The sequence below is a fragment of the Asterias rubens genome, chromosome 22 (assembly GCF_902459465.1).
Source record: "Asterias rubens chromosome 22, eAstRub1.3, whole genome shotgun sequence".
In the NCBI taxonomy this organism is placed as follows: Eukaryota; Metazoa; Echinodermata; class Asteroidea; order Forcipulatida; family Asteriidae; genus Asterias; species Asterias rubens.
In genome coordinates, this window is record NC_047083.1 from 1,529,570 (window position 1) to 1,672,626 (window position 143,057).

The following is a 143,057-nucleotide window of genomic DNA, read 5'->3' on the forward strand; positions in this document are numbered from 1 at the left end:
CTTCCATTCTTGGGACCACATTGACGGTGAGCGCTCACTGCCATAATGGCTTGTTTTCTAGTCGTGTAGTTGGCGCGATATGCTTATAAGAACGAGTACGGGACTTGAATCAAGTCTAATTGCATTCTATCACCGCTAACCACGAAATTAAAAATCACATTTTTATCGTGTTTTCTTTTTCGTGCCCTCCTCATCTAAGATCCTTTCTACTTGATTCTTGAATTCCTTCCTGGAGGAAATCTTCAAGACTTCCTGAGGAAGAATAAGTTATCTTGGAAGGAGTCAATAGAGGATGACCTTGATGTTGAACCGATTTCTCCCTTCCAGCTCCTCACGTTTGCATCTCAGATAGCAAATGGCATGGATTACTTATCGTGCGTGGGGGTACGTAGAAAAATAAACTGTTACTAGTCTTGTGATTTTGTATCTGTGAGCAGGGGCCAATTTCATAGAGCTTCTTATAAAAAGACACTGGACACTATTGGTAATTGTCAAAGACCAGTCTTCACAGTTTGTGTATCTCAATATATGCATAAAATAACAAACCTGTGAAAATTTGAGCTCAATCGGTCATCGAAGTTGCGAGATAATAATGACAGAAAAAAACACTCTTGTCACAATGTTGTCACAATGTTATACTATCAACCTCTCCCCATTACTCGTTACCGAGAAAGGTTTTATGCTAATAATTATTTTGAGTAAAAAAGCTTGCTTACTTTCACATGTTATTGGCCAAAATTGCATGCCATTATACAATGCTTGTGACTAGTAATTAGCTGTTGGTAACCACGGTAACGCTTCTCAGATTCAAATATTGGGGGATAAAAAGTGATATTTTTTTCATAACAACACTTCTTCGAAGTGAATCATTTCTCAAAGTGCTTTAATTATACTATCCAAGTTTCCAAGTCATTATCAAACGTTTACATACCCTTTAAATTATGTAGGACTAAACGTACTTTTAAAAATAATATGACTTTTTGTATAGGCCTATACACTGTACATGTCTTAAAAGAAAATGTTCTTCCTTGTTTTAGTTTCCCTATGCAATTTGTTTCTGGTAATAGTGCAACTCTCTGTTTCAATTCATAACTCGTTTCAAAGGCACCTGGAAATATAATTTATTTTCTTCAAACATTAGAGTATTCGTTCCTGAACAATAAAATAATTTTTTGAGTAATTGTTTTTAACGATTTATATGTTTAAAAGATTAGATAAAGTTGTGTGGGGGTGACTCCGCCTACCCCTTTTGTGATGTCAATCGAGGAAGACGTTGCCTCGATCGAACATCGAACACACGTACGTGCAAGTACATTCAAGTCCTAGTCGTGAGTTTGTACGTTTTGAAACAGTATTTTTTTGCATTTTTCCGGCAATGTCGACCAGGTGTATTGCTGCTGGTAAGTTTGCCAAGTTGTCCGGTCCGACGTCTTTTCCAGCGCTGTGCAGCAAACACTTCGAGCCGTCGTGCTTTGAGAATCCGGAATACACTACACATATTGACATGAAGAGAAAAATTCTTCTTCTAAAACATGACGCCATCCCAATAATTTTTCCAGCTGGTGGGGAAGTCGAAGAAGGTACGAAAGACGTAACGAACCTAAAGGAGCATTTGCCTAACGTGAACAAATCAGGTATTGTTTCAACTTTGAGGGCATGTTTTTAGCTTGCGCCAAGCGTCACTATGTTGTGTTAGCACTGCATGCGATTCATCGCGCCTCGATTGACGTCACGAACAGCGCCCTCTCGGGTCGGGCTTTTTTTTCAAATTTGTAAATAACATGGAAACTAATTTTTTTAAACCTTAGTTAATTGTTTATTCATATTCCACACATCAAAACACATATTTTGGTGACAAAAGCTTTATATTGACAAAATACCACTTCCAGGTGACTTTCAAGGATTATCTTGTAACTTTTTTAGAAACAGGTTTATATGGTTGTGGAAATCCGTCGCTCAAGCATTATATTACCCCATGGGTGGATTTAACAAAGAGTTAAGACTAGTCTTATCTCGAGTTAGGATGAGTTACTCTTTAAGTAGAGTCTATGGTTACATTTTCTGCCAACTCTTAAGAGTGTTTCCCTCCAGTTCTGAGAATTTTTCCCGCCATTTCAGAGAGTTCTATTTTTGTTTGATTATTGTTTTTCCTGTAGTGCATTCATCGCGACCTCGCATCTCGTAACATTCTACTGACTGAAGAGTTGGTGTGCAAGCTGTCCGACTTCGGACTGGCACGTGATGTGTCGGCGACAGACCAATACGAAATGACGTCAATGGTAAGATAGAGTGCGCCCTCAATCGTTGCCTCATACACGCACCTTCGTTGTCGAAATCCATCGCAGCAATGAACTTTCTCATACAAGTTTCTAAATTGTTGCCTACCTCCTTTCCTATAAAACAAAAGAGTTGAGTACACCTTTTACATCTGTGCATAGAACGCCCTCATCGTACAAGAGTTACATTAGACTGGCCCCTGTGCATCCATAACTCTGTGCCCTGTGCCATAGGGCAACAAACTCTGTAACTATACAACATTGACTATTATTGATTGTTTGTTTTGTTTTTTATTCTACGAAGGGACTGTTGCCAGTCCGTTGGTTAGCTATGGAGTGCCTCGTGGACAACACATACACCACGATGAGCGATGTGTGGTCATTTGGAGTCCTGCTGTGGGAAATTGTGACATTGGGTAAGTAGTTTGGCGCGTCATGCTCTCAACAACATGCAGCTTGGGAAACAGTAGCTGCAGCAACAAATGCATATTAGCAAAAACACAGTAAAGACAATTGTAGACATTTTGGTCGCTGAGGGCGTAGGAATGTAAGATTGACGTCATCAGCTAACCAACTTCATTCTCTTTGGTAAGGTGCTCATCCCTATCGTGGTATGACAACAAATGACATCATTGGATCCTTGGTTGAAGGCTACAGGTTACCACACCCAGCACATTGCAGTAGACAAGTGTAAGTCCTCCGACCATGTTGGGATATTGGACTTTTGTGGACGCTAGGTGGCAGCAGAGAGCAAACTGATCAGTACAAATCCAATGGTCTTGGATAATGCGCGTGCATAAAGTATGTGTAAAGAATGATTAATTATACTTTGTTTAATCTGCTGCCACCTGTCGACTCCAAGTTCCAATATCGCTGTTAAAGGTTCACTCCGTCCCAGTGCCACATCCAAAGGCACTGAGACGGAATTACCTCGTTCTATTACAAACGTTTCATTATAAATAACAATGCTCAATTAATATTGCTATTTGTATAAAATATAAATGTTGTTTATGTCTATACCTTTTATACAAATTGACAGATTTTCCATCATGAAGGAGTGCTGGAAAGAGGTCCCTCGTACACGTCCAACGTTCATCAGCCTTAAGAGAACTCTGGACGTGATGATCGCAGACGCACCGGTAACGTCATAGATTACGTTTTTAAGTAGAGTCCGCCCTCTATTGACATGGAAAGTTTATAAGAAGAAACTATAAATAATTAGTAAACCATGTGTAAATCTTTTTCTTGAGTGAGCGTTGGCTCTGGAAAGAGCCGGTTTGTAATTGTCAAAGACCCGGTGAGTGCCCAGTTTCATAGAGCTGCTAAAGCACAAAAATTTGCTAAGCATAAAATTTCTCCCTTGATAAAAACAGGATTACCAACCAAATTTCCACGTGATTTTCAGGATAAGCAAACAACAGCTGAATACCAGTAACAAGCAATATGCAACAAAAGGAAATTCGGTTGGTAATCCTGTTTTTAGCAAAGAAGCAATTTCATGCTAAGCAAATTTGTGTGCTTAGCAGCTCTATGAAATTGGGCCCAGGAGACCAAACCAGCTATTTATTCATAGTTTCTTCTTATTTCTCCACATCATGCAAAGCTTCAAACAATCCCATAATTATGGGTAGTTTAATTTGAACAACTTAACTTTGTATTGACACTGCTTCACTGCAGCTAACTACTTGTATTTTTTTCTTTATTTTGTAGATGTACGTGAACATGTCCAACTTTCAGCCCGACAAATACATATGAGACGCCGTGGCAGAATGAAATATCGACAAAAAGTGGGAACAAACACCCAAACCCTTAAATTGTACAGAGCAAAATTATAAACTGTGTTTTTCTTTGAGGGGGGGGGGGGATCCACCCCTTAAACGCAGAACAGCAGAAGTGGGAGCAACTCCGCCCTCTATAAGCTAGTTAAACATAATATACGAACGCGTATGGACTGGACGGGATATGCACGTTAATAATAAACTCCACAACATTTTTTTTTGTACATCATTGTAATAATATAAAGTGGGAGGGGATCCGCCCCCCTGAATGGCAAACTTAGATACAAAAGCAAACGGGAAATCTTACGAGACTAATGCACAAAACAATCATCGTTTTGTGCTAAAATCGTTTTTTTTTTCAGCCAACACCTTTGACGCAAAATGGCAGTGTAAAATAAATGTTGGTTATTTATGTTTGCCATCGGTATGACCAACTCTGGTCTTCAGTGTTTGACTCAAACTCTTGTATTTCTGACCAGTTGAGTGTATGGGGTTCGAGTCCCAGTCCTGACACTCGTGTCCTTAAGCAAGACACCTATACTACACCATATAATACTTAATTAATACACTGAAACATCATTTAGGAAAAACATGAACACACGAACTGTTGGACTCTGATTATGGTGGTATGCCTAACCCCATGTAAAGCATAATACATGTAGTCAGTTTTACTAACAGCTGTGCAACCTCAGTCCACTGCAATAGGAGACTTTCCAACGCTAGGCGGCAGCAGACATACCGGGTAAATTTCCATTGTTTACGTAGTTCTGAACATGCGCATAATTCTGAGAACAATGGATTTACCCGGTAAGTCTGCTGCCCTCTATCGTCCCAGAAAGTCTCCCATTGAATTTAACACCCGATGTTACTGGTTAGAGCTCGATTTTCATTTAACCTCTGAAGTGAATAATTATAAATTTTCAATGCATTCGACCGAGTTTTTTTCTTCTTCTCGGTATTTTAATGAAAGTGTTTAGATATTCAGGAAATAAGATATGCAGAAGTACATTTATGAATATAAAGTTAACAGAGTGTGCATGTTTTTGGGTTGCCTGTTTTTGTTTAACCTAATCTGTAATAATATGTGCACTGGATGCAAATTCTCATAAGAATTGTTGTGCAGTGTTCGAATAACAACACAGGGAGAAGTTCATACGTGGTTTAGTTACAGATTGGTTTCGTGAGCGTACAAACTGCGAGCGTCATGTGCGTCATGTTTAAAAGGCGCGTATATTTTTTAAGTACGTCAATCAAGTCGAACGTACGGTTTTCCTAGCGCGGACAGACGCGAATGGGCAGTCGCGTACGTAACTGAGCGCACACGCCGAATGTAAAAAAAATGTAGTCTGGTTCCCTGACCAAAGATTCTTTGACGTCTCTTGTTAAAAATCTTAGCCCAGGTATCACCCACGGTTCAAAAAAAAGCATGACGCAACTTGTCAGGGTCGGGGGTCATCTCCAAGGAAACCATGTCTGCACGTACTACTAATTGCGATAACGTAACCCTCCTCCCAACGGCCGCCAGACCGGAGGGTTACGAGATTATTTTGATCGTCAATTAATGACAATCTGGTTCAACACGTATAATTTCGACAGCTAGTCACCAGATTTTGCCCTATTTTTACCACTTTTAAAAATCATGAAACTTAATCCTCATCTCCGACTAGAGCCTAGTCGGAGATTTTTGGGTCTGGGAGCCAGACTAAAAAAACCGCGGCTATGTAAATTAAAATCGTTCCGTAGTCACGCAACACATCAAACATGTCGGCGCCCAGAGGGTGGCTTCAAAACGCGGAGCAAGTTAGCGCTCTAGTCAATATATATAGCTCTATGGTCTCGCTTTTGTTCGGATGCATTGGTATGCGAACTGCATTTTCAACTTATTACGACCCAAAGCACACTACACGCATGTTTCTCTGTCATAACAATGGCAGCACAATAAACATTAATACGCAAAGAATTCAGTTCAACGTTATCAACGTTCAAAGTGCAGCATACATTATGTGCGTGGGTGCGCCTATGTGGGTTTTTTTAACGAGCAGCGAGCAAATTTCTTTTGAACCCTTTTTAAAGGTAGAATTGCGCGCCACTTTTTTGTATTAGTTTATAGTCGCCATTTTAACTCCACTGTACCAAGAAATACAATTCAAACTGGTTTTTAATTTATCTGTCGTATTATTTGTATATCTGTTTATGATTAATGAATAAAACAAACAAACCACCAGGAACAAAATCCCATTGAACCCAACTGAATTTTATTTATATATTTATTTATTTCCTTTATTTACCCAGGGTGAGCCATACCAGTAAAAAAACTGGTTTCCATTTGGGCCCTGCGAACAAACTAACATGTTAAAAGTAAACATAAAATCACATGATAAAATTACGATATAAAAATTACGTAAAATATTTAAGAATGTTACGGAAAATTTAAAGCAATATTAACAAAAAATTTGAGTAATAAAAAAAAATAATCCCAACTGAATCCGTTTGAACCCTTTCTTAAAACAATGCATTGAAACCCCATTTAAAAAAAATCAATTGAACATTTTCTGAAAATATTTTTTCAGCTATGGCATCTTTAAAGCCATTGGACCCTTTCGGTTCAGAAAAAAAAATAAAAGTTCACAGATTTACAAATAACTTACAGGGTTTAGAGAAGGCAATGGTGAAAGACTTCTCTTGAAATATTATTCCATGAAATGCTTTACTTTTTGAGAAAACAGCAAAACAATATAAATCGTCGTTAACGAGAATTACGGATTTATTTTAAACACATGCCATGACACGGCGAAACGCGCGGAAACAAGGGTGGGTTTTTCCGTTGTTTTCTCCCGACTCCGATGACCGATTGGAGCCTAAATTTTCACAGGTTTGTTATTTGATATAGAAGTTGTGGTACACAAAGTGTGGGCCTTGGACAACACTGTTTACCGAAAGGGTCCAATGGCTTTAAGGTGGGGAAGTCCCTTTTTGTTGAAGCGACATCATTGTTTGGTGTGTTGAGCTAATGGTAATACCGCTATTTTGCTTCAAAGTCAAACGTTTCAACCATTACACAGTTTTCAACGTGAGTATGATGATAAGTTTAACAGTACTGTTGCCATTTGTACTTATAGGCTTGCTATAGTTAATGATGTATGTATATTTAAAACTACATCGAGAACACTGAGCCATCCAAATGTTCGGCGGCCAGTTGGATATTTGATCAGTCCTAGTGCACGCTCATGCTCTATGCTCATACAAAGGCAGTGCACTGGGATGGGCTGATAAAAAAAAACAGACATGCGTATGCGTGTATACATGCGCATATACCATTCATCTGACCTTATGGCCCCCGGTCGATCGATTCGACTATCAGTATTATTGTGGCTCTTCTATAAAACAGCCATGAAAGGATGATCTCAAATATATAGATATTACAGTTTTCTAATAGCTGGGGTCCATAGGAAACATACAAAAAATACAACGAATCTTTTACCTCGCGTTAAAACTTGGTAAAAATGGTTTTTCTCCAGAACGCTCCAAGCCAAATTTCTGAAAAAGGCGGGGTAAAATGAACCATTAAATCATGGCGCGTGACGTCATCGGTGGCTAAATTATGGAATTATAATAATAATAATAATAATAATAATGAAAACTTATAAAGCGCACAAATCCACAGAAGTGCTCATGGCGCTAAAATACAAACAATAGCATTAATTAATATACAATAACAACAACACAAATTAAAATGTAAACCTAAGTTGAGAGAAATCTAGAACATGTGGTATAGAATACAATAATACAAATGCAATATTTAAGAAAAAACATCCTAAAAGGTAACAAAAATAACAATAATTAAACTATTGAATCAAATTTCTGTTTGAAGAGATGTGTTTTCAGTTGTTTTTTAAATTGGGTCAAAGAAACGGATGATTTTACTAGTGCAGGCAGTTTGTTCCATAGACGAGGGGCAGCATGTGAAAAAGATCGGTCTCCCCATGAATGTTTGGAAATGGGCTCAATAAGGAGGCTAGAATTATAAGGTTTGTTATTTTATGCATATGTTGAGAAACACCAAGTGAGAAGACTGGTCTTTGACAGTTACCAATAGTGTCCACTGTCTTTAATTAAATATAAATATGTGACTTATGGTTTTCTGTCAAACCTGTACACATTAGATATGTCCATGGACATTGTTTACATAAAATATTGGATAGAAGGTTCAATGTTCAGTGTGCCTACACCCAATCAAGTTTACACCATGATATCCCACTAAAAACTCAACAGCGGGGTTTTTGAAAAAGGTGAAATTAAATATTCATTTTGAAAAACCAACAACTGAAACTTTGTGATGTTATTTCTCTTCATGTATAACAAATGTTCAAAAATAAACCACCTGTTGGCTTTTGCTGATGTGACCAAGACTCAAGATCATCCACTTCCAGATGACTCGCCCGATCGTCGCACACGTGTGCGTGTGTGTTTACCTCTGTCATGTCTTTGACCCGTCGACCATCGTGATTTTTAGCCGCCGCTCACGTCACAGGGGTATTACGTAATCATTATCATTCACAAGTAGCTTTTGACTCTCGGCTGAAAAAGCCGCGCGGCCGGGTGCATATTTGACTCAAGTTATTTATTACTAAATGCAAATTTTAAGAGTAAAATGTTTTTTAACCGGTATCTACGATGTCTATTTTGCCATAAAAAGGTAATACTTGAAATGTTGAGATCATCCTTTATTGGCTGTTTAAAATCCAGTGCAGTAATGGCATGCATAGCTACAAAAAGGGGCTGAATCGCAATGTTGTTTTGCCTTGGTTGAAAACAAGTTTACTTTCCCATTATCCAATGGTGTTCTAATGACGTTGCGTCGTCAGTGCAGTTGTCCCACTAAAGGCACCGGGCACGTTCGGTAATTGTCAAAGACCAGTCTTCTCACTTGTGCGACCCCAGATTATATTTTACTATGAGAGTATAGTAAAACAAAAAGGAGTGGAAGAGCAAAACAAGACGCTCAGAATGTATGTATTGTTGTATTTTCAGCTTTTAGAGGTGTGCTCCTCCCAGTTCAAAATTCCCATTTCCCGAATAATGGCATTTTTGAAAATTTGTCAGTGGTGTGTTCTGGCTATCTCGGTCACGCTCGCCATCACAATGGACGAAGAGCCTCTGACCGTCACATGTCAGAACATACGTCATGACAAAATACTCGGCGATCTTGACAGGGGAGAGGGTAGCAAGATGTCTCTTGAGAGTTGCACAATAATTACGCAATCCAGCTACTCGTCAGACAGCATACACGAGTTGTGTTGTCAACACTGCCATAGTTGTTCTTTGCCTGGAACTGAAGAAGGGCCGTGGAAGGGAAAGACTGTTTCGAGAACCGTGAAATTGAATTCGACCAAGCTACACGAGCGAAAGAAAAGACAAGGTAACTTATTCAACCACCGGTTCACCTTTATGATCCCTGACATACAGCCACGGGTTTACTTTTAATCCCCGGGTTCAGAGTTGACCCGGGTATTATATTTCAATGAGCCTAGTGTGATCTTAAGATGTGTAGCAAACCATAGAGAACCTTCTCTCTGATCAAACCTTAATTGCCTTGAGTCATATTGACAGCACAGTAATCATCTCAAGCATACTTTTATTTCAATCAATTTTTCTATCGAAGTATTTTTTTAAATGTCCAGGTATCACCTGCGTTAACTTAATTATGCTTAAGCAACTAAGTTTCAAAATGTTCTACCATTAAAAGTATTGACATACTTTTTTTTGCACATAAAGGATGCTAGCTGCCTGACTGCCTCCCCCTCCATATCAAATGACCCCTCTTGATTGACACCCCTCTAGGACGTGTGGCATCGTCCAGTTTAGGATATCATGCCATATGAGCTGACCCGTGGGTACTATGGTTAAGCCAAAGACAATCATTATTTTAATTGTGTCATCAAGTGCTGACAGTGGCCCTCCCTGCTGGGTTTTATGACAATTCTTTGTACTTTTGTTTTGTGAAATCGATCCCGATATACACCGATGTGTGTAGCACTGCTCTAGAATTGCAAAGGTCGTGGGTTCGAATCCCACCCGAGTAATATGCCTGTGATTTTTGTCCACATGACTTGGGAAAGTACTGAGTATACAGTGCTACACACATCGGTGTATGGGTAAAAAAACCTATTTAAAAAAAATCAATTATTGTTGATCGACAGAAGGTGCTGAGAGACCCTTGCATACATCGGGTACCGAGCGAGTGCTTCAAGCAGGTCGCACGTACCACTTTCCATGTCCAGTTTTCTCTCCTGGTGACGTCATCAATGACATAGTTTGGTTCAAAGGGAGCAACTGCGACCCCAAAAAGCGACAGAAAATCCTGCAACACTACAACCCACCCGACGGCACATTGATAACTCCGAGTCCACACTATCAGTTCACTGAGACCAATTATGGCTTGGTCATCGAGTCTGCTAACCTGACTGATTCTGATCGGTATTGGTGCAAGGCGCACAAGGAACCAATCGGGGAATATGTGGAGGAATTCCTGGATATATTTGTCTTGGGTGAAAAGATTATAAACTTGGAAATTAAAGCAGACTGTGGCCCTTTTCGAAACCACGGCTTCGGCTTTTGATTCAACTGCAGGCTCCGTTCTCTGGTCTAAGGCCCTAAGCGCGTACGCAAAGCACGCGTAAATTGTCGAAACAACCGCGGGGCCAAGCTAACCGAATCCAATGTCGAAGGTTCGTCGAAAAGGGTGTGTGTTTATCACCTATGACACTACCGACCCCTTGCACTGACGTCACACGCGGCTGACGTCACACAATTGTTTTCCAATTTGTATTTCTCCTGGCTTCAGTTAGAGGTGATAGCTTGGTAACGATATGAAAAAGTGTTCATCGACAAGAAACACATTTCTCATTCAGACATATGGTCATTTATGAGCCTTCGCTCGTCCTCAGCGCCTTGCTTTAACCAAAGGCGTTGGGATGGGCAAACGTATCATGCACTGTCATTAGTTTAATAATGCACATTCCCATCATGCATCATACTGCACCATATTTCTATGCACTGCATACAATGACGTGCTTCCTGAACAAGAATATGTGCAAGCTGATTAGCCCATCCCAGCGGTCCTGGATAGACTGGCCGCTGGGGGTGGCTATAATTTTTGACTCGGAAAGGGGTCAATTCTCTCCTGCGACTTTTTAATAAAAGAAATTCTAGTGAATTCAATCTTATTTTTTATTCTTTTCCACTCGTCAGGTACAACGTTTCCAATTCACAAATGGCCAGACACGGACGAGGATATCCAAAGAAAATCCTTAAACTTCGCAGAGGCTAAACTCGTCACGTGTCCAGTGATGTCACAAACTAGTTCAAGGCGAGATGACGTCACCGTTTACTGGTCACGCCTAAATACAGAAGACGGCCAAAGTATGGAGATTGTTTTCCCTGATGTCGTCGGAGTTGTGGCAGGTGGAGAGTACCATGTAGATGGTGACAATAATCTGGTGGTGGACAATTTCAGCGGAAGGGAAGAAATGTATTGCTGTCATGTGTTTCAAGAAGACACAGCTCCAAGACAAGGCTGTGTGAGAGTAGTATGGGGAGGTGAGAGTTTGTAACTTCAGGACGCTAGGTGGCAGCAGATTGTATTTTTTTAACCTGACCATGCGCACATTCGTTTTGAACAAATTGTTTTCTTGCAAAGTATTGTATTTAATTCAAATTCACACTTCTCATCAAACTCGGTCTTTGTCTGTTTCACTTTGGTATTCATTTACCGTGTGAATGCTTTCGTTGAATTTTTGCAGTTAAAAACTAATAGACTTTTATCGCAGTGCAGCCATCTTGAATTTCTACCAAATGATATCAATCTTACCAAACCGAGGCTGGAAGAACAAAATAGTCTGGTTTCTATTTGCAAAATTGGTTATTAGCATTCATTATTGTCATTCGAGAATACGAGGAACATGGCCAAGATGGAGACAGCATGATAAAGGTCTATTCTGATCTTTGTTCACAGCAACCCAAGAACCAAAATACCCTGTCATCTCGGCCTGTGGTGACATCAAAACTCCAGAAGGCCAATGTGACGTCAGACTTGAGTCGTACCAAGATTTCCTTCAACTGGATTGTTTAGTGACAAATGTATACCCTAGGCCTGACGTCAGCTGGTCACTGAAGGACTGCATTGGTACAAATGCTACGGGTTTCTCCACCTGCAACGATTGGACGTACGATAATGTCTCAATGACGTACAGTGCAATATCGAAGTTATATTTGCATAGCTTACCATTGGGGTCCTTTTCGTGTAATTTCATCTGCACGTCGCTTGGTGGCGCCATTCAAAATGACAGGGAGTCATCTTCTGTTCAAATATCACGTGAGTGTTGCTTGCTTCGTAATAACACATGTACGCATAGAGTATGTTTGTTTGCTTATTATTATCTTTTCTGTCAAGGGAACTCGTCAAATTCCCACGGAGGGATATGAATGCCAAGCTTGCAACACAGCCAATCTCTCTCATACAAGTTGTGTTGACGTCTATGGTTATGAATTGCACAAAATCAAGAAATGTGATTCAGTAGCTACTGACAAACCTTATTTTAGACATTGTGAAATCAGCGGTTAGCTTGGTAGGTATGATTCGAACCCACAACATAGCGATTGCAAGTCCTGCAGTCTAGACCATGCATTATCTCACTTTGCTTCATTAAATTCTTAAATCAAATCTTTGTTTCATGTATGCACAAACCTATTAAACTATGTGTACAGCAAGATTTATTAAATCTAATAGAAGTTCGAAATCATTTTAAAAATATTTCCTCTGATGTAATACTTTTTTATTTTCTCAGGTGCCGAAGAAATCGAGTCCAGCTGCAACTTTGCTCTTCTCTGTATAATGACAAGCATCTTTGTGACTTTGTTGATAATTTTGGTCATCAGATTTTGTTTAGCTTTTCCAAGATGTCAGGGTTTTGTCGTGAAACACGTCAGTAATATGGGAACTCTTAATTGCCGTGTGGACGACGAAGAGAAGCTGTCACGGAATAAAGATATAAAGCTTGAGACACAAACGGGTAAACAGCTCTCTTAAAGACACTGGACACTATTGGATTGTCGAAGACCAGTCTTCTCACTTGGTGTATCTCAACATAATATGCATAAAATAACAAACCTGTGAAATTTTGAGCTCAATCGGTCATCGAAGTTGCGAGATAACAATGAAAGAAAAAAACACCTTGTCACACGCACGTGTGTGCTTTAGATGGTTGATTTCGAGACCTCAAAATTCTAAATCTGAGGTCTCGAAATCAAATTCGTGGAAAATTACTTCTTTCTCGAAAACTACGTCACTTCAGAGGGAGCTGTTTCTCACAATGTTTTATACTATCAACCTCTCCCCATTACTCGTTACCAAACGAGGTTTCATGCTGATAATTATTTTGAGTAATTACCAATAGTGTCCACTGCCTTTAAAGGCACACGTTGCCTTGGAATAAGCGCTTTGGGCTATAAAAACAGTTTGTTATGAAATAAATATTATTATAGTTATTGAGATTTATTTTACAATCAAACCCCGGTTGCCAAAATTGTTGACTATTAATAAAACCTGTTGACGAATGTTATCAAAGGTAAATAATTGTTTTAATTAGTTGCTATGTTTTATGTATTTTCATTTTAAGAATTGACACCTTTGGAAATGTCACCGATGATCGTTCAAGGAAGTGAAGGCGATGCCAATACCAAAGGTAGACTTTTCTTCATTGATATTACAGTCTTTTATTTATACACTTTCTGTCACTTTTTGTAAGTTTCGTTTTGAAGAATACAAAATAAAAATGGGCGTTAATAAACATGCTATAATAATATGTAAACCAAGATGACGCTCTTGGCGCGAATGTGATTGAAAAAAAGAAAGAAAAAAAAGAGATGCAATGAATTACAAACTAATATAGAAATTTCCGGGTTTGAACTGGTAATAATAAAAGTGGCTTCTTATTTGGCATTCAAATCCGTCACCCAGTGACCCCCAAGGCGCTTCAACAATCAGTAGTTACCTCGCAAAGGTGAGTGCACGGGGCTACGCTTGACGTACAATACCTCATTTTTACATAGTACGTATTAATGGTTTACGAGATGTTGTGACGCAATATGCAACCAATCAAACCAGGAACACCGAGGCGAACCACTATAAGTAAACTGCCTTATTTTACGTGCGTTACACAGCAAACGGGACCAATGGCTTTACGTTCCAGCCATGGTCTTAAAGGACTTGAACCCAAACACACCATAGCTTGCGTCCGTTGCTCTCATCCGTTCAGTGGGGAGTCTGTTCCAAAATGACGGGCCAAATGTTGAGAGCGATCGGCCTCATCACTAAGAGTACCTCGTGAATGTGTATAAGAGATGGTCGTTATCAGAGCCAAGTTGCTGGGGAAGGTTCGTAGATACGTTTAAGTCCATGGATACATGAATGTTTTTGTGTGTAGATATCAAAATGCAAAAGAGAATAACCAAGAAATACCTTTCCTCGTTTCCGTTTTTCAAAACAGAGCCCGTGTGTCTTATTAATAGCCGAACGAATCATGACATCAATTTTACAGGTTTGTTTGTTTGTTTGTTTGTTGGGGTGTTTTTGTTGGGGTGTTGATGGTGTTATGATGTTTGTCTGTTTGTTGGGGTCGGTGCTGGGTGTTTGTTTGCAGTTTTGATTATTTGTTTGTCATGTGTTTATTTGGTTGGGAGTACAGATTGGCCTATAGGCCTATAAATATTCATTAATTTTCTGGAAGAAAATCACCACGTCCGCACCAGCATTATGGAATTCATAATGGTGATATTTCGTGACGCTAAGGCCATGTTCTTCCATCTTTTTCAGACAACACATACAACTGGGTCTCACTTGGGGAGCTTGTCACCAATCCTGATGACACCAACAATGGATTCCACCACATCCGTGACGTCATACCTGCACCAATCCAAGTCGGCGGATTGGTTATCATAGACTCCATTAGCATGCATCAGTTTACTTCAGAATATCAATACAAACGTGTGAATTTATTCAAACAATTACCGGGAAAATATATCTGCGTCACATATTTCACACCAAATAAGCTTATTTTTGGGCTGAAAATGGGTAGACTTCAGATTTTTGATCCTGATAAAACCGAAATAAGCGCCTTTGCTTCCATACTGCCGGTTGGGGATACTGAAGTTGAGCTTACCGATATCTCGGTGGACTGCCAGGGGTTTGTTTTTGCCGCTGACTCTAAAGGGAAAGCCATCTCGGTGTTCGATCCCGACGGAGTGTACATTAACCGAGTAGAGATCAACATCGTACCCATATTCATCTTCGCCCACACCACTGATGAGATGAACAAAGTTGAACTTTTTGTCAGCTCCGAATCTACCGTTGAGATGTACGGTGTCAGCAGGAAGAGTTTTTATCCTTACCGGGCTACGATGGGAGCCCCCAAATACATCGTAGACGACAAAATGGCAAAGGCCGAAAGCTTCCGCTCGGGTGGGATTACCGTACGAGGTGACAACCTCTTCTTGTTGAACAAACTACCCGACGACAAGAACGTGCAGGTTATACAACGCAAACACGCCGGCGGGGACGAGGAACACAGGTTCATTGTCGCCGTCTCTGATGAGGACGAGGGTGATACAGTGACGTCACGTGGCATCAAGATCAAGGGAATTGCTTTCGCCGAGGAAGACGAAAACATTTTTGTTTATTTTGACCATGCTGTTTGTATCTTTAAGAAGACTAACAAGATGCTGTCGAGAACAAATGAAACACCTGCAGTTTAAATAAAATACTGTCTGCTTAGGTGGGTTTGCAGTAGCACCATGTTAAATCTTCTTTTGGAATGGGTTTGATCTGAAAAGAACCGGCGGCGGTTGACAACGTTTTGTTCAGTAGGCATTGTGTGCTCTTATAATACGAACGTTTGCTTATTTGTTATTAGATAATTTAAAATGATAGTTATAATGTACGTTATGTTAATTTTATTTCAACGTAACGTGATCTGTAAATTCTTACATCAGCTGTGTTTTTTTTTTTTTTTTTAGTCATCTTATTTAGAATCCTATTTAAGTGCCATGCAAACGAAATTGTAAATATTGCACCATGCAAATTACATGTAATTTGTTTGAGGTTTCCGAATTTAAGACTATAATAACACCTTTAAGGCCTAACATTTTAGCTAACTTTCAGTGGTGAAGCGATGTAGACTATATTAACCACTAGGGCGGACGTTGTACAATCCATATTTAATCCTATTTAAATGTCATGTACAAAGCATTTTGTAAATAATTCTGTGAAAATGTTTAACCGTGCAGTTTACATGTAGTTGAGCTTATAGAATTCGTAAAACTATATATCGCTTTGTAGCTTACTTTCCATCTCTTTTCTCTCTTTAAAGGGTCTGTGTAACTTTTGTAGGACAAAAAACACAATATCCACAGATTTACACTAAACTTACACAATTTGAAGATAATGATAGTAGAAAGCTTCCCTGAAAATATTACTTGCTGAGGTGCTGTAGTTTTTGGGAAATGAGTAAAACAATGTCATGAAAATAATGTTCGTCTCATGAGACGAAAATTATTTTAATCATTTACAAACGTATTTTCATGATTTTTGTTTACTCATTTCTCAAAAACTACAGCACCTCGGTAAGCAATATTTGAAGTGAAGCGTTCCACTATCATCATCTTCAAACCCCTGTAAGTTTAATGTAAATCTACGGACATTTTGAAAAAGTACCCGAATCCTTAAAGTAATTTTGGTGAAAAAAAGGTGCTTGATTGAATTTCTTTGGACATAAGTTTTCTTATGTTAGGCTATTAGACTGAAACTAAAAAGATTCTCACGGGATTGGAACCTGAATCATGTCTAGTGGGTGATGAGTGTTCGATACCGGTGGGACGTGAAACAACACGCAACCTTTATGTCACTTCGGGTGCGTTCGATTAGCTTCCCTGGGTCGACACCATGATGCATTCGGTTGAGCCCCTGACAAGAGCTAATCGAACGATCACACTCGCCCTCTCGTGGTAACGCCTTGCACCTCGGGTCTCCCCAAGTGACCTACTCCACAAGCAGGGGGCTGACCCGGGTGAGCCCCGTCAAAGCTATTCGAACGCACCGGGGGCAGACCGGGTCGACCCAGGGAAGCTAAACGAACGCACCCTACATGTGCTTCTTGGAACAAATCTCTTGATTATAGATTTTGTTGTGTGTACAATTCTGGCAATGTGTTGTGTTGTTGGTTGCATCAATGGTTTCATTCAGCATAGAATCACTTCAGATTAAAAAAAATACTGTTGAATTTGTTGGGAGGCTGCAGTGAAACATACCAGAGCTTAATGTCAAGCAGGAATGTTCATTGTAGCTGCGAGTGCATTGTCATTAGGCTTTATGAAAGATGGTGGACGTGCACTGTTTGGTTTGGGTGGATATGATCAGATTTACCCAAACCACAGAGTCATGTCATCACATGTTGTCCGCCATGCCCCAAATTGGCTTAATATTCGGTGTCTATACTACTCGACGAAAGCGCAGCACCACACACCATGTCGAAAAGGATAGGTCTTGTAACAAACACATGCAATAGTAAGTATTCTCGTTGTATATTGTTTATGCTCCATATACTTTTCAATTTACTTGTCGAGCTACAGGAATAACTAAGGCAATAAAAGGGTAGCGACGAGTTCTTAAACTGCCGTTTAAAACAGGCAGGGTCGTGGCTGTGTGATTAAAAGGCCCGGGCCGGAGGCGAGGGCCTTTATATCACACGGCCACGATGAAGGCCGTAAGTTAGATTGGGTAAAAATTGTGTCTTATATTATAAAAAAGCCTATTATATAGAATTTATAAAATAAAACTGATTGAAAACGAAACCCGTGAGTGCACGATAATGAAACTGAATTCGACAGTAGCTAAACAGAACCCATGAATACAGTTGGATCAAATCAAGGACGGGAAATACATGACTTTGAAAGCGCTTTAACATTAATTTTCATATCATTAATAAATTTTAGCCTTCGAGAAAGACTCTGCTAGGGTCGAAACGTCAGGCCATTAACTATTTTTTGCAAAATTAATATTGGTAAGTTAGATAATGGAGACTCTATATTTTCTCGTTTTGAAATAATCCTCCAAGAGGGAACATGTGCATAACGGCGTTATTAAAACCGTAGTCTCATCTCAAGCCAGGAATTGTTAGTGTTATGGTACAAAACTTCTCGCTAAGGTGTGAAAAGGAAAGAAAACGTATGCCCCCGGAGACAGAGGCGTCTAGATGTTGAGGGAGCTATAGCAGGCATACACTGCAGCAGATTTCACGAAACGCGGGGATTAATCCTATAGACCTTAAGGGAGCTATAGCAGGCATACACTGCAGCAGATTTCACGAAACGCGGGGATTAATCCTATAGACCTTAAGGGAGCTATAGCAGGCATACACTGCAGCAGATTTCACGAAACGCGGGGATTAATCCTATAGACCTTTTCCAGGTGTGGTTATCTTGATTTCACTCCATTCTTAGGCCGTGTCCGAAACGGCGACTTCGGCTACAGCTACGGCTAGATCGCGCGCGTCTGCCTATTCTTCAACACTGGTAGACGCGCTGATCTAGACGTAGCTGTAGCCGAAGTCGTCGTTTCGGACACGGCCTTAGTCATTGTAACCAAACTGAGGTTGCACGAAATAATAGTCTGGTGCCTGGTTTGCGCAATGAATGTTAACATTCCGTACTGTTATTGGAAACAGGGAACATGACCAAGATGGTGACGGCGTGATAAAGGTCTATCTTTCGAGTTAGGACGAGTAACCCTTGTTCACTGCGTACGTCTATGGATACGGAAGTTAACTCGTCTTAAGTCCTAAGATTAATCTTAAACCAGGAAGAGTTTGGTGAAATCGACGGCTGGGGGGGGGGGGGTTCCCACATCAGATTTAGTCCGAAATTGCTAAATCTTAAAAAAAAATAATAAAACAATATGAAAGACAAACATTTCGGTTTGAGTTTTACAAAACACATCCTGAACATGCAGAAAATTTGTCGGAAATCAGGGTGTATCAATGCTTTCACTTTCTGGGTAATCAAAACAAATGTTTATCTTGAGGTAATGTATATGTTGAAGCACTATCACGTACAGTTTTGACTGTATTTTGTGGCGGTCAGTCGACATGGATCCACGCCCGTATGTAAGGTTCGTCTACTCTGCGCTTCTATGTATTTATTGGACTGGTGAGTGTTCACAAACCTTTTCCTTTGGGGTAATTATCTTACAGTGGTAATCAATGGCTATCTGCGTTTAAAATGTAAGGATGAACGTGCTTTCTCGTCCTTGTCTCATTGAACTTGTTACCTAATCACACGTGTAGTTCATTCCGGCTTAGAGACAATTATTCACACGACTCTACCACTATGCAAAGTTTCAAATCCTATTCATGTATGGTGTTACTGCAAACCTTAATGGATGGTATCTCCACCATGCAGTTTCAAATCCTACTCATGTACATACCACGAACATACTTGGTTGTATCTCCACCATGCAAATTTTCAAATCCACTTAGGTGTAGGCCCACGAAGCTCTACTATTATTGTATCTCCACCATGTATAGTTTCGAATCCTACTCGTGTACATGGTGTTTCTGCAATCATTAATAGATTGTATCTCCACCATTAGGTGTAGGCCTACGAAGCTCTACTATTATTGTATCCCCACCATGCAAAGTTTCAAATCCTACTCATGTACATGGTGTTACTGCAAACTAGATTGTATCTCCACCATGCCAAGTTTCAAATCCTACTAATGTACATGGTGTTACTGCAAACCTTACTAGATTGTATCTCCACCATGCCAAGTTTCAAATCCTACTAATGTACATGGTGTTACTGCAATCATTAATAGATTGTATCTCCACCATTAGGTGTAGGCCTACGAAGCTCTACTATTATTGTATAGTCCACCATGTAAAGTTTCGAATCCACCCATGCATACACTTTCCGTTGTGACCTGTCACTAATCTTGTGAAAATAACAGTTACTCTTAAACCTCAATATTTTCGAGAACTTCGTATATTTTTGACTTCGTTTTGTGTTTTATTTAGAACGGATGAGTTCGCCTTTACCGTATGTTAATGGTCTATCTCTGTCCATCACTTCTAACACCACAACGTTCATCGAGAACCAATCACCTGCTCTGTTCTTCTGTAACGTTTCGGGTCTCAATAGTTTATTTATCTACAGGTGGTTTATTGGTAGTACAAAAGTGAGCAACGGTAAGTTAGGATCAGGGCAAAGAAGGGCAATATTATTTGGGGAACTGTGGCTTTGTTTGCTTAGATGATATTAGAAGCGCCATTAATAAGGGACTAAAAGGGTAGCGACGAGTTCTTAAACGGCCGTTTAAAACCGGCAGGGTCGTGGCCGTGCGATAAAGGCCAAAGCCGAATGTTTAAGAACGAGTCACTACTTTTTCATTCCCATTCAGAAATGCCTTTTTGGTTAAAGTTTCAAAACAACAGTTACACATATAAAAAATATATAAACATCTAAAGCTATTGAAAACTACTTTTTCGTTTCTTCAATAATTAATATCTTTAAAATATGTCTTTATTACAGGGAATGTTAGCACACTCGTGTATGCTCCGAAAAGACGAGACTTTGATGTTCGAATCGAATGCAGCGTCTCTGGAAGCCAAGATAAATCAAAGAACGCTACGTACGGACCGCTGGAAATAAAATGTAAAACTGGACAAAAGTTATACAAACTGATATTATTAGAATACACAGAAATATAAAATTGTAGTTAAAACTAAACCAACAGGGCCCTATTTCATAAAGCCTTTAATAAGCACACAAATTTGCTAAGCACAGAAAAAGTATTGCTTATCAGCAACAGGTTACCAGCCAAAATTACATTCAGTTTACATTGATGTGACTGGTGCCCCCCTCAATTTTTGCTAAGCAAGGAAATTTGTCAAGCGTTATCTGCTTTTAATTGAAATCAGGGCCCTTTAAATTTCAATTAAAATAATTTTACATATACTTTGTTTGTATTTCCTTTGCATCTTTATTAAAGATCCTCCGTCTTCCACTCGTATTTGCGCGATGCAAGAAGGCGACTGCGTCGACAGTCCCGCACCGATTCCACCAGGAGACTCCTTGACCGTCATTTGCACGGCCCTGGATTCAAATCCTGAAAGTCACGTGGACCTGCAGGTCAAGGGTCAACGAGATGGTTACAAGGTGTTGCACGACGGGAACGTAACACTAGTAGAACGTAGTGATCAGACGAAGTATGGGTGGAACACCGAGGCCTCCGTAGAAATACAGCCGGAGTGCGGACCGTGTGTTGTTGTCGTCGAATGTCACGTGATGTTTCTTGAGAATATCAGCTACAGGGAGGAACAACTTTGCATACATGTTCAACAAAAACAAACAGGTGCACATAAAGAACAGATTAATTTGTTGGGTCTGTGCTATAAGGTCAATTTGAAAAGATAGATAAAATGTTGAATGCTTTGCTTACAAAATGAATGGTTTTTTTTATCAATAAATTAACGCTTTGACAATGTTTTTTTTTATACCTATAAATAAAACACAATGACTGAGACGAATCGAATCATTGCAAGACAACGAAACTGAACGCACTGACAGAAAAACAAAAACCTTTTGAGTGGACTAGGGGAATTTAAATGAATTTGAATGCGTGTTAGTTAAAGCCATTGGAAATTTTCGGTAAACAGTATTTTCCAAAGGCACACACTTCGTGTTTCACAACTTATATATAAAATAACAAACCTGTGAAAATTAAGGCTCAATTGGTCATCGGAGTCGGGAGAAAATAACGGGAAAACCCACCCTTGTTTCCGCACGTTTCGCCGTGTCATGACATGTGTTTACAATAATTCCGTAATTCTCGATATCGAGAATTGATAATTGTTTTAATGTTTTCTCAAAAAGTAAAGCGTTTCATGGAATAATATTTCAAGAGAAGTCTTTCACCATTACCTTCTGTAATCCCTGTAAGTTATTTGTAAATCTGTTCCGAAAGTGTCCAATGGCTTTAATTAGAATGAAATCGTTGAAATTGGACGGGGAAATCTATAAATATTATTATTTTTTATATTCTACAGTTTTACCCACTAGAGATCCCAAAGAGTCACCAGTTATATCATGGATAACACCAACCATCTCTTCATGTAGTGCACTTGTCGTAGTCTTTGTTGTTGTTTTCTTGTGGTGTATCATTGCAAAGAGAAGAAGAAGAAGAGATGAACACCGAGTGACGAAACGTCAAACTGTAGACATGAGGCTGTCAACTGACATGATTTCTACCCCACAAAGGGTAATTTACTTGTAGTGAAACACTATTGAACGTCATTTGTCACTTTAGTAGAGCTAAAAGTTACATAAAAAAAAAAAAAAAGAGAGTAAAAATTAGGATTCTGACAATCTTTATCCAAAGGCTAAGAGGCTTCCATTTTATCAACGATGCTTTTATCTAAATATGATATTAATTCTCAACACGCCCATGTATTTATCTGGGTTAATTTGAGCTTATTATTATTTTTTTTTAATTGAGTAATTTTAACCGTTTTCATTTACCATTGATTGACATCGCTTTTTGTAGGAAAGGGTGCTGGCAAAGTATCCTGCCCCGTTATAACCAAACCAATTGCCCCTCTTGATTGATCACCCACTCTAGAGCGCGTGTGGAATGGTCCAGTTTGGGATATCGTTGTATGTGAACTGACTGGTGTACAATACGCCTCTCTTAATGGGTGCGTTCGTTTAGCTTCCCTGGGTCAACCCCGGTGTGTTGCGGGGTTTTTTTCCAGGAAGAACGTGGGTAATTATCTGCACACGTTTGTCCTGGAAAAAAAAAACACGCCACACACCGGGGTCGACCCAGGGGAGCTAAACGAACGCACCCTATATTTATGAATTAGTACGTCACAATTCTAACCCAAAACGAGACAATAAGCGCAGCCACTGCAAGTGGTGGCGGACGTGCGCCTATGACGAATTATGACGTCACGCATGAATATTAAGATATGCGTATGAGCGAGGGTAAAGACGATGAACATTTTAATATATTCAGGTTTTAAAACCTCCTTTTTGTCTCCCATACCGTCTTTTCAGCTGGACCACCCCCAATCAAGCAGTAGGCCAACTGGTACCTTTACTCCCCCTGATGTTCGTCCAGCACTCGCGGACTCCAAGCTTGAATTTCCGCGGCACAGACTGACGCTCCAAGCGGAGCTAGGGGAAGGGCAGTTCGGCGAGGTCCTCAAGGCAGTGGCTCACGGGATTCTCCGGGATGGGGTTGACACAACAGTTGCCGTTAAAACCATGAAAGGTATACAACTTTTGTGAAATTTACTCTCTATTTGCAACTTCTTTTTTTTTTATACGGGAGTCGATGTCAGACACTTGGCCAGTTTTCTTAAATGACACAACAGTTGCCGCTAAAACCATCAAATGTATACAACTTTTGTGAAATTTATTCTCTATTTTGTTGAAACTTATTTGTTTCCTAGCAAAGTCGATGTCAGACACTTTGGCAAATTTTCTTAAAGGACACAACAGTTGCCGCTAAAACCATCAAATGTATACAACTTTTGTGAAAGTTACTCTATTATTTTGTTGAACTTATTTGTTAATTCGGTAATGGCGTATAGTCGATGTCGGCCATTTGGAGAATTTTCTGAAATGACAAAACCAAAACCTTTTGAACATAATGAGCGTTCCGGTCCTTAGCCGAAGACTTAAAATTTGACGACAAAGTTTTAATCACTTGAAACTGTTTTTTGTTTTCGGTTTGTGTTTTTACGTTTTATTTCAGGCCGGGGAAATTTTTCAACTGTGGCCGATTTTATGAACGAACTACAAATATTCCAGTCACTCCAATCTCACCCCTACGTTGTGTCAATTCTGGGTTGCTGCACAAGAGTAGGTAAGCTTTTTTAAAAAAGGGTCGCCATCTTGTTTCATTTCCAACCATACAGATCTGTGCCCAAATATTGTAGATATTTAAATATCTGAAATAAAAGTCGAATCCCCTTCAGGTGACCCCCCTTGGCCCAATTTGATAGAGCTGCTAAGCACAACAAATTGCTTAGCATGAAATTTCTTCCTCGATCAAAGCAGGATTACAAACCAAATTTCCATGTGTTGCATAGTGCTTGTTACTGGTATTTTTGTTTGCTTATTCTGAAAATCACGTGGAAATTTGGTATGTAATACTGTTTTTATCAAGGGAGTAATTTCAAGCTAAGCAAGTCGAAATTTGACCCTGGCTTCCGCTTTCAGGGTGGTATCGTAAACATGGGTGTGATCCCTGGCTACACAGCAGTTAACAGTTGTAAGGTGTTCTGACTGGCATCCCTAAACAAACATATTGACAAAATAGGGAGACCGCCTTAATAGGGCTAGATAGCTCAGTTGGTATACAGACCACGTTAATCCGGAGGTAGTTGGTTCGAATCCCGCTCTACTAATTTTTTCTTTGTCTAACCCTAAATCTCCAGAACCGTTCTACATGATAATGGAGTTCGTTCCCAACGGATCACTGGAGGCGTTCCTTAAACGTAAACGTAAAGCCTGGTGCATGCAACCACCTGAGACCAGGCGTGGGAAAGAGGCAGTGAGCGCAGCACTTCTACTCACGTTCGCCTTCCAAGTTGCTAACGGTATGGAGTATATAGCATCTAAACATGTGAGTGTAAAGCTTTCCTTCAAACCCTTCAAACCAAATCAAATCAAATCAAATCAAATCAAATCAAATCAAATCAATCAACATTTAGTTCCATACAAACACAATATATAAATACAAACAATAGGATTTTACAAGACTGAAAACTGTTTCTGGAGGCATGGCCCATTAAAGCAAAGCTTGTGATAGGCTGGGATGCAAAACAATGGGTAGTAATAATAAGAAAAATCATAACTATTACACTGTTGAGAATGAACGTAATAATATTGTCAAAGACCACTCTTCTCACTTGGTTTATCTCAACATATGCATAAACCTATGAACATTTGAACTCAATTGGTGGTCATAGTTGCGAGATAATAATGGAAGAAAAAACACCCTTGTCACACGAAGTTGTGTGCTTTCAGATGCTTGATTTCGAGACCTCAAAATCTAAATCTGAGCTCTCGAAATCAAATTCAAATATTTTGATGGAAAATTACTTCTTTCTCGAAAACTACGTTACTTCAGAGAGAGCCGTTTCTCACAATCTGTTATACTATCAACAGCTCTCCATTGATCGTTAACAAGTAAGTCTGTATGCTAACAGTGATTACCAATAGTGTCCAGTGTCTTTAAAGGCAATGGGCCCCCTTTGGTAATTGTCAAGGACAAGTATCTCACTTGGTGTATCACTTGCTTTATTTGTTTTTTTCTAATGTAATAGCATAGCCCTGCATTATTGTGCAGAAACAAAATCACGTGGAGCTCATGTCACGCCATCAGCATTATTAATTTTATACATGACTTTAAGTTATTTATTTATAACATAAAATTAAAGTTTAAAGATGTTTTGTAACTGAAATATGTGTATATTATTAGCATTGTCACTGTACAACAGTTCAAAATCTTATACTTGTTAAAAACAGTATTCAAATCAGTATTTTACTATTGGGTTATTACTATTTCCTGTAACTGGTCACTTTTGTCTGATATTTTTTTGTCCTTGGTAAGCTCTGTATGCTTGGCATGTCACCTTCGAATGACGTGAGTGAAAGTGAAGTTGTTAATGGGGTTATGCTTCAGATTGGTATCGTTCCCATTGTTTATCTAAACTTTCAATTTGCAAAAATGTTAATGCATCTGTCTTAAAGGATTTGGGTTCTTTTTGTAACACAAAACACAATGTCCACAGACTTACACTAAACTTACACCGTTTGAAGATAATGATAGTGGAAAGCGAACCTTAAAATATTAGTTGCTGAGGTGCTGTAGTTTTTGAGAAATGAGTAAAACAATGTCATGAAAATACGTTTTTACATGCTAAAATAATTTTCGTCTCATGATCACAGAGACGAAAATTATTTTCATGACATTGTTTTGCTCATTTCTCAAAAACCACAGCAACTCAGAAAGTAATATTTTCATGGAAGCTTTTTACTATCATTATCTTCAAACTGTGTAAGTTTAATGTAAATCTGTGGACATTGTGTTTTTTCGTCCTACACGAATAAAGAATAAACATGTTTTCCCGTTATATGCAAAGTATACCTTTGGTTATTGGAACCGTTCGATTGATTTAATCCTGTATAAATTTAGATGTATTAACAAACTAAACTAAAATGTAAAAACCTCATTTAAAAAATATGGTCGCGTTTCTTAGAAGCCGTTTCTTTAAATGTGTTATATTATCAACGGCTCTCCATTGCTCGTTACCAAGTAAGTTTGTATGATAACAATAATCTTGAGTAATTACAAATATTGTCAAGTGCCCTCGCAAGAGTGATTACCAAACGTATATCTTCCATTTAACTACAGTTGATTCATCGCGATCTCGCAGCACGCAACGTTCTCCTAGCCGAGGGTTTGGTGTGCAAATTGTGTGATTTCGGTTTGGCGCGTGACGTCACGGAATCTAATGACGTATACAGTATGGTGTCGGGGGTGAGTAGGGACTCTTGTCGTACCCGCATCGGCGGCTACAGCTACGGCTACAGCTGTTGCCTAAGGGTGTTGCTGAGGACGTCCTATACCTCAAAGCATGATGACGCAGAAATCTAGCCGTAGTCGTAGCTGTAGCGGCCATTCCGGACACGGCCTTGCTTTACCATGGCTGATGGCTTCAACAATTGAAGTGTTTACATCCAAATCCGAGATGATATAATAAAGCAGAACTGTGTTTTGAGAGATTTGCAACACAGAGGGGCTAGTTTTCTTTAAGTCACGTGGTTGCTGGACGCCATTTTTGGTCCAACTCAACTTTTGCAGTCTTGTCTAGCACCCTTTGTGCGCACTGCGGACGTGCATTTTTTGACCGAAAATTACTACTGTAATACAGAGCAGAGCTTTATAAAGGGAGACTTACTACAGCTTGCGACTAGAAGCCACTTTGTGCCCCCAAAACGCACGGGCGAACACATGGTGCCAGACTTGTCTGCCAATTGGGTTGTGCTGCATTTGGAGACAACATGGCGTGCATGATCCAGCAACCACGTGACCAACAAAAACTGGTCCCTCTCGCAACTCTCTCAATACACAGCGCTTCTGCAGAGCAAGCAATAGCGCCCTCTGGCGAACTAAAAGTATCTTCTCTTGAAGACGAGCAGAGTATACTGTTCGAAACGTCGAGACCAAATCGGCTCTATTCAGAGCCAACACTCACACAAAAGAGATTTACACATGGCTGTACCCACAAGTTTACTATTTATTTAATTTCTCCATATTTCTCCACACCATGCAAAGCTTCAAACAATACTTAAAAGTAACTCGACTTTGTGTGTGTGGTTATTTGTAGGGTGCAGTTCCTGTTCGCTGGTTGGCTCTGGAGTGCCTCTTGAACGATAGGTACACAACAAAGAGTGACGTATGGTCTTTCGGGGTTCTTTTATGGGAACTCGTCACTTTAGGTAAGACTGTGTAGACTTAATAATCAGTTAAATAAATATACAGCTTTTACAATAAGCATTTTGAAAATCAACCCAAAACAAAAGATCTGAATTCAAGTTTTGTTGTTAAGGCAGTGGACACTAATGGTAATTACTCAAAATAATTATTGGCATAAAACCTTTCTTGGTAAAGAGTATAATGGGTAGAGGTTGATAGTATAAAACACTTTGAGAAACGGCTCCCTCTGAAGTACTAGTTTTCGAGAAAGAAGTTATTTTCCACGAATTTGATTTCGAGACATCAGATTTAGAATTTGAGGTCTCGAAATCAAGCATCTGAAAGCACACAACTTGGTTTGACAAGGGCGTTTTTTCTTTCATAGTTATCTCGCCACTTCGACGGTCAATTGAGCTCAAATTTTCACAGGTTTGTTATTTGATGCATATATGTTGAGATACACCAAGTGAGAAGACTGGTCTTTGACAATTACCAAACGTGTACAGTGCCTTTAACAATTACAACCGTGTATAAAGGCGCCCTCTTTTTGCAATATTGTGAGTAGTGAACGGTATGATGGGCGCCATACTGAGACAAGTAAGTTACCCTTTTTTCGGCAAGACAAGAAGTAATTTTAATACACTTTCGTGGTTCACATTTCAGGTGCCATGCCATTTCCAGACAAATCAACAGTTGCCATTATCGACTACCTTAAAAGCGGTACAAGACTGACTAAGCCGATACACTGCGGGGAACATCTGTAAGTCTGAAACATAATTAATAGTTTACAGTAAAATGTTTACTTATTAAATAAAAGACCGGGCTACTGTAGTCTTGCTTCAAGACGTTCCTGCTGTTCGTTTGCTTTTAGTGACGAAAATTGCTTCCATTCGCAAGTTCTCGCAAGAGTTCTGCGGTATGTTTGAACTAGTGCCCTCTTGCGATAAGACAAAAAGGCAAAGACTAAAGATTAAGCTTCGTAAAAAGGGCGAACCCCAAATGGCGGCTGCAGCTACGGCTACGAACGCAGCGTTCTAGCTGTAGCTGTAGTAGTAGCCGCCATTTTGGACTCGACCATCATTTTAGTCGTCATTCCTCTCCCATCAGGTATCGCATTATGACGTCATGCTGGAATGATACACCCAAGTTGCGGCCTACCTTCTCGTTACTGCAAAGTCAACTCGACCTCATACTAAACAATGATTTGGTGAGTTAATTATTGGGAACAGAGGGACTCTTATTGAGGACGCTAGGTGGCAGCAGACATGCCGGTTATTGTTTGGAAATGAGAGAGCGGAGAGTTGGTTTCACTACCGCCCCCTAGCGTCCTGAATAAACGTTGTAAGTACAGACGTTCTGATCCATAGTCTGAAAGCGGCAGTCGGTGTTTCAAATTCTTGAAGACATCTGATCTTTCCGACCGAAACGTCGAGATGTCCCACACACCAACAATTCCTAATTGAGTAATCATTTAAAACTTCTTTTTTTTCATTTTAGTTTTTTACAAATATGCACCGTTGTTATTGCATTTTATTGCTATTTGGGTTCATTGACGATCCAGTTACGACACGTTTCCTGAGAAAAGCTGATAATTGATGTGGTTTTTAGGTAAACTAAATAACTTCTAAAACAAATTCACACCTATATATGTTGTTCTTTTCTTGTGTCATTGTTTGTAGGAGGTCTTAGACATGCGGGGTTTCCAAGCTCACTTACAAGTCTACCATTATCTTCGATGAGGCAATCGGACAAAGGGTCAGCAGTACGTTTGTAAACAAAAAGGGGAGTTTACCCCACCAAATAATCGGTAAAAAAATCTCCCCAAACCCAGCTTTTCCTGCATGAGACCCCATGAAATAGCAATACAAATGTCAAATAAGAAACATTTCAAATAAGTCTACAATCCCGGCCAGAGTGCTTTGGCCACCCATTCCCAACATAACATAACAATAAACATTCCCTGTCCACTTCCCTTACAATTAACATTCTCTCCCCGTCCCCCGGCTCCCTGCTCAATGATGACTAGAATGCAGAAGACCGTGCAACGAGAGCCAGCATTGAAAGGGGAAAGGGGGGGGGGGCAACGAGGTATTGCCGGGATCGTAGCCCCTCGGTTGATTCTTTGACGAGTCAAGGTCGTGTAACGGCGGATGAGGGTTGTGTCTTTCTTGGAGTCATCGACGTTGTTTAGAGGTGAGGGGCGGTGGGTAGAGTGAGGGTGAACGAGTTTCTGTGTCTCTTTCCTGTTTGTTATGAAAAGAAAAGTAAATAGCAAGAATCACGTGTGTGAGTTTTAGCACGTGGCCGGCCTTGCGTAATGGAATAGTCCAGATTTCATCTCGTGAATAGTAACTCCTACCTTGCATTTATGATATATAATATTGCTTGAGGCCTAGCTACGGGCCTTTAAGCCAATGAGCATTCTCGGAGGAGTGAAAATTGAAGCTAAAATCTAATTATTTTGATACAGTAGAGCTTTTTAAATTCCCCACAGTGTGGCTGCCATACACGACGCAATCATAACGGAGTGCATTGTCTTGACATAAAGCAGGAGTCAACCTGGGACAAGCAAAACTGGTGTGTCATTTATTCGAATCGGTGAACAATATTTCTACTATCTTGGCATTTCTCCTAGTAAGTGCTTATTAAATAAACAACGTTGACGTGTCCTCCTACGTTGCTGTCGTCGTATAAAATTCAAGAGGTTAAGGAATCAACTCACATCAAAACCAAAGCATTGAGCTGTAGCTACTGTTCCGGACAGACTGGAAAGTGTTCTTTTCCCGCGCAGAACCTTGGATTTCAGATTTTCTGGATTTCATCTAGTTGAGAAGAACTCATCACAAGGTCTCGTCGCATCGAAGTAAACTTTGTTTTAGACATATTTGCACCGGCACGCTCTGAAATGGCGGATATCAACGCAACTAATGTGGATATGAGGTTTTTATACGTTGACAAGTTAGAATATACAAGATGGGCAGTGTTTACATTATGGCTTGTGATTTTCCTTATTGGTGTTCCGGGCAATCTGATGATTGTGGCCGTTTACTGGGCAAGTGGGATAAAGACGAGCACCCACGTGCTCATTGGTTCCCTCGCTGTGGCCGATCTCCTGATGTGTTTGTTAAAGTTTGCGGACGCAATAGTAATCGCATCTGTACCGTTTTATTTAGCGTACAACCGTGAGAGTTCTATTTACTTTTTGAGTAATGGCCTGTTGTACTCGACAGCTTTGTTAACGACGGCGATCGCGTTCGACCGATTTGACGCCGTATGTCGTTCCCTACGGCGCACGATGACGCTCCGAAGGGCGAAAATCGTCTCCGCTCTGTGTTTTATTATTGGTTTCATCGGCATTATTCCAGAGCTGGTGCACAAAATCCAAACCGACCGCAACGGAGGAGTCGACACTTTCGAGCAGGCGATCGTGAAAGCGATTCCGCTTTCAATTTACGGCACTTCGCTTCTGATCGTCACTGTTTCGTACTCTGGTATCTTTGTGTTTTTACGGAAACGGGGACGAGTTGAGTCGCGTGATGTTCCAGCAGTGCATCATGGAGTAGGTTTAAGCACAACTGGTGCGTCTGTTGTCGGCGGCGAAGGACGTACTGCGTCTATTGCCGACAACGATGCGTCAGACGCACGCGGCGCAGGGACGGAAATGACCGCCATACGGATGCCCGACGTCGGTGGACCGCCACGCTCATCAATCAACGGCGTCGCCTCAACTAGCGAACAGCACCTGGGGACCAACCGGCCTAATGTTCGCCGTCCTGGCGGCACAAACCAATTTCGCATAACCAGAATGTTGTTAATCACCACCCTTACGTTTTTCATTCTGTGGTTTCCGATTGTTTTATTGAAAGTCTACGCCCTCGGAACCTTGTTCACTGACTTTCAGAAGTCTCACCATTACGCCAACTTAGTGTCGGCGTTGTTGGTTCTTAGGGACACTGCGTTCGTCAACAGTGTCATCAATGTGTTTATATATAGCGTGGCGAACAAGCGCTTTCTACTCGAATCCAAACGCGTGGTGAAAAACATCAGAGCGAGGTTTGGGTGAATTTAAAGAGACAAAAAACTGCTAAGGACGAGAGAATGATTAACACATCAGACAAAATCGGTTACCTGCCTCATCATTGTTCGAAGCTGTGTGAACACGTGTACTATCCTTTTGTGGACCTTTAAACACACAAAATAAAGGACGGGGCAGAGCCGCAAAAAGGACCGATATGTCTGCTGCCGCCAGCGTCAGCGTTTTAAAAGTATCCCCATTGTAGCCTGAACAGATGACGTCATACTTCGAGGCTCGTGAGTAACACCAGAGACCTGCCTACAGCCGGCGTGTACATTTCACCAAAATTCATCTCACATAGAGGTACGCAGTCAAGTTTGATTGCGGACGTATTAGGGTTGTACTGTTTGGGCATCTTTGAAAAGCTCATGTCACTGCACGTTAATTTGTCCAATTATATCATTGTATCCAATGGAATCACTGGATCTGAATAGCAGGTACGGTTTTGCGGATCAAGACAGGGGCCCATAATGCAGTCAACCCCAAACCAAACGTATGCAAACCCTTTAAAACCCGTAATTAAGCTTCTTTTTTCGATCTGATTTTCCAGTGACAAGTAAGCAGGTGGCGATCGGTGACCAAAATAATGAGGAGGTTCGTCCCGCATCTGTGGACGAAGCTTGGAGCGTGATGTTGATCTCATTAAAATGTTACATAACTCTTGTTCATATAAAGCCATGGATTTGACCATACAGTCTGCATTTTCGGTCGAGCACAAGCGTGATTTGTGTTTGTCTGCGGGTGGTGATTTTGCGTCGCTAGCCGGCGTGTTTTTGCTCGAGGGTGCCTGCCAGTCGAGAAGTTATAATACCCGGAGAGAATTGTCTCAAGAGATACATACTCAACATTCGTATGTAGCATGTATTTTCTCTCTCGACAGGAGATTTTTATTTGATTATGTTCTGTTGAATGATTCTGTGAACATTGTTTCTACTAACTAAGCACTTATTTCATCTCATGAAAAACAACACATTGGAGTGTCGTTTTGTCGTTTTGTAAATGCTTCAATTCAAGACGTTAGGATCAACGGGCTACCGGAGCATTGCGCAAAATAGCAGTATGATCTTCAAGCAAGACATTGTATTTCAGCTGAATAGATGATAGTTGATTCAAGTTGTTCTCGTTAGGAAACAACCGCTAAGCCTAATATTATCACCGCATTGAAATAAACTTTACACTGAACACGTTTATAACGTTTAAATCGAAAACGCCGTTATAGCAGGCTTTGCTATGGCAGATATGAACGCAACTACTGTCGATATGTCGTTATATATGTACGTTTACAAGTTAGAATATACAAGATGGGCAGTGTTTACATTATGGCTTGTGACTTTTCTTATTGGTGTTCCGGGCAATCTGATGATTGTGTCCGTTTACTGGGCAAGCGGGATTAAGACAAGCACCCGGGTGTTCATTGGTTCCCTTGCTGTGGCCGATCTCCTGATGTGTTTGTTAAAGTTTGCGGACGCAATAGTAATCGCATCTGTACGTGATTTTTTAGCTTACGACCTTGACAGTTCTATTTACTTTTTGGGTGTTGGGCTGCTGTACTCGACGGCATTGTTAACGACGGCGATCGCGTTCGACCGATTTGACGCCGTATGTCGTTCCTTACGGCGCACAATGACGCTCCTAAGGGCGAAAGTAGTCTCCGCTCTGTGCTTTGTTGTTGGTTTTATCGGCATAATTCCAGAGGTGGTGCTGAAAATCCAAACCGACCGCAACGGAGAAGTTGACACTTTCGACCAGGCGATCGTGAAAGCGATACCGCTTTCAATTTACGCCACTTCGCTTCTGATCGTCACTGTTTTGTACTCTGGTATCTTTGTGTTTTTACGAAAACGGGAACAAGTTGAGTCGCGTGAGGTGGTTCCCCACACCATGCAACATGGAGTACGTTTAAGCAAAGCTGGTCCTCTTGTTGAGGAACGTGTTTCGTATATTGCCGACAACGTTGCGTCAGACGCACGCGATCCAGGGGCAGTATGGGCCGCCAAACGGCCCGACGTCGGTGGAGCGTCCCTCCCATCAACTAAAAACTCACAAGGCTCAAATGAAGCTTACAGCGTCGCCTCAACTAGCACACAACGCTCGGAGACTGACCGGTGCAAAGCTCATCGCCGTCCTGGCGGCACAAACCAGGCTCGCACAACAAGAATGTTGTTAATCACAACTCTTACGTTTTTCATTCTGTGGTTTCCGTTTGCTTGTCTGAAGGTCTACGCCCTCGGAACCTTGTTCACGGACTTTCAGAAGTCTCACCATCACGCCAACTTAGTCTCTGCGTTGTTTGTTCTAAAAGACATCACCTTTCTGAACAGTATCATCAATGTGTTTATATATGGCACGGCGAATAGGCGCTTTCGACTCGAATCTGAACGCGTGGTGAAAAACATCAGAGCGAGGTTCGGGTGAAACGTCACAGATACAAAGCTGCTTTCATTTTCCTAATAATGCATTAACCATCATTTTGTCCTCGCTACTTTTCACTGATTGGTTTGTTGCCACCCCATTATTTGTAGATTAATAGCTTTCTTTGGCTGTAATCCTCCTGCTTTGTTCTTGACGCCTTCCCTCAATTTATTAATCCTCTTTTTTTGTATACTGTAATATGGATATGTTTGTGTTTGTGCTTAAAGGCAGTTGACACTATTGGTAACTGTCAAAGCCTAGCCTTCTCACTTGGTGTATCTCAACATAAGCATAAAAGCACAAACCTGTGAAAATTTGAGCTCAATCGGTCATCAAAGTTGCGAGATAATAATGAAAGAAAAAACACCCTTGCCACACGAAGTTACGTGCGTTTAGATGGTTGATTTCGAGACCTCAAGTTCTAAATCGGAGGTCTCGAAATCACGGTCGGCCATTTATCGGAGTCATTTGACTCCCATAAATGACCGACCATGCTAGTCGACGAAGTAAAAGGAAAACAGTGCAATTTGAAGGCATGTTTGTGTGGATCATTGTATTCTACTTTTACAACATCTTTCTACCCATATAACATCATAACAAACGGCTACAAACTCTTTTCAAAGACCAACTCGACCGATCCAAGGTAACGGGTTTTTTAGGTAGACACTATGCGAAGCTCCGGTTTGGGTCGGAAGCTAAGGCCATGTCTCCTACTTGTTTTAACCATTATAAATAAAAAGGTTGCTGGAATTGTTGGTTTAGTACCAATGTTTTTAATTGTAAAACGTACAAATGAGTGACTGGTTTGATGTTAGGCTCTGTAAAAAAATCCTGCGTATTACTATTATAATTGTTGATCATCCACCCTTTCATTACTGACAATCCTTTTGTCCTCGCCACTTTACTCCTATTGGTTCATAGCAACCATGTGTTTATAAAATATAAACTTTGATTGGCTACAATTTCCCCGCTTTTTCTGGATCCCTTTCCTTACTCCCTTGCTCATCTTGTTTGCTTTGGATATAGTTTATGTTTGTGTTTGTGTTTGTGTATGCCTTTGACAAAAGTCTGATGTGGATCGAAAGCTAAGGCCATCTCCCCTACTACTAGTTATGATATATTATATTATATATTGTGTGTAATTTTTAAAGGCAGTGGACACTATTGGTAATTACTCAAAATATTTATTAGCATAAACCCTTACTTGGTAACGAGTAATGGGAAGAGGTTGGTAGTATAAAACATTGTGAGGAACGGCTCCCCCTGAAGTTGAGTAGTTTTCGAGAAAGAAGTAATTTTCCCACGAATTTGATTTCGAGACCTCATATTTAGAATTTGAGGTCTCGAAATCAAGCATATGAAAGCACACAACTTCGTGTGACAAGGGTGGTTTTTCTTAATATCTGGCAACTTCGACCACCGATTGAGCTCAAATTTTCACAGGTTTATTATTTTGTGCATTATGGTGAGATACACCAAGTGAGAAGACTGGCTTTTGACAATTACCAATAGTGTCCACTGAAGTCCCCCGCTTTTGTCTGGATACAATCCCTTCATACTTTTTCCTGTTTGCTATAAATGGATATAGTTTATGTTCGTGAAGAGGGTCCGGTTTGGGTCGAAAGCTCAGCCCCTGTTTTTAACTAGTTTTATGTCATATATTCTCTTATTTATGTATTATATGTTAGTATACCTTTTGTGTACATTTCCCGTAATTTCCATAAAAATATCTAGACTTTGAGCCCGAATATCACTATATTTACACGCTTCCAGAGGGCCGTGGAAAACTACCGGTTACTACAGTATGCAAATGATGTAAACAAACCAAGGGTCACTGGGTAATCTATTTTATGATTTCTAATTCATAAACTATTTTCAGTTATCAATAATCATTTACACATCAGAGGAGTATGCACGTTTTTTTTTATTAAAGAGGACAGACACTTTGAGAAGGGTTTACAGCAGATTTGACAAAGCATCTTCGGATGGATTATTGCTCCTGAGTTATTGTTGTCTTCAATCAAAAATCATTTAGGCGAGTTTGAGGTTCGGGAAAGATAATTTTGTAAAACCATTTCACAAATTATCATCTACTGCTTCAGAAAGATTTTCCCAGTTTGATATTTTGGAGGTAAGAATTGTTGTGAGTAATCACTTTACTGTATATCGATTTCATCATTATTACACATACAAATTGTACTTTTAAGTAACTATCATGTTACCTATTAGCTGAATGTGTACATTATTCTCATGTATCAAGTAAAACTGTTTTGTTAGTTGTTGTGCTATACTAAAATCAAATTTGTATGATAATTTCGAAGCGGTTGTTGGCCGACCACCGTTTGAGTGTAACAAGCGTGAGTATTAAATTATGTGTCCAGACAGTGTTAAAATCGTCACCAAAGCAGAATGGACTTTACGACATAGAAAAACCAGTCCAATTGTGCTCACTGTCGAACTAAAATATAGTGTAAAATGACGCTCTAAAATATCATTAACATGTTTAAACTAATTTTAAAGGATATATTCGTGGGCAAAAACTATTGTAACCTTTATTTAAATCAATAAAACGGTAAATGCTGAATGTATACACACAAGTTAGATTTTCCAAGGAGTTATTTCTGACCCGAGGAGGGACTCAAGAGGGGGTTCAAGCCTACCCGCCACCCTTGCACGAATGGGAATCGGCCTCCGCATGCGGTTAGTGGTAGAGTGCGGATGACTTGTGTGCACAGCAGTCGTACGATGTGACAGTGTGTATACGGGTGGGTCATGCGGTGTGATTACACGCACCACGCACAGGGTATACGGGTGGGTTTACAGCGGCGTCTTTTCGGAGCGAATAATGCGACTGCAAGGCTAATTCAGTATGCGAAATGAACACTTCGGCAGCACGCAAGACATACTTCAAAGCTGTAACTCATTATACCTATCAAGAAAATAAAGAGAAAACTGAATTGAAAACTGATAAGAAAACTTAATGGAGGTTGCCTGTAAATTGCTTCATGACGTACATGCAGAGTTGTTGACTCGAGTCATGTGACTGGGACTGTAGTCAAACTCGAATCGCTATGGCCATTTTCAAACCCACGGCGGCTTCGGCTTTGGACTCGGCTTCTGGCTCCGTTCTCTCGTCTGAAGTCCTGAGCGCATAGTCAAAACAACCGCGGGGCCAAGCTAGCCTGAGCCGAATCCGAAGCCAAAGCCATGGTTTCGTAGGGGCCTACGTTTTTTACTTGCGATTTGACTTGTAACTTTCAGCATTGACTTGTAACTTGGCTTAATAGATTTGTGAAATAATGACTTGTGACTTGACTTGCAACTTTCAGCATGGACTTATGACTATACACTTAGACTTGTGAAATAATGACTTGTGACTTGACTTAGACTCGTGAAATAAAGACTTATGACTTGACTTGTGACTTTCAGCATTGACTTATGACTTGACTTAGACTTTATAAATAATAACTCATGACTTGACTTAGACTTGTGAAATAATGACTTATGACTTGACTTCGACTTTTGAAATAATGACTTGGATGACTTGACTTAGACTTGCTGCGAACTCTGGTTACATGTCATTCAGAATCACGATGGACTAGGCATGATCTGTGGCTCAACTTAAACTTACGAAATAATGACTAGTGACTTGACTTAGACTTGCTGCGACCTCTGCTGACATGACATTTTAATAGAATCAAGATCGGGACAAGTTCAGGTTCATTGTCAACAACTTTACACGCAAACAACTTGGGTATGTAAATCCTGCACAATCACAATGACTTATGAATAATTCGCAAAGATCGCTTCGCCAGCTTTAAAAGCGCGGCTTACACTTTGGCGAACTGTTTTGTTAGTTGTTGTGCTATACTAAAATCAAATTTGTATGATAATTTCGAAGCGGTTGTTGGCCGACCACCGTTTGAGTGTAACAAGTGTGAACATTAAATTATGTGTTCAAACAGTGTTAAAATCGTCACCAAAGCAGAATGGACTTTACGGCATAGAAAAACCAGTCCAATTGTGCTCACTGTCGAACTAAAATATAGTGTAAAATGACGCTCTAAAATATCATTAACATGTTTAAACTAATTTTAAAGGATATATTCGTGGGCAAAACCTATTGTAACCTTTATTTAAACCAATAAAACCGTAAAATGCCGAATGTACACACAAGTTAGATTTTCCGAGGAGTTATTTCTGACCCGAGGAGGGGCTCAAGAGGGTGCTCAAGCCTACCCGCCACCCTTGCACGAATGGGGATCGGCCTCCGCATGCGGTTAGTGGTAGAGTGCGGATGACTTGTGTGCACAGTAGTCGTACGATGTGACAGTGTGTATACGGGTGGGTCATGCGGTGTGATTACACGCACCACGCACAGGGTATACGGGTGGGTTTACAGCGTCTTTTCGAAGCGAATAATGCGACTGCCTTGAGCAAGGCTAACTCAGTATGCGAAATGAACACTTCGGCAGCACGCGAGACATACTTCAAAGCTGTAACTCATTATACCTATAAAGATAATAAAGAGAAAACTGAATTGAAAACTGATTAGAAAACTTAATGGAGGTTGCCTGTAAATTGCTTCATGACGTACATGCAGAGTTGTTGACTCGAGTCATGTGACTTGGACTGTAGTCAAACTCGAATCGCTATGGCCATTTTCAAACCCACGGCGGCTTCGGCTTTGGACTCGGCTTCTGGCTCCGTTCTCTCGTCTGAAGTCCTTAGCGCGTACGCAAAACACGCGCAATAGTCAAAACAACCGCGGGGCCAAGCTAGCCTGAGCCGAATCCAAAGCCAAAGCCAGGGTTTCGTAAAGGGGCCTACGTTTTTGACTTGCGATTTGACTTGTAACTTTCAGCATTGACTTGTAATTTGACTTAATAGATTTGTGAAATAATGGCTTGTGACTTGACTTGCAACTTTCAGCATTGACTTATGACTATACACTTAGACTTGTGAAATAATGACCTGTGACTTGACTTAGACTTTATAAATAATAACTCATGACTTGACTTAGACTTGTGAAATAATGACTTATGACTTGACTTCGACTTGTGAAATAATGCCTTGGATGACTTGACTTAGACTTGCTGCGAACTCTGGTTACATGTCATTCAGAATCACGATGGACTAGGCATGGTGGCTCAACTTAAACTTGCGAAATAATGACTTGTGACTTAACTTAGACTTGCTGCGACCTCTGGGGACATGACATTTTAATAGAATCAAGATCGGGACAAGTTCAGGTTCATTGTCAACAATTTCACACGCAAACAACTTGGGTATGTAAATCCTTCACAATCACAATGACTTATGAATAATTCGCAAAGATCGCTTCGCCAACTTTAAAAGCGCGGCTTACACTTTGGCGAACAGCCAATATGCAGTCATACCTTAATGTTCAAAAGTCAATTGCATCAGTAACAAAGCTTATCCGGTACTCAACACTGTCTGTTCCACTTGAACAAAGAAATGTTTAAGTACAAGATGTGATAACTCGTGGAAATTTCCGTTTTAAGGCACTGTAATCTGACAGGCAATTTGTTTTATGCGATTGGTCTTTTGAATTATTTAGAGGGCATACACGACTTATAAATATTAAGGGTTCAACCAAGTGTTTTATTTGCAGGTGCATGTTGTCGTGTTGTGTTGTGATATTGAGAGGCCTTGTTTACATTTTCATCAATTCAAAGGCTATTCAAAGTGTATGGCAGGGTTCGGAGACCTCGTACAACTTTAAAGGCAGTGGACACTATTGGTAATAACTCAAAATAATTAGTAGCATAAAACCTTACTTGGTAACAAGTAATGGGGAGAGGTTGATGGTATAAAACGTTGTGAGAAACGGCTCCCTCTGAAGTGACGTAAGTATCGAGAAAGAAGTTATTTTCCATTTTCCACGAATTTGATTTCGAGACCTCAAGTTTAGAATTTGAGGTCTCGAAATCAAGCATCTGAAAGCACACAACTTCATGTGACAAGGGTGTTTTTTTATTTCATTCATATCTCGCAACTTCGACGACCAATTGAGCTCAAATTTTCACAGGTTTGTTATTTTATGCAAGTGAGAAGACTGGCCTTTGACAATTACCAATAGTGTCCACTGTCTTTAAAGCCACACGTTTGGTAGTTTTGTCAAAGACCAGCATTCCCACTTAGTGTACGTATCCCTGAAATCCCATGGAAATTTAATGTGACAATGATATCAATTTAACAACTATCAGAGCGTGTGCACACAAATAAGGAAAATATTGGCGAAAACGGCTATTTTTAATTTATACAAATTATGCATATTTCCCGTACTTCCTTTGTTCTTCTTTTGTGATACTTTGATTTTTAGGGTTTCAAGAGACATTTGTATGCAAATTTGATGTGAAAGATAATAAACATTTTACCACTACCAGGGCGTATGTGTACCAACATAAGTGAAAAAAAAAGGTGAAAACAGCATTTTGTTTTGCATATATTTCCCCCGCTTACTTTTTTCTTCTTGTTTGCTTGGGTTGTTTTGGAGGGTTTCAAGAGACTGTTGCAAAAAAAATCGTTTCTGTTGCAATTTTGTCTAGGTCAAGCCATGTTTTGTTTACATTGACTAAACTTTTAAGTGAGAAGTCCCTGACGTGTAAATTAATTCAATTGTTGAAAGTAAATTCCCAACACGTTTGAGGGAAGGCCAAGTTTCCAATCCATCACCTTTGTCTATAGGAGTGTATTATAATGACGTCAGTGAGCCCAATTACCTATCATCCACGATGATCAGTGCCAGCCACAAAAACCTGCAACTATAGCTTGTCTCGGAACATGTACAGTTTTTCAAACGAGACTGATATGTATTTTGTTTCCTTCCTCCAAGGTTGCATAGACTAATTAAAGCCCACGGTCCACTCTTCCCGCGAATTCCAATGCGGTGCGAAGATTTGTCGACCCATAATCGGTACACGCTGTTTTTTCCTCCAGTGACATAAGAAACTTTGCTTCGCCTAAAACATTTGCATGAAGTATGAACCAGTTGTGCCACAACTCCCCAAGAGTTTTACTGCACTGGTTTAGGTGTCTGAAATTTTATAATTTGGTTAATACACATCAAAATCGAAGCAAAACAGCCGAGTTGCAATGATATAAACAGGATGAAAAAAATAAGATAAAATTACAAAGCGTTATTATAACTTACAAAAGAAAAGAAATAGTCCACAATGCATGTCGAAAAGAGATACACATAGATGGAAACACTAAACAAAATGAATGATTAGGAAGCGTGATTAGATATGGAATGACACTTTTGTAAACCCTGTAATCAGGTTAAAGCGATTGGACCCTTTCGGTAAACAGTGTTGTCCAAGGCCCACACTTTGTGTACCACAACTTCTATATCAAATTAATAACAAACCTGTGAAAATTTAGGCTCAATCGGTCATCGGAGTCGGGAGAAAACAACGGGAAAACCCACCCTTGTTTCCGCGCGTTTCGCCGTGTCATGACATGTGTTTCAAATAAATCCGTAATTCTCGTTAACGAGAATTTACATTGTTTTGCTGTTTTCTCAAAAAGTAAAGCATTTCATGGAATAATATTTCAAGAGAAGTCTTTCACCATTGCCTTCTGTAAACCCTGTAAGTTATTTGTAAATCTGTGAACTTTTTTTTTCTTCCTGAACCGAAAGGGTCCAATGGCTTTAAGAATATAAACGTGTGCTAAATAAACCTGTACTCATTCATGACGTGTGTACTTTTGTTAGGTACACTTGTGTTTTGTAAATTAAGTTCAATTTAATTCAATCAACACTTGTTTCCATATTAGAGGGGAAAAAAAGAATAATAAACAAAATTAAGTGCGATTATTTAAGCAAAAAGCAGTCAAGAACGGGTCAAGAAATTAATTAACGAAAATGAAATGAAAAACAGTATAATGTAATGGAGCAAACCAAGTAGCACATCTTTCAAAAAGGCCCAACATTTTAATACACAGTTTTTACCTCCCGTCCACCAGCTGGCAACGAGTGCGCGGTTTATAGATGTGCAATTTTTTTATTTTTTTTTATTTTAACTCGTTAATTGTTATTTGACTTCAATTAAGCGTTGGCTGACAAGTGTTTTTCTATAAAATAAAATAAAACATTTCAAATCAAAATCTGTGGGGGGGGGGGGGTGAAAACAAAATGAAGGTCTATAATTCTTCAAAGGTGGTTTTTGAATCTCAAATTTATACCCTTTACCTGTTTTTTTTATTCTCAAAGAAAAATGAATTTGACTTTACTGCTACCGTCAGTTCTCATCAGCATTATCTGCAATGGTGTAATAGCTTCTACTTCAATATCCACCGTCGGTGAGGGCGCCACTACGTCAGACAACGCGCAGGCGCTGTACCCAAGATATCCAGCCTGTCGTAGAGGGCGTGAGTTTGCAATCCAAGTACCAGACAACGAACGTGTTGAAGGGAGGTACTACTATGAGCGGCGCAGATCAGATGGCCAGATGAGGTCAGTCCACAAAACAATTTCACCCACAATTTTAAAATATTTTAAAATGCCCCTCTTTACACTTGTTTGAGCTCCACCCTCCAAAATGAAAAAGCCATTGACTTTTGACTTTGTGGGGTTTTACTGTAGACACTATGCATTGACTTCTGACGTCATCCAGTCGCCATCTTAGAAGTAAACTGATGATGAAACATGATTATGGAAAACGTACAGCTTTGTAGTGTGCACACGTCGCACAGGACTGGCCCATGAACTACCTCCTTTTGACCTACAAGTGAGGGAGCCCTTCCCAAATGACTTCATGTTCATGACGTCATGGACATGAGGTCTACACATGTGGCTTTTATTGCACCTTTAAGATGTTTGTACTTCCTGTGTCTAGCTTTGGGGAAGTTTTAAACTCTTTCGAAATTAATTGAATGCCTGTCATTTTCCTTTCCCACTTCTCAATAAACTGCAGATACTATTTATGTTTGCCGTGCACCGTTTGCGAGGAGCAAGGTCTGGTCACAGCCGCCCCGTGCACCGAGCGCTCAGACACAAGATGTTCTCAAGACTGTATCGTGCCTGGCTGTTTGTTTGACGTGTCCAGAAACACGTGCGTCGCCTCAGTTGGATTTGACCTTCCGGTTGACCCTGAAGTAGTTGGGAATGATGGGCGGAGTGTTTGCCATGCCCCAGTGACGTCAGAACAGCCAGTTGTGAAGAATTACAAGTCGATGGCACCAGACAAAGGTAAACTTTAACGTGTTTAAAAAGAGACACGTGGCCTTTGCGAAACTACGACTTGTGATATGGGCTCGTCCGGCTTTGCCCCCGTACGTTATCTTGAAAACGTGTGCTTTCGGTACGAGGCTTCAAACTAGCAGACGGGGTCTCAGCCGGAGCCCATTATCTTGGGCCATGTTTTGGAAAAGAAAAATCAATGGACATTCTACTCATTCTTGTGGATACATCTTGTGTACTTTCCTTTACCCATGTACTTCACATCATCCGATCCCATACACTTGATGCATTATTTTGACCGTAGAACCATAGGGTTATCGTACTTCAAAATAATGATAAGAATTATAATTGTTTAAATATCCATCCCTATAGGTTCAACAGAAGTGAACATCATCACATCACACCCAAAAGTGTACAAAACTGACCAAGCTATAAATGGTGAGTACATAAAGGTAGTTGACCACCGTACATTCGCATTGCTACATACAACATGCACAAGAATGTATTTAAAGTTGTGAAAACTTCATATACTATATTCTCTATCTGTATGTTTGGTTTCAGGTGAGCGAGATTTACCACCAGCCCTAAGTACGAGACGCCACAATTCACCACAAGAGCAGGGTTTTATTTGGACCGCCAGTGAAGCGTTATTCGGCGGTATCGCCATCGTATCTGCAGTAGTCATCGCGAATGTGTGCGCCATCTTGTATATACGTCGTAAAAACAAAGAGACTGCGAAAAAACGTAAACGCGCTGTTTCAACTGATAGTAGTCTACATGCAGCTATGGCGAGGGCACGATCTGACAGCAACGTGGACGGGAAAAACAAAGATGCTGTTTTCGTATAGCGGCAATGGGAGCAAACTTGTTCCCGTGGGTGTGACATATTGCGTGTACTTCTCGGTTTCCCCCTGGACTGGTCCCCTAAAGATATGCACTGGCCTTAGAGGGTAAATGATTTCATTGGATAATATAAACCAATATAAAGGAGGGGGAAATTTAAACCTTTCTGATATTGCGTGTGAATAAACACTCGCAGAAAACAGCCCACCCCGATGCGTCACCATTTTACAATTGGTAGCTTCTTTCATGTAAAGTTTGTACATTTTTCTAAACGATATCAATATCTTATTTATTAGAGTTTAGTTCAGTATTAACAAAATGCCTATGTATTGAGGTGTTGTATGATGATATCGTTACTGATCAGCAGAGCGGGTTCGAATCCACAGCCGTGACACTGTCCTTATTATAGCAAGAACCTCGGATGGGACGTAAAGCCGTTGGTCCCATGTGTTGCGTAAACGCATGTGAAAGAACTCAGTGCACTTATCGAAAGGAGAAGGGGTTTGCCCGGGTGTTCCTGGCTGGATTGGCAGTATATTGCGCCCAACCCATTACATGGTGCGAAGGATGAGGTGTTATAATTCAAACTTCGTCCCATTCACCTTGGGCTTTGTGTATCCTTTGGAAAAAGGCGCGTTATAAATACGGTTATTATTATTATTATTTATCATGGAGATAGTCCAAGACACTCTTCAATACCTCAGCCCTGCCTGCCGGCCAAACTGTCACGTTTTAAGAAAATCACTTCATCTTTGACATTTAGAAAATCACAAACACAGACAATTAAACTCTTGCATTGTTGCTGTAATCCCTCTTTTTTAATAATTAATTAATGCACAACCCTTGACAAGTATCGCTCTTTAAAGCCGTGCCCAAAATTGTGACTTCGGCTACGCAAGCTACGGCTCGATAAGCGCATCTGCCAGTGATGAAGAATTGACAAACGGGCTGATCTAGCCGTAGCTGTAAGCCGAAGTCGTCGTTTTGGACACGGCCATTTAGTTTGTGAGAAAACTTCACGTGGTATGTCGGGTGGTACTCATGTATAGAGTAGACCGAAGCGTAAACGAAACTTGCATTTTGTGAACAAAGTCCAGGCCGAACAAAATAATTTTCTCTTCGTAGAAACTGAAAAGCCGTGAATTGTTTTATTTTTTTTCCGATAACTTGATATAGTTGTTACCCTGTCTGTAATGTAAATAAATGAATAAATTGTAAAACCCAAAATCATTACAAATTTACCAAGTCAATTTCCGCTGTGGTTTATTACTTGTTTTTTTTTTGTATAAAATTTAGATAAATGTAATTATGAAACAATCCTTCAAAACTGTAATAGCATCTGCAAGGACTTTTGTTGAGGCTTCGCTCAATCACTTTTTGAGAGACAATACTCAAGTTGTCCCTGAAGAAGCCTAATGGCCCGGGGCTTATGGAAGCACTCAACAACATCATTTTTATAAGGCCTACTTAATACTTTTGAAAAGTCAGAGTGGCAAGGCTGTATGAAAGTTTTGTATGTCGCCGATCGAAAACAAAATGAGTGAACTTTGAATTAAAGGCAGTGGACACTATTGGTAATTACTCAAAATAAATATTGTAACAAAACCTTACTTGGTGACGAGTAATGGGGAGAGGTTGATGGTATAAAACATTGTGAGAAACGGCTCCCTCTTAAGTGCCACAGTTTTCGAGAAAGAAGTAATTTTCCACGAATTTGTTTTCGAGAACTCAGATTTAGAATTTGAGGTCTCGAAATCAACCATTAAAATGCATACAACTTCGTGTGACAAGGGTGTTTTTTCTTTCATTATTATCTCGCAACTTCGACGACCAATTGAGCTCAAATTTCCACAGGTTTGTTATTTTATGAATATGTTGAGATACACCAAGTGAGAAGACTGGTCTTTGACAATTACCAACAGTGTCCACTGCCTTTTAATGGGTACTTTTTGTAACACAAGATTGTCCACAGATTTACATTAAAGTTACACCGTTTCAAGATAATAAGTTTACCTTAAATTATAACTTGCTGAGGTACTGCAATTTTTGAGAAATGAGTAATACAATGTCACGAAAAAACGTTTGACATGCTAAAATTATGTTCGTCACTGAGACGAACATTATTTTTGTGACTTGTTAAACGCACTTCTCAAAAACCACAGCACCTCAGCAAGAAATATTTTAATGTAAGCTTTACATTATCATTATCTTGAAACGTTGTTAGATTAATGTAAATAATTATGTGGACATTTTGTTTTGTGTTACAAAAAGTACCCAGATCCTTTAAGCTCATGGCTCATCTGCATTTATATTAAAACTGTTTATTAAAAATTAAACAACGTAGAAGGGAAAAAACTTGTTTAGAATTCTTGATTTTAATTTTTCTGCTTGCATACTCAATGCTCATTATAAATAATTCTTATATGAGGCCTCCAGGGGGAAGGCGATTATAGCATACCGATTGAAATGTTGGGTTGTCAACCACTAGTTCTTTTCCGAACCCACATTACTCAAAAGAGATTTACACATGGTGCTACCACAAATCTCAACTCTTCCAACATGCATGCAAAGTTTTAATTCTTGAAACTCATTTTCATAAAAATTGTGAGGTCCTAGTCCGTGACGATAAAAGTGACCTTGTGACATTTTCCACAAACTTGTCATTTTGTCGCACGTCCCGAGAAAACCTACTGGCTATGTAATCAGGGTGCATCCCTCGGCACCTTTCCAGCAAGAAATACACCGCGAAGTGACCACAGACTGGACTCGGTCCCTGGAACTGCACACGGTTGTAAATTGTCCTGACTGTATTCTTTCGCAGGAAGTTCTTGAGTTTTGGATGTTTGGGCGGTTCCCCGAAGGAATCAAATAATTCCCCTTCTCCATCCGGAGTAATATATAGCGCCACCCAATGGTTGATTTCAAAAGTCGGTACCGATTTAGTGGTGAGGACGTAGGCGCTCGGCCAAGGGGCTTCTCTCTTCGGGAGTCCGTTCACGGGAAACACTCCTTGGAAGATCCGACGGCAGTAAGGGTCGTCCATTAGAACTTGCTGGATTCGTATGTTATCCATTGCTTGAAATGCGACTTGAATAAGAGACTAAGAGAAACTTTGGTGGTGGATTAAACTTTCTGTGAAGTAGTCTTGAGGGCGCGGTTCACGGCTTGAATGTAGACTAGTTGAGACTCTGTTGTTGTGATAAACCCCTCTGTTGCCTGCAGCTTTCGTCTTGAAAAGGGGGGTCAGAAAGGGTGATGGCCGAATTCAACTCTCTGAGAATGAGGGGATAAAGAGTGACTTTTCAAATAGGATCCTTCTTATTATAATCAAGCTTTTTAATTTGAAAACCCTCTATTCTAACCTTATATTTTTTTTTGAATAATAATAACTATAGTTCTGTATAGCGCATTTTTTTTTTTACAATAACCATCTCAATGCACTTCACAATGGTGCCCTGCTGGTCAAGGCCTTGTAGCCTATACGTTAAAGACCATTATTCATACTTTGGCCCTTATTGAAAACAGCACACAATGCTGTAGACAATTAATTATTATGGTGTGCGACTTGAAAATAATACGATACCTTGCTGTACATTGCGTGTGGCACATGCAGAGGTGAACGCCACACAAAAGAAGTTCATGTGCTATTCACCGGGGGGGGGGGGGGGGGGTAATGCAGTAAACAAGGGCGCGTTCTGTACCCAGAACGGTAGGCTCGTTTTGGCCGACCCTGAATGGTAAACACAAACAAGTGCTTGTGTAAAACCGGAATGGTAAATAGCTTCTAGCATAATAGATGTTAAATTTGCATCGGGGATAAAGAATATTAATTTTGGTTTTTACCCATACACCGATGTGTGTTAGCACTGTATACGGGCAACCTCGGTAGTCTAGTTGGTAAGACACTGCTCTAGAATTGCAAGGGTCGTGGGTTCAAATCCCACCCGAGTAACATGCCTGTGATATTTGTTCACAGGACTCGGGAAAGTACTGAGTATACAGTGCTAACACACATCGAAGCTTCTAGCATGACAAGTTTCCGTCAGCCAGCCTTTCTTGTTTAAACACGGGAGCCAAAGTAGCATTATTATCAACATCAGCAACGTTTGTTGTACAAAATTTTTTTTACAAAATTGGTACAAACTGGTGCAAACTAAATGTTTTTTTTTAAATTTTTGTGTGTGTAAATAATTATTAGAAAACTTCCCAAGGACTTTCACATTTTAGACATTAATAACAATTCATGGTGTATTCAGTGAATACTTTTATAATTTTGCTGAAGGTACGAAGTGACTCGGCTGACGGTACGAAGTGACTCATCTGATGGTCACTTCATAACCGATGCAGAAATCCCGAATTAGAACGAAGGTAGGAAGTGTCTTGTGAGAAGGTACGAAGTGACTCGTGAGAAGGTACGAAGTGTCTTATAAGAAGGTACGAAGTGTCTAAAGGTACGAAGTGTCCAAAGTCACTTCGTACCTTGAAAAGGTACGAAGTGTCCAGGGTACGACCAGGACAACTTACCTTTCTGAAGATCTACGTCTGGCTCGCCGACTAGGCATAAAACATCAGAATGACGACGTGGCCAGTCTCTGGGGGACTTTGTTGACTATTCGGACTATTCACCCAAACTGCGATTTGTAAGTCTTTCTATAAAGCTGACTGGTTTTGAATGGAAACAGTAGACCGTATCGACGAAAATCACAACGGGCCTATGTTATGGAAACATTGAATACAGCGCCAGTAAAGGGTCTGTATACGTTCGGTAATGACTCTGGAAACTAATAACCCTTTTTGAGATATTGAGGACAAAATCAACACTGTTGGTTTAGGGTAAGTGTATGTAAAATGTATACACCCAACCCACACGGTGTACTCCTGTAGTACCCCACCTTAACTCCAAAAGAAAAGGCTAATGACAATAAAAACTTACTTGGTAAAAAGTAGAGGAGCTTTGTATAGTACAATGCAATTTTGAAGAAAAATGTTCACTTCAAACTACTGCGGTTGTGGAAAAAAGGATATCAGTTTCCAGTATACGAATGTTGACTGTGAGAAGCGTTACTGCAGTAACGTTTCTCAGAGTTTGTATTTAAAATCGAGACTATTAATCCTGGGTGGAGATACACCTAACTTGGAATTCCCTTTCACAACCCCCAAATCAACATGATCCAAGTGAATCCTCAAAACATTGTTACTGATACTATGGTTTCAGGATGGCAGTGACTTGCACTTCTGCCCGACATACATGCAAGTAGGCGTACTTGTACACCTTGCTCGCCAAACACTGCCCTCTGTTGGTAGTCAGACGTTCGGTAAGCTAACTCAAATGAACAACAAAGTAGCTGACGAATTTAATTTCTCATTTTATCAATGTATGATTTTTTATTTTTTATTATAATATTATTATTAATAATTAGTTTGTTTAAGGAAATGGATACTAATTTTGTTACGCGTTAAAAATAATATTAAAACAATATACTTCTGCAGTGAAGAATCCAAAAATAATAGGGACCCTTGCTTGCTAAACTTAAACATCGCCCTCTGTTGAAAGTCAGGCGTTTGGCACACCACGACGTTCATCAGAATCATGACGCTCTAGCCCTGCAGGCAAGATTTGTACAAAATAGAAGAAAGCATTGAACTTGGTTGAAACATTGAGGTAGGATTGAAATTGCAAAAATTTTAGTCAAGTTTCGATTTGCAGGAAAGTGGCCATCTCAGATAAACAAGCCTAAAATGCAACCTTCCAAATAATTTATATTTTTTACAAAGTGAACATTTTTGTACCCCCCCCCCCCAACAAAAAAAAAAGAGAAAGAAAAAAAAAGGTTTGGGTGCTGACGAGTAAAAGGAAAATACCAGTTGATCGTTCGGGTTTTAAAATAGGAGGAAAGAGCCCTTTTTATTTTTTATAAAAAGCATTTTAATTCAAACTGGCCATCAATTCACTAGTTTAAAGCCATCACTTTTGGGGAGTTATACTCAGAAAATTTGTCTTTTTGAAAAAAAGGTCTAAAAAAGAAGGATAAGATTGGGGAGTTATACACAGAAAATTTGTCCCTTTGAAAAATAGGCCTCAAAAAGAAGGATGCGGCCTCAAAAAGGGGAGGGGACGATTAACTGGTATTTTTTTTTTTTATTTGGCCATAGAGGTAGTAGAATTGTGTAAAAATGTTGTGACATAATACCGGAACACAGAAAGACAATTAATTATTTCCCCCATGAAGACAAAATAAACAAACGGTGGGGAAAATAATGTGAAATTCCCACTCTTTGTATGATAATGGTAACTTTCTTGATTTTTTGACCAACATGGGACGATGGGTAGCGTGCCTGGATTTATACACTGCCTACCCCAAGACGCGTCACAGTGTAATTAATTGAGCCAACCCACCACAAACTCTGTAAAAAGAAATCTTCGTACACAATTATCAATTTAACCTCCTCTATTCAAGAAGAAGTGTGGAGGTGGAATTCACCACCAATTAATATGGAAGAAAACACGTCCACGTTTTCTTCGTCAATAAAACGAAAATAAACGCTGTCAATCACCACGAGCTTTTTGTCGTGCACAATGACAGAACACAAGAGAGTGACAGATTGTAAGTAGAGGTCACAGGGCATGCTTCGGTGATTCCAAGACGAAACATGCTTACAATTAAGAACTACTTTATCGAAAACAAAATCAACCCCATAAACCGCATAATTTCATTATAAAACATCATGATATATATTAATAATCGATTAAATGAATCTTGAATGATATTTTGATGTTTTGTGGAGATTTGGTGGGTTCTTAAAAGGTAATTTTGCTGTGGCGGAAGGATATGGTGGTATCTTTGCATATTGCTAATGTACACAACGATACCCGTGTGTGATAAAAACGCTATGTGAATTGTACCTACAGTTTGCGCTGTGTACACACTGTAAGTACAATTAATGCATGCATAGTATGCTGTAAGATACGGATTTGGCGGACATATTCACCCCACTTTTGGGCCATTTTCACGGATAATTATGCTACAGTCCATCGAGATATCATGTAGGTGACACCCTGGTTGTCTACAGAGATGGCAAGACTATGGATTTTAGTCTTTCTATGCTGTTTACGAGCCCAAATTCGAGGTAAGTTTTGTGGCGAGAGTGGTCGTATTTGGTCCCGCTAGATTTGGCCAAGCGATGTTGCTTTGTGCACTACACACGGGGTGTACTACGCACGGCGGTCAGCACTCAGCAGTGGTCGAATGGAAAAAAAATCAACTTAGTTTTTCTAAGAAACCGAGTGCTTAGCAATGTTTTTAAGAAACCCTTTTTTCTCTCTAATATATGGGTTGGTGATTATTTAAGGTACTTGACATGAAATAAGTTAGAACTATGTAACTTCTTGAAACTGTCTTTGTAAATTCTTTAACCATGTCAACAGTGCAGTCCAGTGCCAGAAAGTGGACAAATCAATGTCATTTTGTGCATGAAATAAATTTGAAAAACACAAACATCCTCGCAAATTGATTTACCTAGGGTTAGCTTTGCGAAGGCTAGTTGCATTATCAGTGTGAATTGATGATGATAAAACTGATGATGAACTTTAAAAATACTTATTTGTAAGTATTATTTATCACATTCAATTTAGAGCTCAGAAAATATAGTTTTGAGCATCATGGCAATATACATGGCAAAATAAAGGATGACACATGATGCATGTTCCACCAATTTAAATGACGAGGCTTGTGTGCAAAACAGATTTTGGAAAAGTTTCCGTATGGCGCCACCACTTTTTCATTCGAAATAAAATAATATAGTATCTAATTTACCTGATTGATATATCCCTTTTTGTAAAAATGAGTGAAAAAGTGGTGGCGCCATACGGAAAGTTATCCCAGATTTTCGCAACTATTGTTAAGGTACCATGTTTTAACGCCACTGCTTATTTTCTGCGAAAGAAATCCAACTTCATATGACGGTCAGCGTGCTCAAAATCCCTACCAAAATATATCTTAATAATAATAGTAACTGTTGTATTTATTTATTTATTTTTTAACTACATTCACTTCTAGTTTGAAATTCGTACAGCTTTTTAATATAAAAAGTTTGACAAAACTTATGAACGATTTCACACTAACAATACATTAAGTTATAAAACTTAAAATCAGTGTTGTGATGCTACTCTAATTCCAGTACTCTGGAATAATATTGTCAAACACTATTGATCACGTCGTGATCAAAATCCCTTCTAAATTTCATGAGATCCACGACAAAACTTGAACCACAGGGCTCGAACTTGGGGAAAAAATCCACAAGACCGCAGGGCTTGTTGCTCAGAATTTTTACTGGACCGGAAGATTTTTTACAAGACCAAAATTTTATTAGGAAAAGAAAAAGTTAACACGATAGAACAGCAGGCCTTTTTCATCCCTTTGTGCTGTGAAACCCAATCAATAAAGTTCCATATACCTACTTCACGTCATTCTCGCCGCCTCAAAAAAAAAATTCCGATTTGACAGGCAAATCAGGAAAAAGAGGGGGTCCTCAAAATGTGCCCTCAATGTCTGTCGTTAGGGCCTACTTGCAATTAGGTTGATTTACACGGACTCGGAGGCCATTGCCTCCCTTGCCCCGGTCTTGGCCTTGGTGCCCCTTGACACATTTCTCATTTCAAGTGAAAACTGTACACCATTCATTAAAATCCCACAGACTATGATTTTCTAGTGATTGTGCCTTTTTTCAAAATATAAATTGCCTCGTCCTCTCAAGATTCCAAGATGAAATCTAGGCATGTACAAATGTAGGTCAGTTAAAGACACTGGACACTATTGGTAATTGTTAAAGACTAGTCTTCACAGTTGGTGTATCTCAACATATCCATAAAATAACAAACCTGTGAAAATATGAGCTCAATCGGTCGTCGAAGTTGTGAGTTAATGAAAGAAAAATATAACACCCTTGTCGCACCATGGTCACAGGAAGTTGTGTGCTTTCAGATGGTTGATTTCAATACCTCAAATTCTAAATCTGAGGTCTCGAAATCAAATTTGTGGAAAATTACTTCTTTCTCGAAAACTTTGCTCTTCAGAGGGAGCTGTTTCTCACAATGTTATGTACTATCTATCTACCTTTCCCCATTACTCCAAATCAAGAAAGGTTTTATGATAATAATTATTTTTAGTAATTACCAATAGTGTCCACTGCCTTTAAAATAGAGGATTGAAGTTAAGTTAATTGAAGTCAAGTTGCAAACCAAGAACAAATTTTACCGCAATTTAATTTTTTACTCAAATCTTTTGGAATGTTTTGATGCAAACTGATTTTCCGCACCAGGTGTTGTGCTACCTTGAACCTGTGTAGTTTGTAAAGGCTTGCATGTCGAAGCAAAGTGCCTTTATACGCTTGAATAGTCATCAGATCGGATTGAAAAACTTCAGTTTTCACTTGAAATGAGAAATGTGATTGATTGACTACGATATCTCAAAGAAAAAAGTGCACTCGTTTTTTTTTTCCCCCCCTCTCTTTTATTGCAAGTCTGATTTAATGGGAGTTGTTGCACCATTCATTAAAATAAAATTTATGATTGATGATTGAGGAGTAAAAAGGTTATAGGTTTTTTCTCGTAATTAGATATTCTTGACCAGTATTGTTTGATAAAGCCACCATTTTCTTCGTATAACTTTTTCTGCAGTGAGTTTGACTTGATAGATGAGTCCTTTTCACCTTTTATGAACGAAATGGGAAAAGTGTTTTTTTCTTTTTTTCAGAATTTGCTTTACTTTTCCCGGACACTGACATAAATCACTCAGTAGGCCTACCAGCTGTCTATTGTAATTTCCCACCCTGAAATAAGAAGAAAAGTATTTAAGTTCTTTCACATTGCTGTTCTAAAAAAAACAGGCAGTTTAAATTCAAATGGTACCAAAAACTGTAACCCAATCAAGATATTCCTACAGGTCTCTCCCTGAAGGACAATTACACATCTTGAAATTGTGTTAAGACACTGTGTTCACACGGTCACCCTGGTGTTCACACGGTCACCCTTGTGTTCACACGGTCACCCTCACTGTCAAGGCTAAACCCAGGATCCATTAGCTGAATATTAATTTCACACCTAACCCCTATGCACATGAGAGTCCTCAAGTTGTAAACCAATCACATCACTGTCCATGGTGAGCAGGACTGATCTTGTCTTCAGCTCTGGCCTGCCACAAAACCTCATAAATAATACCTTGACCACAGATGGAAAATCTGTTATAATTGAATGAACTGGTCTCAGGTGGGTTGGCATCCATGGTCAACAACTGTCACTGTGTGTAGTTTTTCTGTTGTTGGGTCTCAGATATGATTTTCGTATGAAATTTCCATTGCCCCTTGGACTTGGTGATTATCTTCTTGGAAATCCAGTGAGTGTGAGCTCTGGTGGCGTTAAAGGTCAGGGGGGGGGGGTCACCTCAATTTCTAAGTGTCGCATATTTTTTTATTAAGATAATCAGGTTCTGTAAAATTGTGTATCGACATGTTTTGAAGACTAAAAGTTTCAAAATATCTTTCTGATAGTGAGATATTACAATTACCAAAACCTTTGAACCTGTCTCAGTGTTACATCTCTTCTTAAAAGGGTCTGGTTACTTTTTGTGTGACACAAAATACATTGTCCACAGATTTAAATTTAACTTGCACGGTTTGAAGATAATGATGGTAGATCAGCGTGTTGTAGTTTTTGAGAAACAAGTAAAACAAGTCACGAGAATAGTTTTTGTCTCATTGAGACAACAATTATTTTAATTAACATGTAAACGTATTTTCCTGACATTGTTTTTACTCATTTCTCAAAAGACTCCAGCACCTCAGCAAGTACAATTTTTCGGGAAGCTTTCTACCATCATTATGTTCAAACTGTGTAAATTTGTCCTACAAAAAGTATCTAGACATACGACGAGGAAGGACAGTATGCATCCGTCACTACATCTACAGTACATATATATGACATCAGGGAAATACAGTCACATGTGGCTATGACACCAAATTTGTAGTCAATAATTTGATTGCGAATCTCAGCCGCATAAAGTCTTGCTGTGACCAAAAAGTCTTCCCAGCATCTGATCAGATTAATTTGTTGAGTAATCACTTATCAAGATCGGCGCGCAACAAAATTTACACACATCAGAAAATGTTTTTTTCTTTCTCATTACGCTTCGTCGTGCTGCCTTCTCTTTTACATTAAATCGCATAATCACTAAGTACATGGATGTATAAAGTCTTGGGGGGAAAAGGGGGAAGGTTGAACAACAGCGCTGGCACTCTGGTCAAGTTGACCTACATGAGTAACGTCAAAGCTGCCCTTCTCTCTGATTCTGCAGAAAGATCCCTGAAAATAAACCAATCATTCCATGTTCTGATTAAGAAATTTCCCTGATAATGGAAACTTTTATTCCCATTTTTAAAAATTTATGTGTAATTCTAAATATCTACTCACTCAGTGTAAATCATCGATCCTTGGACACTACGATATGAAAAACTTGTTGTAATGTCTGGACTAGTTAAACAACCAGAAAGGTAACTACACTGTATTCCTACAGGTTAATAATTGAGAAAAATCTAGTCTAGATTATTATTCCTGAGGAAAGTGCACACCAAATATACTCAGAGTTGTTATTGGAGAATATTTTGAAGTGGACAATTGCCAAGACCAGGGCTATAGTGGACACATCCCCCCGAACAGTTATGAAATGTTGATGCCTTCGTTACAATACGAGAACATAACCGCCGTATGCTTTAACACCTATAAAAGTACATGCAGACTACATGAGCGACTAATTTGAGTTTTACAACGCTGCTAGTTCCTTTCGATCGTCTCTCCCGTTCGAACAAACCAAGCGTACTATTATTCTATTCCGAAATCAAACAGAATTCCTGGTCCAAGGTCCACCTGTGAAAAATAGCACTATTTACAAATAAACATGTGTACCACGGCTGTATAAAAAAGTAGAGTATGTGTTAAATACACAAGCTGTAATTCTAGGGTTGTGTACTTGGCTCTGATCCACTAAACCAACACAGGTCCATACATGTAGCATACCAAAGCTTTCTACCTCAGTTCCCTTGGCCTTGGTGCTCCTTGAACAAAATGGCAATGTACATTTACTTAGAAGTGAGAAAGTGTCAGGATTTGAATTTCTTGTCTCCACTAGACTAGCACTAGCACGGTCTGCCCTTACTCTTCTTATTACTGACAGGAATTTGTGAGCCAAGCACTATACAGTGTGCACCACCCTTCATACACATGTGTGCTACATGTAGTGTACAATCATGGAGCAATTGTAGGACTTTACACCAATGATCACCACTGGTTGAGGTCAAATCACACTGGTATGGCTCTCCACATGGGGCCAAGAAGTTACAGACATTTCTAATTATTCAGGACTACCTGAATGCACTGCATGCATGATGCAAGGTGTTTTTTTTTTTTGAGAACTTTTCCTTTAAAATAGGGTCTGATTTCCTGCATGTTTTTACCATGGAGGTATTTTTTATACCACCATGGTATAGACGATGTGACCTCTGACGTCACACGGAAAAGGAGGTAGAATTCAAGATGCTGCTCATGGGCAAGAAGGCTTGCCTCTGTGGCATACAATGAGCTGCCAACTGTCCCTGACTCTGCAGGAAGTTCCCTGAAAATAAACCAATCTTTTCATGTCTGGGTGAACAAGTTTGAAAATCTGTCTGATTATGGAAGCTTTTGTTTATGGAAGCTTTTGTTAGTATGTTAAATATCTCCCTGAATGTTGGACAGAACATCTGCGTAAATGTTTGACAAGACATCTCCCTGATTGCAAGATGGTAATGTTGGTACATGTTCGTAGCTCTGCGTACAACTCAGGTTTGCAACAAGTAATAACAGTGTCGGATATATTAAGTAATCCTGGCCAGGCCGAACCTGGTGTGGCCATCTTATTTATTTCAATTCATATCAATGTAATCCAACTGAGGTTTAGAGATGGAAAGTCTGGTCCCTTTTTGTAGTCAGGTGTAGTGTACAGGGAACATGACCAAGATGATGGCTGCATGTCAAAGGGCTATGGATAGCCCCCCTCACAGAGTCTTATACACCAAGTGACCTGTACAAGTTACTGACCATTGACCCCCAGGTTCCTCAAGCAGACAATACCCTAGAATTAGACCCTATCAAAGGGGGGTCTTCATGGCATTGTGTCGCCTATAATGAGCCCATTGTATAATTCCTGTAGTGCCTTTGTCTCTTTGTGAACGTTTTACCTGGGAACATGATGAAGTTATTCATGGCAGATTCCCTAGCAGTGTGCATAGAATGTGCTTAGTACTACAAGGTACTGTGCAATTCTAACTATAACCCTGGACAATCTCAATAGCCGGAATTACACTGAGGCTGTGGCCTCTGTTGCCCCTTTTCTTGACCCATGGTGCCCCCTTCAAGCCTTGCTTCCTAAAGAGACAATTGCCTTCATGCCCCTTGGTCAGCAACCCGATTCCATTTGAAATAATCCAGAAGAAAGTAATGAATAATCACCTCGAAAAACATTCACTTTTTTAAAGTCTGCCTGGTTAACACAAAAAGTTGGATTTTTTTACCTTGGTGTTACCGCAAACCTTCCCATATCGTATTTCCACCATGCAAAGTTTCAAATCCTACTCATGTAAAAGACACTGGACACTATTGGTAATTGTCAAATACCAGTCTAGTCACTTGGTGTATTTAGGAATGCATAAAATAACAAACCTGTGAAAATTTGAGCTCTAATGGTCGTTGAAGTTGCGAGAGAATAATGGAAGAAAAAACGCCCTTGTTGCACAACTTGTGTGCTTTCAGATGCTTGATTTTGAGACCTCAAAATCAAATTCTCAGGACTCAAAATCAAATTCAAATATTTTAGTGAGAAATTTCTTCTTTCTCAAAAACTACGTTACTTCAGAGGGAGCCGTTTCTCAGAATGTTTTATACTATCAACAGCTCCCCATTACTCGGTATCAAGTAAGGTTTTATGCTAATATTTATTTTGAGTAATTACCAATAGTGTCCAGTGCCTTCTTCAGAAGTTTCCCATAAACTTGTTCACTCTAGTGGATCATTAGTTCAAGCTTCAATCTTCATTATTTAACATATTTGAAGATTTTTTTCAAATCCCCACTCCCAAGTCTGACTGTTCACTGAAGATAGAGAAGTAGAACAGTCCTTTTTTTTAATAAAAAGTTTAATTGTTTCTCTTCTTGCAGCACTGCCAGAGCTCCTCTTTGCCAATCGGAAAGACATCCGAATCATCAACTTTGGATTAAACAACGAATCCACAACAACGACCACTGTCATCGACCGTCTAGAAGATGCTGCAGCTGTCGACTTCCTTTTCTCAGAGCAGCTCATCTTCTGGACTGACGTCAGCATCGAGATGATCAAAAGGACACGCTTCAATGGGTCCCAGATCCAGGAAGATATCATCACGTCGGGGTTGACCGCCCCCGACGGGTTAGCTTGTGATTGGGTCGGGAAGAAGATTTATTGGACGGACACTGAGACCAATCGGATTGAAGTGAGTGAATTGGACGGGACGTCAAGAAAAGTTTTATATTGGAAGAATCTGGACCAGCCGAGAGCGATCGTTTTACATCCGGAAAATGGGTCAGTATTTAAGTTACTTATTTGTTGTTCAGTCTTGCCTTTTATGAGGTTCTTATGACTCGTATGAACTTTCTAAATGTGTTCTATGCTTCCAGATTATTCATCAAAGTTGTTTGACCCAATGATCACCGAGGCAAGTTTTAAAATTACAAATTTAAAACAAATTTTTCAGGTCAAATCAGCCAAATAATTGTTGTGTCTGAACCAAACTCCTGCAAAAATAACCCTTCAAGAATCTCTACCTTTGTAACATGGAAATAATGTTCCTCGTGTTTCACAAAAGTTTTCAGCATTGTACCTGCTGTGACATTACATTACATCTCTGTGAACAAAATTGATTTAAGATCAACCGCCTTGAATATCACCCACTTCAACTTTCCCCACCCCCCCACTCCACCCCACTACCCCAGCCATAAACACCTAGTAATTGTCCAGCATTCACACAGGCCTATTGTCAAGCCTCCTTAGTTATTCACACCTGGGGTGTATGGTTGGTGTTTACATGGCCTCTGGAGCGAGACAATCTCATTGTTGTGGGTCAATCAGGAGAGGCAAGGCTGACTCCAAATTGCTTATTGTCAGCCATTGACAATAGCAGAGAAAGTTCACATCAAATTGAATCAGTAATTGTAGCAGAAGGAGGTCAGACTCTCCTAGACATGATTTTATAACGACATTAAAGCACACAAATATGCTTAGCAGAAAAGTTTATGCTAAGAAGGAGATAGTTACCACAGTTACCAGGCCTGTATGCTTGGTTTTTGAAAGGGCAAGGGCACCAAGACATTTTCGTCTTGGTAAAAGACACCCCATTATGTAATTGTAGCAGAAGGAGGTCAGACTCTCCTAGACATGATTTTATAACGACATTAAAGCACACAAATATGCTTAGCAGAAAAGTTTATGCTAAGAAGGAGATAGTTACCACAGTTACCAGGCCTGTATGCTTGGTTTTTGAAAGGGCAAGGGCACCAAGACATTTTCGTCTTGGTAAAGGGCACCCCATGATGAAATTGCCAATTTGTACTCGAGCATTTAAAGGGCACCGAGGCAATGACCAGGGGACACAGAGGCAATCGCTTACTAGCAGACATGTACAAGCACATTGCTTAGCAAAATTGAGTTATTGACCAACTTAAACATCAAGCCGTGACGTGTATTTTAACTAGGTTCCCTTCAAAGATTTTCAAGCACTATTTTCCAGCTTAGTAATGAAATTGGAGCACTAGGTGAACAGTAAACATGTCATTATTGTGGATGATCAGGACCTGTCACTCAACCCTAGTACCTTTGTCTGTAATCCCTGGTGGTAAGGGTCACCTCCTAGCTGTCCATCACGCTGCCCTAATTACATTGTACACTTGTACTTGAATTGTGGTGAATACAGTGCCAGATTACCTAGGATCATCTACGCTAGGATCATGCACTCTTTCAGTCTGGGATAAACTGGGCTTGTTAAGATCTTCCTGGAATGAACATAGACTGGAGATGTATGAAATATATTCAATATTGTAAGAGGTATTATGCATGGCTGGGTTTGAGATTTGCACAGTGCAAACAACGCGCACAGTGATGGTGGTGTTTGGAGCTCAACTCTCCCAGTGGTTTTCTTTTCCTTAGATGTAAGAACTAGAAGTTCAGCAGCTTTCGAAAATTTAAAGTATTTTGTGAATCATTTCGCTGCCAAGTAATGTGGTAATGGAAACAGATTTTTGTCCCCTAAAATTTGAATTTGAGAAACGTTACTTTTCTGAGATTGTGTGTATTATTCCAGTTACAAATTTTATTCTTCCCGTGTGGACTAAACCGCTTCAGATTTTTGGCATTATTTCAAAAACGCTACCACCTTTTGAAATGATTTTTTTTTTTTTAATTGTTGTATACATTGTAATTTTAAAAACAAACAGTTCCCAAACCAAAGGTACATTCCCTTTGCAATAGTATGTGTGTGTGTGTGTGAAAACACCACACTTCACAACTTGTGTAAGTTTGGACTGCCTGTCAACAAGATCAGTAAGTTTTCTTGATCTGATTGCTTATAAAATTTTCCTGTTGGCTACACTTGCTGTCCATTTGGCTGCACCCCCCCCCCCCCCCCACAATAAAAAAAAAAAAAAAAAAAAACATTCAAGAGCATTTTCATAAGTTTTGTTAACTGCTGTGTTTAAACAATAGTCGAGCAAGTGATACAACATATGGTTCAAGGCAACCTAGCACCGAAAATCACCCAAGAGTGAACTTAACGACTTTGAGTGTAAGCATAAGACGCAGAACAGTCTCATTATTTCCTTCCACATCCCCTGGAGCATGGGAACATGTGGCTTTGCAAAAAAAAAATTACATTCAAAATTTATGTTTATTCAGTGAACGATTTCCCTTGTGTGTGCAGAAAAATAATTGTTCAGTTAAAATATTTTGCTATGCAAAAGTGCCGGCTAAAATCTTTCCCTTTAATTACCAATCAAATTGCTCATCAGGTCTGTACACTGAAGAGAAAGACCCCCCCCCCCCAACCTTATGAATTTAATGGTAAACATTGTGCCCAGTCAGTTGGAACAAGCCCTCGGAGGCATTGATCAACGAGAGAAAAAAAAGAATAGTACATTCATTGTACATTCACATGCCACATTTTAATCATACAAACTGTCAGCAGTGATTGTGAGTTAATTTATCAAGCGTGGCTCGTACTGTGTGACTGCGTAGTCTATCAAAGCTTTAAAGGGGCACTTCAAAGCTTTAAAGGGGCACTTTGAAGAGCATAACAGTTCTTCCAGGAGTAGACTTGTGGACAAGTCTTTCCGCGATTCTCGCAACACTGGTGATTTCGTGAGAGGAGTCTTTGATCATGGAGAGCTGCTGAGTGTATTACTCTAACACGATATTGACGGCTTGTAGTTTTCGAGAAAGGAGTAATTTTCCATGAATTTGATTTCGAGAGCTCAGATTTAGATTTTGAGGTATCGAAATCAAGCATCTGAAAGCACAAAACTTTGTGTGACAAGGGTGTTTTTTTTTCTTTCATAGTTATCTTGCAACTTCGTCGACCAATTGAGCTCAAATTTTTACAGGTTTTTTATTTTATGCATTTTTTTATATGTTGAGATACACCAAGTGAGAAGACTGGTTTTTGACAATTACCAATAGTGTCTAGTGTCTTTTAAGACCAATGCATGTAAGGTCTCACACTTCAGACCTGTAACAAAAGATCCTAAGGTCAAAGGCTAAGACCTAAGGGCCTTGAAACTGAAACAAAGACCAACAAAAATTAGAGTTTTATTCTACAGAGTGTGACGGCTTTCCTGATATTCTCATAAATGTTATGATCATTCTGTTCTATGTTTCTTGAAAACTAGATTGGTATGAATGTTCTCTTTCAAAGTGATGTGCCATCCCTTTGTTCCTTGAAGATGTCAGATTTTTGGCCCCAAACATTAAAAAATAATAAAAATTGAGTGAATGGTATTTCAAAGAGTATCACCCGCTCTAACGAAAAAAAAGTATAACTTTTACTTTTAATTGTCAGGAACCATGACAAAAATTTAAAACGTTTCTTATAAAATACATAAGAATTGGTCACATGATATAATGTCGGGATATAATCTCGACAAAAATTAATTTTGAGCACTTTATTTCACTGCTACTAATAATTGGCGGACTTTTTCAAGCAATGGCTCAAATGAAAGCTTGTAACTTAGGGCCACTGATTTTCCGCGATCGCGGAAAACGGACGGAATTCGCGGAATCCGCCCTTTGAAACGGAAAACGGGATTTCAGAAAATTAGATTTTTTTTTTTTTTTTTTTTTTCTTGACGCCAAAACTATTGAAATTGCATTCTTTATTAGATTCTTTTTGTTAAACTAAAAAGGCATCAGAAATCAGACCATTAAAAAGTACGAGATCGTAACCGTGGATCATTCTGTTCTACTTCACACCATCCTCAATGTTTACACACATGATGTACACACGTTGTTAACATGGTTAAGCGAAGGGCATTATTCGCGGCACGTTTTAAACATTTTTTGTTCACCCAAATTGCATTTTCTCCCTCTCTTTTACCAACAATAATACACAAACTAGCTTACCTATGATCTATAAGAACACATACAATGTTTTTTCATCTCGGAAAGGTCTAAAATAAAACCGTAAACTGTCAACATTCTGTCGCCAAAGCGAAAACAAAATGGCTGACATTTTGTTTGTGGATGGAGAATGGTCACGTCCATAGACTTGTTCCCAAGTCTTTGATCATGCTGAAACAGCGCCCTCTTGTGGATACACTCCTGTCATTAGCCTACAATGTGGCTGATGCAGAGAATCAACTGCAGTTTTAGACTTGGAATCAAGTCTATCACATCATGTGCATTATACTGCAGTCACAGTGCAACCTTTTTAGAACAGCAGTATACAAAATAATCCACAATTACAAAAAATGTATTTTTTTGAAATGTGTCAGTTCAAATGAACATTTTACGAAGTCAACAGTGCAACTTATCTCAAATTGATTTTTATAAGTGTGTCCCTGGGTATTAAACAACCTTTCATCTAATTAAAAAAACATGAAACGGAATTTTTTGTGCCTGAAACGGAATTCATGTTTTTGCCAAACGGAATTTGCACTTTTCTGAAACGGAAAATCAGTGGCCCTAGTAACTTTCTTGACCCCCATTAAAATACCTATTGAATTTTAAATCAAAACTTTTGGGTCAAATCGGCCAAAAATCTGATATAGCATCTTTAAAACTAGAGGATTGGAATGAATGCAAGTATGTGCTCTTCCAAAAGCCAATGAGGATGTACAATCCCCATTATGATATTTTTCTTCAAATTTGAGGATTGAAACAATAGAATGTTTTCTTAAAAAAAATTGAGGATTTCTTAAAAAAAAAAAATATTGCTCTAATGATTGAATAACAGGATTAGAATTCAAAGATCACCTACTTAAAATTGAGTTGGCTGATCTACATGTAACAACAAGTTATGGTGAACCATCTCCTTGCATCGCGCAATCTGTACTGGATAGCCACACCAGGCGTTTGTACAGTAATTAACAGATGCAGATGCAGAATTAAATACACTCTTCCAAAAATCACTGATGCACACTTCCCGTTTTTGTAACGAGTACCTAGTGAAAACAATTTCACACCATCAATAGGTTAAGGGTACGTTCAGACGTGGGGTTAAACTAGTCCTTAATCCGAGCACCGCGGGTGTCCAAAAGATAAACATGACTTAGTCCAAAATTGGCTTGCGTTCACACAGTGAGTTTATTCTGGTCAAGCGGACTAAACTAGCCCACGATGTTGATTATTGGGTCATGCATCGGCGAACCTTACCATTGCTGGTTCCGGTTTGTTACATTGTCCATGCATTTTCCACAGGGTTTCGATCCGCTATCGTTTCTACGAACCTCATGGTCATCATGTATTCCATCATTAAAGACGGCAAAATCACTTCATATCCTTGCTTGGCCCCAGCACAAACGCAATTCTATTGTGCCCGCTGAAGTTTCCGTTCCGCACTGCCCTCGATGAACGAAACATTTACACGTTGTTGTTGAAAGCTTCAAATTATTTTCGAGTGTGAACTTTTGTAAATATATCACAACTTGGTCATTAAGAAGTCGTAGCCTACACACATTCTCATGTTACGTTAAAAATTGTTTTTCAATTCAACATTAGTCTGCTACTCGTATAACTGTTACGTAAAGTTGTTGAGGGCAGGAACCAGATACAACCTAGTTTTCGAACCCAAACTTTGGTCTTAATTGTCGATCCCGTGTGTGTAGCTTAGCTGTGATTAGATGCCACTTTCTTCAAAGCAAAACCTGTTCGTTATCATAAAGTAGCGTTGCACACAGAAGAAGTGAATTTAAAAACTAAATAGTGCTACTAAAAATGAGAACTTGTTTTCGTGCGACGTCCATTTCAAACATTTTCGGCGAAGGGGAATACCGGGGCCCCAACACTTAATGGTAACATAAAGGGAAGGCAGCGGAGAGACGCAAGGAGATATTATATAGCTCCATGGATTCATGAAGACACCACCCAATACTCGCTGCCGATCCATCCATACACGTAGAATGACGTCACCTTTGTTGCCGCGGTCATTTGGGCTAAAATAGACCGGAAGTAGCAGGTCAGTTGCGTTCCAACGATGGTTTACTGGGCCTCGCAGCGGGGGGTTGGTCGTAAAACCTGGGCTAAGTTAGTCTAGTCCACCAATTTTTTTGGTTTAGTTTAGCCCAGCTCAGTGGGTCAAATTAACCCTCGCGGACCAGAATATTGCGTTCACACGCAGGGTTAGTTTAGCACTTTTGGATTAAGGACTAGTTTAACCCCACGTCTGAACGTACCCTATGTACTTCCTGATAACTAGAGAATTTCGGAAATCATCCAAACCAAAGGATGTAAGGGTCCATTCAGAACCCCCCCCCCCCACCCATAACCCAAAATTCATAATACAGTAATCCATAAACACTGAAAGACAAAGTAATTCCTCTAAGATATTTTAGATCAAAAGCTCCACCTTAAAGGCAGTGGACACTATTGGTAATTACTCAAAACAATTATTAGCATAGAACCTTTCTTGGTGACGAGTAATGGGAAGAGATTGATGGTATATATAACATTGTGAGAAACAAGTGTCATAGTTTTTGAGAAAGAAGTAATTTTCAACGAATTTGATTTCGAGACCTCAGATTTAGAACTTGAAGTCTCGAAATCAACCATCTAAACGCACCGAACTTCGTGTGACAAGGGTTAAACGCACCCAACTTCGTGTGACAAGGGTGTTTTTTCTTTCATTATTATCTCGCAACTTCGATGGCCAATTGAGCTAAAATTTTCACAGGTTTGTTATTTTATGCATATGTTGAGATACACCAACTGTGGAGGCTAGTCTCTTTATTTTTTATATTTTTTTTTTAAACATTGACTACTTTGAATGGCCCCTAAGGTGGAGAATCCCTTTAAGTTATTTGAGCATAGAGTTGCGTGGTACAATGTATTAGTTAGGCACATACAGACCATGCCTTGTCATATTAAATCATACACTGAATGCCACATATCATCAGGCTTCAATTACCGCACTGAATACAAAACCAGGCAGGTATGTAATAGCGTTTAAACTTGGACTCTACCGCTGAGATTTTTACATCATTTTTTTCCCCATTTTTTTTCTCCCCCCAAATAAATCCTGCTTTTTGTTTTAAGTTGAAGCATTGAGGAATTAGAAATTAGGAATTAGGAACTGAAAATGAAGTATACAGGATTGGTAAGGATAGAATTTTTTTTTTTTAGGCCTGTATGCTTTATTTTTGAAAGGGCAAGGGCACCAAGGCATTTTCTCCTTGGTAAAGGGTACCCTAGATGACTATGAGGAAATGGTAAATTTCTACTTTAAGAGCATTTAAAGAGCACCTAGGCATTGACCAGGGGGCATGGAGGCAATCGCCTTTGTTGCTTCCGTGAAGTATCAAGCCTGATTTTAGTCTGAAAGCTTACTGATGAATGTTTTTAATTTTTAGGGCAAGGCTACTTTGGCCTTCGATAGGGGGACATTTTGAAGGGCACCAAATATTTCCCCTAATGGAGTAAAGTCATAGGGACTATTTGAGAAAGTTGTTAATTAAATGCAAAAGCTGATTTGGGTCTTAGGCCAGTGTTTACTTGCTGTAAAGTGTGCATAATTTTTCACTATTTTACCCGACTCGCATTAAGCCCAAATTTTCTCAGGTTGGTTATTTCATGTAATGGTTGATCACACAAAAAATGAACACTGTCTGCGACTATTTTGTCAGCTCTACCAATCCCGTATATTAGAACATGTACAAGCTGCTTTAAAAAAGATGCTCAGATACTCATTCTGGCGAACAGATTGATGTGGAGATAATTTACTAATTCTGTGTTCTCCATGAGCAACATCTTTTTAACGATAATACCACAGGCTGTTCTTAAAAGATGTCTATTAAGAACAGCATTAGAGGACACTGCAAAAACAGTTCACAAACATTGCAGAGCTATGTTCAGTTTATTTGTGATGAGTTGTTCAATTTAAATTGCGGGAAAAGATTAAATGCTCTTTGTTGATGCAATTGCGACCGCTTGGAAGGCGAATTGTAAAACCATAAGAGTTGTAAATTTGTCGTTAAGTAGTTTTGAAAACTTAAGAAACCCGATGGTTGTAAGCAGTGTCATGAAATTACCGTGTTCAATTTGAAATCATGAGTGTAGAACATTCACCCATGATCGAACCAGTAGAGAATAACTCTTTGATTTTGAGCTACCATTGACCATGCATTGCCTTCACTCTGTTTACACCAAACCAAAGTAAACACCACACCATTAAAGGGACAGTGCGATGTAGGGTCAAAGATGTTCCATGTCAGGATACAGGTTTGATTTGTCAAGCGACAGATTTCAGTTTTGGCTGGAAATGTTCGGCTCATCAATTTGATTGAGACCACTGAAATCTTAAAACTGAATGCTTTTGGTCTGGAATTAGTCGGTGATTTTTTTAGGGTGAGGCGGGCAACTGACGGAAGAACTAGAGCAGTTTATGAAAAATCATTAGCTATTTAGGGAATGGGCCTATTACATGGTGCAGCTTACTGCGTAATGAGTTACTTGTGATGCCCTGTAAGTGTAAAGCACAGTGTTCTACGTGTATTTGCCGTAAGCGCATGATTCCCTGTTAACCGTTAAAATGTGCCCTCTTGTGTCCAGACTTAAATCTGTTCCGTGTTTTCTTTGATTCCTAAAAAACTACACTCTCAGAATAAAAAAATACCAACACCCAATACCTCATCCCTTTAAAGTTTGAAGATTAATCTGAACTTGGCCCCATGCCCAGCAATCCAACATTCCTTGCTGTATACCACAAGACAGCTTGACATGTGATTGACAGCTCAGGCCAGGGAACGGCGGGTCAAAGGTCATGTTTGTTCAGCACTGCCACAGCATCTATTCTTCCCCACCAAGTCATTGGGGGTTGTTAAACCACAGTGGTGAGATTTTTTTGTTACTCCGCAGTCGGGAGCTTAAACTGGAAAAGAAAACTTCCCCACCTCACTAGGGTTAAGGGGTTTTCTTCCTGAACAGTGTGGTCTCCAATACACGGTTGTTACTTCACCTCGGCCTCTCACACTTCCAGTTAGTTTATTGTGCAGAGCTCTGTAAATTCTTCAAAGGGTCGCTCTTGCATGAAGTTATTTCTCCTGACAGTTTCATAATCAGTCAGCATTGCTTGCTGAATTCGCTGTTGTTGTATTGTACTAGTCTAGTATTTCAGTAAACAAAAATTATCGGAGCAACTTTCTTTGAAACCCCTGAGTTACTTCATCTGCGTAAATGTATTCAAACTTTACATGTAGTCGCTATTCTTTAGCTAAAGTCTTGATTGTTTTACAAGTTGTTTTCTACATGACTATCCCCATGGAGGTTTGAGTGGGAAATCTGTTTTTTTGTTTTGGGTTTTTTTTTTGTGGTGGGGGGGGGGGGGGGTTAAAAAAAATTCCTTTTTCTGAGGAACAGTTAAACATGAACATTTTACTTTTGGATCCATGAACCATAGAGTAAGGATGAACTATCATCAAGAATTGATCAATCATTGAGTCACAGGGTATGGCTTTTAGTGAAGGTCACACTAGAAGCCAGTATGGCTGTTACCTTTGACCTCTGACCTAGGTTCTGGTGAACATGTGGATCTTGTTAGACCATGGAGGGTCTGTTATTCACAAAGTGGTGCCTATTTTTTGATTACGTTTGAATTGAGTTGATACCTCCTTTCCAATACTTTCAAAATTCTTAAGGGCGAAAAGGGAACACTTTTTAACTGGTTACCTCTGAATTGCCACGAGAAATCCCCCTCTATGCGGTCTGTAAAAATAGTAAACACTTTCCTACCCTACACTTACTCTTCCCTGTTGTTTTGGTTCTTGTTTTTGAGAAAAAGCAAATGACATAAATTCATCCCCTGTGATCAAGAGAAGTTGTGATGTCACGCTCTTCTCAATTGCAATATAACACGGTGAAAAAAGTTTGTGGCATTTCTCCAGCTCAGAAAGGGAAGCTGTTGGCCCTCTTTAAGGCCAAGTAAAAAAAAAACACCAGTTGATCGTCCAGGTTTTTCCAAAAAGAGGAGGACTAGGGCCTTTTTATTTTTATTTATATGTTTCTTTCAAAGGTGGCCGCCATGTATTTTAACTGGCCACCAATTCTTAAGTTTAAAGTCAGCGCCTACAAATGTTTACAAGTTCTTAAAAGATTAGTACGTTCATTGAGAAATACACAGAACTTTTTCTTTTTTTCTTTAATTAAAACATATATATTAAAATAGTAAAAAGAAAAGGATGCAGCCTCAAGAAAGGATGAGGGAGGGGACGATCAACTGGTATTTTTTTTTATTTGGCCGAAAATTAAAGTGTTACACCTGACAGCTCTTACACTTTTTCACAGGTGTATTGCACTGTATATAAACCTGAACAATAGCTTGAGGGTGTTAGAAATGCGCTGATGCGTGTGATCTTCCGGCGGATTTGCATATGACCTGTACCTAACTCAGTGGAGCGTTATGTTACACCTGGATGGAAAGTACATGCAGTGCATTTAGGGGGCAACAATGAGGGATCCGCTGTGCAATGTTTTTTTTTTGTGTGTTCCGAGTGCATCTAGACATATTGGTTGTACTTAATACAGGGCTCGAATTTTGTGAGAAAAATCCACAAGACTGCAGGGTTTGTAGAATATTTGCTGGACCAGACATTTTTGTTCTAAGATCCAAAGCAGAATGAGGAAACTGTTTTGTATTTGAAAAAAAAAATGCACTACAAGATTTAAGACAATTTTGTTCTCAATGTTGGTTAGGGGTTTTAAGTATGTACTGTATTATTTTTGCTCAAGACCAAAATTGGTATGAGGAAAAAAGTTATAATTGTGAACATTTTATATAGCGCCAAATTCATCGAAAACAATGCCTCATGGCGCTTACAGAGTATTATAAAAAAAAAATACAAGTTAAAAAAATCCATAATACTGAGAATGGAAGTGACATATTTTTAGCTGGTAATATATGTAACCTTAAGCTGTTGAGCACACATGCAGTTATGTTGTGCTAAGTTACTTGTTGTACTTGTGCAGTTCTATGAAAGGGGAGACTTTTGCGACGCTTGGTGGCAGCAGACTTACCAGGTAAAATCCATTGTTCTTGGTCATGTGCGCACGCTCAGAACTACGTAAACAATGGAAATTTACCTGGTAAGTCTGCTGCCACCTAGCGTCTCCCAAAGTCTCCCATTGGGCCGTGGTCTTTGCGCTTTGATACACCTCTGGTGGACTACACGGTTGAATGGTAGAGCAGCAAGAAGCCAGTGAACTTGACGAAAAGGCAACTGCCATGTACTTGAACTGTGAAATCAACTTTTTAAACCCCCACCCCCGAAAAAAAAGTAAAAGAATATGCCGAAACATCAAAAATGATCCGACAAAATGAAGTATAGAATTGATGTTAGATTTGTGTTATTATTCAGTTACTCAACTACACCATCCATTCACCACATAATCATTTACAAAAAAACCATGTACCCCCCCCAAACTACTTAGATACCCCCCCACAAGCACCGTAACCTACCCCCAATGTCTCCCTTAATATCACTTGAGTAACCCCCCTAAGGGTGGGTCTCGGTGGAGAAATTTGTCCCTAAAACCCCACTTTAAAAACCTGATCCATATTCTCCTAGACATTCTGGAGACGGCGCATTCCGGGAATCAATATTCCAACCTGAAATATGTTGCGAGAGCCCCCTTAGGCCGACCGGTTATACGAGAGATGGTGTACCACTTGAAACGGGAGCAAAAAGACCCATCAGTGTCCTGAAAACAGATCGGGTGATACACCCCCGACCGGCCGCAACGCTAATAATCCCGACAAATTTCCCCCACGATATTGCATTTTATCACACTCACACACGTACGTATGTACTCCTTTCTTCTCATTGGAAGCTTCTACACTGACTTGTTGGCCGTGCATTCCGGCGTTCAGTTAGGGGTTGTTTTCAGAGACTCCTGGCTACAACTCGAGACTGGGTTGTTTTTTAATCAATAGTACATTTTATCACACATAGGTTATTTTTGGAAGTTGAGACGGTCTGCATTATTGTCTACTTGTTGTAGCACGCTGTGTGTCGTGTGAGACACTCCTACTTGAAATGATTTAATGAGAGTGAAGAGATGTGTTCGAACTAAAACAAGATTGTTTTTGTTGAATGTTTTAAACTTATACTGATTGTCACTTTACCCTTTTCAAGCGTTAAAATGCCTTTTACAATATCCATTTTGACATGTTGATTGAAACAGGAATAGGATGTCTCAAGACTTTTCAAAATCACATCCTTACACTAACAGACCGTGTCATTTTAGTAGGGCGCCCTCGACTAAGAGGTCAAAAGAAGATTGTTCAATGGCCAATCATGTGCGTTGTGTGTCAGAGCTTTGCGTTTTCCATTGCAAATCTTTAAATCTCTCTTTTGACACTTACATATAAGGTAATCTCTGAGACGAGGGGTGGATTTCACAAAGAGTTAAGACTAGTCTTATCTCTCATCCTAACTTAGGACTAGCCATAAGTTTTTAATAACTTCTAGGACTAGTCCTAACTTAGGAATCCTAACTTAGGACTAGTCCTAACTCATTGTGAAACCGACCCCAGGTCTCTTGTTCAGAAACATCAAAGAACCTGTCTCTCAGATTATTACCAAAACATGGAAGGAGAATTAGGGAAGACAACAGTTCAGCTACACAGATGTACATTGCTGGGGACATCGGGTTGCTTCCAGCTGATCTTCCCAACCTAATGAGAGAAAGACTAGGATTAGGCAAATCTCAACATGTTTCCGACTTCGGTTGACCAGAGAGAGAGAGTAGTTTTAATTTTTTGATTGAATCTTTTTTTGTTTTTGTTCACAGGTTGTTATTCTGGACCGATTGGGGTGAAGTTCCGAAGATCGAACGAGCCGGAATGGACGGCTCTGAAATGTACAGAATGGTTATCATCGACACAAATATCTATTGGCCGAACGGCTTAACGTTAGACTATGAAGAGTCCAAGTTGTACTGGGCCGACGCTAAATACAGTTATATTCACAAATGTGACTTTGATGGAGACAACAGGGTGCAGGTCCTTCAGGGGTCGTTGCCGCACCCCTTCGCTCTGACGTTGTTTGAGGATATGTTATTCTGGACGGACTGGGAGACGCACTCGATACACGCTTGTAATAAATTAGAAGGGGAGGATCTGAGGGTCGTCCACGAGAATATTTTCTCGCCGATGGATATGCATAGTTTCTCAGCGCTGAGGCAACGAGAAGGTAAGATGGTGGCCACATCCAGGGGTTGAATTTCAAGAAAAATCCCCCAGTAGACTGAAGTTATTACTGGGGTGTGTGTGTTTTGACAAGACTGAAATTGTTGTCTTTAAATATTTCTTGGTTTTGTTTTTTTTAAAGAGAATTGGTGTTGCAAAAGCAACAGTATGCATCAGTTAATATTAAGAAGTGTGTTTAGAAAAAACACTAGACTATGTTTAGAAAAACACTAGACGGAAGGATTTGTTTTTACAAATAATAATAATAATAATAATAATAGTGGCTACTGTCACTCAGTGATGCTCATGGCGCTCCAACATTATTATCCCTGGTCATTGGGCCATTTATTTCATTCTCTAAACCATCTCAACTCCCGCTGAAGTAAACAGTCTGTGCTGCCGATGTCTAGTGCAACAAGCTACATAAATGTAAACATATCGCAAGAACCATCTCTGCCCCCCACAAGTACCTGTTCACCTCTGGGTGAAGAGAAACGAAATAGTTACTTCTCTTGCTCAAAGAAGCAAGTGTCCTTGGCTGGGGGTGGAACCCGCACCCTGATCACTAAACCACCAGAAGTGCTTACACGACAAGACTCTTAAAAGCCATTCAGACATTATAGAAAGAGGCAAGAGGAGAATACTTTAATCATCTTACAGAGTGTGTCAACACATTTGTTCTTAATCATTTTTCTGCCAACCTTCCCCAACCCCCTTTCTAGTTTCGAGGCCCTGTGATGTCAACAACGGAGGATGCTCCCATCTATGTCTGATGGCACCAGACCCGCCCCTCTTCACCTGCGCCTGTCCTACAGGGGTACGTCTCCTGAATGATGGGGTAACCTGTGCTGATGGTAAGTTTCGTCAAAGTATCTTCTTATACCCCCTGAACTTGTACCATAGTTGAGGATGTGTAAAATTTGCGCCAAATTGAATTTGTAAAAGTTATGTAAATATTTGTTATAAATCGAAATTCCATTTTCCTTTGTTCTGTTTGTCTCTTGAAAATCATACTACATTTCTAGTCTATATGTAGATAAGTATAAGACTTGGCGTGTCATGGCCGAGCAGTTAAGAGCACTGGATTCAAGCTCTGGTGTGGGTTCGAATCCCGGTCGTGACACTTGCTACGTAAAATTGGGGAGGTAGTGCTTTCTGCTCTACCGGCCAGGCTTCTGATTGATGATACCCAAGCCTACCCGTATGGACTGTAAAAGGGGTAACCCTGTTTCAGCCCCAGGAGTAGGTGGCAACTGCCTCTGAAAAAAAAAAAATTGTAGCCCACACCTTGAAGTGGCCTTCAGTCCTTGTGTGTCTGGCGACTTGCATAAAATAGAAAGAAAAAAGAAAAAAATAATAATAATAATAATATAAAAAAAAAAATAAAAAAAACTCCTGAGTTGTAACATCTTGGAGGTTTTGTGGCCAATTTCATAGCGCTGTTTAACGGTAACCAAATTTGGGTGCTTAAATTACGGATTTGTATAGCTCAAATTGTTGCTTTAAAAGCAAGCATATTCCACACATAGCAAGAAAATTAGGCGGCCAGCTTGTATTTTTTGTCATTCATTCTGTAACAGTAAAGCAATGGAAGGTTAGCATGCCTTTTCTTGTGCATATGGTTAGCAGCGCTATGAAATGGAAACTTGTGCAATAGAGCTCAAAATTGGGGTTTAAGCAGAATCATGAAATTTGGTCCTGGTTCTAGAACAAGGGGGGAACCCAGACCAGCAGGCCCTTGATTCATGTTCATCGAATCGCATCCCTGACTATTCCATTCCATGCTCATTATTTCAACCATTGAGCTGGGTTTGTAGAGCTCTGGGCCCAATTTCATAGAGCTGCTAAGCACGAAAATTTGCTAAGCATGAAATTTCTTCCTTGATAAAAACAGGATAACCAGCCAAATTTCCACGTGATTTTCATAAGTGAACAGCAGCTGAATACCAGTAACAAGCAATATGCAAAAAATTGAAATTTAGTCTTGTTTTTATGAAGGAAGAAAATTCATGCCTAGCAATTTTTTTGTGCTTAGCAGCTCTATGAAATTGGGCCCAGCAGGCCCTTGATTCTTTCTTGTTCATCGAATCTCATTCCCGACTTTTCCATTCCATGCTCATTTCTTTAACCATTGAGCTGGGTTTGTAGAGCTCTGTGCTTCAACACTGTCACTGTTTATAGCAGTACAGAGCCTGCTGAACTGTGCACTGCATTCTAGCAGTCTGTAGCCTTCATAAATCATTAACAGGGATTGAGTAAGGCCACTTGTAAACTAAAATACGTTTCCAGGGGGTATAAGGCACTACATTGTAATATATTTTCTTTGCATGCTACTGGGTTAAAGGGAAGGTACACATTTGATAATTGTCAAAGACCAGTCTTCTCACTTGGTGTATCCCATCATATATGCATAAAATAACAAGCCTGTGAAAATTTGGGCTCAATCGGTCATCGAAGTTGAGAAAAAATGATGAAACAAAAACACCCTTGTTGGACGAATGTGTGTGCTTTCAGATAGGAATAAAAGACTTCTAGCTAGAAGTCTTTTATTATTTCAATGAGAAATTACCTCTTTCTCAAAAACTACATTACTTCATAGGGAGTCGTTTCCCACAATGTTTTATACTATCAACAGCTCTCCAATGCTCGTTACCAAGTAAGGTTTTAAGTTAGTATTTGTTTTCAGTAATTACTAAACGTTTACCTTCCCTTTAAAAAAAAAAGCAATTTGGTGATAAACAGACTAGGAATTTCAACTTTGAGAGGGCTAGGCTATTTTCAATTTGCAAAGGGCACTTCCCTTTGGGCACCACGGCCAAGACCAGGGCAACAGAGGCCTTGGCCTCCTTGGAATGAATAAATTGTTGTTGAAGTCCTCCCTGTTAGTTGTCTCGTTTGTTCCATTTTTTCAGCAATTTCACATTTTATTTTCTATTTTATTGGAGACAAACAAAAACAAACAAATCAATAAAGAAAAAACAAAAGCTTTGTTCCCTTCATCCTGATAAACATCCTCTGAAACATTTGAGTGTTTTTTACCTTTTGTTCCGTTTAATGTGCTCTGATTGACAGACGTCTTAATCACCATGGCAACTGTTCTGTAAATTGTTGAGAATGTTTAAGAAAGAAATCAACACCAACATGATTCAATTATTGACTGTTTTTCTTTGACAAGGTCCAAGTTTGTTTTCATAAAATGCTCTGTGCAAACAATACGTCGAAACCCAATGCCCCACCGTCCCTTAAAAAGGAGTTTTGTTTGTTTTTCTACAGTAGTACAGTAGGAACTGTAGAACTAGAAAAATAAACCCTGCCACCAACTAAACCCACATGGATTTTTTTTTCTCTTCTGATGTTCTTTGTTTTCCTTTTTATACCCGTGATGGCCAAAGTCATGCAGTGGAGTTGACCCCCGACCTTATGTAAAGAACTTGTAAGTTCATTGTCTGGCCCCGGACCTATAAATGACATGGGTTGTGAGTGGATAACAGGGGATTCCTAATGGATGTCAATCTGTCACCAGACTGCACAATGTGTTAATATGGTTGATATATGAGGCAGGTTGGAGTAGGGTTTGAGAATAGTGTGGGAACTGATGTTAAAGGCAGTGGACACTATTGGGAATTACTCAAAATAATTATTGTAGCATACACTTGGTAATGAGTAATGGGGAGAGGTTGATAGTATACAAATATTGACTGCTTCGAGTGCTATGGTTAAAACTATGACTCCCGAGGTGATCCCCGGAGCGTTCTATTTTCCCGAGGCGAAGGGAAAATAGAACGCTCCGGGGATCACCGAGGGAGTCATAGTTTTTAACCATTGCACAAGTAAAAGCAGTCAATATTTGTTTTATAACACCCCAAACATTTCTAAATACTGTACTATTATTATTAAGTTACAGACCTGAATGCTACAATCCACGGACGACGCGAATACAGATTGCAAACACTTTTACTTACTGTGTTCAATGTAGTGTAGTGCAGTCCGAAATGGTTACAGACTATTAATTTATCATCCTCGTACACGCAACGGACGTCTGGGTACTGCACGCCGTGTGCTAGTCTGTCGGACTAGCGCACGGCGCCGTGTGCTAGTCTTCGGACTAGCGCATGGCAAACCGACGCACTATCACACGGCCGTCGTCTAGCAAAACTAAGACATGTCATGTGACGCGCTCTAAACCAATGAGCAGGCAGAATACTTGCAAGGGGTGTTATAATATAAAACATTGTGAGAAACAGCTCCCTCTGAAGTGACGTAGCTTTCAAGAAAGAAGTAATTTTCCACGAGTTTGATTTCGAGTCCTCAAGTTTAGAATTTGAGGTCTCGAAATCAAGAATCTGAAAGCACACAACTTCGTGTGACAAGGGTATTTTTTCTTTCATTGTTATCTCACAACTTCGATGACCAATTGAGCTCAAATTTTCACACGTTTGTTATTTTATGTCCAGTGTCTTTAAAGGGAAGGTATACATTTGGAAAATAAATGGCAATGAAAAACGTACTTGGTTATATTAAAGGTGCAGCAACTTGCGATAGTAAAATAAATTTTGAGGATTATTTCACTAGTAATGAGAAATTAAATGAGTGAAATTTACCACCTAGTTGCAGGCCGATACTAATAACAAAAATTGTATAATATTGTCTTAAAATCGCCTCAAGTCGAGTATTGGTGATTTAAATTTACAATCTGAGAATTTACAATACGCAATCTGAGAAGCGTTTCAATTTTGGGCATAAAAGCGTTATCTTTTAACATTTATAACCACTTTACTTGGAAGTAAAATGTTTTCTCAAAATGATTTATACTGTACTTCTATCGACAGCTGCTGTAGACTTCCAACCAAAAGTTTGTATAGGCCTTTAATTTTTTAGAGGGATTACCAAATGTATACCTTCCCTTTAAAGAAGACCACATTCAAGTCGATTGTACATTGGAATGCCAAATGATGAAGCTCCTTTGAGAATCAGCCTGAAGTCTTTTGAACCCGTGCTAAAATGACAGGCTCCTCCGTAATGAGAGGGAAGAAAGACCCAAGAAAAAAGAAAGACGAGAGGAAAAAGAAAGACGAGAGAAGACATTGAACTCAGTGGTAGAATCTCTTGACTGATCTAGGCCACATCCCCACATCTGTGAGCCATTTACCATCCCACACCCCTGGAGACAAATATCAAATGAAATGATATATTACTCCCTTAGGGGATGGGGGGGGTGGAGTGAGGAGATGGGGTTTAAAGGGTGTCAACGCTGTCTGTAATTACATGACCATTTTTGAGGGGATTAGCGTTGGGTGGGTATCTTGGGATTCCAAGAAAACACTCTTCACCCGATGATTGTAATGAGGCGCTAACATCTAGACTATTCAAGAGGAACAAATAAGCAAATTAAATTGCTTTTGGGTTTTCATAAACCACCAACCTGTAAAAATGCCATCAACTTTGGGTCACATTATTTTGTTTATTTGATTTATGTTTTGATTTTTGATTTGTTATTAATGCAGTACATTATGTACACATCCGACGGCGTAAGCTGATGAGATCCTCCAAAAGCATTCTGCAAACTTCACTTCCGTTTGTGGGAAATAGAAACAAATTGCGGGCGACCCCAAGTTTGGTTGACACATCCAGCGGGCGACTGAAGAAAAAAAAAGTTGAGGGAAACCCCTGGGCACCAAGGCAGTCCAGTTGCATGGAAGCAATTGCTGCCATTCCCTCCATGAAGCCATCGGGCCTGTTCTGCACACCCTTTAAAACATGAAACCAGTTTGTGTGATATGTCTTTCCTCGCTAGCAATTATTGATATAACTTCACCACATGGCATTCAACGCATGAATGCATCCTTAGTATTGATTTGATCAGAGACTGTGCGGGTCGTTCTCTTGGAGGAAGAGTGCCTGTGGAACTCGTTGACTGCAGGGCCTTAGTTCAAATAAGCATTAACATTTCCTAAGCACAGAAAAATCTTCCATAAGGTCTATACTATTGCAAGATGTGCCCCACTCATTTTTTTTGCCTGGCACAGGCCTGGAATTTCATCTTTGAGAGGGCAAGGCCATTTTCATTTTGAAAAGGGCAATTCCATTGGAAAATCTTTAAGTCTATGGGAATTTTTGAAAGGGCACCAAGGCCAAGACAAGTGTAACGGAGGCCATGGCCTCCGTTGCCTCCGTGAAATTACAGGCCTGCTGGCAAAGAATTTGCTAAGCAGTATTTTCTGCTTAACAGCTTTATGAAACCAAGATAAACCCCAAGTAGAAAAGACCTAACTCAACCTGCTTCGGCAAAACGTCAAACAAATTTGGTTCAGAATGCCTCGCCACCAGAAGTTGAATTTGATGCTCTTACCCACTCGGCCATGACACCCTTACAAGATCGCTAACCTGTCCTGCTGACCAGTCACTGAAGAGTCACCACAAGGTGGGGGGGGGGGGGTGTCATAGGTGCACCCTCCTGACAGCAAGCAGTTTCTCCTTGAAAACAAATTATTTCTTATTTAAGCTAATGAAGATTCTTATCCTCCATCTTAAAGGTGCTCAAGACATCCTCATCCTCGCTCGACGGAGAGACATCCGTAAGATCTCCCTAGACACGCCCGACTACACCGACATCGTAGTTCCGCTAGACGACATCCAGCATGCCGTTGCCATCGACTATGACCCTATCGATGAGTTTGTGTACTGGACTGATGACGATGTGAAGGCGATACAACGTGCTAAACTAGACGGATCAGGTGAGAAAACTGGAGTGGTAAACCTCACCCCCAGAAAACAACAACAACGGCATCAACAGCAACAAACAAACAAAAATTATTGTTGTTTTGGTGTAAAACAGCCAACAAACATAACATCAACACAAATGTTCGTGTAAAGGCCCGGTCACACAGGCCTCGATAACGAAAACGAGAACGTTAACAATGGTTGAATGAGCGTTGGCGTATTCTGCTGGGCGTATTCTGCGTGGAGCAATTCAACCAATAGAATGCGTTTTCTTTGCGTCGTGATCATTAACGTTATCGCTGCAGTAGTGTGACTCGGCCTTAGCACTCAATTTCAAGAAAAACTTTAGTGAGTGAACGTACGGGTACAACCATGTAAGCACCTTGAGTACCTTGTTGGTAAATACGAGCACTCTATAAGACTTTGATATTATTATATTATTATGTAACTCTCCTGATTAATATACCCTTTGAAAAGTCAAGACTACACATGGTTTTTTCAGAACCAACACTTCCAACAAAAGAGTTTTTATACATTGTTTAACCCGCAAGTTTACTACTACTATATACTATTTTCCTATGATCCACACAATGCGAAGCTTCAGACATCAATTACTCCGTTCCAGATTGCTGTATATCTACTCTCTCTTCGCTGCTTTGGCAGTGATAACATTCTTTTGGCGACTGAGTTCAGACAAATTATTGTCTCCTTTTTTTTGTAACTCCTCAAAACAGAGAGCGAGTACATCATAACGTCCGATATCGATCATCCAGACGGTATCGCCATAGACTGGATTGCAAGGAATCTCTACTGGACAGCGACAGGAACGGACAGGATTGAAGTGTCTCGTCTCAACGGTACCTCAAGAAAAGTTATTATCTCTGAGGACCTGGACGAGCCGAGAGCCATCGCAATCGATCCAATATCAGGGTAAGAGTCTTCAACTTACTTTTATTTTACAATCTGTGTCATAATTTCATCATTATTTCCACATAAGTTGAAAACATTTGTGAGATTTTGTCACGACCAGGTATTGAACCATACTCTGCTGCTGACAACATCTGAGCATGACTGCTGAACTAGACTACTCAGCCACGACATGCCACTATTTTGGTCCTATTTTCAAAGAGCAGAAACTTTCCTTAGGAATTTTTCTGCAAAGCAACGGTGAGCAAGATTCCAGTCGCAGATTATAGGTGTGACATGGTGTTTTGGTCGGTTCACTTACTCATGGTACAGTAAGCATAGTTGCTTGGTGATGCTCCACCAACATGAGTTTAGCATACACTGTAACATAATATCTGTCTCAATGTCTTACATGTAAACTGTGTACTTGGATACCAAATTATAATTGACAGATATCTTAACAGATGCAATTTTTCTCATTCTGTCCTGACAGGTACATGTACTGGAGCGACTGGGGTGAGACTCCTAAGATTGAGCGGGCGTACCTGGACGGCAGCGGGCGGTCCGTTCTCATCAACACCTCCGTTAGCTGGCCCAACGGGATCGCTATCGACTACATGGGAGGGAAGATCTACTGGGGAGACGGGAAGGAGGACCGGATTGAGGTGGTGGATATGGATGGAAGGAACCGGAGGGTGCTGGTCGACGACCGGATACCCCATATATTCGGCTTCAGTCTTCATGGTACGTTCTGAAACCTTGCTGTCGATTTCACCAAACTCTTCCTTTTTTAGGATTAATCTTAGGACTTAGGATGAGTTAAGTTCCCTATCTGAAGATGTAGGATGCATTGAACCCATTCTAAGTTACTCTTCCTAACTTCCTAAACTGTGCAGGGAAGCAACTTTGCAAAACTGGGCCCTAGTAGTACTGGTTGAGTTTTATAACCAAAAAGACTTCAGAAAAAAAGAAAGAAAAAAAAACGCATTTTATTTTCTGATTTTCAAACTTTGGCATTAAGTAGGGAGCTATGGTCATTACTGATCGATTGTCTTTTTTTTCGGGGGTGGTCATTAATTGCAGGTGATTATATTTACTGGACGGACTGGCAACGTCGGACCATAGAGAGAGTCAACAAACACACCGGAGAGGATAGGCAGATGATCATGGAGAAACCTGACGTCATGGGTCTGAAAGCTACCTCAGTCAAGGGGAAAGCCGGTAAGACATGTTCCGCTTGAATGAATCTGTTATGCTTAACATCTTAAACCCTTTTTACACACATTCCTTGTGAAATTTTCTCAAACATTGTGAAATTTTGTAGTACGTATCAACCTACGACAGGAACGTACGGCAATTATTAAGTGTCTTGCCCAAGGACACAAGTGTCACGGCTGGGGATTCGAACCCACACTCTGCTGATCAGAAACACCAGAGTTTGAATTCGGGGCTCTTAACCGCTCGGCCACAACACTTCCACACTTTAGGATATTGAGCCCTGGAAACTTGTAGTTTGAAAGTTTTCTAAATTGATTTGATCCAGGTCACAACCCGTGTGGAGATAACAACGGAGGATGTAGCCACCTCTGTTTCTTCCTCCCCACGGGCATCATCTGCTCTTGTCCAATCGGATACGAGCTCCTTGCCGACCAGCAGACTTGTATCATCCCAGAGGCCTTCCTCCTCTTCTCATTGGCTAGTGACATCAGACGAATCTCTCTGGAGACCAATCACAATGATGTACAGATCCCGCTGACTGGTGTGAAGGAGGCCGGAGCGCTGGACTTTGATATTAATGATAACCGAATCTACTGGAGCGATTTTGATTCAAAGGTGAGTTGTAATTCATTACAAAAGCTGTCTGCATAACCATGTAGCAGAAAGTCTTTCCTCACAAAGAAATGAGTATGGAACCAGTAACAATCAAAGTATGCATTTGTTTCTTCACTGGTAAAATTCGAAAAAAGTGTGATTAAATAGGCAAAAAAAAATATTAAACCATATACCTAATGAACAAGTAGGTCAGCCCTTTTGCTCAAAAATTATTTTCCTACTCTTTTCCACGAACCAACTATCACGCCCATACTACATGTAAGACAATTCTTTGCGTGGGGAACAAAATCACTAAAACAGCTTTTCTGGATTTGGCCCTAGGCTAGATGTAATTGGACACAAACTTGTGTTGAATTCGATAGTGAAGTGAACAAATCGTTAAATTTTATTCTGTGCTTGTTTTTCTCCAGACTATCAGTCGAGCTTTCCTCAACGGCAGTGGAGTGGAGAACGTGATCGAGTTCGGCCTGAACTTCCCTGAGGGTATGGCCATTGACTGGGTCGCCCACAACATCTACTTCTCGGACACGCTGACCAACCGGATTGAGGTGGCCAGGCTGGATGGGTCAGCTAGACGTGTCTTAGTGTGGGAGGGTTTGCAGGCACCGCGCTCTATAGCTCTACACCCAGCTGAGGGGTAAGTGAAACCTTTGCCAATGCTTTACATTATCTTGATTCAAAGAGTGTAAACACTCAATTCTTTAAGCTGAAGTTTACAGGTCAGGTTAGACTTGAGCGGAACTGACCAAGGTCCAATTTCATAAAACTACTGCTTAGCATTTTTGTTTTGCTGAGCAGAAAATGAGTGGGCACCAGTTGTAACAATGTGCATTTTATGTAATTTTGGCTGTTACCCAGTATTTGCTAAGGAAAATTTGTCTGTGCTTATTATTGTTGTGCTTACATGCTTTATGAAATTGAACCCATGTCTTGATTCAAAAGCATAAAATTTACAAGAAAAATTTTCTTTCTGTAAAACTGACCTCCATATTGTCCGGTCAGCCGCAAATAAATGTTTTACCTTATCTTGATTCAAAGAGTGTAACCCTATATTATTCTCACCTCGAATTCCTCAGGTACATGTACTGGTCGGACTTCAGCGGTCAGTCACAGATCGAGCGGGCCTACATGGACGGCACTCATCGCAAGGTGATATACAAAGGTGGACGAGCCAACGGGCTGACCATTGACTACATGGAGAAACGTTTGTACTGGACATCGTTGGACACCAACACCATTGAATCAGCAGACTTGTATGGTAAGATACAGTGTTATGTCTAAGCTTGGGCGATATCGATTTATTTTATTCACAATATATCGCGATATTCGATATAATCGCGATTAATGAAATTTGACATCATCAGTCTTCAAACTCCAAGTGAAAGTTGTAGAAGAGACAGTCATAGCTTAAGAGAGGTGTTCTAATGACCTATTCTTCTGGTTATACTCCAAACCTATGGGGTGCAAGATGTCTCAGCTAGCAAATACATCGCGATATTTAATCGATATTGCGATATATCGCGATTATCGCGATTATTGCGATATATCGCGATATATCGATATTTCGATTAAAACCAAATCCATCCGATATCGAAATCGTTTCCAAATTAATATCGCGATATTCGATAATATCGTGATATCGCCCAAGCTTAGTTATGTCATCTTCATTGATTCACTCATTCATTCAATGGTTTAACAAACAAACCAAATTCTATTCAATTTGCTGCCAGCAGCAGAATTACATAAACAGCTCCTTTTCAAATCTTGCAAAATAATCGTTTGATTCAATGCAAAAATAAAGAGTTATTGGTACTTTTTTTTTTTTAAATACTAGGTGGAAACCGACAGCGAGTGATCCCCTAAACTTCAAACCGTGCAAAATAATTGTTTGATTCAATGCAAAAGATGGTTTTTAATTGGTACTTTTTTAAACACCAGGTTGAAACCATAGGCAAGTGATCCCATAATTTGAAATCTTGCAAGTTAATCGTTTGATTCAATGCAAAAAAGTAATTGTTATTGTTTTTTTTTTTTTACATACCAGGTGGAAACCGTCAGCGAGTCATCCCAGACGAGCTCCCCCATCCATTCGGACTGACCCAGTACCAGGATTACATCTACTGGGCCGATTGGAGCACTCAGAGTATCGAACGAGCCAACAAGACCAACGGTCAGAACCGGACTCTCATCCAAGACGGCTTGGAATACGTACTCGATATACTCGTCTTTCACTCATCTCGGCAGTCTGGTAAGAGACACTCCTGTCGGCCGGGTCACACAGGCCTCGATAACGAAATTGAGAATCATTTTACCAGTTATGTTATTTGATCAAAATTTTGCAGAAAATGTTGAATTTGGTTGCATACTTTGCCGACCATGCCAACCAGCGCTGTTTGTATATCAACAATAGAAAGGTCTATTACCAAAACCGTAAAAAAGAGTTTTTATGTCGAGTGTCCGGTTAAAATCATGTTCTTGGTCTGTGAATTTTTTTTTTTTTTTTTTTTTTTTACAGGATGGAACGAGTGCGCTGTTGACAACGGCGGCTGCCAATACCTCTGCCTATCCCACCCAAATGACACCACGGGAGATTGGGACTACGTCTGTGAGTGCCCGACACACTACACTCTCAACGAAGACCTACTCACTTGCACACGTAAGCATTTGAAGCGTTTACAAATCCCTGTTGGTAGCTCGGCTGATACTTTCCTAGGTTTTCCGGAACACACCACATTTTTCAAACTTAAATGGCCAATTAATTTCTGTGTTTTCCCACACACAAGATTTCCCATATTTTCCCAGTTTTTCCGGTACACCCCACATGTTTCTAACTACATTTTCCCGTTCATCCCATTTCTCCACAGCACCAGATACATTCCTACTCTTCAGCCAGAAGAATACCATCAGTCGCATGGTCGTCGACTACAAACTCAGTCCAGACGTGGTCCTGCCCATCTACAGCTCACGCAAGTACACTCGCGCCATTGAGTACGACGCGGCCGAGAAACGCGTATACTGGATAGACGGACGGGCCAAGACCATACGGAGATCCTATGACAACGGCGTCCAGGTATGTTCAGTTTGTACTAAATTAATTGCAAAATTAGTTGGGGAAAAAATTTTTCCAATCAGTCCTGAATTTTTGTTTAGTTCAAGGCCCAATTTCATAGAGCTGCTAAGCACAAATATTTGCTTAGCATGAAATTTCTTTCTTTATAAAAACAGGATTACCAACAAAATTTCTGTTTGTTGCATATTGCTTGTTACTAAAAGTCAGCTGTTGTTCGCTTATCCTGAAAATCACATGGAAATTTGGTTGGTAATCCTGTTGTTATCAAGGAAGAAATTTCATGCTAAGCAAATTTTCGTGCTTAGCAGCTCTATGAAATTGGGCCCTGGTCATAATCCACAAGAGAAACTGACTGGGTAAAGTTTTATAAAGTTTGGGTGGTACAAAGACAAATTTATCACAGCGGTACTTGAACAGCAACTTCTGGAATAAAGCCAAGTTCATACTTCCTTCAAAATGCTTCGTGTGAAGTGAATTTTCTTGCTTCACAATATTGCCCAAACAGAGCATACCGATTATTGCGTCACAGAAATTGTCTTCAAATTCGCATTTGCAGAAAGTATGAACCAGGCTTTACGTGCCGTGTACTCTACCAATTGAGCTGTGTAGTCCTAACGTCCCTATTTGGTCAATAACATTGTTCATGGGTACCAGTTGGGCGAGATTCTACCTGTCCCTGCCATGCAGCCAGGGATCACACCCAAGTTTACGGCACATTTTATTGTTAGTTTATTTCACACACATGATGTTTCTATAACCAGGTCCAATATAACCAGGTCCAATATAACCAAGTCCAATATAACCAAGTCCAATATAACCAAGTCCAATATAACCAAGTCCAATATAATCTGCTACTTCCCCAGCCTGAGGTCTTTATACCCAACTACGGTGAGCAGCAAGTCTTTAGTCCATATGACATGGCCATCGATCCATACACCCGTACCTTATTCTGGACGTGCTCAGAGACCAACATGATCAACATCACTCGCCTTGATGGCACTCCAGTCGGCGTAGTCAAAGGAGACGATAACCAGAAACCCAGAGCGATTGCTTTGATTCCAGAAAAAGGGTAAGCAACTTTGGCAAACTAAAGAGTTGCGTTCTCTCGAACCACTCTTAAAATGTTTAGTACACAGTACCTTGCGGCTCCCGAGAGATGTACCTGCTCAACTAGTCATAGATGAGTACTATCAGTTGGAACCTGGTGAGGACACCCTCATATCACTCTACCAGTTGTGCTCGACCGAGACCTCAAGACAGTAGGCAAGCGTCTACTCACCACAGCACAGCTTGGTAGGACTACCTAAGACTTCTCTCCAAGGAGGAATGGATGGAGCTGACTGGCAGAATAGTTGAAACGGCAGAAGCCAAACTGACAGTGTCAGCTACGCGATAACTGCTACACACACACACGCAGTGTCTTTTAATGCCTTAAACATAGGGTTGACTTAGTGGTTTCTAAAACTTTGACACTATCTGTGAGCTATTTGGTCAGCTCTACCAATCTTGTATAATACCTTAAAAAGCTTCCAAATCTGTTGGAGGGTTAACAAGTATTTGATTAATACTCCTCAAATGAGTGCACCATTTTCAAAATTAAAATTTTAAGTGTTTATTAATTCATTTAAAAATTCCTTTACTGACAGTTTGATGTTCTGGACCAACGTTGTCCGAACACAACACAAGATCGAGCGAGCGTCTTATGACGGCACGGAGCATACCGTCCTGTTTGGTGACGGCCTAGGGGAGCTTGGACCCATCACCACCGACTCTGCCAGCGAGACGCTCTTCTGGGTCGACACCCTACTCAAGAGAATTGAAAGTGCTCATATATCTGGTACGTTGGTCAACCATGAATTGCTTCCCTGCATCTAGGAGTACAAACAGTTGTTAATTATGTAAATTTGCACAGAACAATTCTGCTTGACAATTCGCCAGACACACAAGGCCTGAAGGCCACTTTAAGGTGTGGGCTACAATTTTCTTGTTCTTCCAGGGGCCGTTGCCACCTACTCCTAGGGCTGAAACAGGGTTACCCCTCCTCACAGTCCATACGGATGTAGGCTTGGGTATCATCAGTCAGAAGCCTGGCTGGTAGAGCTGAAAGCACTACCTCCCCAACTTTATGTAGCAAGTGTCACGACCGGGATTCGAACCCACGCTCTGCTGAACGAACACCAGAGCTTGAATACGGTGCTCTTAACCACTAGGCCATGACACGCCACAAAACTACACCTGCCAAAATACTATGTATTGTATATTATAAGTGGCTGGTGCCTCGTTTTTTTTTTTCACAAAGCAGATATATCTTCCTACGCCATATTTATTGATGGGCAGAACAGTTTAAGTTGGGCAAAGATTTGTATGTAAACCATTATTAGCTTCTCCGCACCCAGGTGTATAAATTCTAAAACAGCAAGTTTGCTGCCGTGTTTCTCTCTCTGATGGGCAGCAAAGTTATTTTGAGTAAACCATTATTAGCTTCTCCACACCCAGGTGTATAAATTCTAAAACTGCATTATTCTCTGTCCACAATTTCAGGGTCGGACCGCCGTACCTTAGTTGAAGACCACATCCTATATCCGATCGGCCTGGCAGTCCTTGGTGACTTCCTCTACTGGGTAGACAAACAGGCTGAGATCATCGCAAGGGTAAATAAATACACCGGTGACGGCTGGGAGAGAATTCAAGGGGAGACAAACTATCTGACGGACATCCAAGCTGTCGGAATGCCACTTCAAGGTAAGGACTCCCCCTCCTAGGCACAATTTCATGAAGCCTGTAAGCACAAAAAAAAAAACTTGCTTAGCACAAAAAGCTTTTGCTATGCAAAAGTAGGATACAAGCCAGAACACTAAACAGTTACCATCGCTGCGATTGGTTCCCTGGTCATTTTTTGCTTAGCCAAGAAATTCACAAGCTTTTGCTGTGGCTGCTGCAAAGGCAGCCTTTGCTTCTACATAGTTATCAAGCCAAAGCCGTATACGCTATTTTGGAAACGGCCTCAGACCTCTTTCAAATTGGAAAGGGGTAATCTGGGAAAAATCTTAAAGTGAAGGGGCACCAAGGCCAAGAGCAAGGTTCAACAGAAGCCGTCGTTGTGTTACTCCAGTCTTCAACTCCAACGTTTCTACAATTTCCTGGACAGACTTTGATTTCCATTTTGCTTTGTTGGTTTACAGCTGATCATCCATGCGTGGGAGATAACGGTGGGTGCTCGCACATCTGCATCGCCATGGGCGACGGCCAATCACGCTGCTCCTGTCCTCTGGATCTCGTCCTGCAAGATGATGAAAGCACTTGCGGAGGTAAGTCGAAAGATTCGGTTGACTTGTAAAACCTAAAAGGTTGGGTCATGGTTGGTCAATACTCCAACAATGAATGACCATAAAAACTTAATAGATGTTAAATTTGCATCGGGGATAAAGAATATTCATTTTGGTTTTTTACCCATATACACCGATGTGTGTTAGCACTGTATACTCAGTACTTACCCGAGTCCTGTGAACAAAATCACAGGCATATTACTCGGGGGCGTACGAACCCACGACCTTTGCAATTCTAGAGAAATGTCATACCAAATAGACCAACGAGATTGCCCGGTAGCTAGAGGCAATTCGAATCGTATGTTTTAGCAGCAGGTACTGCAAACGGTTTAGTAGATGTTAAATTTTCATCGGGGATAAAGAAAACTTACTTGGTGGGAAGTGCTGCAGCTGTTGATAGTACAAACTTCTTTTGAAAAAGAATTACATTCAAAGTAATATGGTCTGAATCACCCAAACACATTTTACTTAGGGTGGGTGTCGTAAATGTTTCGTAAATGCTGTTGCCAGAGATGCAATAGACCTATCCATTAAGCTCTGCCCCATTGCGAATTGACCAATCACAACGCAACAAAGGTTTGACAAATAAGGTTCGACATCAAGGCGTATATTGGCGCGGCAGAGTTGTGCAGAAAGCCATTGGAGAGCCCCCACGTGTTCTTGCTCACATGTGCGTCATGGGCGGAGCCTACTGGATCGATCTATTGGTATCTGCTGACCCCTCGCAAAACGTGGTTGGAATCAAAGTTGGTGTGAAATTACAATGAAGACCAATCTATAAAGCATTGTTCTTTAGAATCAAAAGTGTTTGAGATGACATTGAAATTGACTCTTTGCCATTTTCTTTGATAAATAGATCCACCCACCTGCTCCACCAAGGAATTCACCTGCGTGTCTGATAGTAACCTTTGCGTACCATTGTCATGGCGATGCGACACCGATTACGACTGCGACGATCACAGTGACGAGGAGGATTGTCGTAAGTTTAAAAAGACAATCATTATTTTCCTTTTTTTTTTCTTTTTTTCTTTTTTTCTTTTACAATTATTTTTTTTACATTTTATTTTTTGAATATTGTTATTTTTTCTTGCATAATAAGTCCTTTTAATATTTTTATTTATGTTATTATTTTTCTCAGCCTACTGCAACAAGAATCAATTCCGTTGCGAGAATGGACAGTGCATCGATCTGATCCTACGTTGCAACGCCAAGAACGACTGCCTGGACGACACGGACGAGAAGTTTTGCACCGCCCCGTGTCAGCCGAGCCAGTTCAAGTGTGATAACAACCAGTGTGTTGATAAGATGATTCCTGAGTGCGATGGTGTTACGGACTGCAACGATAGCAGCGATGAAAAGAACTGTGGTAAGTGTACCCGACATCTATCGGTTTTTGGTCGAGCGGGATGTGGGTTCGAATCCCGGTCGTGACACTTGTGTCCCTGAGCAAGACACTTTACTATAATTGCTTCTCTCCATCCAGGGGTAAAATGGGTTCCTGTGAGGGCAGAGATGGTTTATGTGAATGAAAGCTTGGAGCGCGGTAACTTGCAGCACCGGTTGTATACTTCCCAGGGATGTGAGATGGTTTAAGGAATGATTTAAGGCCCAGTGACCAGGGGTAATAATGTTTGAAGTGCTTACAGAAGCCCTTTGATGCTCTATATTATTATTATTATTGTGTTTTTTTCTTGGTCCTCTAGATGTAGATCCAGAGGAGCCAGGCGTGGTCAGCAAACCTCAGGAGATGTAATCATCTTGTCTACATCTTCATTCATGTCTTCTTTTCCTTTCTTTAATCCTCTAGATGAAGATCCAGAGGAGCCAGGCGTGGTCAGCAAACCTCAGGAGATGTCCGGAGCGGTCATCGGGAGCATCGTTGCTCTCATCTTCATCGTCTTCATCGCTATCGGACTGGTCATCATCTGGAGACACTGTCGCTGTCCAGCCCAGCCTGGAGCTAGTAACGCTAGAGGGGTGACCGATAACGGTCAGTACTCCACTGTGTTGATGGTCAATCAGCTGGGAGGGAGGGACTCGTCTAACAAGTATCTTTCAGGTACGATAACTATTTGATGTGAACGAGTAAAGGCCGAGTTATAGTCAGTCGCGCGATCGTCACACGATGGAAATCTTGATCATAAAAAAGACACATTTTTATGCCCTCAGTCTTTGGCTCGCGTCGTGCTAGATTTCCAACGCGGGACCATCGTGCGACCGACTATAAAAATTTGTGTTTTTTAATATCAAAATTATATTCACCCCCCCCCCAAGAGGTGGAAATGCAATGAATTCAGCACATATCCTAGCAGGGTCTGAATCCTATGTTCATTATTTTCCTCAGCTATGACTCTCACCCCTGATTTAAAAAACATTTGTATCTTGTCTTCTGTTATCTAAACCCTTTCATGCCCAAATTATTTTAGTGACAAATTGATCACATGGACACATTAATTGTTTACTCTTTATTTGTAAAAGGTGACCCCCCAAAAAAACAAGAGAACAATAGCACTCTCAAGAGTCCTCTTTCACATTCTAAAAATTGTATGGCTGTGCGATCTTTAATTTTTCTTTCACAATTATATTTTTGAAAGGGTTTAAACCGGCCACTAGCGACCGGCTGCGACATGAAAGAGTTAAAAAATTAAAGGCTTAACTCGTATTTTATGAATTGTTTGATTATTATTTAATGTGTACCATCTTGGCATAACAGGTGCAGCACGCTGCAGCAACTTAAAGTCCACCAACCTCCACAGCTGCACTAATGGCAAGAGCAGCAGCAGCAGCTGCGGCGGTCTCTTCGAGCGAGCCCACCCTACCGGGGCATCGTCCTGCAGCTCCGAGATGATGAGTGTCTCTGGGAACAGCAACTACCCGAAGGAGACGTTGAACCCACCCCCAAGTCCGGTCACCGATCGGTCGCAGTGCATGGCGGATTTGTATTACTCACCGCAAAGTCCAACTGCCAGTAGATCGTATAGGTAAGGTTTTTCTCTTGTAGGTGTACTTTAAATAACCCTCCTACTGTATGACCAATTAATATCATCCTCTGTTTTTGAATGATTTGCACTATGCCGGCGGCCTGCAAATTGGTATCATAAGGTCAACCCTCTCACTGTGTGACCACTTAATATCATCCATGGTTTTGAATGATAGATGCACAAAGCCGACCAGCAATATAATATTACAGGGTGAGCGCTTCTACACAGTACACAGTCACCCCTCCTACTCTCCGACCATTTATTATCATCCACTGTGGTTTGAATGATAGTCTGCAATAGCTATGATATCATGTTGAGAGTGCAAATAACAAAGCGATGATTAAATCTTTATCGATGTTTAATTGGTATTTGCTGTGGCTAGTGGAACACCAAGTAAGCCCTGCAACACCAACTTGTGCACCTTTTAATCGATATTTTATTGATATATTCACAGACATTATAAAATGCGGAACATCCCACCACCTCCAACGCCATGCAGCACAGACGTCTGTGAGGACAGTGAACCCTATGTGAAAACGCCACACCACCAAAAACATCATGCAACCCGGCGGAAACGGGGTAACAAATACTACACTAATGTAACAAACTTTGATATAACGTATGAACCAGAACCCTATCCTCCGCCTCCAACGCCAATCATGTCGGATAATAACTACGAGAGTTGTCCGCCGTCACCGTCCACGGAAAGGAGCTTTTTCAATCCGTACCCGCCGCCCCCGTCACCCGCCACAGACTCGACGTGATGCTGGATTAAAAAAAGAGTCGCCCATGGGTTCCTCACGTCAGGGTTGGTACGTTTCGTGGACTGGATTCGCATACAATGCCAATGCTTTGTTGTTCACCTGCAGTTGCGCATTCATCTGAGGGCGCTGATCGGATGATCACTTTGAATGCCCTTTGATGGACTGGAAGGAAACTTTTGACGACGCAAAAACTTTAAAAAGTTCCTGTTAAATTCAGAGGGGAAGGTTGTATTGATAACAGTTGCACCGGTTTGTATTTTTTTCTTTTTGGGTCAGTACTTCATAAACCATTTTTGATATGTTGGACACATTACTAAGGCATTCATTGGTTCGGGTAAATTTGTCTGTTGATACTCTAACCAAATAGTGCACTCCTATAGTGTCCGCCATTCCTCAAAAAGGCAAATTGAGGGAGCCGTTCATAAAATACCTTCGTTTACGCAAAGTCGGTGCGGGCTGTATCCTTGGAATATGGAGAAGTTTGGGTTAATACAGTCAGCAAAAAAGAATTTTCACAGGGAACAAAAAAATGAACTAGTTTTTAAACAAATTTTTAGTGTTTGAAACATTTCTCTGCAACTAAGGTACTGAGCATTGGTGTGTTATCCTTTCCCCCGAAAAATAGATCATGAACAGTCTAGGTCAATAATTTGTTTTTTTTAATCTTTAAGAATTAATGTTTTTGTTTGTAAATAGAACCTCTTTTTGTTACGTTAACTATTTATACCTCAACGAAATATATATTTTTTATTATATTTGAGTTTTGATTTTGTTGTTGCGCAGAACGGGGGCGCTGTTAGCCTCGTAGAATGGGTGCGTTGTAAGCCTTGCGTTCTAACGATCATGAATTCATGTTAAATTGTGGTGATACCTCATTGTGTTTTTTTCCCACAAAATGTATTCAATTTGATATCCAGTACTTTTTAAAAGCTCAAGCACTGACCTCTTGATATGACCTTTGACCTAGACTGTCCATGTTTTATACTTTACACGAAACGTACACACACCAAGTATTTTTTAACTTCCCCCCTTACTTGTAACATAATAATGTAAATATATTTTAAACAGAGTTAAAAGATATTGAATATTATATTTAAAGACGTTAGAAGGAACAGCGCAGAGAAGTTAGCAACCCCCCCAAAAAAAAATCATCTGCGATTGTTTTTTATGGGTTGTTTTTACAGGCACTTTTTGCAAAAACGTCTGACCAAATAAACATTTTACGTATTCAAGTAAACAATTCCGAGCCAAATTTTTGTAGATTTTTTTTGTCTGCTGAGGGGGGCCTTTCCAAAAACGTTAAAGTTGCATCCCATGTTTCCCTGAAAGACTAAATAATTGCTACCGGTATACATTTTTACTTCCAAATAGTGTCTCTTAATGGTTAACACATTATTACTCATTACCAGTACTGTCTCCTATTTTCATTCTGTAATGTAATAAACTACAAAATTATGAAATCTTCTGGATATGTTTTGGAAAGAACAATCATGCCAGTACTGAAAAAAGTAGCCCTCTCTCATTTGCGTTGAAGCTCTCAAAAATAACGATAGGTTGGTCGGAGGTGAAGCTTACTCTTTACCCTTTAACCTTTAACCTCTTGAAAATCATGCTTGAAAATTTTAAATAATCATCAGTTTTGACACTTGAGGACAAGTCATTGATCCCCTACATCATATCTAGGTGGGTTCATTTAATCAAACAAAGAAAGGTACTATTTTTTATTTGTTTTTCATCTCATTTATTTACTTGTTTTTTTATTAATTGTATTCTTTTGTACCCTCTATTTATTGATAATGTTTGTTTACATTTTTTGTTACATCCATCACAATTTTGTTGTGCCATATCACATTTTAACAATGATCTTGGAAATCTTTCTGATGCCTAAATAAATCAAAGAATATTAACAACTTGTTTTCAAAGACAATTAATCAATATTGTCCATTTTCTTTAACTGTTAGCCAAAGTACTGAAAACTTATTAATTTCAATAACACAGGGTCCATATTGTTGGAATGTCTCCCTTTTTTATGTCTTGGTTTTCTTCTGTTCAGTTCACCTATTAAGACAAATTTGAAGTCTGTCCCAGTATCTTAGAAGGGCTCATTGGAAGTTGGTAAGCACAAATATAATTATTCGCTAAGCTCAGTTAGCAGAAACAGATCACAAGCGAAACGCCTAAACATGTATCACACATTGTTGTTTCAGCAGCCGATTTCACAAAGCGCTAGGATTAATCTTATCTGGAGTTAGAACGAGTAACCCGTCCTAACTTAGGACGGGTTCAATGCGTTCTAACGTCTTCGGATACAGAATTTAACTCATCCCAAGTCCTAAGATTAATTCTAAGTTAGAAAGAGTTTGGTGAAATCGACGGCAGGGCCCAATTTCATGGCTCTGCTTACCACGGAATTCTGCGCTTACGTATCATAGAATTGTGTGCCTCGAGTGTTCCGTAAGTGCAGAACTCTGTGGTAAGCAGAGCCATGAAATTGGGCCCTGGTGCATGCCCTTTATTTCCCTATTAAGCAATAATGTTCTGCTTACCAGAATGGCCCCAGTTTTCCTGAGAAGTTAAAACAAAACAGAAGTTGAGTTTGGTTATTATCGTTTACATATCATGTACTTAAAGCTATCTGTAAAGGTTGTATCCCAATTGGTGGCTGTGGCTACGACTGTTGCCAAGGACTTCTTATACTTCAATACATGATGACGTGAAAATCTAGCCATAGCCGACTCAGGTTGTATTCATTTTAGTGGCTTGGCACATAGCAACATCCTTAGAAGCAGCCGTAGCCGTAGTCGCCTATTGGGACACGGTTGAAATAATTACATGTAGTTGTGTTTGTGTACTTAAACGCTAGACAGTACAGTTATTTATGTTAACATTACCACTTATTACCATTGTTATTACCGCTGCCATTGTTTATTGTTATTATGTTTTTGTTTTTTTCTTCTGTTAATTCGGAGGTCTTGGGTGCATTTTGTCCGCAGTAACAAGAAGTTGTTTCATGTTGATTACTATGGCCCTTCTCAAAACCACGGCTCCGGCTTTGGCTCAGGCTCGCTTGGCCCAGGCTCAGGCTGTTGTTTTGACAACTGCGCGTGGTTTGCGTACACGCCCAAGAAAAGGGGCCTGAGGACAAATCCAAAGCCGAAGCCGTGGTTTCGAAAAGGGCCACTGTTTACTATGTTAATTAAACAACAAAGAAACAGGTTTTGATTATTTTGCCAAAAACTCACCCTCGTTTTTCAGACGGCTAATGAGCACATAGAAGTATTGCTTGAGACAAATCAAAACACATAAGTTGGAGCTGTAGTGTTTGTGCTATGCGGCTTCTTCGAACAGGATCTTGTATCAATGGAGATTTGTGTAACATGAATGTAAAATAGTCTGAAAAAAGTATCAAATTTGTGATTAAACGATTTATACATTTTGTACAAATGTGAAAACGAAGATAGTTGTGTGTTTTTTTTATTTTTTATTGTGAGGAAGAAGTTTGTTTGACACTGCTCTAGAATTGTATAGGTTGTGGGTTCCCATCCCACCCGAGTAATATGCCTGTGATTTTTTTTCACAGAACTCGGGGTAAAAGTACTGAGTATACATACAGTGCTATAAACACACATCAGTGTATAGGGGTTTTAAACCAAAATGAATATTCTTTATCACGATGCAAAGTTAACATCTATTAAAGAAGTTCGTTTCTGATGGATTTAAGAAGTTGATTTACCCGGGAGACCTCTTGGGAAACCTTTTGGGGAAACCTCTTGGGAAACCTTTTGGGAAACCATTTGGGGAAACCTTTAGGGAACCTTTGGGGGAAACCTTTTGGGGAAACCTTTTGGGAAACTTTATGGGAAACCTTTTGGAAATCTTATCTTTGTAACAATGACAAATTCTCGCCCAAATGCTTTCCGGACAATCTCTGATTGTTTTTTGATCTTATTAGGGTACAATCATTATTGGGTAGGAGTTAACCTCACATGCCTCAGGGTGGGGGTATTTTGCGCTACTTTCCCCAAAACACTCGTAGATTAACTATTTTTCCAGTTTCAAGATTTCCCTCACCCTTACCCTTGTGATTTGGGACCAATTCCATAAAGCCTGTGTATTTATACACAGCAGGAAAACTTGACAAGCACAGAAAATTACATTTTGTTGTGACTGGTGCTCCTCTCGTATTATTTTTTATGTAAACAACTTAGCTAAGCAGTTTTTTCTGCTTAACAGTTATATGAAAGTGGGGCCTGAGCACAGACAGCAATTGCAAGAATGAATTAAATTTATTTCTGCCGCTCGTCCAAAATGGAAAAAAAAATCCAGTCAACTGAGGGCGCTATACAAATATGTTCACGTCGTTCTCGTGCGTCGTAGGGGGATGAGCAAGAAAAACAAGTCCCGTACAGAATAGTGTTATAGAAATGCAAAGACGCGGGGATGTTTATATAAATTTCATACTGGGGGTTTACTGCTTATTGCCGCACGATCGACCGCACGCATATGTCAAAACCGACTAAAACTTAAAAGTCGACAACAAGCCGACAACAAGTCCAACAAGTCCAGAGCGCCGCCAAAAACCTCGTTAAATTCTAAAACTTTTGCCACTTTGGAGCTTATTTTTTAACAACGAAACGGACGATAGAAGAATGGAGAAAACTCTGCCTGCGGGAGCCCCTCCAAAGTGGTTGGGAAGTCGAGGTGAAGAGTTAAAGAACATTGTTTCTTTGCTGGGAGAGGGATTCGTGAAATGCCGAGCGAATTTGTACAACGCCGAAACAAACCCAGACGTGAGTACTCAAATAAAAAGTAGTTTTTACAATAATAATATTGGAACCATAATATTTAGTCGTGTAAATGATTGAATGGATAGCTTTCCGTATCACGCCACCAATTGTTCACACATTTTTTACAAAAAGGGAAATCCCATTCAGTCATTATTGAGGTAAATTACTTAGTTAGAAATAGATTATTTATTTGTTTTAATGATCCGTTTTAATTGAAATTAAATATTGCATAATATTAATGTAAAGTGGTGGCGTGATACAGAAATTTTTCCTTTATTGTTATTGTTAAGTTTATTTTACTAGCATCAAGCATGTGGTCCCAAAAAATAACTAGCCTAGGTTTTGACTCCTGAAACTTTATGCAACGTTTATGGATAAGTTGCGCCATAAACGTTGCGTAAATGGACTTATGCAGTTGCGTAAATTTTCGTGATTCGGCTGCAGGTCCTTACTCCTAAATAGAAGTTTAAGGTCCGTTCCACTATCCTCTTTCGCTATCGTGGAGACGATAGTGGAACGAACCTCACGTGGTTTGAATAGTTTTCTTTTTTTGCTTCATTTCAGGGATGTATAAATCTTGGTACAGCTGAAAATCGACTCGTTTTTGAACTTCTTAAGAAACAGGTGAGTCAGAGTTTTTAAAACTTAGGCCAAATAAAAACAATTAAAAAAACAGTTGATCGTCCCCGCCCGCAACCTTTTTTGGGGCCGCATCCTTTTTTATTACTTTTTTTGTTGTTGATTTGTTGTTAAAAAAAAATCCATCCTTTCAAAAAGACTGGCCTAGCCCTAGGGGCTTTTCCCGAATCTAAACAGGATGCTTTCAAACCCATGTAACCGTCTGTTTCATAAAACAACATTTTAAAAATGCCTACCAGTCCAGCAAATCTTGTTAGTGTAAATAGTCCGACCCTGTTAACAAATAGTAAAATAAGTTTGTGGTGGGTTCAAACTGAAGAATTGGTGACCTGTTTGATTTGAAATACTAAGCGACCATCTTAGAAAAAAAAAAAAAAAAAATTCCCTCATCTTAGGTCATCCTCCTATTTTTGGAAAAATCCGGACGATCAACTGTTTTTATTTATTTATTTAGGCCTTATAAAAGTGAGACTTGTTTTCTTTCTTTTTTCGCTGGTAATTTTTTCCGCATATGTTGGGATACACCAAGTGAGGATACTGGTCTTCTCACATGGTGTATCTGACACAAAGGCCTACCCACAAAATAACAAACATGTGAAAATTTGAACTCAGTTGGTTGTCGAAGTTGCAAAATAATATTGGAAGAAATAACACCCTTGTCACACGAAGTTGTGTTCTTTCAGATGCTTGATTTCGAGACCACAAAATCTAATTCTGAGGTCTCGAAATCAAATTCAAATACTTTAGTGGAAAACTACTTTCTCGAAAACTATGTTACCTCAGAGGGAGCCGTTTCTCAAAATTTTTTATACTATCATTATCTCTCCATTGATCGCTAACAAGTAAGTTTTTATGCTAACAATTAATTTTGAGCAATTAGCATTAGTGTCCACTGCCATTAAGGAAATTATGAAAAAGTACATGTATTTAAAAAATAACCTTTGTTTCCTAAATTTATAATATTTATTAATTTGTTTACAGATAAACAAGTTAAATGTCCATTGGGAGGACTATATGTTTACCTACAACGATATGAGCGGGCGTCCGGACTTGAAAAAAGCTGTTGCTCAGTTTCTTAGCGACCAGACTAAGACACCTTTGCCTGTAGACCCTTCAAAGGTAGGTACTCAGGACCAACCCAAGACCTACCCAAGACCTACCCAAGACCTACCCAAGACCTACCCAAGACCTACCCAAGACCTACCCAAGACCTACCCAAGACCTACCCAAGACCTACCCAAGACCTACCCAAGACCTACCCAAGACCTACCCAAGACCTACCCAAGACCTACCCAAGACCTACCCAAGACCTACCCAAGACCTACCCAAGACCTACCCAAGACCTACCAAAGACCTACCAAAGACCTACCCAAGACCTACCCAAGACCTACCCAAGACCTACCCAAGACCTACCAAAGACCTACCCAAGACCTACCCAAGGCCTACCCAAGACCTACCCAAGACCTACCCAAGACTCACAATTTTTGCCCAGCACTCTGAGCAAAATACATTGGATCGGTTGTGTTGGTCTTTGAAAAGTGTTTGAAGCCGTTTGTTATGAAATGCTAATGGTTAGACACATGTTACATAAATACATTATAAGCAGAATATAATGATCCACACAAACATGCCTAGAAATTGCATGGTTTTACTTGTATGTCCCAAAGAATCACGGTTGGCCATTTTGTGGAGTCAAAATTTTTACTCCATATAATGGCCGACCGTGTTAGTTCGCGACGTAAAAGAAAAAACGTGCAATTTCAAGGCATGTTTGTGTGGATCGTTATATTATACTTTTAAATTATCTATCAGAACCATGCATTTTATAGCAAACGGTTTCAAATGCTTTTCAAAGACCAACTCGACCGATTCAAGTCGATGTGTTCCTTTAAGAATGCTGTGGTGCGTCTGTTATGTATATTAACATTATGCTCTCTCTCCCATCCTAGTTGTGTGTTTTCAACGGAGGTGGGCCATGCATTGAGGCCTTGATCTTTGCCATATGTGATCCGGGAGGTAGGTCAATATTCAATTCCAGTCAGCAATATTTATTATGTGTAATGGTGCAACCATGATTGTGGCTGTTCACATGGAATGTTAAATTTAACGGGAAAGTTTTTGAATGATTCTGTTGCCTTCAGATGGTGTCATGGTCGCTACCCCGTACTACGGAGGAATAAACTTTGACGTCCAAGCCCGGGCCAGAGCCAAGGTTATACCCGTGCATTTCTACAGCAAGGTACATTTGTCAGATTTCTTTTTCAGAACTTAAAGTTCGATGTAGCTTTAAAGACACTGGACATCTTTGGTAATTGTCAAAGACCAGTCTTCTCACTTTGTGTATCTCAACATATATGCATAAAAAAACAAACCTGTGAAAATTTGAGCTCAATTGGTCGTTGAAGTTGCGAGATAATAATGGAAGGAAAAACACCCTTGTCACACAAAGTTGTGTGCTTTTCGATGTTTGATTTCGAGATCTCAAAATCTAATTCTGAGGTCTCGAAATCAAATTTGTGGAAAATTACTTCTTTCTCAAAAACTACGTTACTTCAGAGGGAGTCGCTTCTCACAATGTTTTATACTATCAACAGCTCTTTTTTATGCTAACAATTATTATGAGTAATTACCAATAGTGTCCACTGCTTTTAAGTTCTTTATCTCGATGCAAAACTAATTAACTTCTAGCAATTGTTTAGTTATATTGTGTTTATTTTGTATTTTTGTTCAGTTGGAAGCAGGACAGACGAAGCCATTTCAAATCTCAATTTCTAAGATGGAGTCTGCGTATCAAGAGAATGTAAAAAAGGTTAGAGGTCATTGTTGAGGTTAAAGTTGAACATTTGTCTACTCCTTTTTTTACCACTCTTCAGTTGTAACCTTCTGTAAGTAATTTGATAAACATTCTTGGTTCCCTTTATCTTACTTTTTTGGGGGTAATATGGTGAAACAACATTCTGTGTAGCCGCTCATATAAATTACAGAACTTCAGAAGGATTTCGTCCTCTAGACCAAGGGGAGACCAAGGCCAACCCTAGTTTTATGTTTGTAAATCCTCTGAAATGTAACACCCAGGAAGTTCAAGGGGCTTCATCCTCTAGACCAAGAGGAGACCCAGACCCACTTCCCTAGTTCTGTATTTGTGGTAATGGAGAGAGTTTGTAAAGCCTCTGAAAAGTGACACCCAGGAGGTTCAGGGGGCTTCACCCTCTAGACCAAGGGGAGACCCAGCCCTGATTCCATGTTGGCTGTATTTCATTCGAAACATAACACTGTTTTAAAATTCTCAAATAAACTTGTTCTTCACCATAGGGAGTCAAAATACGAGCTGTGTTCTTCATGAACCCCAACAACCCCCTTGGAGATGTTTGCACAAAACAAGAAGTCTTAGACCTTCTCAACTTCTGTCACAGGTATGTCTAAAAAATCTATTCACTCTTCTCAAATCTTTTAAATAACTTTATGATTTGTTTCTAAATAAAATGGAATTCTCATATTTTGTTCATTATTTGAATATTCATGGCCCATCTTATAATGCCTAATGCTTTTTTGTTACTCTGTGTGTCGAATATAACATGTGTTCAATTAGACTGGGTCCATTTTAACCTGTGTTATATTGGACTGGTGAGTCCCTTATCGTGTTATATTGGACTGGTCCATATATACATTGTACCGGGTCTGTTAAAATCCGTCTTAAAATTAACTGTGTATTTTGACTCTTTTATTATATTGGACTGGGTCCAGTATTTAAATCCTGTGTTATATTGGACTGGGTCCAATATGTGTACCATGTATTGTTTTGTTCTGACTCTGTTAAAACCTGTTATAATGAAATGTATATTTTGACTCTTTTTGTTATTATTTGTGTTATATATTGGACTGGGTCCAGTATTTAAATCCTGTGTTATATTGAACTAGGTCCAATATATGTACCATGTATTGTATTGTTCTGACTCTATTAAGACATGTGTTATAATGGACTTTGTATTTTGACTCTTTTTGTAATTATTTGTGTTATATATTGGACTGGGTCAAGTATTTAAAACTTGGTCCATTTTAAGTATTTCAGTGTAGGAGTATTTTGTCTACAGGTATATATTTTTGTTACATTTGACTGATGGGTCCATTATATCCTATATTACAATATTGGACTAAGTCCAATATTTATTACTGTGCTAAAAGTCCAATATTTATTACTGTGCTATATTGGTCCGGGTCTGTCAACCGGTGTGTTTATAATTGACTGGTTATTATGACAAAATTGTATTTCTGTTGATTCTTGTATGTATGGTCTATTCTATAATGACCTTTCATTAATTGAAGGGACCATGAATGCTTATTTTACCTCCCGGGTCCAATATTCACTGTTTCATCGGACCGGGTCCATTAATTTTGTTTATGGGCTGTTCAGTCTGTTCAATATTAATTCATTGAAGGCATTCCTTGCATCTGATCATGAATGAGGTTTACATGAACACTATCTTCAAGGAGGGAGTTGAACATCATAGTGTCTTGAGCTTAAAGCCAGAGGAGATCCCGGACCCTCAGAGAGTTCATTTTGTCTGGTCCGCTAGCAAGGTAATAATGCCCTCCATTTGTTAAGAGGGTTTGGGTACTTTTTGTACTACACAAAACACAATGTCCGCAGATTTACATTAAACTTACACTATTTGTAATGTGCATTTCACTCTGTGTAAGCTTACCCCTTTTAAAATTTTGTGTACCGCTTTTTCATGAATTTTTAATTGTTAATGCCTAATATTTCATCTCTAATTTATTGTTGTTTTGTTTTGATATTTAACATATTGATCTTTCTATTAAAAACGCTGTGATTTAGTTTTACTATAACTAGCGTACCTAAATGCGCAATAATAAGAATAATAATAACTCTTATTTTCCAAGGATCTCTCCATGTCTGGAATGAGATTTGGAGTACTCCATTCCTGGAACCAAGACGTACTCGACTGCGCAGTGATGTCGGCAAACTTCCACACCATACCAGTGTTCGTCCAAACATTAATGCAGCAGTTGCTTAGCGATAAAGGTAAAACAAAACACTATTGTTAATTGTCAAAGCCCAGTCTTCTCACTTGGTGTATATCAACATATGCGCAAAATAGCAAACCTGTGTAAATTTGAGCTGGAAGTTGTCGAAGTTGCGAGATAATAATGAAAGAAAAAACACCCTTGTCACAGAAAGTTATGTGTTTTCAGATGCTTGATTTCAAGACCTCAAAATCTAGTTCTGAGGTCTCAAAATCAATATTGTGGAAAATTACTTCTTTCTCTAAAACCACTTTACTTCAGAGGGATCCGTTTCTCACAATGTTTTATACTATCAACCTCTCTGAGTCTCCATAAGTCGTTCTTGAGAAAGACGCAATTTCTCACACAAAAAAGACTTCCGGCCTGAAGACTTGTTTAGGCATCTTTCATTACCAAAGGTGCCGAGTGCCTTTAAGCATTGTGTACTTGGGACTTTCCCGGGTTCTGTGAAAATCATCCATAGGCTGATTAGGGTTCAACTGGAACCAAAGACCTTTGCCTTAACTATTTTTTGCATAATTAACATCTTAGTGTCAATTATAAATTGTGCATTTTTTAATTAATATATTTATTATTTTTTTATTTGGGGTATGGGGAATCAGATTGGCTCCGTGACGTCTATTTTCCAGAAAATAACAAAAGACTTTTAGAAGCGCACAATGCTACCAAAGATGCACTTGATGCAATTGGCTTGCCATACCTGGACAGACCGTCAGGTCTGTACATCTACGTTGATTTCAGAGAGGTAAGTGAGGCTGAAGATTTGTTTTGTAATGTGTGGTTTTGTCTTCCATCGGCAAACTGATTTTCCTTCCCCCCTCCCATGTTCTGTGTTGATGCATTCACCAAATGATATCATTCAAAACCAAAGTGGAAGTGTCGCGACCCTTTGTCGTTTACATTTTTGTAGTGTGTGCAAATTGCGATCTTACTCTTATTTTCAATTTTTCTCCCATTTTCTTTTGGAATTGGGGTTGATTTCCTCTGTGTCCGCCTGACGCTTATTTTTGTACTCTATTGACTCTATTGTATGTAATATGATTGTTTGTATTGCAATTTTTCACTAAATTTTTGCTTCTTTTTAACTGTTGTGTATTTTTAAACCATATTGCTATTTCTGCTCATGTTTTTATCCTGCATTTTAGGGTTTTTGGACTGTACAGCACTTTGAAACGGTGTTAAAGCGCTTTATAAATGCATTTAAGTTGTGATTGAGCTGTTAAGAGCGCTGAATTCAAACTCTGGTGTTTCTGATCAGCAGAGTGTGGGTTTGAATCCCCAGCCGTGACACTTGTGTCCTTAAGCATTGCTTTAAACTGTTGGTCCCGTTTGTTGTGTAACATACGTAAAAGAACCCAGTGAACTTTTCGAAATTACTTTTAGTAAACAGTGAAGTTCTAGTTGCCCAGATTTTAAAGTATGTACAGTAGGCCTACACGTATTGTCATAAATGTATCTTTCTGCATCAAAATGGTAGGCCTAGTGATTACAAGTTGAACAATGGTCAAATGAAGTAACATTCACCCACTCTGCATCACGCACCCATTACCTGTGTACAAAACAGCGCAATGTTCCCTCATTTTTGCCAAACAAAATGTTAAACCGCACACGCTTTGTGCATTTTACATATTTCATGAAAAGGGTTCATTTTTATTAGCTCGCATGGCAAGTTGAGAAGTGGTGTTCACTAGCTTGTAGTAGTTTGTTCACTAGCTTGTAGTAATTTTTACTAGACAGTGTGTACTAGGCTATGGGTGAAACTACACATGGTTTCATACTGCGCGCTTGCATAGTTTTTCAAAACCACAGGGGATGATGTGAATAGGTCTAAAAGTAGGAGGGTTACTAAATGCTTTATAATTCTACCGTACGATCCATCTTCCATAGGCTGCTGTGGACTTGTTAGACCTCGGATAGTAATAAAGCTTCTTCTGTTTATCTGCTTGGTTTTCAGTTCATGTCATCTATCACTCCGGAAGCTGAATTAGCGCTTTTCCATCGATTCATCGAGGAAGGGATATATTTAGCGCCCTCACAGGCCTTCTTCAGTGACGAATGTGGATGGTTCCGCATTGTGTTTTCTAGACCATCGATAGAAACAAAACTAGGTAAATTTAAAAAAAAAAATCTGTTGATTTACATACAGCAATGAAACGACTGGGCAAAATTTGGCAAACAACTTCTTGAGGGGAAATCTAGCATGATTAGCACATGAAATGTTACCTCCTAGTAAGGTTTGGAACCGGTCTTTGACTTTTAACTCAAATAAATCCCAATCTCAACTTTACTACCCTCAGCAATGGATCGACTGGGCAAAGTTTGCAAACAACTTCTTGAAGAGAAATCTAACGTAGCTTCAGGTGGAGATGCAGAAGCGACAAATACACTTCTTGGCGAGGTGGAACATTTAACTGTGGCAGAAGGTACGCTTTGGTGCTGTATAGCGCCCTCTATGTCATTTTGTGTCGTGACCTTGAGTATTTCAACATTGGCCCAATTTCAGGCAATTTTGCTGAGCAAAGGTTAGCAGGATACCAGCGAAAGATTGCACACGTGTTATGGTAGTTTGGCTGGTAATCTGGTAAGCATAACTTTGTTTTGCGTATTTCTGTGCTTTAAGTTGTGAAATTGGGCCTTTGGCTTAATTTCATATAGCTGCTTATGAAGAAAACATTGCTGAAGAATTTTCTGCTTAGCAAAAATAAGCAGGATACCAGTCAGAGATGGTACATGAGGTATTTGGCTGGTAATCTTTTTCTGGTAAGCATTTTTCTCTTTTTTGCTTAGCTTAAAATAATATGTTTAATCTTTTCAGGAAGCACATTAGAGAACCTTCTGTCGCAGCTCAAAACTGGAATCCAGAACTCTGATTGGCTGAAGACGAATACAGCCGACCAATGGAAAGATGAGAACCCTGAAGCATACAAAGCGTACATGGAGAACTTCAAGTAGATGTGAGTGCATGCGACTGTTACGAAGAATTTTTACACACAAATGAACGATTATGGTGAAAATTAATTTTATTATTGATGTCAACAACTACAATCAAGCCCTATTTTGGGGGCTCGGCTTACTGACAAATTCTGTGCTTACAGTCACCATTCTCTGCAAGGGCCAAGTTTCTGTGTAGCTGTGTAATTGAAGAATGGTAGGCACTGCACAAGCAAAAAATCCCTGCTTACTTGTTAGATATGCTTGACGTTAGTGCAGAATTCCCTGCTTCTGTTTACAGTAAGCAGAGCCATGAAATTGGGTTTTGTTGACTTTGGACTACAAAATGTCAGTATTGTACAAGAAAGTTACTCCAAAGTAATTGTTTGGCGAAAGGAAACATTCTTACTATGTGAAGAATCTGTGGATATTTATTTTTTATTTTATTTTTTTCCAATTAATTTTCCATTTATTTAATTCTGTCTAAACCAAAGACAACAACAGAGTGAGACATTAATAACATACACTGAGCTTGAATTCAATATGGCATGAAATCCTTAAAGGGAGAGTACACGTTTGGTAATTGTCAAAGACAAGTCTTCTCACTTGGTGTATCCCATCATAAGTATAAAATAACAAGCCTGTGAAAATTTGGGCTCAATTGGTCATCGAAGTTGCGAGAAAATTTTGAAGAAAAAAAAACTACAACCCTTCTTGGACGAATGTGGTTGCTTTCAGATAAGAATAAAAGACTTCTAGCTAGAAGTCTTTTAATATTTTAGAGAGAAATTACTTTTTTTCTCAAAATCTATGCTACTTCAGAGGGAGCCGTTTCTCCCAATGTTTTTTACTATCAACAGCTCCCCAATGCTCGTTACCAAGTCAGTTTTTAAGTTAATGTTTGTTTTGAGTAATTACCAAAGGTGTACCTTCCCTTTAACACCTTCTTATATATACATGTATGTAGTGATTAATAATAACAATAATAATTAAACAATTTATAATTTAAAACTGATTAGCCCACCAGTATTTGAAAGAGCCTGAATTCCACTTAAAATGTTTTTGATGAATAAGGAAAACAAGTCATATGATTATAAATAGGTTTCAATTGTGTAAAATAAACAATAATTTTGTATGCCCTTGTCCAGAGCTTTTCTGCGAGTTACGTACTCTCAAAACGTCATAAGTAGATAAAGCCGCTTTGTTGCAGCGTGGATGTATAACAAAACAAATTCCCACAAATGACGTCAGCGGCATTGTCCTTTGACGCCCGCTCTCAACGGCAGAAGTGTTTTTAGTTTTTCAAAAAACCTTTAGGTAGGGGCCTGAATTTTTAATTGATAATTACAAAAAGTTCAGAAGTGTACACATATCAAAATTACATTAAAATGGTGAACAAGTGCATTATAAACAAGTTAAAATACCATTTCTGTTGAAAACATTCCGCTCAGGTAGCTGTTTAAGTCCGATTCTAATTCTGTTTATTGACCTTGTTGTGCTATTCTTCACATTTCTCATTTTTTACATTTTTACTTTTTAAAATCAAACCAAACCAAATGAAAATATGAAGTTTTACTGATTTTGTTAAGCTACTAAAAGGTAGTCTTGGTTCAAGACTCTCCTGGATTTGTCACAACAGGGCGCGCTATCACCCCCAACGCGCTATCAACCATGAACCGCTATCACCCGAGAAACGCTATCACAGGAGAGTCTTGGCACATTCGTTAAATCTCCCCCCTAAAAAAAGGGGCGGGCTCTGCGGGAAACCTACGCACGCGCATTATGTTTCCCCCCGATATTGGGGGGGAGATTTAACGAATGTTCCAAGACTCTCCTGTGATAGCGGTTCGTGGTTGATAGCGCGTTGGTGGTGATAGCGTGCTTTCTTGTTACAAATCCAGGAGAGTCCTGAACCAAGACTACTAAAAGGCAGTGGACACTATTAGCAATAATACTCAAAATAATTATTAGCATAAAACCTTTCTTGGTGACGAGTAATGGGGAGAGGTTGATGGTATAAAACATTATGAGAAACGGCTCCCTCTGAAGTGGCGTAGTTGTCAAGAAAGAAGTAATTTTCCACAAATTTGATTTTGAGCCCTCAGATTTAGAACTTGAGGTCTCGAAATAAACCATCTAAACACACACAACTTCGTGTGACAACGGTTATTTTTTCTTTCATTATTATCTCGCAACTTCGATGACCAATTGAGCTCAAATTTTCACAGGTTTGTTATTTTATGCATATGTTGAGATACACCAACTGTGAAGGCTAGTCATTGACAATTACCAATAGTGTCCACTGCCTTTAAGTGTGCAAATAATGTGTATTATTGCTACTTGCAATGAAACAATAAATTCCAATATATTTTATATTTAAAATTTGTAAATTTGTCTGATCTTCATATTCATTAATTTGTTTATTCATTATATGTCAAGGTAAATTATGAGAGTTGATGTCACTGGCAACTTTGGAACACAAGGTGGCAGCAGACTCTCTGGGTAATTTTTCATCGATTATGTAAGTCAAAGGTTGCATGATTTTATGAGAGAGTAAAAGAAAACGGCGAACTCCCACAAGGGGGTATAACCACTAAGCTGGCAACAGCCAATCTCTATCATACAAATATCGATTTTTAACATCTGTGATTATAAACTGCCCCAAAAAATATTGTGATTCAGCAACAAGATGACAATACTTATTCTAGCCATTGTGAGGTGAGGGAAAGATTGGAGGAACAAACCACTTCATGGCCGGTTCTTGAGGTGTACTGAGGAAGTGGCCAGCAGCAAGTCATGGAATTGGTTAAAGAGAGGAGAACTAAAGAAGGAAACAGAGGGCTTGATTACTGCGGCGCAAGACCAGTCTCTAAGGACAAATGTAATGAAGGCAAGGATAGAGAAAGCAAACGTCTCTCCTATGTGTAGAATGTGCAATAAAGCAGAGGAGACTGTATTTCATATTGTTAGCGAATGCAGTAAGATGGCCCAGACGGAGTACAAAGGAAGACATGACAAGCTGGCCAAGGTGATTCACTGGGATCTGTGTAAGAAGTATGGTGTTAAAGTGCTTGCGAAATGGTACGACCATGTTCTGGAGAAAGTTGTAGAGACCGACCAGGTCAAGATCCTATGGGACTTTAACATTCAATTCAGACCGATCATGTTATACAACATAGGCGTCCGGATGTTGTACTATTAGATAAGACGAAGAAGATGTGTCATCTCATTGACATAGCTGTGCCAGGTGATATAAGGGTACCCTCGAAGGAGATGGAAAAGATAGAGAAGTACCAGGACCTGGCCAGGGAACTTCGTAAGAGTTGGCAGGTAAAGGTAAAAGTAGTCCCCGTGGTGGTTGGAGCACTTGGCACCATTCCCAAAGCGCTGGGGAAACATCTAGATGAAACAGGGACAAATGTGAGGGTAGATCTGTTACAGAAGGCAGCGCTTTTGGGAACAGCGAGGACCCTGAGAAAGACCCTTGAGATCTAAGGCTACCGGATGTAGCCCGACTCGAGGAGCTACCGGCACAAAGGAAAATGAGATCTTTCTTTTGCATGCTGTGATAAAATGAAATAATAATAACAATAATAATAATAATAATCAGACTTGTAATGCGCACGTATCCACCCTGCTGGGTGTTCAAGGTGCAGGTCTGCCCTAGAGCAGATCACTTCACTAGTATTAATTCTTCATTCTGCAGACTCATTTATCTCCCCCACTTCTTCTATTTCTGCTTTTCATAAACTTGTACTTCTTTGGAATCAAAGAAGGCCAGTTCATCATCATCCCTGATGAAAACTATGCCTAGGATTCCTGGCCATTCATCGATGATACGGCGTTGGAGGAGTCCATCCAACGCTGAAAACTGAAGTATGGCGCTTGCTTCAGCTTTATCAGGCCCCGCACTTTTGGTTAAAACATACACGGACGTTTTGCTCGAGTACAAACCAGCCGTCACAATATTCATATCTGTGGGACATTTTATGTCATAGTCACCCCGTGTGCCGTTGGTGTACCTCTTAATGGTGCCCCCTTCGATGTCATACCCTTCGCCCCTCTTAATCCTAGACCCGGATAAAACATATAAAATGCCACCCTCGCAAGCACTGATACACTTCGGTGAGTCTTTAACTGCAAACGCTGACTTAAACGACCCATCCACGCTATAAGAATAAATCACATTCTTAACTATGTCGGCAACATAAGTGGTTCCCATATCATCCACATCCATATCGCTTATCTCTCCGCTTTGACTGCTGCAACCTTGGATCTCAACCTCATTCCCACTGCTGTTGTCACGCCATGAAATCTTGCCGCTCTTTCTTGCCACGAGTACTTCCCCAGCTTGTCTTTTCGATGCTGCCATGGCAACATATTTACTCAATACTTCTTGCCACTTTTCCGTTGCGGATTTCTCGGTATATTCTTTTGACATGACTCGAATTCCTTCACCGTCTAGCATCACCAAATCACCGTTACCTGCAACCGTCATCAATCTTAAGCAGAAGAAGTTGTCCTTCACATGCGATGTCTTCTTCTTTCCTCCTTTCTGAATCACATACTTTCGTTTGTAATCTTTACAGCTCCCTGTTGGAAGGAATCAAACAACCGACCTGTCATGAGTGAGCAAACTCAAAAAACTAAAAAGTCATAATTGACCTGGATTTACTATCCCAGCCCCTGTAGACCTGACTCATTTAAGGGTCAGGTTGACCCAGAATTTAGTCAAAACATGAGTTTATGACCCTCTGTTGAAGGGAATCAAACAAGCGACCTGTCATGAGCGAGCGAACTCTAACATCTCCGAAGTCAGAAATTGACCCAGAATAAGAATCGCAGGCCCTGGGGACCTGACTCATTTAAGGGTCAGGTTGACCCCGAAATTAATCAAAACGTTGGTTTATGACTCTCTGTTGGAGGGAATCAAACAACAAACTTTCATGAGCAGGCGAACTCTACAAACTCCAAAGTCATAATTGACCCGGATTAAAGATCCCAGGCCATAAAGTCATGCCTGGCCCTGCGGACCTAGAAACTAGTCAAAAGGTGTAAAAACTCCACAGTCAGATTTGAACTGGATTCAAATTCATAAATTTTCTAAAAAGGTTTGCTTCCCGTGATGGCCTGCAGGAAGCCTGCCCTCTAGCTTCCAACTCACAACCTTTCGGCCTAAAATACACAAACCCTCCCAAAAAGATCTCTGTGTATAACCCAGGTCATTGATGTACGTAGCCTAGCTGCCACTTGATAAATGATGGCTGTACAAACCTATGTGAATGATCAAATGTCCTCGATCAAAATAGCAAAAGTAGACACTCACTGTACAAGCCTATGTGAATGTCAAATGTCCAATATTGAAATAGCAAAGTAGACATTCACTGTACAACCTATGTGAATGTCCAATGTCCAATACTCGATGTGCAAGGTAGACATTCACTGTACAAACCTATGTGAATGTCCAATATCGATGTGCAAGGTATACATTCACTGTACAAACCTATTAGAATGTCCAATGTCCAATAATCGATGTGCAAGGTAGACATTCACTGTACAAACCTATGTGAACGTCCAATATCCAATATCGATGTACAGGGTAGACATTCACTGTACAAACCTATGTGAATGTCCAATATGCAATATCGATGTACAGGGTATACATTCACTGTACAAATCTATGTGAATGTCCAATGTCCAATAATCGATGTGCAAGGTAGACATTCACTGTACAAACCTATTAGAATGTCAAATGTCCAATATCGATGTGCAAGGTAGACATTCACTGTACAAACCTATGTGAATGTCCAATGTCCAATAATCGATGTGCAAGGTAGACTTCACTGTACAAACCTATGTGAATGTCCAATATGCAATAGCGATGTGCAAGGTATACATTCACTGTACAAACCTATGTGAATGTCCAATGTCCAATATCGATGTGCAAGGTAGACATTCACTGTACAAACCTATTATAATGTCAAATGTCCAATATCGATGTACAAGGTAGACATTCACTGTACAAACCTATGTGGATGTCCAATGTCCAATAAAATGTAAATAAAATAAATACAATCTTTTAAAGTAAATTACCGCTGTTGATTGGACCTTGGCCATTGATGGGAGTCGATATAGTCCGCCGGAAACATATCCAATACCCACATGATAGAGATGCTATGAGCAGTATCCACACTAGACACACAGGAAATACAACAGCCCAAATCATCATTTCTATAATTTTCCAAACCAACTTCGAAGGGTATGCCTGTTTAGTTTCTGCCACAAAAAAGAAAATAAAGAAAAGGTTTACTGTAAAAACTTCTTCAGCAACTTAACCAGGAGGCTGAAAATTTTTTTTTTCAGCTATGCTTTGTTGCACTTCATGCTATCTTTCAGCTTTGAAATGCAGTAATTTTCAGGTCGAGGCAGTGGACAATTTTGGTGATAATTTACTCAAAATAATTATCAGCATAAAACCTCACTTGGTAACGAGTAATGGGGAGAGGCTGATAGTATAAAACATTGTGAAAATTGGCTCCCTCTGAAGTAATGTAGTTTTCGAGAAAGAAGTAATTTTCCCAGGTTTGATTTCGAGATCTCAGATTTAAAATTTGAGGTCTCGAAATCAAGCATCTGAAAGCACACAACTTCGGGTGACAAGGGTATTTTTTCTTTCATTATTATCTCCCAACTTCGACAACTAATTGAGCTCAAATATTCACAGGTTTGTTATTTTATGCATATGTTGAGATACACCAACTGTGAAGGCTAGTCTTTGACAATTACCAATAGGGTCCAGTGTCTTTAAGCCGTGTTCGCACTGGATTAATATTTTTAACCATGACGCTGAAAAGATATTTTTCAGCTTTGTTTTGATGCACTCCATGCTATCTTTCAGTTTTGAAATACAGTAATAAGTTTTCAGGTTGAACTATTTACTTAAGTTTATAATGAATCTACACTCAACTGTAGATTGTTACAAAATCTACACAGAGTGATGTCACAGAAATACTTTAAAAGAGAATAAGTCCGGGGTAATAAACTAATTTTCCCGTACCATGCAGGACACATGGAAATTGGAACAATATTGTGTACAGTATCTTTGAGTTCTATCCAACTGTATTGGGCCCCTTCCCAGCCATATCAATCAAACAAGGAAGCAAAGAAGCAAGACAAAATTAGTAAAGCACAACTTAATATAAAAATAACAAACCTGTGAAAATTTAGGCTCAATTGGTCATCGGAGTCGGGAGAAAATAACGGGAAAACCCACTCTTGTTATCGCACGTTTCGTCGTGTCATGACGTGTGTTTAAAATAAATCCGTAATTCTCGATATCTAAATGGCCGCCCGACCGTCACATTTTTCAAGAAAACCGGCCCATTCGGCCGGGCTTTTTTCAAGATGATTTTGCGGGTTTTTTTTCGGTGTGCTAAAGTCTAACAAAAACCACAGTTTTTTAAAAACAAAATGTTGTTCGTGGATCTACAAATGTATAATTGTTTTGCGTAAAAAAAAAGAGACCTCTTAAAGATACTGGACACTATTGGTAATTGTCAAAGACCAGTCTTCTCACTTGGTGTATCCCATCATAACTATAAAATTGTTTTGCGTAAAAAAAAGAGACCTCTTAAAGACAATGGACACTATTGGTAATTGTCAAAGACCAGTCTTCTCACTTGGTGTATCCCATCATAACTATAAAATAACAAACCTGTGAAAATTTGAGCTCAATTGGTCGTCGAAGTTGCGAGATAATAATTAAAGAAAAAACACCCTTGACACACGAAGTTTTGTGCGTTTAGATGTGTGATTTTGAGACCTTAAATTCTAAATCTGAGGTCTCGAAATCAAGTTCGTGGAAAATTACTTCTTTCTAGAAAACTAAGTTACTTCAGAGGGAGCCATTTCTCACAATGTTTTATATTACCAACCTCTCCCCATTACTCGTTACCAAGTAAGGTTTTGTGAAAAAAAAATATTTTGAGTAATTACCAATAGTGTCTAGTGCCTTTAAAAGGAGGCCGGCGGGGACGCTAAACATGATTTTTATTGTTTGTGTTCGCCTTACCATTAATGCATGCGTGCTTTAATCTGCCACGTAGGCCTGCACACTGTGTCTGCACTAAATGGCATTTCACCAAGCCTAAAATTGTGAGAAAAAAAATGAGGGAATAGGGAGTACAGCGCCCCAGTTACTGGGTCTACATCAAACTATAGGTTTTCTCGGGTCAATTTCGGAAAAAGAGCAGCCAATTTAACCACCAAGCTATTCTATTTCGTGCAAAATCGAATGCTACTCAAAAGGGTCATTCGATTTCGTTTTGGGATTAGTCAAATGTAATGTTGCGTCATTCGAATTAACAAAATAATCATTCAATTTAACAATTCATCAAAGCAGCATTCAAATTCGCAGACGCTTCTTGAGACGTGTGTGTCACGAAAAAGAATGACGCTACGCTAAATTGAACAGAGTGCTTAAGGAATTCGACTCGACTCAAAACGAAATTGAATGGCCGAATTCTGAATTTGAAACGCAGTAACAACTGGAAAAGCAAAACAGCTGTAATTCGAACGCATGAAAATTAAATTGACTGCTCATTTGCCGAATTTTACCGAGAAAACCTATATTACTAATTATGGTTATGAAATCTACGCCCAGCTTCTAAAAACTTAAGTATTAGTTCATAACAATATTTTTATTTACCGTGTGGTGTGAGCCAGTTTGGCCATCGTAATACACCGTCGATCAATTGTCGGGTCCTATTATAAACGAACATTACCTTCCAGAGTTGGTGGGCTTTATGCCGTCGTCTGTTAGAGATTCAAACGTCTTTTTCTGATGTGCAACAAAATAACATTGTACCTGCTTTTCTGTCGACAATTGGTACATACATGTACAGTGTACTTACTACATGTAATAGTACTCTGTACATGGGCGTGGCAAGTGCAATGTTCACATTTCCCCCGACACGTAGGATTATTATTTATGTGCGCAGCACCGAACTTTGACATTTAACACTCATAATAATATTTCAACAATGTTACAATCACCATTTTTACAAAAGAGCACCCGACGTTTTGCACACAGAACACAAAAATGGAAGAAAGCATACTGATTGCTTTTATCAACTTTTGATATGAAGACTAAAAAGGGGGCACATCTCAAAGGCACATTGAACACCTTTGGTAATTGTCAAAGACCAGTCTTCTCACTTGGTTTATCCGTGGAGGAAGGAAGAGAAGGAGCTCGAACGAAGGGACTTCAAAAGTCGAACCTGTGGTGGTACCGCGGTCGTTTAAACGACACCTCGTGATCACCCACATACCTTACACAAACAATGGGCGACCTGCTGCGTGCGAGTTTGCGCGTGCGCACTTGGTTCTTCACCAAACTGTGGCGTCGTATGTCGTGTGGATATAATAAAGGAAAAACTACTTTTTGAGACGCGATAACATTTTTGGACGGTACCGGACACTTAAACGTTGAACACAATTGAACCAACCAAACTCATTTAGAGATTATCGCTACATGGTTTTATTTTTTACCGCAAACCTCATATCTACATTGAATATTATAAGAAAGTATGCATGTCACGTAAAAATAAGTCTGACTAAAAATACACCATAGTCCCCTTTTCCGCAAAGAAAATACAAAGTCATAGTGAGTGTGGTTTTCATTATTCAAAGAACTTTTTTACTGCAAATAAAGCTCAAAAGAATCACACCAGAGTTATTTTTTTCGAATTCTAATTCTGTTCATTGACCTCGTTATGCTATACTTTACATTTCTCCTTATATTTCAAAATATTCATGTGTACATTTAAAACTTGCTTAAAATAATAAAGACGAAATGTTTACTTTCAAAATCCTTTGTTTTCTTCCTAGATTTCACAGGAGTTTTTTCTCAAAACCAAATGAAAAACATGAAGTAAGAACCATTGGAAGGACCTTAATTATAATTCAGAGTGCTTCGGCCAAACTTGCAAAATGTTACAACGAATCAAACGAGAACAATGATACAATCAATCTAATATGTACATGACAGTTAATTTCATCTCTGTGTTATAGACTCTCGGCAAAATCCTAAATATTTGACTCACAATGGCCGACCGTGTTAGTCGACTATAGGTAAAAGGAAAACCGTGCATTTTGAGGCATGTTTGTGTGGATCATTGTATCTACCCAAATGCATTTTATAACAAACGGTTACAGAACGCTTTTTAAAGACCAACTCGACCGATCCAAGGCAACGTGTTCCTTTAACATCATTCCTATTCTTAGAAATATATATTTTTTTTACAAGAAAAAAATGCTCTATATTGTAACAAATCTGAAATTGGTTCATAGGGTCAATGTTTGACCTCCTAGGGTCAATGTTTGACCTTATTATTGTTTTTAATGCATTATAGTAAAAGCTGAGAAGTTTCAGGTCTTGTGAACTATCAGGCCAGATAGGCAGCAAAGGCAATTGCCTCAATGCCCCCTGGTCATCGCCTTAGTGCCTTGAAATGCTCAAGCAGCAACTTACAATTTCCTCGTAGGGTGCCCTTTACCAAGGAGAAAATGCCTTGTATTGGTGCCCTTGCCCTTTCAAAAACGAAGTATTCATACCTGCATTATTATTTTTTTTAGATTGTGAAACACTGGTTATTGTAAAGCTTTACTCGAGTGTGCAAATATTATTAATAATTGCTAGTTATTAATAATAATAACAATTTAAATTTGTAAAGCTATCTATCTAAGACTAAACTTATTCTGAGGCGCCTAAAAACTAAACAAAAAACAATTAAAATTCCAATATATTTTCTATTTAAAACTAGTAAATTTCTCTGATCTCTATATTTATCTATTTGTTTGTCATTGTGTGTCGAGCTAAATTGTGAGAGTTGATGTCACTGGCAACCTCGGAACACAAGGTGGCAGCAGACTTTCTGGGTAATTTCTCATTGATTATGTAACTCGAGGCTTGCATGATTTTATGAGAGCGAAAGGAAACATTGCAAACTCACACAAGGGGATATAACCACTAAGCTGGCAACAGGCAATCTCTATCATACAAACATCGATTTTTAACATCTGTGATTATAAACTGGCCAAATTTTGTTTTTGTGATTCAGCAACAAGATGACAATACTTACTCTAGCTATTGTGAAATCAGCAGTTAGCTAGCTAGGATTCGAACCCACAACCTTGTAGTTACAGGAAATTTATCTTGGACATTTGAAATATCAGTGCATTTTATCAAATTTTGTGAATGCCCCCTCACACGCCCGGTACTTCACACAGAGGCAACGAAGGCTATTGCCTCCATGCCCACTGGTCATTGCCTTGGTGCCCTTGAAATGCTCCAGTAGGAGTTTACAATTTGCTCTATAGGGTGCCCTTTACCAAGGAGAAAATGCCTTGGTGCCCTTGCCCTTCCAAAAACCAAGCAAACAGGTCTAATAATAACAATAAAAATAATAATAATCAGACTTGTAATGCGCACGTACCCACCCTGCTGGGTGTTCACGGTGCAGGTCTGCCCTCGAACAGATCACTTCACTAGTATTAATTCTTCATTCTGCAGACTCATTTATCTCCACCACTTCTCCGATTTCTGCTTTTCATAAACTTTTACTTCTTTGGAATCAAAGAAGGCCAGTTCATCATCATCCCTGATGAAAACTATGCCCAGAATTCCTGGCCATTCATCGATGATACGGCGTTGGAGGTGACCATCCAACGCTGAAAACTGAAGTATGGCGCTTGCTTCAGCTTTATCAGACCCCGCACTTTTGGTTAAAACATACACGGACGTTTTGCTGGAGTACAAACCAGTCGTCACAATATTATCATCTGTTGGACATTTTATGTCATAGTCACCCCGTGTGCCGTTTGTGTACCTCTTAATGGTGCCCCCTTCGATGTCATACCCCTCGCCCCTCTTAATCCTAGTCCCGGATAAAACATATAAAATGCCACCCTCGCAAGCACTGATACACTTCGGTGAGTCTTTAACTGCAAACGCTGACTTAAACGACCCATCCACGCTATAAGAATAAATCACATTCTTAACTATGTCGGCAACGTATATGGTTCCCATATCGTCCACATCCATATCGCTTATCTCTCCAGGGCTTTGACTGCTGTAACCTTGGATCTCAACCTCATTCCCACTGCTGTTGTCACGCCATGAAATCTTGCCGTTCTTTCTTGCCACGAGTACTTCCCCAGCTTGTCTTTTCGAGGCTGCTATGGCAACATATTTACTCAATACTTCTTGCCACTTTTGAAATAAGGATTTCTCGGTATATTCTTTTGACATGACTCGAATTCCTTCACCGTCTAGCATCACCAAATCACCGTTACCTGCAACCGTCATCAATCTTAAGCAGGAGAAGTTGTCTGCCGACCGCGATTTCTTCTTCTTTCCTCCTTTTTGAATCACGTTCTTTTGTTTGTAATATTTACAGCTCCCTGTTGGAGGGAATCAAACAAGCGACCTGTCATGAGTGAGCAAACTCTAAAAACTAAAAAGTCATAATTGTCCTGGATTAAGGATCCCAGGCCCTGTAGACCTGACTCATATAAGTCATGTTGACCCAGAATTTAGTCAAAACATGAGTTTATGACCCTCTGTTGAAGGGAATCAAACAAGCGACCTGTCAAAAGCGAGCCAACTCTAAAATCTCCCAAGTCAGAAATTGACCCAGATTAAGGATCCCAGGCCCTGGGGACCTGACTCATTTAAGGGTAAGGTTGACCCAGATTTAGTCAAAACTTGGGTTTATGACTCTCTGTTGAAGGGAATCAAACTAGCGACCTGTCTTGAGCTAGAAAAACTCTCAAGTCAGAGTTGATCTGGAGTAAAATTCAACTATTTTCTAAAAAGTTGTCTTCCTATGGTGGCTCACATGGATATCTATGGGTGTGTTCAATTAGCTTCCCTGGGTCGACCCCGCGGTGCTCACCCGGTGAGCCCCTGACAAGAGCTAATCGAACGATCACACGCGCCCTCTCGTGGTAACGTCATGCACCTCGGGTCACCCCCAAGTGACCCACTCCACAAGCTGGGCACTGGGGGCTGACCCGGGTGAGCCCCTGGAATGACGCCAAAGCTATTTGAACGTACCGGGGTCGACCCAGGGAAGCTAAACGAACGCACCCTATGAAGCCCGCCCTCTCGCTTCTGACTCCCAGCCTTTTGGCCTAAAAAACACACCCCCTCCCCCCCAAAAAAAAAAAAAAAAAAAAAAAAAACAGGCCATTGAGGTATGCAGCTGCCCCCTCAATAAAAGATAATGTCATGTTTTTTGTCTCAAGCCTAAAGAAATATCATTAAAGGGGAAACATTTAAAGTGTGATAGACAGAAAAGGGACGGATTAAAATAATATCAAAGGGAATTTTGATCAAATGTGACACTCTAAATAAAATATGAGTAAATAAAATAAATAAAATCTGGATAAAATTGCTCTAACAACTTTTTGTTATAGTTATTATTACCGATGTTGATTGGTTGACCTTGGTTGATGGGAGTCGTCTCTTCATTGCTGGTATCAGGGAAAGACTGATTCCTGTCCTTCAGCTTGAGACGCGCGATAGCCAGACATAAAATTATTATGATCACCCCTAAACACGAAAGAACTACAATCAGAACCAAATTCGCAGATTCTTCCTCCGGTTTAGTTTCCTCATCTAAAAATAAAAACAATTAAAAAATAATTATCGTAAAAAACTAAGACAAATAAAACAGGTATTTACTCTCTGGTAATTTCTAATCTCAAAGGTCCAATGAAGATGTCCTCCATAATAACTCTTAACCGTGATCTTAATTTTATGGATGTTACAAAAGCCTGAATCCATCAATATTTTGATACATGCCCATTTGAGTCTTTGTGCACATACTCACAGACTGTGGGTGTGCCCAGCATAAATCCCTATTTCTGACTTTGTCCCTTTTTCTGACTTTGCTATATTGGCATGTATGCAACCGCCTTTAAATTCTCCGGGTCTACTTTATATACCAACCTGCTTTGGTCGTGGGCACGCCCGGCTTGGGCGTGGTCACGAATCTGGAAGATGTTCCCTGCTGTGTGCTAATTACGAAGAAGATTAATATTAGTACCCTTGTTGAAAAGACCAGCCTATGTGGAAGAAACAAAATTAGAAGACGGTCAGAGGCTCATTGATCGAAACGTCAAGCATAAACCGGTGTGGCGGTTTCAGTCTTCCTCCGTGTTCAGTTTTCCGGGACTCAGTACGGCACTGTTAAACAATAATTGACTACTTTCGCTTGCTGTGCGCATGCGTCGCATGACGTAATGTTACCGTATTTGGTCATTCGGAAAACTGAACACGGCGGAAAGTTGAAACCACCACACCGGCTCTTCTCAGAGCCACCACTATCACAAAAGAAATGTTTACTTTTAAAACAAAATCAGCACAACTCATTTTTAATCACCTTTTGTTACACTGTGCTCGGTAGAATACTGATAGATGACCCCCAAAAAATCACTAGTTAGTTACTGAAGGTGATACGTTTGTTGGTAGCCACTCTTAAAATGGATGGCAATAAAAACTTTTGAGAAAATCATTTTGAGAAACATTTCACTTCGAAGTAATGTGGTTGTTTAAAACGATATCAGTTTAATGCCCACCCCCCCCCAATTTTAAAGGCCGTGGACACTATGGGTAATTGTCAAAGACCAGTCTTCTCACTTGGTGTATCTCAACATATGCATAAAATAACAAACCTGTGAAAATTTGAGCTCAATTGGTCGTCGGAGTTACGAGATAATAATGAAAGAAAAAACACCCTTGTCACACGAAGTATACTGTGCGTTTCGACGGTTGATTTCGAGACCTCAAATTCTAAACTTGAGGTCTCGAAATCAAATTCGTGGAAAATTACTTCTTTCTCGAAAACTATGTCACTTCAGAGAGAGCCGTTTCTCACAATGCATTATACCATCAACCTCTCCCCATTACTCGTCACCAAGAAAGGTTTTATGCTAATAATTATTTTGAGTAATTACCAATAGTGTCCACTGCCTTTAAGTCATCATCCTTACGGGAAAATATTGACTCATATATAAAATGTTTTTTTTTTCCTGGCAACATCCCACAGTGATTACATAGAATAAAATGCATGATTTGGAAGACAGTGAATTACAAGATGAAAAAACCCATACACGAGGAAACTGAAACAGATATCGTGTATCTTTGAATTCTACCCAACCGTCTTGGACCCCTTCCCATGCCATATCACGCCAACAAGGAAGCAAAGAAACACAACCGTCTTGGACCCCTTCCCATGCCATATCACGCCAACAAGGAAGCAAAGAAACACAACCGTCTTGGACCCCTTCCCATGCCATATACAAGGAAGCAAAGAAACAAGATAGCCAACTCGAAATTATTAAAGAGAGGAACCAAAATAAGCAAACTAAAATAAGGTTATCTATTTTCACGTGATTTTTGAACTACCTATCTATCTTCCAATGAGTATACATCCCCGAGAGGAGTATAGGAGTGTCGTACTTGGGTGCAAATTGCTTTGTCACAGGAACAAATATCAACAATTATTTTGACCCTCTCTATCCGTTGCCGAGACAGAGAGTGAACTGCAACAATGCTTACCGAAGCGTTATCGACCTACACGCCGGTTGTGATTGGTCCTTCAAATTGATAGAACCTTTAAAAAACACGCATCGTGATTGGTCCAGACCGTGCGTCTCCAAAACAAGGAGACAATGAGGCCTAGCGGACCGGATCACTATTTGCCGTGGATAAATGAGTTTTTCTTCGAAACTTTCATGTCCTGCAAACTGAACTCGAACTCGAAGTAAACAGATGTCTCTTTGGTTATCATTATTTCGTTTCGCCGCTCGATCTTGTCAATTTGTTTTTTCCTATGCACAAAGTGTTGTTGTTTGCTGTGACATGAAGAATCGGTAAAAAAAAACAAAAGTTTAATGTTATCAAGACTTTGAAAAATAGTTCGAAATACGAGCACTTTTTTTTGACAATTTGGCCCCGAAAAACATCCTTAAACTTGTTTTCTAAATGGCCGCCCCCGTCCACCGTCACATTTTTCAAGAAAACCGGCCCATTCGGCCGGGTTTTTTTTCAAGATGATTTGGCGTGGTTTTTTTTCTCGGTGTGCTTAAAGTCTAACAAAAACCACAGTTTTTCAAAACAAAATTTTGTTCAGGGATCGATACAAATGCGACCACATTTTGACGGCGAGCGCGCACTGTACTGTATGCTACGTTGTTTGTTAGTAAGTTGGAGTGATATGCATAGGGAGATCTCACACGAGAATGGGACTTGAATCAAGTCTAGCGGGGACGCTAAACATGTTTTATTTGTTTGTGTTCGCCTAACCATTATAGTGTATGCGTGCTTTTAGTTATGTTCAACTCCATAATAAATCCATAATCTGTCACGTAGGCCTGCACACTGTGTCTGCACTAAATAGCATTTCGCCAAGCCTAAAATTGTATTAAAAAAATGAGGGAATGTACAATCAAATTATTTATCTAAACAAAAATAATTACAGAGGCTTGGATTTAAATATTCATCAAAATGTACTCTTTCCATTTATTTATTAACCTTTTATTTATTTTTATTAAATGCAATTGTTGACGCAAACCATTATTTTCTGTGGTCTGTGCGTGGCAAACGTATAGTCTTTTTAAGTTGAAAACAGAAATGGAAATATGCAGGTAGGGTTGTTGTTTCTCCATGCATCGTACACAAGAGAAGAAAGAAAAAGAAAAAAAAAAGGAAAAAAAAACGGTAATATAATATGTATCAACGGTTTCCCAGCTCTACCATCATCAAACGACGAAGAAATGTTAAAATATGGAAAGGTTTGCGGTAACACCATGTAATGACTATCTCTAAATGATTTAGGGTGGTTCTAAAAAGAACCGTTGGTTTGAAACCAACGGTTTTTTTCAGAACCACCCCAATTTAAAGAGATAATCATGACATGGTGTTACCGTAAACCTTTTCATATCGTATTTCTACCATGCATGCAAAGTTTCAAATCCTCAGAAATGTAAGTTTGAGGCTTTTTAATGTTGACGTAAATCCAATTGGTTGCTAATTTTATGCCGGAAAAATTACCCCCAAAGGTTGAAATCTGAATTATTTTCTCACTTCCTCAGTTTTGTATGCAACAAAAAACAACACCAACTCTAGACTATTCTGCAATCCGCTAAAATAATAGGCTAGCCAAAAACAAGCCATATGGACACGATGATTAAAGATAGTGCTCACAACTCGTGACTCTTGCAAAATGCGCATAGTAACGGCAGAAAATGAACGAAAAAGGAAGTACAGCGCCCCAGTTACTGGGTCTACATCAAACTATTACTACTTATGGTTATGAAATCTACGCCCAGCTTCTAAAAATTAAAGTATTAGTTCATAACAATATTGTTATTTACCGTATTTTGTCCATCGTAATACACCGTAGATCCAGTGTCTGGTCCTTCGTACGAACATTAGTTTTATACCTTCCAAAATGGTGGGCTTATTATGCCGTCGTCTGTCAGAGTTTCAATTAATGTCTTTTGCTGATGTACAGCATCATAGCATTATACTCGCTTTTCTGTCGACAAGTGGTATGTACAACATGGGCGAGTCACGTGCGCAATGTTCATGTACTGTAGAACCCGGAACTCACCGACACGCAGATTAAATATGTGCGCAGCACCGAACTTTGACACACTCATAATATTATTTCAACAGATGTGACCAGGGTGGCATTTTACCATTACCATACAACAGAGCACGACGTTTTGCACACAGACCACTATACAAATGGAAGCATAAAGTTATGCGTGTTTTTTAAAATATCGATTGCACTTTCAAATTCTATCAACTTTGGTATGAAGTCTGAAAAGGGGGCACATCTCAAAGACACTGGACACCTTTGGTAATATTGTCAAAGACAAGTCTTCTCACTTGGTTTATCCTTACACAATTTGAACTCGATTGGCTGTCGAAGTTGCGAGAGAATAACGGAAGAAAAAACACCCTTGTCGCACCAGTTGTGTGCTTCATGCTTGGAGACCTAAGTCTCGAATTCAACTCAAATTTTGAGAAATTACTTCTTTCTCAAAAACTACTTTACTTCAGAGGGAGTCGTCTTTTCTCACAAATCAACAGCTCTCCGTTGCTCGTTACCAAGTACCTTTTCTATGCTAACAATTATTTTGAGTAATTAGCAATAGTATCTTTAAAATGTACAGCTTATGGACGACTTTTTTAGTTTTATGTGCAAAATTTGACACAACATGTAAAGTTTCACCACATGAGTATCTCGTCTGCCAAACGCCCCTTCGTAATACAGGTCTATCTTTTAGTAAACAAACATTACAAAGTCTATACCATGGCACGAAGCTCATCGAGATACCATGGGACTGACGAGTGGGAGAAACATTTTCACATTGTGTTACCACAATTCTCTCCTGACATTATTAAAGTGCAAACAGTGAATTGTACTTGATTAATGTTAAGTAGGATCTGAAACTTTGCGTGGTGGAAATACGATATAGAAAGGTTTGTGGTAATGATAATCTCTAAATGCGTTGGGGTGGTTCTGAAAAGGATGAAAAACACGGTTCTTTTCGGAACCACCCAAACTCATTTATTACATGGTGTTATTTTTTACCGCAAACAATATTTCTACATTGAATAATATTATAAGGAAGTATAATGTCACGTAAAAATGAGTCTGACTAAAATTCACCATGGTACCTTCCGCAAAGAAAATACAAAGTCATAGTGAGTGTGGGTTTCATTATTCAAAGAACTTTTTTACTGCAAATAAAGCTCAAAAGAATCCTGGCATTGAGTGATCGGTTGTGGTGGTATTATTAGAATAAATACAACATAGTCACGCTGTAGTATTGTGCCAAGTCGGCTCCGGGGCCAAAGGGGGAATTCCAGCAGAGTGTTGAATAACAATGAATGGTTGACGGTTCTTGGTTCTGTAACACGGAAACTAAAGCATTGCAATTTATACAGCGAGTCGATGTGAGGTATCAGGCATTTTGTGTAATGCTTTGATAATTTACTGTGTTCCCCAAATTTGAATCTTAGAAGCGTTATCTGCGTAATGTTTCTCAGATTGTGTGTTCCAATTAGGGATTATCTTCCTGAGTGGACACGTTTGGTAATTGTCAAAGACAGGGGCCAATTTCATAGAGCTGCTTAAGCAGAAAATTTGCTTAAGCACGAAAATAGCTCGCTTATTTTACACATGTTACTGGACAAAATGTCATGACATATACATTGCTGGTGACTGGTATTTAGCTGTTGTTTATTTAGCATGACAATTGAGTCTTGGCCGGTAATCTGATTTTACTAAGCATGATTTCTTTTTTGCTTAAGCATAATTTTGTGCTTAAGTAGCTCTATGAAAATGGGCCCAGTAATCCCACTTGGTGTATCCCTTCATTATGCAAACACTAAGAAATCTGTGAAACTAAGGGCTAAATTTGTCAACAAAGTTGCAAGAGAACAATTCCGAAAGAAAAAACACCCTTTTTGCACAACATAATGTGTGTGCTTTCCAGATGTCTATATAAAAGATAAAGGGCTTCAGGCCTGAAGTATATGAGTGAGAAATTACCTGTTTCTCAAAAACTACGTTACTTCAGAGGGAGTTGTTTCTCACAATACAATTTGTGATACTAAGCAGCTCTCCGTTGCTCATCAAGTAAGATTTTTATGCAATCATAATATGTGTAATTACCAAACGTGTCCTGTGGCTTTAAAGTTCGGTGATAATAATTGTCCTCACATGACTCGAGAGTCCTGCGCGCAAAGGGCACCAACAGGAAACCATTCAGTGTTCAAGATCAATTCTGCACAATCGAAACGACCACAATAATTATATTTCGCAACTACAACAGATATGAAAACCACCATTTCTGAAAGGTGAAGTAGCCTACAACTAATGTTCGTTGGACACGACACGTCACTAGATCCACGGTGTACGATGGCCAGGAGGGAGCACACAAAACGGTAAATAATAATTTTAACCAATGCATTTTAAGAAGCTGGCAGGTGCAGGCGTGCTAAACGTTCATTCTAGCGCTTTATACTTGACGGTAGACCTAAAGGTTAAAACCAACCCATATGTCTATATCTATATAGACGTGTGTATATATGTCTATATCTCGACACCCCCATTGTTCCGACATAATCCAAAAACCTCCGCATATTAGGGATTATTGGGTTAGGGTAAGAATCGGAACAAAGGGCCTCGCGCAATCTGGAACATACATGTTTAAAGCCATTGGACCCCTTCGGTACAGAAAAAAAGAAAAAAAGTTCACAGATTTACAAATAATTTACAGGGTTTACAGAAGGTAATGGTGAAAGACTTCTCTTGAAATATTAGTCCATGAAATGCTTTACTTTTTGAGAAAACGGTAAAACAATATAAATTCTCGTTAGCGAGAATTACGGATTTGTTCTAAACACATGTCATGACACGGCGAAACGCGCGGAAACAGGAGTGGGTTTTCCCGTTATTTTCTCCCGACTCCGATGTCCGATTGAGACTAAATTTCCACAGGATTGTTATTTTATATATAAGTTGTGATACACGAAGTGTGGGACTTGGACAATACTGTTTACCGAAAGTGTATTAATGGCTTTAACTGATGAGGTCTATTTTGCAAGAACAAGTCACGAGTAGTGAGGAATGTCAGCAGGCATGCCCTGCCCCGTTATGGCTTCGGCAGTGGCTGGTACTGGGCCCAATTATATAGAGCTGATAAGCAGGACAATTTTGTGCTTATCATGAAATTTCTTCCTTGATAAAAACGGGATTACCAACCAAATTTACATGTGTTGCATATTATTGCTTGTTACTGGTATTCAGCTGATGTTGGCATATCCTGAAAATAACGTGGACATTTGGTTGCTAATCCTGTTTTTATCAAGGCAAAAATGTCATGCTAAGCAACTCTTTATGCTTAGCAGCTCTATGAAATTGGGCCCTGATATCTGATTGACGTGTTAAGTCCAATATTGTCTAGACAAACACAGGGCGTGTTCGGCTGCTACGTGTCGACAGCAGGTGCATTTAAAAGAAGGCGAGTCCGTGAATAAATTATAATAAGTTGTGAATAATGAATATTGTGAAAAATGAATGATGAATACGGTGAATAATTTGAATATTTGATATTGTGAAAAAAATGAATAATGTCCGTGAATGATGAAATGGATGAGAGTTCAGAATTTAAATGTCTGGTCCACGACTCACTATGAACACAACAACGACAGTGCCCCTTTAAACGGTTTCGTACAAGTGGGTTTTCCCACTTTTAGGCTACAGTGTAGTAGTAGTCGGATATTTGTTTGTGTTGACAAAGGTTGTGGAATGGTGAACCCTATGCAGATAAAAGAGTAGACTTGTGGACAAGTCGTTAATGGTCCCACCCGACGCGGTGAGATAGTCGAGTGGTCACTACTCTCGCGCCAACTGCTGGTTGCCGACTTCTAGATAGGGAGTAGAAGTCGGGCAGCGCACAGTAGTCACTCAACCAGCAGTTCGCGCGGAGGGCACCGCTGCAACTCGACTATCTCAGCGCGTGGGACCATAACCGACTTGTCCACAAGTCTAATAAAAGAGGTGTGCCAGCATAATATCATTACTAGTCTTGTCCCAAGACGTTAGTGATCGGGGCTGCGCTCGTTGTGGATCGCTATATAGCGCGCCCTCTTACGGCAGGGTTTACCAAACTTTGCCAGATGAGGATAGTCTAAGAAAAAAATAATAACAAAATAATACAAAATTGATGAGATATTAATCAGTCAGTGATTTTGGAGGGAAATCTCCGTTTAGATAGTTAATATTGAATTAGTATTGATTTGGTTTCATCCACGTTAACTTATAGGTGGCTCGGTTACCTAGTGGTATTCTACTGCATAATGACCAAGGAAATAGCTACCCAACCCGTCTACACTTCTGTAACAGGCAAGTATAACAAGTAGACACAGCTATTTTAAATGTGGTTATATAATACCAGCCTATGATAAATGATAAAATTGTCCTCAATGTCCATTGAGTATTTATGGACAAAGACTTATGGTCAGATTACCGTAATGGTATGTCACAACAGAAGCGCTGAACAGAGGCTTGTTAAAGAGGCTTGATGTTATAAAGGCCTCTATAGAAAAACAATCAGTTCTTTTATTTCTGGCCTTTGCTGTTCCGTAGGAAACGCTAACGACGCCCTCATTGTTTCAAATGAGCAAGTTTACCTGCAGCTCCGACAGACACAACGTGTACCATGTGGAAAGCAGACAGGCGCCACTGACGTCATCGCTGTGACCTGGTACGATACCAAAAAAAATGAAATCATTCGAATAGTATCAAACCCGATCCACGGGAGCAATTTCACGTCTGCGAAGTACGAAGGGAGGGCTACATTCACCCAAGGGTTCGACCTGACCCTCATGGATGTCAATGATGGGGATACTGGACGTTATACGTGCGAGATAATCACAGCTACTGATCAAGTGGATTATGAAGTTGAAGTTATCGTTATTGGTAAGTCTTAACCCTAAGAATAGTGCGTTTTACATTGCCCGTTAGCAAACGTCTATTATAGTTTCGTTTTGTTAAGTTAATTGAGAAACATAATTAAAAGTTTGAGTGGCCCGGGCAAGGTCGTTTACCCGCTGGATTTTTTACAATATAGATTAGTCTGCTGTATTCAAGGGATTTCCCCCATTGACTTGTACTCAAACGAGGCCCACCCACGTAGTTATTCATGGCTTTCTATTGGTGAGAACTATTCTGCCCGCCACCCCCCCCCCCCCCCACAACCACCCCCACCCCACCCCTTTTGATGAATGGAACCCAACTATTTGGAAACGTACCAGCAATTATAATTTATTGGTTGAAAGGAAAATCACAACCTTTATCTGGCGAAAGTTATGTTCTGGTTAGCTTATTTATGACATAATGAACCCTACTTCTACTTTTATAGGATCGTTAAGCCTGAAAATCCTTCATATCAAAAATATTTTCAAACTTGGAAAGGGTCTGTAAAACAACTTGTTCATCATCTTAATGTTAATTGGTCACACACAATATCACTGTGTGTGGGGGGATTTGTTCTTCAAACTTTAAAGTAAGTTTTTAATAGCTATTACTATTCATTAACTTTGTTTGTGTTTTTGTTTTTGTTTGTATGTTTCTTTGAAGATAAACAACTTCCTATACGCTCAGCAGTGCGATCAGTCTCGCAGCTCCTCCGAGCCGGCGAGAACACCGTCCATTGTCCGGTTTACAACAGATCCATCACGAGACCAACCATTTATTACTCAATTCAACATGACGTCAGAAGTCCGACGGAGATCCTAGTTTCCCGCTTCTCAGACGGTTCAGTTTTATTGCAAGAGTCGACCTTTGACATCCAACGGGACGCCAACTACTCGTTGGTTATTAAAAAGCCAGCGGCAGCTCCTGCGGAGTTGTTGATATGGTGTCACGTCTCCTCTGACGTAGATGGGGTCAATCTGATGAGTGGTTTCGTCAATGTTACTCGTGAGTATTGCCTACCACTCGCTTAAGGTTCAAAGTTCATTTGTTCACAGCTTGAATTTTATTTTACAAAGTATACATCATAATTGAAATGTAATGTTTTAGAGTTTTATCCTTGTACCTTTTATCCGTGTATTTTTTGTATTTGTATGTGAAATTGCCAAATAGATATAGGCCTATAATATTGATAATGATTATTTTGTATAAAACATTCATGGTAGTATACCTTTCTCATACTGCCTCCATCTTGGTCATGTTTCTCGTGTAGAATAACGATAATGAATGCTAATAATCATTTCGCAATTAGGAACCAGACTAATTTGTTCTTCCAGCTTCCGTTTGGTAACATTGATATCAATGGGAGAAATTCAAGATGGCTGCACCATGATCAAGGTCTATCCTGTGAACTTTCCTACATAATAGCCTTATACATGCGTTTGCGCTTTCTAAAAAGTGACCACACAGTGCAGAATTTTGTAGCGGGTTAGATTGGGGGGGCTCATTTGTTGCCAAGTGTCTCGCCTAAATGTTTAGAGTCTTGATTTATTCTCTCTCTTCACCCATTTTTCTTTCCAGAATTTCAACCGGCAGAAACTTCGAATTCTGTTTGGATAGCTCTTATGTGTTTAGGGGTGATCATTTTAATCATCCTATGTGTGGCTGCCGTGTTATACAAGATAAGATGGAAGACTACATATCTTTCTTCTCTCAGCTCCGAAGAGATGGTTCCTTTCAACCAAGAAAGCCCAATCAACAACGGTAATTTACTTCCAGGTTTTTTTAAAGGCACAGTACACTATTGGTAATTACTCAAACAATTGTAATTATAAAAACTTACCTGGTACAACCAATGGAGAGATGTAGATAGTATAAAACGATGTGAGAAACTGTTTCCTCTGAAGTAACGTATTTTTTTTTTTTTTTTAACAGATTATTTCTCACTCAAAAACTTTCAGCCGAATGTGAGTGCGGCACAGGTTTTGGGATTTTTCTGTTGTATAGACGATGTGACCTCTGACGTCACACGAAAACCATAAAATGATTCGCGCGCATACCGCCGGGCAAAACCTTTGTCAAGTCTAGGTCATTAGTGCCCAAATGTTTTTTCTATTTTTATGGGCTAGCTCATAAAAGTTTTTTGGTTTATTCCCTCCAACAGAAAGCTGTGGAGATTACAAACTGAAGAACGTGATTCAAAAAGGAGGCAAGAAGGGAAAAGTGCTGAACTACGTCTTCTCCTCATTAAGATTGGTGACGGTTGCGGGTAATGGTGATTTGGTGATGCTAGACGGTAAAGGAATTCGAGTCATGTCAAAGAAATACTACAAGAAAGTCACGTTCCAGATACGGGCAGATTTAATCAATGAATATGTTGCCATAGCAGCCTCGAAAAGACAAGCTGGGGAAGTACTCGTGGCAAGAAAGAGCGGTAAGATTACATGGCATGACAACAGCAGTGGGAAGGAGGTTGAGATCCCAGGTTGCAGCAATCAAACCCCTGGAGAGATAAGCGATATGGATGTGGACGATATGGGAACCATATACGTTGCCGACATAGTTAAGAATGTGATTTATTCTTATAGCGTGGATGGGTCGTTCAAGTCATCGTTTGCAGTTAAAGACTCACCGAAGTGTATCAGCGCTTGCGAGGGTGGCATTTTATATGTTTTATTCGGGACTAGGATTAAGAGGGGCGAAGGGTATGACATCGAAGGGGGCACCATTAAGAGGTACACCAACGGCACACGGGGTGACTATGACATAAAATGTCCCACAGATATGAATATTGTGACGACTGGTTTGTACTCGAGCAAAACGTCTGTGTATGTTTTAGCCAAAAGTGCGGGGTCTGATAAAGCTGAAGCAAGCGCCATACTTCAGTTTTCAGCGTTGGATGGTCACCTCCAACGACGTATCATCGACGACTGGGCAGGAGTTCTAGGCATAGTTTTCATCAGGGATGATGATGAACTGGCCTTCTTTGATTCCAAAGAAGTAAAAGTTTATGAAAGGCAGAAAGTGATGAGGAAAAAGCCAATAAGAGAAGATAGTTCTTCTCGTATTGTCTGAAGGGGTTGGAAAGAGGAAAGAGCCACAACAGAAAAATGAAAATCATTTAAATTTACAAATTTTTAAATACGAACTCTTGGATTTGTTCGCAAAATTTTAAACATTCTAGTAGCTTTTAGCAACCATTATAATTACACAATATATAAGCAATTTTGGATCATACCAGTTGAAAATGAAAATCATTTAAATTTACAATTATTTATATACGAACTCTTGGATTTGTTTTTCTTCAAAATTAAATAATACCATCCACATCTACTCAGATTCTTATAGCGTCCATAGAAAGTTAGATAAGGCATAATAAAATTATTTTTCTTCATATTTCTGAACTAAATTATTATATATGCACAAAACCCCATTGTGGCTGCACTCACTGAGCCACGATTGCGCGTTGAAAAAACATAGGGGGGTGCTTTCTAGGGTTAACGCCTGAAATTGGCCACCTTGGTAACAGATGAGTCAAGTGAACAAGATGATCGCTACTTGTCGAGTTTTGGAGCTTCAAGCTGAGGCCTGTTTATCACATCCAAATCCAGAGTGGAACGCTGGGGTGACCCGAACAAAGTCCCCCTCTGGAAATAGAATAGCACAAAAAAGATATAATAAACAGAAAGTACTTTCGTTTTTGTTGTAATAAAGTCATACCATCGTGCTTTCAATATCATACATATTATAATTTTTTTAAATTTATTGTTGTACCTTCCATGTGCCTGTAGCAAAGGTTGATAACCTCTTAGTCAGTCCTAGTGTTCCAACAGGTACAGTGCTATAGATGGGGTCAGAATTAAAAAACTCCTGATGTTTTTTTGTGTTTTTTGAATAATTGTTGTTATTTATCTTACCTATAAACTTTTATTAAATGTGCTTTTCTGGTATGTTGATAAGTTGGTAATATTGTGTTTTGTTTGTGTTGATTTTCTTATTACGCGAATTTGATTTCTCTTTACTAACACCAATTTGTTTGGTTTGAATGTTTTTGTTGTTGTTGTTGTTGTTGTTGCCGCCGCTGCTGTTGGTGTTGTTGTTGTTGTTGCTGCTGCTGCTGTTGTTGATGCCATGCTGCTTCATTTCATTTTTTGATTTCCAAGGTAAAAATGTTAAGTAAAAAAAAACCAGAACGATAAAGAAAACATAATATACATACACTAATAAGAGAGAGGAGAAGAAGTAGCACCCCTGATGGGTTTTACAAAGTAAACTAAACTAATCGAGTTATATCTTCTGATGCCAAAATTTGAGAAACAGGCAATACAAAAGGAATTGTTGTTTTTTAACTAAAAAACTTACCGCATGGTCTCCACTTCATTAACGCCACGAAAACTAAGAAGATGAACACCACGCTAAAAGTGAACACTCCAGCTGATACACCGACTATTAGAAGCAAACCTGTGGTGAAATAAAACGACGGATTGTTGGGTATATGAACAAATTTGGTTTGATTTCAGGATTATGTCTCATTGGTTAATTCTTTCGAGGTACATCGTGTAATTAAAGACAATGGACTGGACACTATTGGTATTTGTCAAAGACCAGTCTTCTCACTTGTTGTGTCTCAACAAATGCATAACAAACCTGAGAAAATTTAAGCTCAATAGGTAGTCAAAGTTGCGAGATATTAATGAAAGAAAAAACACCCTTGTCACACGAAGTTGTGTGCTTTCAGATGCTTGATTTCGAGACCTCAAATTCTAAGTCTGAGGTCTGAAGTCTGTGGAAAATAGCTTCTTTCTCGAAAAGTTCTACACTTCATGTAGAACCCGGAATTCCCTCGACGCGCAGGATATTATGTACGCAGCACCGAACTTTGACATTTAACACACCCATAATAATATTTCAACAGATGTGACACTTACAATTACCATTACAAAAGAGCACGACGTTTTGCACACAGAACTCTAAAATGGAAGAAAGCAGTATATATAGAGGTCTCGAATTCAATTCAATTCAATTATAGTGAGAAGTTACTTCTTTCTCAAAAACTATTACTTCAGGAGGGAGTCGTGTTTTTTCTCACAAATCAACAGCTCTCCATTGCTCGTTACCAAGTACCTTTTCTATGCAATACTATAACAACTATTTTGAGTAATTACCAATAATAGTGTCAAGTTTGTGGATGCTTTTTGGTTTTATGTGCAAAATTTGACACAACATGTAAAGTTCACCACATGAGTATCTCGTCTGCCAAACGCCTCTTCGGAATACAGGTCTTTTTTTTTAAAACAAACATTACAAAGTCTATACCATGGTACGAAGCTCATCGATATACCATGTGACTGGCGAGTGGGAGAAATATTTTCACATTGTGTTACCACAAACCTATCCAAACATTATTAAAGTGCAAACAGTGAATTGTACTTGATTAATGTTAAGTAGGATTTGAAACTTTGCATGGCATGCATGGTGGAAATACGGAATAGAAAGGTTTGCAGTAACACCATGTAATGATTATCTCTAAAAGAGTTGGGGTGGTTCTGAAAGAAAAACAAGAAAACGGTTTCTTTCGGAACCACCCAAACTCATTTATTACATGGTGTTATTTTTTACCGCAAACATTATTTCTACATTGAATAATATTATAAGTATGAATGTCGCCACAGAATTTTTTAATATTCCGGTAGCTTTCAGCAAACATAATTACACAATTATAACAATTTTGGATCCTGCCAGTTGAACTCTTGACCTTTACTCTTCATATTTACTCTTTAGTAAGTCAGTTTATCCTCTTACATTGTTGTTAAATCACTACAGGTTAAATGTTTAATAACTTCTCCTGCTTATACAATTCGGACAAGTGTCAAACGTAAATGTTTATTTTCGAATAATAGTTTTTCGGACTTGATAATTATGTTAGGTTGGACACAATGTGTTGGGCATAAGCTTTGCTGGTGTCGAAATTTGCGGTATGGGCTTTTCTGTAAGCACAAAAAAAACATGATAATCACAGAAAAGTATTGCTTAACAGAAATAGGTTACCAGCCAAAATTATACTAAGTTGACATGAATGGGACTGGTGTCCAACTCATTTTTTTTATAACTGCAAGTTCTAGAGGGCAGGAACAGAATTGTGTGCTACGCGTTAGAAATTAGCTGTGACTGTTATTTGATTAGCAGAGAAAACTGCTGAGCAAAATTTCTGCTCAACCCTCGAACAAGTCGCCACTGTGCGAGCTCTCACTGACCAATTGGTTTTTCAACTGCCACATCCGGGGATAAAAATCCACTGGACCTGCTACTTCAGTTTATCCTGTACTGGGGCATCTATCAACACCTCAAAGTGGAATCGCAGACTTTGGCGCCCAATTTAGCCTGGGGTTAGGAAAATAAAGCTAGTTAGTCCATAAGTGCATGACTTCAAAGTTAAATAATACCATCCACATCTACTCAGATTCTTATAGCGTCCATAGAAAGTTAGAAAAGGCATAACAAAATTAATTTTTCATATTTCTGAACTAAATTATTATTTATGCACAAAATCCCATTGTGACTGCACTCACTGAGCCACGATTGCGCGTTGAAAAAACATAGGGGGTGCTTTCCAGGGTTAACGCCTGAAATTGGCCCCCTTGGTAACAGATGAGTCAAGTGAACAAGATGATCGCTACTTGTCGAGTTTTGGAGCTTCAAGCTGAGGCCTGTTTATCACATCCAAATCCAGAGTGGAACGCTGGGGTGACCCGAACAAAAAAAAACTCTGGAAATAGAATAACACAAAAAATATATAACAAAACAGAAAGTACTTTCGTTTTTGTTGTAATAAAGTCATACTATCTTGCTTTATTGTTTCAAAATAATATTATTATCATTTTTTAAAATTTATTGTTGTACCTTCCATGTGCCTGTAGCAAAGGTTGATAACCTCTTAGTCAGTCCGAGTGTTCCAACAGGTACAGTGCTATAGATGGGGTCAGGGGGCGCGACTTCTGTCGAATTAAGAGAAAAATCGTTTGATGAGGTATCATCATAATATTGTTGATTTTTTTTGTATGTTTAATGATTTTGGTTTGATTTCAGGATTATGTCTCATTGGTTAATTCTTTCGAGGTACATCGTGTAATTAAAGACACTGGACTGGACACTATTGGTAATTGTCAAAGACCAGTCTTCTCACTTGTTGTGTCTCAACATATGCATAACAAACCTGTGAAAATTTGAGCTCAATATAGGTCGTCAAAGTTGCGAGATATTAATGAAAGAAAAAACACCCTTGTCACACGAAGTTGTGTGCTTTCAGATGCTTGATTTCGAGACCTCAAATTCTAAGTCTGAGGTCTGAAGTCTGTGGAAAATAGCTTCTTTCTCGAAAAGTTCTACACTTCATGTAGAACCCGGAATTCCCTCGACGCGCAGGATATTATGTGCGCAGCACCGAACTTTGACATTTAACACACCCATAATAATATTTCAACAGATGTGACACTTACAATTACCATTACAAAAGAGCACGACGTTTTGCACACAGAACTCTAAAATGGAAGAAAGCAGTATATATAGAGGTCTCGAATTCAATTCAATTCAATTATAGTGAGAAGTTACTTCTTTCTCAAAAACTATTACTTCAGGAGGGAGTCGTGTTTTTTCTCACAAATCAACAGCTCTCCATTGCTCGTTACCAAGTACCTTTTCTATGCAATACTATAACAACTATTTTGAGTAATTACCAATAATAGTGTCAAGTTTGTGGATGCTTTTTGGTTTTATGTGCAAAATTTGACACAACATGTAAAGTTCACCACATGAGTATCTCGTCTGCCAAACGCCTCTTCGGAATACAGGTCTTTTTTTAAAACAAACATTACAAAGTCTATACCATGGTACGAAGCTCATCGATATACCATGTGACTGGCGAGTGGGAGAAATATTTTCACATTGTGTTACCACAAACCTATCCAAACATTATTAAAGTGCAAACAGTGAATTGTACTTGATTAATGTTAAGTAGGATTTGAAACTTTGCATGGCATGCATGGTGGAAATACGAAATAGAAAGGTTTGCAGCAACACCATGTAATGATTATCTCTAAAAGAGTTGGGGTGGTTCTGAAAGAAAAACAAGAAAACGGTTTCTTTCGGAACCACCCAAACTCATTTATTACATGGTGTTATTTTTTACCGCAAACATTATTTCTACATTGAATAATATTATAAGAAAGTATGAATGTCACGTAATTAGTGTTCAAACCGAGGTCACGCATGAAAATCACGCCTACTCGCGCAGATAAATCACAAAGGAGACTTATTAAATCGAGGGTTCTGCGGGTGGACTGCAAACCTATCCCCTGAGTCCCTACGACTATTCAGCCACCAGTAGTGGTACATTAAAACCCCGTTGGAGATCCCGTTGAACGGCTGCTTTATACATGTATACCTAAAGAATACTTGTTTAACACGTTTCTGAGTTTCTTTTCAAGACAATCCGTGATATTGATCACCTATAGAAGACACATCTCTAATTGTGCCGATATAGTCATGTTATTGTAAACAACGGGAAGATTAAGCGAAATTAAATGTTGTTCTTTTTGGGGGAGGGTTCGGTTAAAGCCATTGGACCCTTTCGGTAAACAGTATTGTTCAAGGCTCACACTCCGTGTATCACAACTTCTATATCAAATAACAAACCTGTGAAATTTGTTTACCCTTTCGGTAAACAGTATTGTTCAAGGCTCACACTCCGTGTATCACAACTTCTATATAAAATAAAAAACCTGTGAAAATTTAGGCTCAATCGGTCATCGGAGTCGGGAGAAAATAACGGGAAAACCCACCCTTGTATCCGCGCGTTTTGCCGTGTCATGACATGTGTTTAAAATAAATCCGTAATTCTCGCTAACGAGAATTGATATTGTTTTACCGTTTTCTCAAAAAGTAAAGCATTTCGTGGAATAATATTTCAAGAGAAGTCTTTCACCACTACCTTCTGTAAACCCTGTAAGTTATTTGTAAATCTGTGAACTTTTATTGTTTTGTCTGTAACGAAAGGGTCCAATGGCTTTAATTAGGAGTCCGATCCCAAAACATGATATTGCGATCCATTATGTTGCTTGTAGGTCTTCCCCCATGCGGTGGCCAGAGTGTTGTTGGTGAAAATCAGTACGTTCCCTTAATATACAGACAACATAATCATTTCAAACTAGTGTCTCCCAATCCTTTAGGTAAATCTTGTATGTTACATTTTTTACAAACAAGGTTTGAAAAAGACACCTAAATCCTTTAGGTACATCTTTTATATTACATATGCCAGACAAGGTATCGTTTGAAAAGACACCTAAATCCTGTAGGTACTTCTTTTGTATTAGTTGAACAATCAGCTACGTTACTCATTGATGAACTCAATAGACGTCAATGGTCAAAGTGTGGTGGATCTTTCTGGATCTTTGGGCGGAGTCAGCAAAGCAGAGCTTTTTATTCGCCAGGAGCTTCATGAACGTTGTACGTACGTGCAAAACGCATGAACACAAAGGGCACCAACAGGAAACCATATATTCAGTTTCTCCCGTTCAATTCTGCACAGTCGAAAACGACCGCAATATTTCAAAACTACAACCACCATTTCTGGAAGGTGAAGTAGCCTACAACTAATGCTCGTTGGTTCGTTGGACCCGACACTAGATCATCGGTGTTACGATGGCCAGAAGGGAGCACACAAAACGGTAAAAATTAACTAAAAAACAAATGCATTTTTAGAAGCTGACAGGTTCAGATGTGCTAGTAGACGTTCATTCCAGCGCTTTATACTTGATGGTAGGCCTAAAGGTTAAAACCAATCCATATAATAATAGTCTATATCTAGACACTCCTTGTTCCGACAGAATCCAAAAACCTCCGCATATGAAGGGTTATATAGGGTTAGGGTTAGGATCGGAACAAAGGGTCTCACGTAATCCGGAACATTGGTGTTTATAACCGATGAGATATTGTGCAAGAACAAGTCACGAGTAGTGAGGAACTTCAGCAGCTATCATGCCCTGCCCAGTTATGGCTTCGACAGTCTTGTACTGAGCCAAATTTCACAGAGCTTATAATAAGCACGAAAATGTGCTTATAGCATGAATTAAATTCCTTCCTTGATAAAAACAGGATCACCCAACCAAAATTTTCATTTGTTGCATACTATTGCTTGTTAGCTGGTTTTCAGCTGTTGTTTGCTAACCTCTGAAAATCATGTGGATGGTTGCTAATCCTGTTTTTATCAAGGCAAAAATGTCATGCTAAGCAAATGTTTTTGTGCTTAGCAGCTCTATGAAATTGGGCCCTGATTGCCGTGAGTCCGTTTTTGTCTTGACAAATACAGGGCGTGCTCGGCTGCTGCGTGCCAGTAGTAGGTGCAGGAAAGAAGGCGAGTCCATGAATAAAGTTAATAATTGTGAATAATGAGTATATTGTGACTACGCAATATTGAATATGGTGAAAAATTTGAATATTGAATAATATTGTGAAAAAAAATAATAACTGATATTGTGAAAAATCAATCAATTCGTGACTAATCAAATGGATGAGAGTTCAGAATTTAAATGGCTGGTCCACGACTCACTATGAACACCACGACAGTGCCCCTTTAAACGTTACGTGCGAGTGGGTTTTCCCACTTTAGGCTCAGTGTAGTCTTGGCCCAAGACTATGGTGCTTGATTTTGGATAGTGTACTACGCGCGGTTGAATCGCCAAAGCGCGCCCGCCACGGTATGATTTAGTTAGCTGGACGGCTCGAAATCTAGACTACACGTAGATTTCAGTGTAGTTTTGACGGATATTTCATTGTGTTGACACACAATGTGAACTCGAGAATGGGTTTGGACTGGTGCCAAGATGTCGATAAAAGAGGCGTACCAGCATAATGTCATTACTAGACTTTGCCCAAGACGTAGCTGATCGAGGCTGCGCTCGTTGTGGATCGCCATCTTACGGCAGGGTATAACAAACTTAATTAACTAGTCATAGATTTGTTTTCTTCTTTTATTTCTTTTCTTTTTTTTTTTTTTTTTTTTTGGGGGGGGGGGGTCATCTCCGTTTTAATAAATTATTGGTATTGATTTTTATCCACGTTAACTTATAGGTGGCTCGGTTACCTAGTGGTATTCTACTGCATAATGACCAAGGAAATAGCTACACAACCCATCTACACTTCTGTTACAGGCAAGTATAACAAGTAGTCACAGATATTTTAAATGTGGTTATACCAGCCTATGATAATGATACAATTTTGTTTTCCTCAATGTCCATTGAGTATTTATGGACAAAGACTTGTGGTCAGATTACCGTAATGGTATGTCACAACAGAAGCGCTGAACAGAGGCTTGTTAAAGAGGCTTAATGTTATATAGGCCTCTATAGAAAAACAATCATTTCTTTTATTTCTGGCCTTTGCTGTTCCGTAGGAAACGCTAACGACGCTCTCATTGTTTCAAGTGAGCTAGTTTACCTGCAACTCCGACAGACACAACGTGTACCGTGTGGAAAGCAGACGGGCTTCACCTCTGACGTCATCTCTGCCACGTGGTACGATACCAAAAAAAATGAAATCATTCGAATTGTAGCAGACCCGAACGACGGGAGCAATTTCACGTCTCCGAAGTACGAAGGGAGGGCTTCATTCACCAAAGGGTTCGACCTGACCCTCAGGGGTGTCAATGATGGGGATACTGGAAGTTACAAGTGCGAAATTATCACAGCTACTGATCAAGTGAATTATAAAGTTGAAGTTACCGTTATTGGTAAGTTTGAACCCTTAGTGCGTTTACACTGCCAGTTAGCAAATGGTCATTTTAGTATTTATTTTTTTAGTTACTCTAGAAACATAATTTATAGTTTGAGTGGCCAGAAGGTCGTTCACCCGCAGGATGTTTGTACACCATAGACTAGTCCGCTGTCTCTAGGGAATTCCCCAATGACTCGTACTAAAACAAGCCCACCCATGTAGTTTTCTATTAGTGAAAACTACTCCGCCTCCGCCGCCCCCCGCCCCCACCCCATCCCGTTTTGGTGAATAGAACCCAACTGATTGGCAACGTACCGGTCCCGCCAGTGGTTGAAAGTAAAATCACAACCTTTATACTGATGAAAATTATGTTTTTGGCTTAAAGTTGTTGATGACACAATAAACTATACTCTTTACAGGATCAAAGATTATTAAGCCTGAAAATCCATCAGGTCAAAAATATTTTCAAACTTCAAAAGGGTCAGTAAAACAACTTGTATCCCATGTTTATTATATTAATGTTAATTGGTCACATAAAATATCCCTGTGTGTGTGACAAAGGCAAATTTGTTTCTTCAAACTTAAAAGCAAGTTATTAACAACTACTTCATTAATTTGTTTTAATTTTTGTAATGGCTTTTTTGAAGATAAACAACTTCCTAAACGCTCAGCAGTGCGATCAGTCTCGCAGCTCCTCCGAGCCGGCAAGAACACCGTCCATTGTCCGGTTTACAACAGATCCATCACGAGACCAACCATTTATTACTCAATTCGACGTGACTTCATCAGAAGTACCACCGAGATCCTGGTTTCCCGCTTCTCAGACGGCTCAGTTTTATTGCAAGATTCGACCTTTGACATCCAACGAGACGCCAACTACTCGTTGGTTATCAGAAAGCCAGAGACAGCGCCTGCGGAGTTGTTGATATGGTGTCACGTGTCCTCTGACGTAGATGGGGTCAATCTGATGAGTGGTTTCGTCAATGTAACTCGTGAGTATTGCCTACCGCTCGCTTAAGGTTCAAAGTTCAAAGTTCGTTTGTTCACAGCTTGATTTTTTTATACAAAGTATACATTATAGATGGATGTCTTTCAAATGTAATGTTTTAGAGTTTTATCCTTGAATGTATACACTTTCATCCTTGTACATTTCATCCTTGTATTTTTGTATTTTGTTTGTCAAATTTGCCAAATAGATATTATGACTATAATGATGATAATAATTATTTGTATGAAATATTCATGTTAATAGGCCTTTATCATGCTGCCTCCATCTTGGTCATTTCGCAATTAGGAACAAGACTATTGTTCTTCCAGCTTCCGTTTGGTAACATTGATATCAATGGGACAAATTCAAGATGGCTGCACCATGATCAAGGTCTATCCTGTGAACTTTCCTACATAATAGCCTTATACATGCGTTTGCGCTTTCTAAAAAGTGACCACACAGTGCAGAATTTTGTAGCGGGTTAGATTGGGGGGCTCATTTGTTGCCAAGTGTCTCGCCTAAATGTTTAGAGTCTTGATTTATTCTCTCTCTTCACCCATTTTTCTTTCCAGAATTTCAACCGGCAGAAACTTCGAATTCTATTTGGATAGCTCTTATGTGTTTAGTGGTGGTCATTTTAATCATCCTATGTGTGGCTGCCGTGTTTTACAAGATGAGATGGAAGACTACATATCTTTCTTCTCTCAGCTCCGAAGAGATGGTTCCTTTCAACCAAGAAAGCCCAATCAACAACGGTAATTTACTTCCAGGTTTTTTTAAAGGCACAGTACACTATTGGTAATTACTCAAACAATTGTAATTATAAAAACTTACCTGGTACAACCAATGGAGAGATGTAGATAGTATAAAACGATGTGAGAAACTGTTTCCTCTGAAGTAACGTATTTTTTTTTTTTTTTAACAGATAATTTCTCACTCAAAAACTTTCAGCCGAATGTGAGTGCGGCACAGGTTTTGGGATTTTTCTGTTGTATAGACGATGTGACCTCTGACGTCACACGAAAACCATAACATGATTCGCGCGCATACCGCCGGGCAAAACCTTTGTGTTACTGGCAGCCAGCTAGAAAGTGTATGCAATCTTACCATGACTACGGGTGTTTTTGCCCGGCGAAACATGACTTATACAGTGTTTATTTCAACAGAGGGCGGTTTGAATGTAAACATAGGTCACATCGTCTATAAGGCGATGGGACTGGAAATAAAAGAACTCTTACGAGATGGGGACTTGAGTCAAGTCTAGGTCATTAGTGCCCAAATGTTTTTTTTATTTTTATGGGCTAGCTCATAAAAGTGTTTTGGTTTATTCCCTCCAACAGAAAGCTGTGGAGATTACAAACTAAAGGACGTGATTCAAAAAGGAGGCAAGAAGGGAAAAGTGCTGAATGACGTCTTCTCCTCATTAAGATTGGTGACGGTTGCGGGTAATGGTGATTTGGTGATGCTAGACGGTGAAGGAATTCGAGTCATGTCAAAGAAATACTACAAGAAAGTCAGGTTCCAGATACAGGCAGATTTAATCAATGAATATGTTGCCATAGCAGCCTCGAAAAGACAAGCTGGGGAAGTACTCGAGGCAAGAAAGAGCGGTAAGATTACATGGCATGACAACAGCAGTGGGAAGGAGGTTGAGATCCCAGGTTGCAGCAATCAAACCCCTGGAGAGATAAGCGATATGGATGTGGACGATATGGGAACCATATACGTTGCCGACATAGTTAAGAATGTGATTTATTCTTATAGCGTGGATGGGTCGTTCAAGTCATCGTTTGCAGTTAAAGACTCACCGAAGTGTATCAGCGCTTGCGAGGGTGGCATTTTATATGTTTTATTTGGGACTAGGATTAAGAGGGGCGAAGGGTATGACATCGAAGGGGGCACCATTAAGAAGTACACCAACGGCACACAGGGTGACTATGACATAAAGTGTCCAACATATGATAATATTGTGACGACTGGTTTGTACTCCAGCAAAACGTCCCTGTATGTTTTAACCAAAAGTGCGGGGTCTGATAAAGCTGAAGCAAGCGCCATACTTCAGTTTTCAGCGTCGGATGGTCACCTCCAACGCCGTATCATCGAAGCCTGGCCAGGAATTCTAGGCATAGTTTTCATCAGGGGTGATGATGAACTGGCCTTCTTTGATTCCAAAGAAGTAAAAGTTTATCAAAGGCAGAAAGTGATGAGGAAAAAAGCCAAGAAGAGAAGATAGTTCTTCTCGTATTGTCTGAAGGGGTTGGAAAGAGGAAAGAGCCACAACAGAAAATGAAAATCATATAAATTTACAATTTTTTATATACGAACTCTTTGATTTGTTGTTTTTGTCATCGCAAATTTTTTAATATTCTGGTAGCTTTCAGCAAACATTATAAATACACAATATAAACAATTTTGGATCCTGCTAGTTGAACTTTTGACTTTTACTTTTCATGTTTACTCTATATTATTGTTATATCACTAAAGGTTAAATGTTTAATAACTTCTCCTGCTTATACAATTCGGACAAGTGTCAAACGTAAATGTTTATT

General features: G+C 39.6%; 12 protein-coding genes across 17 annotated transcripts in view; 10 read left to right on the top strand and 2 right to left on the bottom strand.

Annotated features, from left to right (window-relative positions):
• Positions 1–4,751, top strand: part of LOC117305343 (tyrosine kinase receptor Cad96Ca-like) — a 15,352-nt gene extending 10,601 nt beyond the window's left edge. The window contains exons 9-13 of the mRNA XM_033790206.1: positions 2,157–2,279; positions 2,581–2,692; positions 2,870–2,966; positions 3,316–3,415; positions 3,987–4,751. Of these exons, the coding sequence (XP_033646097.1) occupies positions 2,157–2,279; positions 2,581–2,692; positions 2,870–2,966; positions 3,316–3,415; positions 3,987–4,031 (477 nt within the window). The 3' untranslated portion in view covers positions 4,032–4,751. The remainder of the gene's footprint in view (positions 1–2,156; positions 2,280–2,580; positions 2,693–2,869; positions 2,967–3,315; positions 3,416–3,986) is intronic.
• Positions 4,752–9,133: 4,382 nt separating this feature from the next.
• Positions 9,134–16,542, top strand: LOC117305374. Its single transcript, XM_033790245.1, has 8 exons — positions 9,134–9,473; positions 10,255–10,602; positions 11,306–11,653; positions 12,069–12,428; positions 12,901–13,125; positions 13,732–13,797; positions 14,602–14,652; positions 14,928–16,542. Exons 1-8 carry the CDS (start codon positions 9,134–9,136, stop codon positions 15,863–15,865), a joined length of 2,676 nt encoding a protein of 891 aa, XP_033646136.1. The 3' UTR covers positions 15,866–16,542.
• A 2,661-nt stretch (positions 16,543–19,203) lies between these two features.
• LOC117305077 (fibroblast growth factor receptor 3-like) lies at positions 19,204–29,746 on the top strand. The gene is made up of 13 exons (XM_033789805.1): positions 19,204–19,312; positions 20,179–20,349; positions 20,693–20,815; positions 21,153–21,515; positions 22,210–22,421; positions 23,219–23,435; positions 23,922–24,032; positions 24,607–24,794; positions 26,589–26,714; positions 27,565–27,676; positions 28,317–28,413; positions 28,761–28,860; positions 29,333–29,746. Exons 1-13 carry the CDS (start codon positions 19,252–19,254, stop codon positions 29,390–29,392), a joined length of 1,941 nt encoding a protein of 646 aa, XP_033645696.1. The 5' UTR covers positions 19,204–19,251; the 3' UTR covers positions 29,393–29,746.
• Positions 29,747–29,751: 5 nt separating this feature from the next.
• On the top strand, positions 29,752–31,734 carry LOC117305080 (cholecystokinin receptor type A-like). The gene has a single exon (XM_033789808.1). The coding sequence runs from the start codon at positions 30,559–30,561 to the stop codon at positions 31,714–31,716; it is 1,158 nt and encodes a 385-aa protein (XP_033645699.1). The 5' UTR covers positions 29,752–30,558; the 3' UTR covers positions 31,717–31,734.
• A 1,206-nt stretch (positions 31,735–32,940) lies between these two features.
• Positions 32,941–34,382, top strand: LOC117305078 (cholecystokinin receptor type A-like). Its single transcript, XM_033789807.1, has one exon. It carries the CDS (start codon positions 32,959–32,961, stop codon positions 34,141–34,143), a length of 1,185 nt encoding a protein of 394 aa, XP_033645698.1. The 5' UTR covers positions 32,941–32,958; the 3' UTR covers positions 34,144–34,382.
• A 7,998-nt stretch (positions 34,383–42,380) lies between these two features.
• On the top strand, positions 42,381–44,678 carry LOC117305081. Its single transcript, XM_033789809.1, has 4 exons — positions 42,381–42,622; positions 43,083–43,357; positions 43,721–43,786; positions 43,910–44,678. The coding sequence occupies exons 1-4, from the start codon at positions 42,384–42,386 to the stop codon at positions 44,194–44,196; spliced, it is 867 nt and encodes a 288-aa protein (XP_033645700.1). The 5' UTR covers positions 42,381–42,383; the 3' UTR covers positions 44,197–44,678.
• A 6,442-nt stretch (positions 44,679–51,120) lies between these two features.
• On the top strand, positions 51,121–94,065 carry LOC117305026 (low-density lipoprotein receptor-related protein 6-like). The gene is made up of 23 exons (XM_033789721.1): positions 51,121–51,319; positions 58,433–58,832; positions 71,793–72,193; positions 72,912–73,043; positions 78,723–78,923; positions 79,644–79,839; positions 80,309–80,559; positions 80,899–81,036; positions 81,359–81,648; positions 82,059–82,285; positions 82,725–82,906; positions 83,693–83,896; positions 84,164–84,304; positions 84,513–84,718; positions 85,582–85,787; positions 86,365–86,555; positions 87,260–87,460; positions 87,901–88,026; positions 88,901–89,023; positions 89,183–89,410; positions 89,852–90,103; positions 90,758–91,025; positions 91,480–94,065. The coding sequence occupies exons 1-23, from the start codon at positions 51,265–51,267 to the stop codon at positions 91,787–91,789; spliced, it is 4,929 nt and encodes a 1,642-aa protein (XP_033645612.1). The 5' UTR covers positions 51,121–51,264; the 3' UTR covers positions 91,790–94,065.
• Positions 94,066–96,278: 2,213 nt separating this feature from the next.
• LOC117305357 (1-aminocyclopropane-1-carboxylate synthase-like protein 1) lies at positions 96,279–105,835 on the top strand. Its single transcript, XM_033790226.1, has 13 exons — positions 96,279–96,579; positions 97,141–97,200; positions 98,197–98,334; positions 99,165–99,231; positions 99,357–99,454; positions 99,947–100,024; positions 100,528–100,628; positions 101,652–101,793; positions 102,118–102,259; positions 102,864–103,006; positions 104,216–104,369; positions 104,559–104,684; positions 105,077–105,835. Exons 1-13 carry the CDS (start codon positions 96,439–96,441, stop codon positions 105,211–105,213), a joined length of 1,527 nt encoding a protein of 508 aa, XP_033646117.1. The 5' UTR covers positions 96,279–96,438; the 3' UTR covers positions 105,214–105,835.
• A 2,938-nt stretch (positions 105,836–108,773) lies between these two features.
• LOC117305146 lies at positions 108,774–122,793 on the bottom strand. 6 transcript variants are annotated; one of them, XM_033789930.1, is made up of 5 exons: positions 122,635–122,793; positions 119,207–119,322; positions 118,682–118,873; positions 117,533–117,654; positions 108,774–109,663 (listed from the first exon to the last, which is right to left on the bottom strand). In XM_033789930.1, exons 1-5 carry the CDS (start codon positions 122,646–122,648, stop codon positions 108,923–108,925), a joined length of 1,185 nt encoding a protein of 394 aa, XP_033645821.1. In that variant the 5' UTR covers positions 122,649–122,793; the 3' UTR covers positions 108,774–108,922. The 6 variants fall into 6 exon arrangements, with proteins under 6 accessions (XP_033645821.1, XP_033645825.1, XP_033645823.1 ...); XM_033789929.1 differs by lacking the exon at positions 108,774–109,663 and having other exon boundaries at positions 116,641–117,654; positions 122,635–122,786; XM_033789934.1 differs by lacking the exons at positions 117,533–117,654; positions 118,682–118,873; positions 119,207–119,322; positions 122,635–122,793 and adding exons at positions 111,286–111,468; positions 113,976–114,075 and having other exon boundaries at positions 108,774–109,785.
• A 2,229-nt stretch (positions 122,794–125,022) lies between these two features.
• Positions 125,023–130,854, top strand: LOC117305143. The gene is made up of 6 exons (XM_033789924.1): positions 125,023–125,221; positions 127,105–127,184; positions 127,428–127,760; positions 128,421–128,762; positions 129,336–129,518; positions 129,919–130,854. The coding sequence occupies exons 1-6, from the start codon at positions 125,154–125,156 to the stop codon at positions 130,827–130,829; spliced, it is 1,917 nt and encodes a 638-aa protein (XP_033645815.1). The 5' UTR covers positions 125,023–125,153; the 3' UTR covers positions 130,830–130,854.
• A 74-nt stretch (positions 130,855–130,928) lies between these two features.
• LOC117305145 overlaps positions 130,929–143,057 on the bottom strand; it is a 17,445-nt gene continuing 5,316 nt past the window's right edge. Inside the window, exons 7-8 of the mRNA XM_033789928.1 lie at positions 131,529–131,572; positions 130,929–131,401 (exon numbers count right to left, since the gene is read on the bottom strand). Coding sequence (XP_033645819.1) covers positions 131,309–131,401; positions 131,529–131,572 — 137 coding nt within the window. The 3' untranslated portion in view covers positions 130,929–131,308. The remainder of the gene's footprint in view (positions 131,402–131,528; positions 131,573–143,057) is intronic.
• The window catches only part of LOC117305144, a 6,198-nt gene continuing 444 nt past the window's right edge, over positions 137,304–143,057 (top strand). The window contains exons 1-6 of the mRNA XM_033789925.1: positions 137,304–137,476; positions 138,879–138,958; positions 139,201–139,536; positions 140,168–140,512; positions 141,081–141,263; positions 141,849–143,057. The exon at positions 141,849–143,057 is cut by the window's right edge and continues 444 nt beyond it. Coding sequence (XP_033645816.1) covers positions 137,451–137,476; positions 138,879–138,958; positions 139,201–139,536; positions 140,168–140,512; positions 141,081–141,263; positions 141,849–142,741 — 1,863 coding nt within the window. The 5' untranslated portion in view covers positions 137,304–137,450 and the 3' untranslated portion in view covers positions 142,742–143,057. The remainder of the gene's footprint in view (positions 137,477–138,878; positions 138,959–139,200; positions 139,537–140,167; positions 140,513–141,080; positions 141,264–141,848) is intronic.

Excerpts from the sequence above, each read along its gene's own strand:
- LOC117305374 (XM_033790245.1), top strand. The coding sequence starts at position 9,134 with ATGGCATTTTTGAAAATTTGTCAGTGGTGTGTTCTGGCTATCTCGGTC. Across the intron at positions 9,474-10,254 it reads CGAGCGAAAGAAAAGACAAG|AAGGTGCTGAGAGACCCTTG; the intron begins GTAACTTATTCA and ends GTTGATCGACAG. Across the intron at positions 12,429-12,900 it reads ATCTTCTGTTCAAATATCAC|GTGCCGAAGAAATCGAGTCC; the intron begins GTGAGTGTTGCT and ends TTATTTTCTCAG.
- LOC117305077 (XM_033789805.1), top strand. The coding sequence starts at position 19,252 with ATGGATCCACGCCCGTATGTAAGGTTCGTCTACTCTGCGCTTCTATGT. Across the intron at positions 22,422-23,218 it reads TGATTTCTACCCCACAAAGG|CTGGACCACCCCCAATCAAG; the intron begins GTAATTTACTTG and ends CCGTCTTTTCAG. Across the intron at positions 24,033-24,606 it reads GGGTTGCTGCACAAGAGTAG|AACCGTTCTACATGATAATG; the intron begins GTAAGCTTTTTT and ends CTAAATCTCCAG.
- LOC117305080 (XM_033789808.1), top strand. The coding sequence starts at position 30,559 with ATGGCGGATATCAACGCAACTAATGTGGATATGAGGTTTTTATACGTT.
- LOC117305078 (XM_033789807.1), top strand. The coding sequence starts at position 32,959 with ATGGCAGATATGAACGCAACTACTGTCGATATGTCGTTATATATGTAC.
- LOC117305081 (XM_033789809.1), top strand. The coding sequence starts at position 42,384 with ATGAATTTGACTTTACTGCTACCGTCAGTTCTCATCAGCATTATCTGC. Across the intron at positions 43,358-43,720 it reads GTCGATGGCACCAGACAAAG|GTTCAACAGAAGTGAACATC; the intron begins GTAAACTTTAAC and ends CCATCCCTATAG. Across the intron at positions 43,787-43,909 it reads AACTGACCAAGCTATAAATG|GTGAGCGAGATTTACCACCA; the intron begins GTGAGTACATAA and ends GTTTGGTTTCAG.
- LOC117305026 (XM_033789721.1), top strand. The coding sequence starts at position 51,265 with ATGGCAAGACTATGGATTTTAGTCTTTCTATGCTGTTTACGAGCCCAA. Across the intron at positions 80,560-80,898 it reads ATTCGGCTTCAGTCTTCATG|GTGATTATATTTACTGGACG; the intron begins GTACGTTCTGAA and ends CATTAATTGCAG. Across the intron at positions 84,719-85,581 it reads CCTATGACAACGGCGTCCAG|CCTGAGGTCTTTATACCCAA; the intron begins GTATGTTCAGTT and ends CTACTTCCCCAG.
- LOC117305357 (XM_033790226.1), top strand. The coding sequence starts at position 96,439 with ATGGAGAAAACTCTGCCTGCGGGAGCCCCTCCAAAGTGGTTGGGAAGT. Across the intron at positions 97,201-98,196 it reads TTGAACTTCTTAAGAAACAG|ATAAACAAGTTAAATGTCCA; the intron begins GTGAGTCAGAGT and ends ATTTGTTTACAG. Across the intron at positions 98,335-99,164 it reads TGCCTGTAGACCCTTCAAAG|TTGTGTGTTTTCAACGGAGG; the intron begins GTAGGTACTCAG and ends CTCCCATCCTAG.
- LOC117305146 (XM_033789929.1), bottom strand. Across the intron at positions 118,874-119,206 it reads CGTGCCCACGACCAAAGCAG|ATGAGGAAACTAAACCGGAG; the intron begins GTTGGTATATAA and ends TTTTATTTTTAG. Across the intron at positions 117,655-118,681 it reads AGGTCAACCAATCAACATCG|GGAGCTGTAAATATTACAAA; the intron begins GTAATAATAACT and ends TCCCTCCAACAG.
- LOC117305143 (XM_033789924.1), top strand. The coding sequence starts at position 125,154 with ATGTTCGTTGGACACGACACGTCACTAGATCCACGGTGTACGATGGCC. Across the intron at positions 125,222-127,104 it reads AGGAGGGAGCACACAAAACG|GTGGCTCGGTTACCTAGTGG; the intron begins GTAAATAATAAT and ends GTTAACTTATAG. Across the intron at positions 127,761-128,420 it reads AGTTGAAGTTATCGTTATTG|ATAAACAACTTCCTATACGC; the intron begins GTAAGTCTTAAC and ends GTTTCTTTGAAG.